At 34.9% G+C, this 144179-nt stretch overlaps 6 protein-coding genes and 1 long non-coding RNA gene across 7 annotated transcripts; 4 read left to right on the forward strand and 3 right to left on the reverse strand.

Annotated features, from left to right (window-relative positions):
• Positions 1-44758: 44758 nt before the first annotated feature.
• On the reverse strand, positions 44759-46055 carry LOC122581889 (24-methylenesterol C-methyltransferase 3-like). Its single transcript, XM_043754208.1, has one exon. It carries the CDS (start codon positions 45989-45991, stop codon positions 44915-44917), a length of 1077 nt encoding a protein of 358 aa, XP_043610143.1. The 5' UTR covers positions 45992-46055; the 3' UTR covers positions 44759-44914.
• A 4071-nt stretch (positions 46056-50126) lies between these two features.
• On the forward strand, positions 50127-50447 carry LOC122585418. Its single transcript, XR_006321703.1, has 3 exons — positions 50127-50168; positions 50214-50240; positions 50405-50447. It is a non-coding gene; the product is annotated as an uncharacterized LOC122585418 (long non-coding RNA).
• A 15301-nt stretch (positions 50448-65748) lies between these two features.
• LOC122582252 (ATP synthase subunit gamma, mitochondrial) lies at positions 65749-71465 on the forward strand. The gene is made up of 9 exons (XM_043754622.1): positions 65749-65975; positions 67056-67099; positions 67203-67355; positions 67771-67884; positions 67969-68096; positions 68974-69096; positions 69169-69288; positions 70238-70359; positions 71088-71465. The coding sequence occupies exons 1-9, from the start codon at positions 65866-65868 to the stop codon at positions 71155-71157; spliced, it is 984 nt and encodes a 327-aa protein (XP_043610557.1). The 5' UTR covers positions 65749-65865; the 3' UTR covers positions 71158-71465.
• Positions 71466-74990: 3525 nt separating this feature from the next.
• LOC122598096 (RNA-binding protein 39-like) lies at positions 74991-86957 on the forward strand. The gene is made up of 14 exons (XM_043770706.1): positions 74991-75105; positions 75941-76694; positions 79466-79547; positions 79626-79682; positions 79939-79994; positions 81956-82184; positions 82848-82931; positions 83085-83159; positions 83745-83828; positions 83991-84055; positions 84625-84814; positions 84887-84975; positions 85967-86081; positions 86581-86957. Exons 2-14 carry the CDS (start codon positions 75979-75981, stop codon positions 86620-86622), a joined length of 1884 nt encoding a protein of 627 aa, XP_043626641.1. The 5' UTR covers positions 74991-75105; positions 75941-75978; the 3' UTR covers positions 86623-86957.
• A 2442-nt stretch (positions 86958-89399) lies between these two features.
• Positions 89400-94417, forward strand: LOC122584739 (probable 26S proteasome non-ATPase regulatory subunit 3). Its single transcript, XM_043756792.1, has 9 exons — positions 89400-89470; positions 89605-89700; positions 89791-89981; positions 90909-91043; positions 91151-91287; positions 91410-91464; positions 92258-92368; positions 92885-93124; positions 93695-94417. Exons 2-9 carry the CDS (start codon positions 89610-89612, stop codon positions 94205-94207), a joined length of 1473 nt encoding a protein of 490 aa, XP_043612727.1. The 5' UTR covers positions 89400-89470; positions 89605-89609; the 3' UTR covers positions 94208-94417.
• A 1845-nt stretch (positions 94418-96262) lies between these two features.
• On the reverse strand, positions 96263-100676 carry LOC122582101 (trafficking protein particle complex subunit 2-like protein). The gene is made up of 5 exons (XM_043754461.1): positions 100565-100676; positions 100348-100444; positions 98024-98102; positions 97786-97867; positions 96263-96544 (listed from the first exon to the last, which is right to left on the reverse strand). Exons 1-5 carry the CDS (start codon positions 100595-100597, stop codon positions 96404-96406), a joined length of 432 nt encoding a protein of 143 aa, XP_043610396.1. The 5' UTR covers positions 100598-100676; the 3' UTR covers positions 96263-96403.
• A 10117-nt stretch (positions 100677-110793) lies between these two features.
• On the reverse strand, positions 110794-115493 carry LOC122599199 (aquaporin PIP2-7). Its single transcript, XM_043771664.1, has 4 exons — positions 115124-115493; positions 114092-114387; positions 113390-113530; positions 110794-111148 (listed from the first exon to the last, which is right to left on the reverse strand). The coding sequence occupies exons 1-4, from the start codon at positions 115407-115409 to the stop codon at positions 111029-111031; spliced, it is 843 nt and encodes a 280-aa protein (XP_043627599.1). The 5' UTR covers positions 115410-115493; the 3' UTR covers positions 110794-111028.
• Positions 115494-144179: the final 28686 nt, after the last annotated feature.

Below are 144179 nucleotides of genomic sequence, written 5' to 3' on the forward strand. Positions count from 1 at the left end.
CATTGAACAAATCTTATAGTAATGCTAGATCTTTCACAAAATTTAAGGACTAGATCAATTCATTACTGAAAAGCAAGCAATCTCAGCCATATATCTGAATATGTTTCCCACAAGAACATTGTATAATTTAAGTTCAGATTGAAGGAAACCTTGGTACTTTGTGTCTACCGATATATCCCAAATTGTAATCACTGAACTAATCAGTTATATTACGATTAAGCAGGCTTAAAAGCTAAAGTATCGTCACTTCTTCATTTAGCGCAGTAATCTTACTTTATTCATATTTTTTTGGATTTTCGATTTTTCAATGTTTTTGTATTTTTCTGACACTAGATATATACAAACTTATACTAAGACAACTCTTTTGTATTTTTATGACTCTATCTATGTACGACTTACACTACAAAGACACGAAAAATAACTTTAAGTTCTTTGAGAGAAACTACTCGGCATTCTTCATACCATTGAGTTGAAATAACAACTCAAGACGAGGTCCATCAAAAGCTTTAGTGTATAGATCAGCAAGATTATCATCAGTAATAACCTTTTCTAAATGAATAAGCTTTTTCTCAAAACAGTCACGTATGAAATGATACTTTATATCTATGTGCTTGGTGACTTTAAAGTTTTTTGGATTCTTGGTAATATCTATGGCAGATTTATTATCAATACAAATAGGAGTATTGGAGATATTCATACCATAATCGCGCAGTTGTTGCTGTATCCTAAGCACCCGAGAACAGCAATATCCAGCAGCAATGTACTCTGCTTCACAGGATGACTGTGTAACAGATGTCTGCTTTTTGCACTGCCACGATATAATTCTCCCCCCTAAAAGCTGACATCCACCTGACGTTGATTTCCTATCCGAGTTGTCACCACCATAATCCGAATCAGTATAAGCAACGAAGTCAAAAGAACCATACATGGGATACCAAAGACCCAGACGAGGCTTGGCTTTCACATAACGAAGAATTCTTTTTGCAGCTTTCAAGTGAGACTCTTTCGGATTAGCCTGATATCTAGCACACATAGAAACAGCAAAGGTAATATCTGGACGTGAGGCTGTCAGATACATCAAGGATCCAATGATAGCTCGATATTGAGTGGCATCGACGGATGGATCATTAGGCTTATCAGGACACAACCCATGATTAGTCTTAATGGGAGTAACATCATCCTTAGCATCAGACATTCGAAACCTAGTAAGAAGATCTTTGACATACTTGGTCTGATGTATAAAGAAGCCATCCTTCAGTTGATCCACCTGTAGTCCAAGGAAGAAGGTTAATTCCCCATAGCACTCATCTCAAACTTAGCCTTCATGCTCTGTTCAAATTCCTTGCACATTTTGTCATCAGATGAACCAAAAATGATGTCATCGACGTAAACCTGTACAAGCAGGTAGTCCTTCCCTTTCCATTTAATAAACAACGTGCTGTCTATAGAACCTCTGGTAAAACCACTTTCCTTCAAATGAGTTGACAATTTTGCATACCAGGATCGAGGAGCCTGATGTAAACCATATAAAGCCTTATCGAGACGATATACTCTATTAGGAAAGTCTGGATCCTCAAACCCGGCAGGTTGTTCTACATACACTTCTTCTTTAATGTCTCCATACAAGAAGACACTCTTTACATCAAGCTGATACACCTTAATACCTTTATAACTAGCATATGCCAGAAATAATCGAATAGCTTCAAGTCTAGCTACAGGTGCAAATGTCTCATCGTAATCAAAGCCTTCTTGTTGCTCAAATCCTCTAACCACCAATCGAGCCTTATTTCGAGTGACTACACCTCTGTCATCTCGTTTACAACGAAAAACCCAACGCGTTGTTAAAGGAGATTCACCCGGAGGTAAGTCAACTAACTTCCATACCTCAAGCTTTCGAAACTGAGCCAATTCTTCTTGCATTGCCTCAACCCATGACGGTTCCTTAAGAGCCATACCAACATTTTTAGGCTCAACCTGAGAGATAAAACAATAATACAAATACCAAGTAATTGCCCCAGTATCCTTAACTTCAGCAAACATACACGACGGTTTCTTAGATTGATTCCTCGTGCGAACAGAGGCTGAAGCATCACCAATGATTTGCTCGACTGGATGATCCTTGTTGACCCTAGTTTGAGGAACCTTATCGATTGAAAGATCATCTCCCAAATTCGTCTGTACATGTTGCTCTGGAGTTTTATAATCTGGAGTTTGAGGCTCCTCCTGATTTTCACCTTCCGTGTCATCAGTATCATAGAAAGGAGAATCAAGTAGAGGTACATGAAAAGGATCAGTAGGAACTATAGGAGCAGACTCTAAGGTAGAATCTGCTACTTTTGTCCCACTAGATTCTCCAGATTCAGAAGTAGGCTCAACTATTGGTGAGGAAACAGAAGAAGAACCAGAAACCGGTCCACCATCCAGAGGATCGTGGAGAGTAACGACATCCTCTGCAGTTGGAACACCTGCAAAAGAAATAGGACCACGAAAAGAAGTGAAGACACCATCATAATCAAAATTATTAGCAGAACCAATGTGTACAGCAGGTTTATGACTGACAATTACGACATTTGTACCAAGATCTACTTTGCCAGTCTTCTGATTGTACACACGCCTAATCGGTGTACTTGGAATATAACCCAGAAAGAAACCCTCCTTAGATTTAGGTTCAAATTTTCCTTGAGGAAGAGTTTTAAGAAAAGTGAAAGGAACACCAAAAGACTCAACATTCTGCAAATTGGGCTTTTTGTTGTGCAACAGTTCATAACTAGTTTTCTTAAACCGTTTAACTGTCAAAACCCGATTCAGAATGTGACAAGCTGTATTCACTGCCTCTCCCCAGAAGGTAATAGGAAGCCCTGAATCAGCAAGCATCGTCCTGGCTGTCTCAATCAATGTCCTGTTCTTCCGTTCAGCCACGCCATTCTGTTGTGGCTCATATGGTGCACTGTACTGATGTTGAATTCCTTTGGTCAAGCAAAATACAGTAATAGTATTATTCTTGAACTCAGTACCATTGTCACTCCTGATCCTCTTAACTTTGACTCCATGGACATTTTCAACTTGCTTGATAAAATCCATAAATCGTTCGGCGGTCTCATCCTTTGTCTTCAGAAAGAATACCCATGAGTACCTCGAGTAATCATTAGTGATCACCAAACAGTAAGACATCCCTCCAATGCTTCTTTTGTTCACAGGACCAAAGAGATCCATATGAAGTAATTCGAATGGTTTGGAAATAGAGTTGAGTACTTTGGATTTATGCGAATGCTTATGTTGGTTTCATTTCAAACACGGTACACACTTATCTTCCATCCCAAACTTCTTAACAGGCACACCGTCAACTAACCCAAGACTAATAAGTTCATTCATCTTCCAAAAGTTGATATGTCCCATTCTACGATGCCATAGGAGAGATTCAGACTCATTTGCCTTGCTCAACAAACAAAGGGGCTCCTTTGGATTATCAACACCTAAAAGTAAGCTATAGATGTCTCTCTTCCTAGGAGCTTTGAGCATAATCCATTCTTCTGGAATAACGAAACCCGGCTTCAAGATGTATGCCTCCTTTTCTGTGAAATGAACATTGTTGCCCTTATCACAGATCTGTGAGACACTCATTAGATTGTGAGTAAGTTGTTCCACATAGTTAACTCTTTCTAGAGTTAGTTGTCCATTGACTACATCTCCTTGACCGGTGATGTTGTCGCCCTTGGATCCTGCAAAACTAACATACGACCCATTTATACCAGTATAATTGGACAAGAGCTTCTTGTCCCTTGTCATGTGCCTGGAGCATCCACTGTCAAGGTACCACAAATGAATTGATTTCCTAGGAACTCCCTGCACATAAAATGAGAAATATTAGTTTTCATTGGGGACCCAAACCTTCATAGGTTTGGGTCGTCCCTTCTCCTCCTTGAGAATCAGTTCAGTCCAATATCCATTGCTAGAAGCCGTGGGTGTGACTTGATTCTCAACTTGTCTTCTCACTGGAGAAGACTTCTGACCTTTCGTCGGAGAAGGTCTTGGGGAATGAGGGCCAAAAGAAGGTCTAACACTTGAGTGAATTCGGTCATAAAATGAATTACGACTTGGACGTGTTTGAGACTGACTCGAACTCCCACTGGGGTTAGTGAATCTTTGTTCCTTAGGGGAAGAACCTATTGGTGGAGCTTCACGTCGATGAGGTATAGTAAACGGTTTTGTAGAAGATTGAACTTTAGTCTCATAAACTTGTTTATTATTACCCAACCCCCTTTTTCCTTCCGAGGTGGAAACCTTTGAAGGAGAACCCGATTTCAGGGGTCGATTAGGACATACACTGTAAACATGACCTTTTTCATGACAAGCAAAGCAAGAGAGGACCTTAGTCTTTTTCTTTGTATCTACCTTATGACTTACTTGGGGATATCCTAGACGTACTTGGGGACTTCTTTCACTAGAGTCCACTGACTTACTTGATTTTCTAGAGTCCTCATGGTCTCGTTGGATCGGTGATATCCTAGACGTACTTGGGGACTTCTTTCGTGCAGGCATTAAGATATGCTTCAAAACCTTAGTTGCTTCGACATTAATAACTAATTCATCTTCAAATTGGCTATCCCTAGACTGCTTAGGTAAAGGAGTTTGACGCAACTGACTTAATCGCTTCATATCCTTAATATCAACATCCCAGACTTTATCAATCCTCTTAGGGTCAATAGATGATAACGGAAATTCTAACTCAGTGTAGACCCTACTACTCTTACGAAGTGTAAAGTGAGTAATACTTTCTTTCTGACCATAAGAAGTGGACGAATCTAGGACGACACCTTTCAATTTCTCTTCCTTGGTAGGTTGAGAAGAAACTCCTTTAGACTCTGCTGTCTCCTCAGTCAAATTAGGCTTAGGAGTCGAGTCTTTCGATTTACCAACATCAGCACTAGGTTGAAGTATGACTTCAGGAATATTGGGTTCTACAGGAGTATAGTTATTGTTGAAAGGAGGAGGCATGCTATTGTAAGAAACCTTAGCAGTGTCAGAACTCTTAGATGGAGAATCCTCAAATTTTTTCATATGCATTAAAAGCTCATCATGTCTAGCAGAATCAACCTTAGCTTGTAATTCCACTATTTCTATTCTAGCATCAGCCAGTTCTTTCTCAATTGTAGCACACTTTTTAGCTAACAATGCATAAGCTTCACCACCTACTCTTTCTACAGCCACAGCATGTTTAACTTTGTCTTTCATAGCACTAATGTCAGACTCTAAAGATTTAATCCTATCCTTTAAAAATTTTTCTCTATCAGTGACAGTTAAATCTTTTTTAATCAACTTATCTCTTTCTTCATGAGCAGCATTAACAACAGATTCTAAATGCTTAATTAGTTCATTCTTTTGTTCAATTTCATCAAACATTCGATTAACAATTTTGCAAACATGAACAATAGTATGTAGAGAGTAAGATACCTATTGATCTGCTTCTCTGCAGTCGGCCATGTAAGCGACAAAGTCATCCACACTCATGCCTGCTGGAATTTCATATTCTTTCATCTGCTCTTCAATTGTCTTTTCAACCTTTTCAGAAGCAGAATCGTCTTTGTTCTCAGCAGCGTGCATCTCTCCAGAATCTTTCGTGTCATCAACCTCAACCTCTTCATCAGACTCAGAATCAGTGTCATATACCTGAGCAGAAGATTCTAAGTTTGAGCTTTGAACATTGTCATAAAAATGCTCATCATTGTGGTAAACTGTGGTGTCCAAGAAATCCTCAACAGAATCTACTATCTGAGCCATATCATCAACTATTTCGGCCAAATAAGCATTATTGGTCTCATCCTGTGGAAGATTCCAGACATTAGAACCATCAGGTTGAGCAGCTATGATAGCCGCGTCATTGCCATTTCCAGTAGTATCATCAGTCAACAAGAGAGCTCTACTTGCATTCGGATTAAAAGGACGATTACCACCTCTATCTTGACGGGTAGGGGTAACATTGACATCTCTCTTTGGTCGTTGACATTCTTTGGCAAAATGTCCAAAGCCATCGCAATTATAGCACTTAACCTTTGACTTGTCAAAGCCCTGAGTACCCCCAATAAGCTGTCTACCTGTTTGTTGCATAAACCGTTGCACTCTCCTAGTGATCATCGCCAAATTCCATTTCAGATCCATTTCTTCAACATCATCGGGATCTATTTGGTCATAATCTTCATCAATGAGTGTTGGATCTGTGATCCTTCCTGCAACAAAAGCTTCATGTGCAGCACACATTGCGGCAAATACATTCATCCTTCCCTCAGCAGATTTCATATCCATGGGCATAGACTTGTAACTAGCAAAAGTAGATGAAATGTTATCAAACGTCATATTTCCTGGCTTTGCATTCTCATTAGTCTTTCGAGCCTTGTAACCAGCATCAAAAGCCATGAAACCAGCAGAATCATCTCCATCCATAACACAATTAGAACTGTCTTTCGTGCCAGAAGTACCAACCCCAGAAAAGAATGCATTAACATCAACTGTAGGATTTTTCATAGTGGCATGATAGAGAGATGGATCTTGTGTGAAGTTGTCTTGGAGATCCTTCGCCTTATCCTTCATTTCTCTGTTTCTTAATGTGGATATAACACCATCAATACGAAGAGATGCATAATCAGCTCTTTCTTGCAATCCATGACGAAACTCTTTATAAGCTTTCGGCAAACCATCCAAGAATTTATCCACTATCTCAGTAGGAGTATACTTAAGATCAAAATAGGCTAACTCAGCAAAAAGATGTTGAAATCTCAAGATAAGATCCTCAACTAGTTCGTTCTTGGTAGCATTAAAGCAAATATGTTTGAAGAGATTGAAACGAAGATGAGATAAAGTTCGTTTGCTAAATTCGTTCGAGAAAAGGAATTTAGCGACAGTTAGGGTATCGGGAGGTTGTTTTGAGAGAAAATAATCAAACAAACGATCTCGAACCTTCGATAAGATATCGATTGGCTTTGATACCACTTGTGAATCCCTCGATAGCTACAGATCGCTCTCGAGATCGTCTATTATTATGTCGTGAGTGCGGAATCCTCACGAGATAACTAGTTTGATTGGTTAACGTGTATATCGCTTAATTATCAAGTAGATAATCAGCCGTATGATACTATATTCGTTTCTATAAGCTATAGATCGAACTTAGTGGTCTGGAGTACGTGTATGTCGAATATGATACCTCAATTTAGGATATTCATTCGTATATATATGTTTCAGATCGAACTGGGCTTGCTGGGCTTTGTTCTTACGAACTTAGCTGCCCAGCCCATGTAACGAAGTTAATCTTCATTTGTACCAAACGAAGTTTATCTTCGTTTGCCTCTAACGAAGATATACCTTATCTTCGTTCATCAACAAGGAATCCTAACACATATTATGTTTGTACTTGCATAACACACAACAAACATCATACATAACATATATATAACACCAAAACATGTAATCAATCATTACCAAAACATAAAGTCCATAATCTATCAATTACATATATAGATACGACATAAAATAACATAATGTCTTAATCTAAACGACATATCAAATCTAAGTTGTTGTTGTCACATCAACGTGCATCAACAAACTCCCCCTTGACAGCAGCACCTTCGATTTCTTTAGTCTTCAAAATCTGATCATTCATCAAACAACAATCTTTTGCTATTTGCAAGAATATCTTCATGTAAGCAGAGTTGAAGTATCTTACGATATCGACTTTCTTCATGTTTCCAAAATGGCAAGAACGAACACTCCGTATCGTATAACTTTCTCAGATCATTTCTTGAGAAGTTCACCAGCTGCATCGGATCATAAACTCTTCTCAACAAAATCTTCTTCTTTGAGTCTGCATACATCTTGGCTTCACCAGAATTTCGATCAATTTCCCAATTATCCATCTTGTCCAAGACATCTTGTGCCCATTTCTTGGCAGGGACTTTGATCATACATTTAATATCATGTTGAACATACTCAACTGTTTTATCTGGTTTGACCACTCTTTTCTTCGATCTTGGCTCAATCTTAAACTGTGGTTTATCTGAATCTTTCATATTCTTTCTCAACCAGAAATCATTTCTGAGATTCTTACCAACAACATCAGCTAAGCCATCATCGCTTGGATTGATAATCCAGTTATTTCCAAGCTCATGTAAATCTTCTTCACACAAACTCCTGAAATGTCTCTCACACCACGCTAAGTACTGACAACCTTCTGGTCTTTTAAGAACAAATAACTTCAGTTCATCATCATAAAACCAACTCCAGATGATTGTCTTGTACTTTGCAGCATCTTTGTCTGAGATATGAGTCCAATACAGATTTGGTTTCCATGTTTCCCTATGTACTATCCATTCATTAACTCTTTTCTCGGGAACATGTCGATCAACCATATGTAATGAATCATCATCTCTGAGAGGAACTGAAAAATCATTTGGATTGAATGGTCTTGTCACATTAATCTCATAATCAGATGGAATCAATACGTCACCATTCTTAGCATACACAACAAAATGTAGAACTTGAGTTTGGCTGCTGAATGGAACTTGAAGCATTCTTTCCCGAACATCTGATCTCTTCTGATCCAACACTCTACTCTCTTCAGTCGATGGATCTTCAGGAATTGAGTTCCATACGTCATCAAACCCATAAGGTTTCTTGAATATGTCTAGATTTGGTTCAGGAACAAATTCGCCTTCCTTGAGCTCATCACCATCAAAGAATAAATCTGTATAATCTGGATCATCTATTTAAATTTACACAAAATGAACACCAGAATAGAAAGAATAATCATGACAATTATAATAAAGATGAAATGTACTTGTATTGAAATAAGATATATTACATTTTCATTACACAAAATGTCATAACTTATTACACACAATCAATTATACATTCTATCTAAAAATCTTTATCATAATCAAAATTAGAAACCTGAATCACAAGGAGCACCAGAAGGACCAACACCAGTACCAGAAGCACCAACAGCAGAAGTATCACCTCCTGTCTCCTCCTCGATCTCTGCACCCTTTCCTTTATCTTCAACTGGGCGAGAAACATTCCTATCACCAGCATTATCAGCATCATCATCGTCATTCTGACGTCTTGGTTGAACCGCTGACAATCTGCAGACCTCTTCAGGAACTTCTCCCCCTTGATTCTTGACCCAGTTGATCAAAAAAGTTAAGGCGGCGCGAGTATCAGTGAGATCAGACTCCAAAGTGCGAACTCTAGTCTCCAAAAGATCAACACGACGACCAAGCGACGAATCGGAAGGAAGTCGGTAAGATAAAGAAGGATCCACTAGAGGACGTAAGGCTGGTGCTTGTGAAACAACAGGAACAACAGCAGCAGTTGATCGTGGAGGATCAGGTGAGAATGAACGAAGATAACTTTAAATTCGTTTGAAGGAACTGAACGAAAATAAAGCTAAATATGTTTGAAGAGATTGAAACGAAGATGAGATAAAGTTCGTTTGCTAAATTCGTTCGAGAAAAGGAATTTAGCGACAGTTAGGGTATCGGGAGGTTGTTTTGAGAGAAAATAATCAAATAAACGATCTCGAACCTTCGATAAGATATCGATTGGCTCTGATACCACTTGTGAATCCCTCGATAGCTACAGATCGCTCTCGAGATCGTCTATTATTATGTCGTGAGTGCGGAATCCTCACGAGATAACTAGTTTGATTGGTTAACGTGTATATCGCTTAATTATCAAGTAGATAATCAGCCGTATGATACTATATTCGTTTCTATAAGCTATAGAACGAACTTAGTGGTCTGGAGTACGTGTATGTCGAATATGATACCTCAATTTAGGGTATTCATTCATATATATATGTTTCAGATCGAACTGGGCTTGCTGGGCTTTGTTCTTACGAACTTAGCTGCCCAGCCCATGTAACGAAGTTAATCTTCGTTTGTACCAAACGAAGTTTATCTTCGTTTGCCTCTAATGAAGATATACCTTATCTTCGTTAGATATAAGACTTAGTTATATTCCTTAGTGTTTCATCAACAAGGAATCCTAACACATATTATGTTTGTACTTGCATAACACACAACAAACATCATACATAACATATATATAACACCAAAACATGTAATCAATCATTACCAAAACATAAAGTCCATAATCTATCAATTGCATATATAGATACGACATAAAATAACATAATGTCTTAATCTAAACGACATATCAAATCTAAGTTGTTGTTGTCACATCAACGTGCATCAACAAACTCCCCCTTGACAGTAGCACCATCGATTTCTTTAGTCTTCAAAATCTGATCATTCATCAAACAACAATCTTTTGCGATTTGCATGAATATCTTCATGTAAGCAGAGTTGAAGTATCTTACGATATCGACTTTCTTCATGCTTCCAAAATGGCAAGAACGAACACTCCGTATTGTATAACTTTCTCAGATCATTTCTTGAGAAGTTCGAGAAAACGAATTTAGCGACAGTTAGGGTATCGGGAGGTTGTTTTGAGAGAAAATAATCAAACAAACGATCTCGAACCTTCGATAAGATATCGATTGGCTCTGATACCACTTGTGAATCCCTCGATAGCTACAGATCGCTCTCGAGATCGTCTATTATTATGTCGTGAGTGCGGAATCCTCATGAGATAACTAGTTTGATTGGTTAACGTGTATATCGCTGAATTATCAAGTAGATAATCAGCCGTATGATAGTATATTCGTTTCTATAAGCTATAGAACGAACTTAGTGGTCTGGAGTACGTGTATGTCGAATATGATACCTCAATTTAGGGTATTCATTCGTATATATATGTTTCAGATCGAACTGGGCTTGCTGGGCTTTGTTGTTACGAACTTAGCTGCCCAGCCCATGTAACGAAGTTAATCTTCATTTGTACCAAACGAAGTTTATCTTCGTTTGCCTCTAACGAAGATATACCTTATCTTCGTTAGATATAAGACTTAGTTATATTCCTTAGTGTTTCATCAACAAGGAATCCTAACACATATTATGTTTGTACTTGCATAACACACAACAAACATCATACATAACATATATATAACACCAAAATATGTAATCGATCATTACCAAAACATAAAGTCCATAATCTATCAATTACATATATAGATACAACATAAAATAACATAATGTCTTAATCTAAACGACATATCAAATCTAAGTTGTTGTTGTCACATCAACGTGCATCAACAAACTCCCCCTTGACAGTAGCACCATCGATTTCTTTAGTCTTCAAAATCTGATCATTCATCAAACAACAATCTTTTGCGATTTGCATGAATATCTTCATGTAAGCAGAGTTGAAGTATCTTACGATATCGACTTTCTTCATGCTTCCAAAATGGCAAGAACGAACACTCCGTATCGTATAACTTTCTCAGATCATTTCTTGAGGAGTTCGAGAAAAAGAATTTAGCGACAGTTAGGGTATCGGGAGGTTGTTTTGAGAGAAAATAATCAAACAAACGATCTCGAACCTTCGATAAGATATCGATTAGCTCTGATACCACTTGTGAATCCCTCGATAGCTACAGATCGCTCTCGAGATCGTCTATTATTATGTCGTGAGTGCGGAATCCTCACGAGATAACTAGTTTGATTGGTTAACGTGTATATCGCTTAATTATCAAGTAGATAATCAACCGTATGATACTATATTCGTTTCTATAAGCTATAGAATGAACTTAGTGGTCTGGAGTACGTGTATGTCGAATATGATACCTCAATTTAGGGTATTCATTCGTATATATATGTTTCAGATCGAACTGGGCTTGTTGGGCTTTGTTCTTACGAACTTAGCTGCCCAGCCCATGTAACGAAGTTAATCTTCGTTTGTACCAAACGAAGTTTATCTTCGTTAGGTATAAGACTTAGTTACATTCCTTAGTGTTTCATCAATAAGGAATCTTAACACATATTATGTTTGTACTGGCATAACACACAACAAACATCATACATAACATATATATAACACCAAAATATGTAATCGATCATTACCAAAACATAAAGTCCATAATCTATCAATTACATATATAGATACAACATAAAATAACATAATGTCTTAATCTAAACGACATATCAAATCTAAGTTGTTGTTGTTACATCAACGTGCATCAACAAATATGAAGGTGTTATGTGCTACTCGTGTGTTAATGAAAAATGCTCGCAACTGCTGGAGATCAGCTACTGTTTCATTGACTCCCGAGGTACTTGCTGCTATGCCTTAGGGGACATTTAGGGAAAAGTTTTTGGAAGAATATGTGGGTACTCGTGAGTTGCGGTTGATTGAGAAAGAATTTAGAGCTCTGACCGCTAAGCCTGGTGCCATAGGTGAGTATGAACGCTCATTTACTAGAAAAGCTTTAGTTTGTAGGTCGTATGGTACCTAGAGAGATAGATCAGATTGAAGCCTATTGTGATGGTCTTCCTGCTAGTTATCGTGGTCTCTCTAGGCAACATACTACATTCTCTGTTGCGGTTAAGGAGTCCAAGAGGTTAAATGATGACTTCAAAACTGAAAAAGGGTTTACTAAAGATGTTGATAAGAAATCTGGTCTCAAGAGAAGGTTCAATGGGTCTTCGAATTCTAATAAGAGGTTCAAAGGTGGTTCAACTTCGAATGTGGATAAGGATAAGAAGAAGAGTAACACATGGTGTTCGGCATGCAAGTCATATCATGATGGTCCATGTTCCGACAAGACCAAGAGATGTGATAAGTGTGGTAACACAGGTCACGCCACAACTGTTTGTAAGGACAAGACTCGGTGCTATAAGTGTAAAGAAACAGGTCATTTGATTGCTGATTGTCCTCAGATGAAGAATGATGGTAAGAATGCAATTGCTCCAAAACCAAAAGTTTGTGCTCTTCAGATGACAGTTGAAGCTGCTAAGGACAACGATGAGGTAGTAAGCGGTACTTTTCTTGTTAATTCAAAACCTGCTTCTGTTCTTTTTTTATTCGGGTGGAAATAGGTCCTTTGAGTCTACATTGTTTGCTCTTAAGCTTGAAAGAGTTACTACTCCCCTTGATTGTTCTATAGAAGTAGAGATTGCTAACGGTACTATTAGTGATATTTATGAGGGTTATGATGATTGTTCTGTTGAGATTGAAGGTTGTTCCTTTCTGGTTCATTTATTGCCTACTACTCTTGCTGGCTTTGATATAGTGATAGGCATGGACTGGTTGTCTCAAAATGATGCTACCACTATATGTTCTCAAAAGATCGTGTGTTTCCCTACTCCGGATGGTAAAGTCATTTATGTTTATGGAGATAAGAAGAAAGGGAGTTTAAAGATCATTAATTTGATGAAGGCTCTCAATTGCATTAGGCATAATAAGAATCACTTTCTTGCTTATGTTATTGATACACGAAAGGAGAAGTTTTCTATCTCTAATGTTGATGTGGTTTCTGAATTTTCTCATGTCTTTTCGGATGATATTCCCGGTATTCCTCCCGACTGTGAGGTCACTTTCATATTGATCTTGTACGCGGTGCTACTCCTGTTGCAAAAGCACCATATCGTTTAGCCCCTACAGAAATGAAAGAGTTAATGTCTCAGCTTCAAGAGCTACTTGACAAAGGTTTCATACAACCAAGTTTCTCGCCTTGGGGAGCTCCAGTTCTCTTTCTCAAAAAGAAAGATGGTTCTATGCGCATGTGCATAGACTACCGTGAGCTGAATAAGAGAACGGTGAAGAATAAGTATCCTCTCCCGCGCATTGATGATCTCTTTGATCAGCTCCATGGTGCTTCTTATTTCTCTAAGATTGATTTACAGTTCGGTTATCATCAATTAAAGGTCAAATAGGAAGATGTAGCCAAAACAGCTTTTCGTACACGTTATGGGCACTATGAGTTTCTTGTCATGCCATTTGGGTTGAAAAATGCTCCAGCTGCTTTTATGGATTTAATGAATCGGGTATGTCGCCTATTCTTAGATCATTTTGTGATTGTCTTCATTGATGATATCCTGATTTATTTTAAGTCTAAAGAAGAGCACCGTGAGCACTTAAGAGCCATTCTTGAGGCTTTAAGGGAAAAGAAGCTTTATGCAAAGTACTCCAAGTGTGAATTCTGACTTCGAGAATTTCAATTTCTCGGGCATGTCATCTCTTCTGAAGGTATTAAAGTTGATCCCACGACGATTGAAGTTGTCTCTAAATGGGAACAGCCAAAGACACCTACAGAGATCAAGAGTTTTCTTGGTTTAGCAGGCTATTATAAGAGGTTCATTCAAGATTTCTCCCATATAGCCAAGTCTATGACCGAATTGACAAAGAAAGGGGTGAAGTTTGTGTGGACTGATGCTCAAGAAAAGGCTTTTCAAACGCTAAAGACCAAGTTATGTGAAGCCCCAATCCTTGCCTTACCCGAAGGTACCGATGATCTTGTTGTTTGTAGTGATGTTCTATTTCAGGTTTGGGTTGTGTTCTTATGCAAAGGGACAAGGTTATTGCCTATGCTTCATGTCAGTTGAAGCCTTATGAAAAGAACTACCCGACCCATGATCTAGAGTTGGCTACTGTGGTGTTTGCTTTAAAATTGTGGAGGCATTATTTATATGGGTGGAAGGGATTTTTTTTGGTGTGGGGGGGGGGGGGGGATGGGATAGGGTTGGGTCATGGGTTGTGGGTTTGACCCATGGGTTGACCCGACCCCCTAACTAGTTAAATCAAAAGTTTCCTCGTATCATCTAGTATAATATCAAAATAGGTGTGGTCAACCGACCCGTTAAGCGTATCGTATGTCATTAAGTCTCAAAATGAACTCAACTAAGTCATTAATAAATTTCGTTAGTCAAATTACGCGTAAAGTCAAACGGTCAAAAGTCACGGATGTTACATAACGTAGGTGGGTTTGACCCATGGGTTGACCCGACCCCCTAACTAGTTAAATCAAAAGTTTCCTCGTATCATCTAGTATAATATCAAAATAGGTGTGGTCAACCGACCCGTTAAGCGTATCGTATGTCATTAAGTCTCAAAATGAACTCAACTAAGTCATTAATAAATTTCGTTAGTCAAATTACGCGTAAAGTCTAACGGTCAAAAGTCACGGATGTTACATAACGCGTTCGAATCATAGTATTCTAAGAATGTTTTCAACTTTTTGATAGAAATTTGAAATATCTTTTTCTTATTTTCCATTTTCAAGTTCCATTTCCTTCCTCTCCCTCCCCTCATATCTCTAACATGTTTTCTAGTTTCATGGAACATGTTTTTTGAAAAGAAAACAAACAAAACAAAACAAATATAAACATGATTTATGTTTTTTATAATTTCCTTAAGATATTTTCTATACTCCCAATTTTTCTACGACCAAACAGTCTCATACAAGGTTTGATTGTGCGATAAGCCTTTTGAGGCGTTTAAAAATGTCGGATAATATAATTATTTCGACATAAATTCTCTTTCAAGGATCAGATAAAAACACCTCATATAATATAATTTATTAGATTAGATTAAAAGATTCGAAAATCATCACCACATACAAATAATGATAATACAAGGTATTTCTCGAGACATTCCTTTTGTCTCTTGCTTACAATCTTTATTTTGCCGGCTCAAAACTCTTATTCAATATAATCAAAAATACTCTTTTTGTTCTTGGTTATGCCAACTCAAAACAAAATAATTTATATATTAATACAAAAATAAAAAATAAAGAAATTTCTCGGTACCGTTTTTTGCGGGTTTTAAGCCTCAATTTATCGACAGTGTATGGGGGAGGTTAAGATATAGGCAGACCTTACCTCTAGCTAAATGGTAGAAAAGACTCTCCAACTTTTGCATTGGATGAGGATCGAACCCATGACTTCTGTCTTCAGAGGTCAGGATGTTTACCACTAATCCAACCATGCTGCTTTTATATGTTAGTACAAAGAATATTAAATATAATAGTAATATTAAATATAAGAGTAATGAGAATAATATATGACTGTTAGATATTTAAGTTTGGGTATAGATACTCTTATATATTAATATTTTAATCCATAAAAAGCATGGTACCTAATCATTTAATAAATATTAAAAAGTCATTATGTTAGAAATTATTTTATATATATATATTTTGTGAGAAGTTATATATCTAAGCTTAAATTTCAAACAACCATATATTTACTTTTCTCTAACATAAATATCCATATATTTATGATGTGTCAAAAGATAAAGTGGTTTTGTCATTTGTTTAAGTGTTTATAAATTATGTAAGCATAAAACTCATACTTATATAAGTGTCTAATCGTAATAATCTTGAAAGTGAGAAACAAATTAAACCCATCTATAATCCCTTTTAGATCTATATCTCGCGTAAAAACGCGGATTGTATTAAAAAAATTTTTTTTTTAGTATTTTCAGAAAAATAAAATAATAAACCACTGATTAAAAGACATGTTTTATTTATTTTAAAATATTTATAATGTCTTTCAAAGAAGTTATATCCATTTATTTTATGGGAAATGATTAATTCTTTTTAAAGAATGGCCTAAAAATCTACCCAACTACTAGATGAAGACATGTGGCAAAATCAGAAAGCAAGATTAGGAAAGAGAATTAGTGGATACCCCATGTTATTTTGTTATGATTTTAGGAGAATTTTTAGGCTAATTTTTAAGAGGATTTGTCATTTTCTTTATCTTATATATATTAAAACATATAGTTAGTGGAGGATTAGTTAGTGAATGATGATTTAAGGGTGACATAAGAAAAGCCTTGTTGGCTATGCTAGATAGTTGACAAGTTAGTTTTTCTTATGTCATGTTTCTATCTCCTTTACTATATTAAGATATAGATCTATATCTCGTGTAAAAACGCGGATTGTATTAAAAAAAAAATTTTTTAGTATTTTCAGAAAAGTAAAATGATAAACCACCGATTAAAATACATGTTTTATATATTTTAAAATAGTTATAATATCTTTCAAAGAAGTTATATCCATTTATTTTATGAGAGCTGATTAATTTTTTTAAAAGAATAGCCTAAAAATCTACCTAACTACTAGATGAATACATGTGGCAAAATCAGAAGGCAAGATTAGGAAAGAGAATTAGTGGATACCACATGTTATTTTTTTATGATTTTAGGAGAATTTTTAGGCTAGGTTTTAGGAGGATTTGTCATTTTCTTTATCTTATATATATATATTAAAACATATAGTTGGTGGAGGATTAGTTAGTGGATGATGATATAAGGGTGACATAAGAAAAGCCTTGTTGGCTATGCTAGATAGTTGACAAGTTAGTTTTTCTTATGTCATGTTTCTATCTCCTTTACTATATTAGGAAATAAAGTAACGTGGATTAAGAAATTAAACATTTTTCATTATCTCCAAAATACCCCTAATTACTATGTGCAACATTGATGTGTCGTTTGTGTATAATGAAAATTGGTCAAGTTTTAAATTTATAAAATCAAGGAAATACCAAACTAAAACAGACACTCACGGACAGGAGATCCGTTCGTTTGTAATATAGCTATTAGGTAAGACCAGGTTCGTTTGGAAGGACTATGTTTAAGAAATAAGCAAGACTAAGTAATTCTAAGATTGGTTGGGGGTTTTGTGATCGAGTTGTCACGTTGCTTTTCAAATTAGTTAGTAAAAGATCTAGTTAGTAATTCCGAAGAATTAATCGAAAGAAAGTTGTTTTAAACAGAAAGATTAAAAGTTATCTACCTCGATTCAGATCCATAACATGTTTCAGGTTGCACTATTCAACACAATAGTTGGGATCTAATTAATTCACTAGACTTGGTCACGTGGGTACCACCCTTTCCGCTAACAAATCTATATGTCCTACCCAAACCTCCTAACTGATCAGCTACAAGTGTAAGTACCACCCTATCCACCTATAGTTGTCTAACCAATTAGTTTGTTTAACTATTTAAATAACAATATTGTCTAGTTGACTTACCAAGCCATTTAACAGATTAATTCTTGTTATTATTATGTTGTCCACTATCATACCATGACCTAGCGATAATTGTTTATACCATAAACAACCAAAATCATATACGCACAAAATAGGTACCACCATAAAGCATACATATACCATCAACAACAAGAATAACAAACTACAAGAATTCATTCATTAAGATCACGACAAGACGTTAAGTGTATCTAGCATGAAACCATCACATAATCATGTCACATCATCTTAGTAGATGATTAATTATTTAGCTACTCATAATAAAAGAACAATCACAATCAATAATATGTGAATTCATAATGTACCAACAGAGGAATAGAGAATTGATTGATGTCGAATTACTGCTCGTCACCCGTTCGACTGTGACTCTCGCTTACGACGTACACCTCTTCCTTCTCGATTGATGATTATGATGATTATGTTGTTAAAGATTGATGTTTGATCTCCGGATGATATGGGGGTGTTAGGAGGGTTTAGATCTGGTAACAATACCCTAGAAACGGCCCCAAAGTCGACTAGAATGAGTCATGGTGCGACCCTAGGGTTTTAGAGGGGTATTTATAGGCTTTCGGAAGTTTCAGATCTGATCGACCTTGGGAGCGACGCTTGCAGAAGTCCTAGCGGCGCTGGCTGGCTCCCACCTCCGCTGGTTGGGCTTCCAGCTCCGCTGGTGATGTCCCAACCCCCGTTGGTTGGCTTCAGGAAGACTTCTAGCGGCGCTTGAGCTTTATGTGAGTGGCTCTGGTCCTGGACATCAATATGAAAGTTGTAGATCGTTCTCTCACTTTTCCATGGATAGCTTATTCATCAGGATCGGAGTCCGTATGAAGAAGTTATGTCCAAAATACTAACACGTGGTCATAGGCTTCATGTCAACACAAGTTTCTTCGTCTCAAGTCATGAATCTCGATCCGAATCTTCATCGAACCATCATTTATCTTCTTTTAAGTCCTTCATCACCATTTCTTGATGTTTTCCTTCATGCCACGAGCAATGAACCCGAAATCACATATACATGCCATTAAGTATCATAAGTTCATTCAAATGACTATAAAATGGCCAAAACTAGTATGGTAAAAGTCTATATATCAAATACCCCCACACTTAAGCTTTTGCTTGTCCTCAAGCAAAGTGTCCAAAAGAAAAATAAAAACATTAAATGATGAGCGGATGATGTGACTAATTTATACCCATTACCCACATCATTATTGGCCATTTATTTATATGTTTTAAGTCTATTTTGTGTGCATTTGGCGCGTTTATGGTGTTTGTTAGTGGTTTCAGGCGCTTAGCAGGTTACGTGGTCATTTGGCTCAGATTTGGAAGACTATTGGCTAATATAATAATTCATGAAGTCGAGAGTTGATTTATGCAAAAGAAATGATGAAAGTGGCGAGTTGAAAGTTGAAAACGAAATTATCGAAGTCTTAGTGTTGACTGCGACGCAGTGGGCTATGTCATTGAGCCACTGTGCCGCAGTGGTTACTTATGCACGAACAAGTTTGAGGCAGAGATATTTAGCTGCGCAGCAGTGGTCGTGAACGGGGATCGTTGCGGCGTAGTGGTACGTTGGTCAACGGAGACGAGTCAAGGACTATGACTGCGCCGCAGTGGATGGCATGCACGAGCCCACTGCGCCGCAGTCGCCCATGTTGCATACGAAGGAAATTCCAGTGATATTTGGCTGCGACGCAGTGGAGGCCTTCACATGACCACTGCGCCGCAGTGGGAGGCTAGTCAATAAAAGTCAACGGCCGACTTAAAGCCTTATTTTTCAAGGGGTATAAATATAAACCCTAGGACGAATTTTAGAGGCATTCAAACTCTTTCTAGGAGCTGCTCTATCAGGATTCTTCCTTCTCCAATCAAGTGTTTCACTTAGGCGGACTCATCGAAGATATTACGGGCACCCATCTAGATCGTATCTACATTATTGTCTTGCAATTTATAACCTTCAAACAATTGGTACTTCATGTTTCTTTTCCATTTCATTGATTATTGTGAATTGATCATGAGTGGCTAACTGTTTAATCATCCACCTTGATGAAACGAGACGGATAATGTGATTGCTATATTTTTAATTCAAAAGGGTTTGTTTAATTATCGTTGTTCCATGATCTTGATGATTTTAATTCTTTTCATTTAATTAATTTCGATATTGGATGCATATGATTCTTCGTTGGTGGTACCAGTTGAATGTGTATGTGATTTTAAAACGGTTACTTGTCTATGAGTAATTATCACTAGTTCATGGTATGATAGTGAATATCATTTTAAGAAAAGATTAAATTTGTCAACGTGATTGATATCGGTTGGTGGTACCACGTTATTGTCACATAGGCTCAATTGATAATTTGGTAGTCAATAAAACTGATTGTTAGAAGAATCGCCTTAGTTTTGGTGGTACCGGCTTGGGTAATTCAACTAGTAGTCAGGTGATTCGATAAATTGTTCACGGTTGGTGGTACCACGTGAGTAGTATAATCTTGTCACGACTATCTTTTAAACTCTAGAGGATTGGTACTTTATCAAATGCAATCACATTCGAAGTCAAGGGAAGTCAAGGTGGATGACTTTTAATTATATTGTCTGAATTTGTCTTTTAAATTTATGCAATCATTTTGCAAATCAATTTATTTAATTGTTAAAGGGGAATTTCAAAGCAACACCTGTTTTCCAAACCATTTAACAAGCAACTAATCATTTCACAGTCCCTGAGAACGAACTCAGACTTACCTCTTGACTATATTACAAACGATCGGGTCCACTGCCCGTGAGTGCGTAGTAGTGAGTTCTTTGGTAGTTTTAGTTTATAAATTTAAAGCTCGATTTTGCACATCAACAACTTAACTGGCAAAACTTTTCTACTTTTCAAAACATTTAAAGACTAGTTATGCAATTTGTTTTCGAGAAAGTTTCAAGACAAAATCAGTAAACTATAACTAGAGGTAAAGATAATTAATCAGTCAAAACTAAAAGTTAACCTTATATTCGTGTTAATACCTCTAAAACCGTTCTATAATTCCACCTGTCCTATAGCTCAATCTTACTTCCTTTCTGCTGACTAGTTAAGCACTTAATTAAAGTTTGTATAGCAATCAGAACTACTAGCTACGAGCAAGGCATTTACATTTCATTTGTTTGTGTACTTGTGAGTCACTACTTAGATATACTCCTACACTATGCTCACTAGCTACATACTAAAGCAGTCATACAATATTATCTTTAATAGTTGAGACAGCGGTGACAGGTCGGTGGTTCCCCATTCACAGAGCGACATAACTCAACTAAAAGTTTACATCAAGACAGTGGTGACAGGTCGGTGGTTCCCCACGCGCAGAGCGACATAACTTGATGCGTTTAGATTTTACTCGTTATTAATTCTTTGAACTTTATTAATTAATCCACTGATTGGCTTTCTTATGATTTACTACATTATTCATGCAATAGACATAATCAGAGACCCAGATGACTCATACTCCTACTCCGCGTGCAGCTAGTTCATATTAAATAGTGTAATAATTAAGGCAAACCATACATCTAAACTAGTTCCTACACAAGCACGTATAATTAAGTCCAATTAATACACTTTTACTAATGACTAGATAGCTCTAATTACTAGGTATACAGTTTCGGTCTAAGCTCTAGTCCAGTTGGAAGCATGAACAGCCACAAATCTATAGTTGAACCAAAAAATCCTAACTAACCGTTCATCTACCAAAGCTAATATTGCTTAGCTATCGTCATCTTTTGTCTACTTGCAAAGCTCATATTCTCAAAATGATTTTCCAACACAAGAAAAATTTTAAATTTTGTATAAATTGAGTAGAAAACTTATTTGAACACATTAAACACCGGGTTTTTCCTATTCCATCCCCCCACACTAAAATTTTACAACGCCCTCATTGTACTACACATTAAAAACTTAGGGAAATAGGAAAAACAAACATAAAAAGATAAGAGTTACGAAACTTCCTGGGTTTATGTAGTTGGAGCTGGCAAATGTGGAGTCGCTGTGAATGATGATCTTCAAATCTCGAGCCGACTCCATTGATGGCGATCCATTAAAGTTCCTCCATCTCCTTTTCTTTTTTGGTATTTTTGAAATTTTTTTTTTTTTGGATTTTTGAGTTTTTCTAATTTTCTTTGTTTTTTCTGTGATCTTGATGTGCTAACGGAGGTTTGAGCGGCTCTTGATAAGTGTTGGGTAATTGAGAGGGGTTAGGAGTGTGTTTACAAGGCTTAAATTGAAGTTTGAACTGCTGTTGGAGCTCCCAGCGGCGCTGGTAATGAACATGTGCATCCAGCGGCGCTGGTGAGACCTGGAGCTCAAAATCAAAGTTGTAGTTCTCTGTCTCCTGGTTCCGTGGCTTGGTCACCCGTCTAAAACGGACATCGGATGAAAAGGTTATGGCCAAAATACCAAGATATCACCAAACTCTTCGTGTCAACCATATTTCCTCCATCTGAGTATTGAATCATGAACAGATTCTTCTACAAACCATCACCACACCTCTTTGAGCTCGTGTAACCTTGTTCCTTGATGTTCTCCTCCTTACCACTTGCAATGATCTATAAAGCTCATGATTAACCTGTCGTCTACATATCTAAATCAAAATATCAAAACGGAAAAGACAACATAAATGAAAAACACGATTACTTGCTTGTTCAACCAAAATAGAACAAGAAGTAATATTATTATTAAACAATATAACCTAATGCATGAAAAATAGAACACAAACATGGGTTGCCTCCTAAGAAGCGCTAAATTTTTACCAAGTCTTCAGCTTGACTCTTACCTACATGGTCTACTTGTTACCTTCAAAGAACGGGAGTTCATCTATGATAACTCCTCCCACACTTTCCTCAACATGATGCAACTTCACCCTATGACCATTTACAATAAACGAACCTCCGTTAAAGTTAAAAAGTTCTATATGACCTGATGGGAAAACATGTTTAATCACATACGGTCTTGTCCACCTAGAAGTTAACTTGGGTTGCTTCAATTTGAACTTAGATAGAAACAGAAGAACCTTATCTCCAGCCTTAAAATCTTTCATGCGAATCCTACGGTCATGCCAAGCCTTAGTCCTTTATTTATAAAGCCTAGAGTTGTCATATGCCTGTTATCTAAGCTCTTCTACTTCATGCAGTTGTAACAATCTATGTTCCCTAGTTGCATCTAAGTCCATGTTACAAATCTTAACTGCCCAAATCGACTTATCAACTATCTCTAATGGTAAATGACAAGCTTTTCCAAAAAGTAAAAGATACGGAGTGGTCCCTATAGGTGTCTTAAAGGCGGTCCTAAATGCCCATAGAGCATCAAAGGCTAAATACAAGAAATTGAAAGCCCATATTGCACTCATGGCACAAGAAGAATCCAACAAAAATAGCTGCATGGTTGCAGACTCAGAAAAATGGGAGGATTATGATGTGTCTTCTGATGATGAAGAAGAAGTAAGGGACATGTGTTTTATGGCTCGTGAAGATCAAGGTCATGTTGTCAAGTCTGATGTTGAATCTGCTCGTTGGGTGGATATCATCATGTAGAAGGTTAGTAGTTTTGGTTTTGAGAAAGACGAAGAACAAAAATTGGACCTTTTAGTTCTTATTGAGGCCGATATTTCTTATGTTGAAACTGTGCGTTAAGAAAGTTTAAAAATGTTTGAAATTAACTCTTCTGAACTGAACGCCAGCCAGGCTAGGTTGAAAGAACTAAAAGATATTCAATTGGCTTTAAAAAGTTATCAATCTTTGGTGTCCAAACTTGAATTGGAAAAGGAAGAATTAAGGATTATTTTTGAAAAAGAACAAAAAATAATCAAATCCTGGATGAAATCACCATTTCCTGAAGCTGCCATTAAGAAAACTTTTGAAAATCAAAGAATTGCATATGGCACTGGTGATCTTCATCTTGCATCTGTAATAACTGATTTAGATGCTCTTCCAAAAGAAATAAGACCAGAAATTGTTTTCTAAAATTTTGGTAAACCAAATAATGTAACTGAAGAAGCCCAGGAACAACCTGAGGGCAAATCTGAAGCACGTCAGACCAATGCTTCAGACAAGGAAGCTAAATCCAAGAAGCCTTCCCCTCAGTCTTCATCTAAGGTTCCTAAAAACCAAAAGAAGAAGAAAAATGTCTCCCCTGATGAGCCCTCTACCTTAGATTCTGGTAAAGCTCAGGTGTCTAATGAAGAATCTATTTTGTTAAGGATTGAAAGTCAATTCCAAATGTTAGCTAGACAAGTGCAAAGTTGTAATGCACGTTTGAAAAATGTTGAAAGCACTCCTCTGAATCCTAAACAAAATCCAAAACCTTTTTCCAAGAAAATCAAGCAAAACAATCAAAAATCTGAGAAGAAAAAGGTTGTAGAACCCATCAAACCAACTGTTTTATTTCATCAGAAATTATGAATGATATCCCTTTTGATCCTTCTGTTCCTTACGTACCAAAGAAATCTGAGGCTGCTAAGGGAGAGCCCAGTGGACCCATCAAAAGATGGGTTCCCAAGAAGAACTAATCTTTGTGTGTGTGCAGGAAGACCGAAAGAAGTATATATGGTATCTGGACAGTGTCGCTAGCAGAACCATGACTGGTAATAAAACCCTGCTGGAGGAATATAGGGTGCAAGAGGGGCCCTCAAGAATATTTGAGAATGATGGTAATGGACAAAGTGAGGGATATGGTGTTTTGAACAATGGACAAGTAAAGTTTACAAAAGTTGCATATGTGAATGGTTTGAAATATAACCTGATCAGTGTCAGCCAACTTTGTGATGATGGCTTTAAGGTTTTATTCGATGTATGTCAAGGTACCATATTCAACAGAGATTGGAAGGTAGTATTGGTTGCACCAAGGAAAGGCAACATTTATGTCATTGATATGGAAAGTTCACCTAGTGAACAATGTTTCTATACAAAGGCAGATGAGGACACAAACTGGTTGTGGCACAAAAGATTATCCCATCTGAACTTCAAAAATATAAATAAGTTGTCAAGAAAACAACTTGCTGATGGGATACCTCCGATGTCATTCAATAAAGACAAGCCATGTCCGGGTTGTGAAATGGGAAAGAAGAAAAGAGCATCTTTCAAGACCAAGCAAAATTTTAGTATCACTAAACCACTTCATATGCTTCATATGGATCTCTTTGGTCCTGTGAACGTGCAAACAAGAGCTGGGAAGAAATACACCCTTGTGGTTGTTGATGAATTTTCAAGATATTGTTGGGTGATCTTCCTCAGAACAAAAAGTGAAGCTACTACTGAAATTATTGCCCTCATCAAACAAATTGAACTCAAGCATAAGCCAAAAGTACGTCAGCTCAGAAGTGACAATGGCACTGAATTCAGAAATTCCACTCTGGAAACCTTCTGCACTGACACCGGCATATCTCAGAACTTCTCCTCAGCTCATACACCAGAACAAAATGGTGTTGTAGAAAGAAAGAATCGTACGCTGATAGAAGCAGCCAGAAGTATGTTGAATGAATCAGGTATTCCAAAATGTTTTTGGGCTGAAGTTATTGCAACTGCTTGCTACACTCAAAACAGATCAATTTATGTCAAGAGACACAAGAAGACTGCCTATGAAGTGCTCAGAAAAAGAAAACCTAATATTGGATATTTCCATGTATTTGATGTCCAGTATACATTCTGAATGAATCCAGCAAGTTTGGCAAATTTGATGCCAAGGCTGATGAAGATTACTTCTTAGGATATTCAACAATTCGCAAAGCCTTTAGAGTCTATGACAAAAGACTTGAAAAGGTTGATGAGTCAATACATGTTACCTTTGATGAATCAAATTCTGCAATCTTTAATAAACCAATTTCTGTACCACCCTCAGAATGTCCTATCAGTTTTGGTGAATCTGATCACAATGTCTAATCTGATCAGCAAGTAAACATGTTTCTGATCATCTCAGTTCAGAACCAAAAAATATTAAGCAAAGCAACACTCCATTTTATCCTTCAGTCACTTTCAAACTACCTTTAGAAATGACTATTGGATCAGATGTGCGTGCTGCTACTCCTCAGCTATCAGTCTCCACTGAAGTACCTCAGGATGAAGAATTTCATGATGCAAATCGTGATTTACAAGATGATGAGACTGAAGTAGTCTTTTCTGAAGCATCTCCTGAAGTAAGTCAGGATTTCTTGCGCTGATATCATTGTTCATCGTGGTCATTACTTTAAATGGACTCGATCACATCCAATTGATCAAGTGATTGGAGATCCAAATAGAAGGGTTCAAACCAGAAGAGCCACTAGCGATCAATGCTTAAATGTCAGCTTCTTATCACTGATAGAATCGAAGAAGATTGACGAGGCTATGAAAGATCCAAGTTGGGTTGAAGCCATGCAAGAAGAGCTTAACCAATTTGAAAGGAACAACGTATGGGAACTTGTTCCATGTCCCAGCAATCTGAAGAAAGAACCAATTGGGACAAGATGGGTCTTTAGAAACAAGGTGGATGAAGATGGTCACGTAATTAGAAACAAGGCAAGGCTAGTTGCCAAGGGTTATGCTCAAGAAGAAGGAGCTGATTTTGATGAGACTTTTGCACCAGTTGCTAAACTAGAAGCTATCAGAATATTCTTAGCTTTTGCAGCTCATCATGGGTTTAAAGTCTATCAGATGGATGTTAAAAGTGCATTTCTGAATGGAGAATTGGAACAAGTTGTTTATTTTTATCAACCACCAGGATTTGAAAGTAAAGAAAAACCTCACTGGGTGTATAGGCTGAACAAAGCTTTATATGGTCTGAGATAAGCACCTAAAGCCTGGTATGATACTCTAACTAGACATCTTTTAGATAATGGTTTTAAACAAGGTGCAATAGATAACACTTTATTCATCTTGCATGATAAAGGTGATATCTTACTTGTACAAGTTTATGTTGATGATATTGTGTTTGGGTCTACAAACGAAAAATTGTGACAAGTTTTCTAAAATTATGTCTTCTGAGTATGAAATGAGTATGATGGGTGAACTGACATATTTCTTGGGTCTTCAACTTAAACAAACCAAAGATTGTATTTTTATAAATCAAGAAAAATATGTCAGAGATTTAATAAAAAAATATCAATTTGACTAAGTTTCATCCAAAGATACTCCAGTCTCTGCACCATTAACTTTGGACTCAGATCCCAATGGAAAACCTGTTGATCCCACAAAATATCGTGGTATGGTGGGATCTCTCATGTACTTAACTGCAAGTAGACCAGACATAATGTTTGCAACATGCCTTTGTGCAAGATTTCAATCTGATCCCAGGGAAGCACATCAGAATGCTGTAAAATGAATTTTCAGATACCTTAAAGGTGTCCCCAGACTAGGTCTTTGGTATCCCAAAGGCTCAAGTCTAGATCTCATGGGCTATTCAGATTCTGATCATGCAGGTTGTAAGATAGATAGGAAAAGTACCACAGGTGGTTGTCATTTTCTTGGTGGCAAATTAGTTAGTTGGACAAGCAAGAAGCAGACTGCAGTTTCTTTATCCACAGCTGAGACTGAATACATTTCTGCAGCAAGTTGTTGTGCTCAGATTTTATGGATGAAGAACCAACTAACTGATTATGGTGTTAAGTATACAAGAACTCCAATCTTTTGTGATAACACAAGTGCCATCGCAATATCTCACAATCCTGTCATGCACTCCAAAACCAAGCACATCGACCTCAGGTATCATTTTATTCAAGATCATATTATAAAAGGTGACATTGAAATTCATTTCATTCCCACTGATAAACAACTCGCTGATGTTTTTACAAAACCTTTGGATGTCAAAACTTTTAAACATCTCATCAGTGAGTTAGGAATGCTAAATCCTGTGTAGCATTTCAGGGGGAATTGACAAAAATATTTTTGCTAGAAAAAGAAATTTTTCTCTGAGGGGGAATTTTTGCCTCAGAAAATATTTTGTCTGAAATGGTTCAGAATTTGAGAGACTTCAGAATTTATGAAAATGAGATGGTTCAGATTGCACTTCCTGACCATCCTCAGAATTTATTAAGTCAACATCTGAAGTCCATCAGAACCTTTTATTATTTAAAAATACTTAATTGGTGAGTGGACACGTGATTTTACGTTACCTTTTTTTGCTGACGTGTCACACAAGTTGCGCCGCAAAAAATGATCATTGCTTTTGCATTAAAAAAGGTTGAATACTTTTGGAAAATGTGGGGTCATGGCCGTTGTTGCATTAAATGCGGACGTGTAACCAAAAATTATTTCGGATTTCAAACCTGATCAAAATTACCTTTTAATAATATATCATTTTATTTTATTGGGTTTGAATTTCAAAATTCTTTTTATTTATTTTCATTGGAAATCCCTTCATATTCCCTTCGAAAATATAAGTATCTTTTCCAAAAATCATTCCTTCATGTACTTCATTCTTCATTTACTCCCAATCATTCATTCTCTCTCATTCTTCCTTCTTCAAAATCAAAAACCCTAAATCACATTCTTTTTCATTATCATCTTACCAAATCAATTCAAAATGGCAAGACAACCATCGCAAGCAAAATCTCTCATTACATTTGAATACAATCCACCAAACCCCGCAGTCAAGGCAAGTTCTAACTGGCCAGAGAAAATTGAAGCCAAGGCCATTCGATTCAATATGAATAATTTTAAAGCCGCCCTAAATGCCAAAAACAAAATGCTCATGGGTCGAATAAACAAATTTCTTGAGGAATGTCCTCTTTCTTTTGCCTTGACGGTAGATCCAAAAATTCTATATCATAGATATCTTTTAGAATTCTGGTATACTGCCAAAGTAAGCAAGGATGATAAATCCATTGCTTTCACTCTCAAGGATGGCACGAAAAAGTGTGTCATCACTTTGGATGGATTCAGAGAGGCCCTCCATCTAAATTATTTACAAGAACCATTAGCCTTTGCAAAAAGGTTAAAAGGTGTGAACTTCAGAGAAGTTTTAGTGGAGATGGGGCATTACAATATGGTTGATAGTAATGGAAATTTGAAAACCTCAGGGCATATTTTCATTTCGGGGTTTAGAAGTTATTGGAGGTTTTTTTGGACTCACATAGTTGAGTGCCTAGGTGGTAATTATGGTGGCTTGGACCAGATCTCATTGGTCCAAGTGGAGATGGGTTATTATCTGTGGAATGGGATCACTGTAGACTATGCTGAGATGCTTTTCTCTCAGCTGGTGGCTAAATTGAAAGGAAAAAGGAGTCCACATATCTCTTTTCCCAGATTTCTGAGCGTCTGCTTTATGCACATTCTGGGCGACGCATATTCTGAAGGGGGACCTGAGCAGTCAGCCACAGAGTTCTGCAAGGATCTATCCAGACTTTCAACTAGAAAGGAGGTGAATGAGCTGATTAAAAAGCTTGGTGTTGATGATGTAATAGAAAAGGTGCATTTGGAGTTGTCTCAGAATCTGGTGGCACAATTGACAACTGCCATTGCATCAAAGTTTGAAGATAGAGTTAAGGAGATGGTTGATGACTTGACAACCAAAGCAAATGCAAGGGTGGACAAAGCTGTTGAAGACATAAAGAATTCTGTGTCCATCCTTGACAAATTTGTCAAGGACCAGTCTCAGAAGTTGGATGAAATTTTGGGTTTGCTGAAGAAAGAACCTGCAGTTGTTCCTCCTCCCTCTCCATCTTTTTGCTAAAAATGACAGGAAAATACTTCAAGAAATGCTCGAACATGAGAAGCTGAACCTGAACTCTTCCTTGAGATTAAGGGCTCAGTGTTCAACTATGTCTAAAGGGATGTCTGACAGTATCCTGAATCAAAGTTGGGAACCTCTAAAGGGCATGCAATCTGCCATAGAATTATATTCGAAGATGCCTGCAGAGGTCCCCAAAGGGGGAAGTGGAGTGCCCATTGGCTTGATTGCAAGTTTACAAGAATTGATTAAAGCCACAAGAAAGCAATCTGAAGCTGAGGGGAACTTCAGAAAAAGAAGACTTCTGAGATTGCCAAAGTTGATAAGGGCAAGGCTCATTTGGTGGAAGAACCCAAGTCCAAAGGGAAAAAGAATTCTGGACTTGTGGTTGGTGAAAATGTTGATGAGCAAGGCTTTCCGTTAACTGATCCAAAAGCTGATGAAAATAAATTGAAAGCCTTGCAGAAACAAGTATCAAATCAGTTCATTGCCTTCAAAGAAAACAAGTTAAGAGAAAGAGAACAACATCAGAAGATGGGGACTCTTGATCATATTGATGCTGCAGCTCTTGGTCTTTCGTTGGAAAAAATATCAGAAAATTAAAGAAGATGCAAGAGTGCAGAAGGCTTTGGCTGATATGACTGAATATGAATATGGGGTGAATTATTCACCTTTGGAATAGAAGTTGGACCATCTCACATTTCAGTTGTCTAAAGAAGACTTGGTGAAAAATAGAGAAAAGGAGATGGCAATCAAAAAGAAAGAAATTCTGGCCGAAGTTCTGAAGGTGGAGAAACAATTATCCAGACCCCCATCCAAGTCCAAAGTGACTGGACCCAGAAGCTCAAGAAAGCATGCTCGTGATCCTGATCTTTCCACCTTTGTACCAATTTCTGAAGATGTTGCAGAAATACAAAAGAAGGTTGAAATGGCTCAGTATGAGCATTATCTAAAGCATCGATCTCATCCTGCCAAGATTACTGATGTAGAAATTACAAAGGAGGATGGATTGAGATTGTTTGATATGGTGGTTACAAGGGAAGGAAGGGTTCCATCAGAGTACAACCAGGTTTCAGTGCATGAATTTGGCATTTTTGAGCACAGAGAGATGATTCCCATTCTGAAGGCGAAGCCCAAGTCTCATCTGATTGGCACATGGATGTTAAGGATCCAACAAAAAATGTAAGCCAAGAATGATATGGAGGCAAGGTTACTTGGGAAGAAAGACTCTCCATTGAAGAGGAAAGCTACTGATGCACCTTCTGGCTCAAGGGCTGCAAAGAAGTAGTTTACTCTGAAACTTTCATGTACTTGTAAATATTTTTCAATTTTATGTACTTGTAACATTTTCTCAAAATTCTGTATTGTATATATGTTGCAAGTCATTCACAACAAGTAGATGATAGGTTTAAGTTAGAAACTTCACAAGGTAAAATTCTAAGGCATCAATGGTCTATAAGATGTCCTTAGAAAACTTTTTATAACTTAAACAAAACTTCTATTTTAGACTTACAAACTTGTATAGATAGAAGTCTAAAATGCATGTAATATTTCAGAACAAATAAGGGGGATTTGTTAGGTCGAAAATCGACCAAGTATAATTTGTTCAGAAATATCTGAAGTTCAGAGAAGATACTTGTACAGAAATTCTGAAGAGTCTCTCAGAATTAGTTCTCTAAAGCTTCACCTCAGATCAAGATCAGCACACCTGAAAACATTCATTCTGAAGCCGAAGACTAAAGACTGAAGAAGAGAAATTTTTGAGAAGCAGAGCTCTGAGAAGATTCTACCTGATTGAAGATCTGAAGCCGCTTAGTGAAAAAGTATTTACAACACTTTTTCACTGATTACGAGGAAGTCTTTTTGCAGTACTTTAACTTCCTTTACCCGGTTAATAACATTATACCTGGTATTGTGCTAGTTTAAGTAAAAGGTTGGGAATAAAGTATGTAATGTCACATCAAAAGAAACTTACAAACTTTACTTAAAACAAACATATTATGGATTTGTCCTACAAATCCATAAATGCACCCAACCATAAATTTGTACGGCCTTTGCCATGTCACCAAGACATATTGGCCTATAAATATAAGACTTCTCACACTTGCAAAAATGCTTGGAACTTTGTCATTGCAACTTGTGAGATATACTCTAAGTAAACTTACGAGTATTTCCTTGTTGTTTAGATCATTTGTATTTCAAGTTTGTTTAGATATTTTCACAAGTGTGATTATCTTTGTTCCGCAACAACCTTTGTATTTTGTTTATATAAATAAATAAAATACATTAAAAAATACATCTCGACTCATTGCCATAGTACTTGATTATACATACTACTTATATAGTTTCAAGCACGTGTTATTCGTTCTTACTTATTTGTTCATATCCATATCTGGATCATAATTCTGAACTAGTCTTTATCTAGATCAGAGATACTTGCCAGTCGGGTTACTTGATATACTTGGTATTCTTGATATATATTCTGTGATATCTTGTTACTTCTCTAACATCTTGTGTAGGGAACTCATAATAACATCATTCCATAATCACCTATCATAATCATATCATCATTACATATTCACTTTACATAAGCATATCATCATTTCGTAACATGGGAACTTACCTTATGCCTTGGCAACCTGCATATACAATTCATATATCATAAAAGGTAAGCATCATACCCCATAGTAACCTCCCATAATCACCCATAAACATAAATCGTACATACATATTCAATTGGAAGGTTTAACTTATGAAAACGTGTTTTGTTGTACCAAAAGGTGACAAAAGATGTTATCTTACCTTGGTTCAACTTAATAATGAGTTATAACTAGCTTGCAATGCTTGCTAAGTCCTCCCGGCAACCTAGAACAAGTATATAACCAACATATAAGCTTAAACTAGGTGTATAAGACTCTTGGACAAAGTTGTGCCGCAACTAGTGAAAGTTGCGCTACAACATTGAAGTCAGAAAATTTGCCCAGGCCAAAGTTGTGTCGCAACTTTTAAAGTTGCGCCGCAACTTTTGCCCGACCTGCACATGACTTTTGTTACACACATCAATTCGATTCTTATACGACCTTAGCACCCATCAGCGACCTGGAGACTTAAAATTAACATCTTTTATGGTATAACTGATGACTTTAATCCATCAATTGATCCCTTAATCAATCACAAACATTACCCACTCCATTGATCACCCAAATGACTCGAAATCGGTAACGAATTGTAGTTATCCTTACCCAAAACCCTAAGACCAGGAATAAGATCAATATAATTGATTCATCTGATCACAAAACAAAGGGAAATCATCTATATTACCTATAGATGATCACAAGGATCCGGAAACTTATCAAAACTTGCTCAAAACACCTTAAAACGTATGATTTCGAAAGAGATTGTTTTGAAGGAGGGAAAGGGGTGGCTTGGGGGTTTCTCGCACACGTATGAATCAGATTTATGACAATTAGGGGTGGCTAATTTCCCCTTAACCCCTGGTCATCATCTCCTAAAGTTCCATTTTAGATCCCTCAACTTTTATACGTTGCTTTCTTAGCTTAGCCTTCCTACCGGGAGTCTTAACGATCTAACAAGCACTTAACTTTCATACTTTACTTTAAAGTAGATTCATTTAACATCTCTTAATCATTTAATATTAAACACATAAGCATTAATCACATAATCCCATATAGGGCACATAACTTGACGAACCTAACGTTAACTAACGGAAAGTCAAATAGTCAAACTTAAAAAGTTTGGGATGTTACACTCGCTCATGACATACGCCTCCTCCTTCTCGATTGATGATTATGTTGTTAAAGATTGATGTTTGATCTTCGGATGAAATGGGGGTGTTAGGAGGGTTTAGATCTGGTGAAAATACCCTAGAAACGGCCCCAAAGTCGACTGGAATGAGTATGGTGCGGCCTTAGGGTTTTAGAGGGGTATTTATAGGTTTTTGGGAAGTTTCAGATCTGACTGACCTTGGGAGCGGCGCTGGTAGAAGTCCCAGCGGCGCTGGCTGGCTCCCAGCTCTACTGGTTGTGTCCAAGCTCCGCTGGTTGGGCTTCTAGCTCCGCTAGTGATGTCCCGGCCTTGCTGGTTGGCTTCAGGAAGACTTCTAGCGGCACTATAGCTTTATGTGAGTGGCTTTGGTCCTGGACATCAACACGAAAGTTGTAGATCGTTCTCTCACCTTTCCGTGGATAGCTTATTCGTCAGAAACAGAGTCCCTATGAAGAAGTTATGCCCAAAATACTAACACGTGGTCATAGGCTTCATGTCAACACAAGTTTCTTCATCTCAAGTCTTGAATCTCGATCCGAATCTCTATCGAACCATCATTTATCTTCTTTTAAGTCCTTCATCACCATTTCTTGATGTTTTCCTTCATGCCACGAGCAATGAACCTGAAATCACATATACATGCCATTAAGTATCATAAGTTCATTCAAATGACTATAAAATGGCCAAAACTAGTGCGGTAAAAGTCTATATATTTATCACTCATCAAACATTTTTCATATTTTTCTCTTTTTCAAATCCTAACTATGTGTGTATCCATCACAAAAACATATTTTAAATCTTAACCTTAAAACATACCTCCTCCTTGAGCCTCCGTCCTCTCGCTAGCTCTGCCACTACCACCACCAAACCGTCGTCATTAACAGAATCGCTGCCACATCGCGCGGGCATACATCTAGTATAAACGAATGGCCTCAACCCAAAATTACTAGCCTCACCGTCGTTATGCGTTTATGAAACATAAATAATTGTAAAAAAATATTTAATTGACAAAATATTTACTTGTGTTTAATTAGGTGGAGAGAAAATAGAGTATTGAAAATGCCATAGGCATGCTTTTTCATAACAATATTAAACAACCCATATTATAAACTCGAATGGTACTCGCACAATACAGCGGTATAATGGTGGTTGTGTAGGTGATGGGTGATGGTGGCGTGTGGTGGTAGCGACGGTAGTGGAGGTAGCGGTGGTGGTGGCGATGTAATGGCGGTGGTGGTAGTGACGGATGGTGGTGGCATGCGGCAGTGGTGGTACCAGTAGAGGCAGCGATTGGTGTGGGCGGTGGCGTCGGCGGTGGCGGCGATGACGGCGATTAGTGTGGGTTATTGATTTAATATGGTTTAAATGTATTATACATTGTGCATGTTGAAAGGTGGAAATTGTATTTGTTTTATAATATTTGTATAGATATAGATATAGATGAGGGTAACCACTTAGGTTGTATCCGCGTTTCGATTTATCATAAGTTTCAAATTCTCTTCTTAAAAGTCTTGATTATTCGTGGTTTAAGTATTTCTTTTGTTTAGTTTCTATCCGTATCAAAACCTTGTAATACTTGGAACTACAAAATGTCATCTTTCTACACATTATATATGGATAATAATAAATCAACCTAATTTGTATGCCTAATAATCAACCTAATTATAGGATGATGACATGTGAAAAAATCAGGGGGCAAGATTAGGAAAGAGAATTAGTATATGTCATTTGATATACTTTCGACGAATTTTTAAATCCGATGGCGGAACTCGTACGGCTAAAGCATTTGGCTATCACACTCTATGACTTATCACCTCCTATGACCTATCACCCCCATCATCTTACCGTCGCAACGCACGACCACTTTCCCTCGTATACTTTTAATGAGAAAGAACATTATCGTCACTTTAATACTTAAAAAATTGGAGATTTTATACATCTAAATTATATTTTTAAAATCTAACATTTTCAACTTTTTAGATACCTACTATATCATTTTGCAAATTTTAATTTACAATAGGTTGCAACCGGTAAAAGTAAAAACAAATTGAGCTAGTATATATTTGTTGCGAACTAATTAATCAAGAGATGAAATGGTACTTGTTATCAATGAAGTTTATATATGAAGTTGAGAGATGGCTCGATCCATATGAATGTCTAAATTATGTGGGTATTAAATAATGATATTTTGCTCAAATCATGTGGGTATTAATATGAGAATATTTCACAATCAACAAAGTTTTACAGGAAAGTTATGATATAAATTAAATGTGATTTGAAGGACATGATGCCCTTCCTTTACTTTTCTACTTTTATACATACGAGGGCTTAAATGCCCGCTATGTTAGGTTGTATGTATGATATTGCCGGTTTTTTAAATTGTTAATGAAACTCGAAGAATGAAACATTGATATAAGAGAATTTAACAAATATCTATATCTATAAACCCTTATAAAGGGTATTGGGTTTAAGAAATTAAGCAACATTTTCCATTCCCATAATACCCCCTTCTTTCTTTTGTATTTTACCTCTCCTTAACTATCTACCGAAAATACCCTTATCACACATAATCACAAACCGGATCTTCTCCCCCAAAACACAAAACACAAACCCACACAAAAAAAAAGAGTCGGCCAGAAGATCCATCTCGACCATCACCGGATTCATCATCATCATCACCCATAACTCGAACTTCCGGATTGATCATCATCATCACCCATGCCGGATTCTTTCCGCCGCAACAAACGGTTTATTCGGTACGTCGTTTTACAACATCTTCTTTCAAGATCAATTTCTGGTAAGTATTTAATTAGTTTGGATTTAATTAAAACACCTTCTTTCTTAGTAATTAGTTTGGGGCCTCATCAAGTCAAAAGTTTCCGGCGATCGACACATTCAAACATATCATTTAATGGTTAATCAACACGTTCATATTGACACATTCGATCTTTTTTGGATCATTTTATGTGAACAGCAAGAGAAAAAAGTGGGAAAATATGCATTTGAAAAAAATAGGTGAATTCTTTATGATTTTGTTTTTTTCCTTTGATCGATTATATATCATGTAATGGTTAATCTGTTCTTTTTTAATATCTATTTTTGATTGTTTTAGGTTGGTAGTAATTGCAGGTCAATCTTCGAATCGTTGGGGATCAAGGATTTTTACGGACATGGAGTTATTATACTATCGCCACCATTTCTCTGTAATCTCCACACACATCAATTTACACACCAATAATTCTTCCTTATAAGTCTACCTTTTATTTTTGTTGTTGCTCCAACCATGGCAGAAACAGAAACAGGTCATTAAACCCATGCCACTATCGATTCAATTCCAGTTGCTCAATCCCCCATACCCAGTGCAACCCCTACATTTGATCATTTTGATGTATTTGAATGGCCCATCAAATGATTTAGCAACACGAACCAAAAGATGATACCACCACGACCACACCCCAATTTTTTTGGTATTATTCTTAATATTTTTAAAAATATATATTCTAAGATACATGAATCTATGCCAAACTGGTGGTGAAGATGAGAACTTGCTCTTTCCTGTGCATTTTTTTAATTTAATTTTTTAATTTTTTTTCCCTGTGCGTTTATAGTGTGTTTAATTTATAATGTGTTCGTGTTAAGTGACTTTTTTTACTTTTTTCGATAATGTCTTGGTCAACACTTCTGACATCTTTACCATTTTCAGTCATGTTTTATAGTTTTGGGTATTCGGTTCCCTGATATCTACATTCTCAGAAATACTAACGCCGTTTATTGCAATGTGGTAACATTTTCTGACTTTTTAAGTATCTTTAGTAGAATTGAGTAATTCATGATCAAAAATAAAGGAAAATAAAATGGGTCGACATTTTGTTATGGATGAGGATTTGTAATTTCTTTAGCAAATGAACCAATTTTTTATTATTGAAAGTGTTGATTCACAATATGTCATCAATTATTTGTTTTGTCCATACTTAGATTCTATTTATATAATGTGGCTATGTGTTTGCAGAGTGTTATTTGGTCACAGGGTTTCAACTTTTCGGGGTGGTGTTGCACTGTTGCTTAAGGTTGTTTCATTGAATTTTTAGGGGTCAAGCAAGCAAGTTCAAGCTTAATGGTACGTATGTTGTGGTTAGTCATTTGTGTGATTCGAGAGTTGTGTTTTGTGTTTAAGGGTTTAGGTTTGAAGGAATGATGTTAAATAGTTTTTGGATGTATAAGGACATACTTAGGATGTAGTTTACTTGGTTGCATATATTGTGTGATTCTTTTCACATAAGCTCCTCAAGACGAGTCTTAATATTGAAATGGTGATACACTTAAGTGGATTCTATAACATCATGTCAGGCTCCTTTTTATAGCATTGGTCATTGCAGCAACAATGCATTCGGGTGAAATATGGAAATAAGAAGCAACACCGGATCGTTCTTAGGTTGTATACATGTCCCCGAAACACAAGTTACTTTTGACTGTTGTTACCTGCGTTTTTATCAGGTTGTATACATATGGCCCTAGCACATGTTGCTTTCATTGTAACTGAATTTTTATCAAGAGTATTATCTACCCATTTCAAAAAGTGCTTTTATTGTACATGTATCTTTAATTGTTTTTTTGATAGTTGTAGACCCTGTGTGGCACCATGAATAGATTCAAGCTTATATTTGGGGTTCTTGTATCTTTTATTCACGTTTATAGTTGTCTTCAGCTTTGTCTTTCTTACTCTTATTTTTTTCTTCGTTTTCTAGGAACTCAAATTGTCTTTGCCCCTTTGTATGATTAATTATGCAGTACGAGGGACAGTTGGGTCTTCACTGCCATCAGGGGGTCGGTGTTTGTATTGCAACTGCTCACAACCACGCTTATCACTACATCTATGAACAAAGGTAAATGTGTCGAAACTCCGAACTATTTGTCATTAACCAAGAAGTGCGTTCACCATGATAGTCTTAGTGGACAACATATACCAGAAGTTAACTAAGAAGTTAACTAATAACCATACTGCTATCTACGGTTTACCAAGGAACGAGACTCTTGGAAGTTCACTTAGTTGTTTAATCATCTTATTATAATTGATCTTTATGTAGCATACAATTTTACAAAGTACATGAGCAGATCCTGTTCCCGCTGATTTTGTTCATGTCCTTGGTGATGCTAATGTATATTAGGACTCATGTGAGACCTCTTTATTACCTCAAGATGATGCCTAGGTCGTTTTCAGTTAGCAAAATTATGTTTTACTTCTTGGCGATCGTATGTTCATTGTTAAAATATTTACATTAGTGCAGATGTTGAAGATCAATCAAGAAAAGGAGATAGATGGGTTTGTTGCCAATGATTTTGACTCATAGAGTATGATCCTCAACAACAAATTGAATGGAAACAAAGAATATATAACATGTGAATCTTGATTTAGTGTGCAGCAAGAGTATAGAAACGTTTGTATTGTATTTCATTAATCTCTAATTTGAAAATACCTATACACTATTACATCAATTGTATATTTTTGAATATTTTTGTCTTTTAATTATTTGTTATATCTTATGTTTTCTAGATTATATTTGGTAAGGATTTATGAATCAATGCAACTTTGCCAAGTCGGTTCATTTTCACGTATGAATCAATACATACTTATTCTTTCTTTGTCAAAAATGCCTTTTTGGGATTATGTGTTTCTTCACACTTTAAGTTTGCTATTTGTTAGATACCAGTCAATAAATTAGCAATATGGGTTATCTATTGTTAAGAAAAACATAACATTAACCAAGTACCAGTGTGACTACTTTGACGGTTTAAAACATGCAACGCAGATTCTGGTTCATTGAAAACGAGTATCATTTCGTATATCATTTCGTATATTATATTGTATATGTTTCGCTCATGTGTTCATAGCTTGGTGTGTAGCTATACATTATCTCGATGGTTTTCTCAATGAAGTAGCTACACATACAAAAACTTATAAGACACACCAAGACACACTGACCACCTGTACCATGGTATCCGCTGAAACGCGCGGGTACCATGCTAGTAGTTAATAATACATGTTGTATAATTCATATTAGAGTGTCCGCTTAGTTATATATATAAGATTTCAGATTCCTGAACGTTGGCCGACTTGTCTGGATTACATAATTCTTAAGCTTATAAAATTAATACGGAGTATTTAACTGCTAAGGCAGTCCAATTTGTATATTGCAAACCAATGAAGAGAATAAATACCAGACTTTCAAATGTTGTAGGTCGTGTTAGACGTTATATGTTTCGTAAGTATTTAGTCGGATTTGTATGTTGATGAATTAGCTTTCGTGAAACCCAAGTAAAGAATCTCATATATGGATATGTGTCGTATTCAACTTATTAGGATTCGTTGTCTATATATATGACAACAGGATATTAGTTTACAACGATAAAAGATACATGGAAAATATATGAGTTAAAAGTAAGTAAGTAACAACTCAGTGTCGCTTATACGGATTTTGAGCCCCATTACCTCGACGGTGTATGGGGGAGGTTAAGATGTAGGCAGGCCTTACCTCTATCTAAGTAGAGAGGTTGCTTCTAGTTTTTACCTGAATGGTAAAAAAGGCCCTCCAACCTTTGCATGGGATGAGGATCAAACCCTTTGCATGGAAAATATATGAGTTATATTAACTATTAAGCATGGGGAAAAAAGGTTACATTCCCATGGCCCCGTGTGTTAAGATGGTAAAAAGCATGGGCCAAACACTTGCGCATGAGGCTTGTTAAAATTTAATTTCGTATAACTTGGCCGAGATAAAAGATAAACGCATACAAAGTCTGCCAAATTTTCTAAATAAAATCATTTCTATCCATTGACTTAGAAAAGTGAAACTTGTAGTAAATCAACATAATAGGAGATATCCTCTTTTTTTTAAAAACCCAAATCCCATAAATCAATTATAGTCACCATCTTTACATCTAACCTGTCCCAAAACAAATGATGTCATCCTTCTAACTGCAATCATTTTCTTTACCCATATTGACCCGAAACCTACCACATTGCATTATATCAAATTGCAAAAAATCTAAAATGCTTTTAATGAATTTCCACCCATTCCCCATAATAAAACTAAGTCTCTCATCTCTTTTAAACCATATTACCATCTGCCATTGGCCTGATACAGTCAACCCTGTATCATGCACTCTATTTTCATACAATATACAATTCTAAACTCTTATGTAACATGCAGTCAACATTGTAACTCTAAAATCCATCCAGCCCATCCCAAACCAGTTATCCATCTCATTACTCACCCAGAATAACTACACCTATACTAAGTCTTTCTGAATGCATCCCAAATCTAGACATCATATCAAGAGTGCAAAGATACTGGCGTTTGTTTTTTCTGCTAAGCCGTTTATTTACATGCTTATAACAATACAGATACACAAAAACTTAAAAAATCATATTGGCTATACACATTTGCTGCAAAAAAGTAATCACATATTGAATAGTAACACTTTAAGAAATAAGCATCGTCAAATACAATTCTATTGAAGCTAAATGATTATAAGCACTAAGAAGAATACAATGATTTAAGAGTTTTTAAGCATTAAAATTTGAATTTGGTTGTCAATAACACATATATGACCCATTTGACACAATCCCTTCAAAGCTAACATTTTTATCTTTACCCATCACCCCCACCCCCTAAAGTGGTAAAGAAGGCTCTTTGGGGTCTCGAGATAAAACATAAATTGATTCGCCCCAATAATAAGCAAATGGATTGACATTTCCATCTCTGTTATTACAAAATATACTTTATAGAACGTCAACATGTGAGTTAATAATGGTCCCACCAAGGTTGGCCAGGTGATTGTCCGAGTAACAATTCTTCCAGCCATTGATTTACTTGCTATAAGTAGCTTTTAAACCATTTTTATGCAATATTATACTCCGGAGAAATTCCGCAAGAAAGAGGGCAAATAGGTACAATGGTGGGAGACGGAATAAACGACTCACCTATGTTGCAGCCAATGTGGGAATGTCAATTGTTGCAGCAACTGATGTAGAAGTTGAAGCGGCTGACATAATGCTAATCAAATGCAACTTCGATTAAAAAAAAATACTTACTTGCTTTCAGGGAATAAACAACTACGTGGGTCTTATAACAAAGCAGCTAGCATTTATATGCTTCTTGCTTAAAATGGATCCATCACTATTGTTTGACATGACTATATGCAAACTATTACGAAAATGTCAGTACCATGTGGGCTCTAACTCTCTAAGTAGAGCACTATATTTAGACTTGAGTTCCAATCTGCTAGCTGAAATATTCTATTTATATTCTTTAAAGAATTTTGAGCCTTCTTTTCTTGATACAACATAATTGCCTTCAACTTAGCAGCTCCTCTTCGTTGGTCCGAACCTCCACCTGACCATAAAAAGATTGTTATGACCAAAAAGAAAAGTAGACAGCATTGTAGTCTCGATGGGTCAAATGTTAATCTACTCTTTCTTCATCTATACACTGCCCAACGGAGAGCTATAAGCCTATAACTATATAGATGTTATCTCTAACTGCCTAAGACTACTCATAGTCTGTGAGGTCCCTCCAACACAAAGAGTGTCTTTATAAACCGCCGATCTTTAATGTTGTTCATGAACACCAGCGTAAAGATAGTCAATGTAATACCATTATATAACTTCCAGAGCAAAGCATGTGCATACCGATCAAAGCATCTTTTTGCATGGTACCAGCTTTGCTTCAACGCATCATCCAAATTCTTTGCTACTCCCAAATCCATGAGTCAGACATAAATAATGTAGTCGACCCATTTGCTTCCATAACCAAACCCGTAGTTCCATTTACACTTTTCATCAAACACGTAGTGTGCTTAAATATTATATGATTGATGATGTTTACCAAGCGAACATGTAAGATCAAAGTAGCAAGGAGTTAATCGAGAAGAAGAAAAACTTGGAGTATTATAAACAAACATGTTAACTCATATTGCTGAATCTCCCTGCTCTGAGCTCCTTTCTATAAAAAAAAAACATATATCTGATTATAAACAAACATTAAAATCAGATTACATACCTTATCCATGTTTTGATGATTTATCAATCACAACTCACATGGGGTTTGCTAGAATATCCCAATAGAGTTTGGTTTTAACAAATGAATAATAATTTGAAGGAAATAAATTTGGTATCCTAAAGTATGGAATGAATCTATTGATAGTAAATATAACCCTAAAGTACGTGTTCATATAATCCATGAAGGTTAACCGGTATTGCATATATAACGATAATAGAGAAGTTAAAGAGTTTTCATCAGCAATTAAAAGCCGCAATTGAACAATCCTAATGACACCATAAGACTTTAATGGCTCAAGATTATCCCCGAAAGTTACAACGCACTAACCACACTGTAAAATCATAAACACCATAATTAATATGAAGTTTAAGAATTGATTACGCGCCTTACAACTTTAGATATATATAAGATACTTGTTGCAAATTTCAATTTGATATTTGTTACCATGGGTAGAAATGAATAAAATTGAACTAGTATACATTTGTTGCAAATTTTGAACGACAAGTATAGATTTTAATTTATATACGTTCTTTCAAAATATTCGTCCAGACGGGTCGAAAAACTTAGTAAATATAAGAATTAGTAACAAATACTAAATATAATCCTTCTCCTTTAGCCTAATACTCTCTCTTTATCAATCATTTATTTTTTTAATATTTATTTAATAAAAAATGGCTGAACTTTAATAAAAAAATCTTTATTATTATTATCAATATATATATATCATCTAAAAAAAACCCTCACATATTCTCAACCCTAAGAATAAACCTACGACAAACAAAAAAAACTACGATCAACTACCAAAAAGGTTTTGTTTATTTATATATTTTATTAATATTTAATCATTATTAATATTATTATTTAACATTAAATTCTTATGTTATTGTTATTATTATCTCTTTTAATTTAGTTTGTTTTCCATTATAAGTTCATTATGTCTTCTTTTTCAACAACAAAAGATAAGACCACATTAGTTCATCTTAAAGATCTTAAGCCATCACATGTTAATCATCATCTACGACTCCGTGGTGTACATGTATGGACTGTTTCGGAGTAGACCAACCTAAAGAAAATCAAAACGTTCAAGATGGTATTGGTTGATGACTTGGTATGTATTTTTAAATTATATACTCTACACTTTTTCTTTCTCTTTTTATTTAGCTAAAACTGGAAGAAAAAAAATGTGAACTAGAATCAATATTTATATGAAGTTAATGTTCATATTTTTCCTTTTAAGCTTTCGTATTGATTAAATCGTGATATTGGTCATAAATTTTTTATTTCTCTTTTTATTTAACTAAAGTAGAAAAAAAAAATGGGTAAACTGAAATCAATATTTATATGGAGTTAATTTTCATATATTTCTTCTTTAGTTTTCGTATTCATTAAGTTGTGATATTGATCATACACTTTTTGTTTCACAATTATTATAAGATTTTGAGATTACTTATCCAATGGACGGGCCTTAGCACTGGTAGTCGAATATATGACAGAATACGACCCCTGCTATTATGACACTACAAATAATATCGTATTTGTCCACACTTTTAATTAGCGTGAACAAATTAAAAAATTTGTCACGCTTTTATGTGTGTAAAAATATGAATAATTAAAAGTGTGTAAAAATTAATCCACACTTAAAATTGTGGTATTCTAAAAGTTCACACTTTTTAGTGTGACATTTCATATTTAATTTGTAACATCACATTTTCCACACTAACTAAATATGTGGCGTGAATAAATGTGGTGTGACAAATTAAATATGAAAGTCCATACTTTTTAGTATGGACTTTCATATTTAATTTGTCACACCACATTTATTCACGCCACATATTTAGTTAGTGTGGAAAATGTGATGTTACAAATTAAATATGAAATGTCACACTAAAAAGTGTGAACTTTTAGAATACCACAATTTTAAGTGTGGATTAATCTTTACACATTTTTAATTCTCCATATTTTTACACACATAAAAACATGACAAATTTTTTAATCTATTCATGCTAATTAAAAGTGTGAATAAATATAACATTATTTCTACTGTGAGCACCATATACCTTTAAATGACTAATCCCAACCTACAACTATAAAATTGATTATTTAAAGGAAAAATGATCTGAACTGAAGCAGTACAATGCTGCTGCCTTTCATCCCTTAGAATTTTCTTCATGTGATGAAATAAATAATCAACCCCCTAAAATATAAGGGTTGTTGTTCGGGTCTTCCGAACTGCAGCGTATGATTTTCCCTTATTTAAAACGATAAAAGAGACTTGTATCTACTTATCAAAACACAACATGTAGACTAAACTCCGATAAAGAAACATAGACTCAATTAACACATAACTTAAATTACAACATTTATAACACAAAGTCATAAAATATCACAATATCACACTAACGTTTCACTTCCACAAAGTTAAATGTGAACTATAATAACATTAACAATAATAAACCTCAAATGACCTCAAATCAATCCTCTTGATCTGGTTTTCTGCACAAAATCATATACATAGGTGTAAAAATCCCACTTTCCCCTCCTCTAACAAGATAATCCGCAGTCTTAACCAACATATTATGAACATCAATTGTCCCTTTAGGTGCAACACCTAATGTCTGAAGCACCACAACCACCACATGGTTCCTCCAATATACAATCTTCCCCATTTTCATCCTAGTCCACCATGGCTTAGCAGGCGGCTTAGCCAAATCCTTTTCTCGAATCACCTCGAACCCGACTTTTGCCGCGGTTTTGGCAATATCCTTGTATGTCCTTAAGCCTGGCAATGCATCACCTCTTTCAATCCCTTGTATTATATCCACATGTTCAGAATCATCATTATTATATAATTCAGTTGTCACCCATTCATACGATACATACATCGATCCCGGTTTTAAAACTCTATATATTTCTTTATACACGGCTTCGAGTTGCGGCGCGTGACACGTGGCTTCTATCGAATACGCACCATCAAATGTATTGTCTTCAAATGGCATTTCTAAAAAGTTTCCACATACTACTTCACATAGATGGTCCAACCCGGCTTTCTTATTATGGGCCTTGGTCCGTTTGACTTGATAATCATTTATAGTGATTCCAACAACTTTACATTTAGAATGGGCCGCAATCGCCCGCATCGGCCCACCAACGCCACACCCAACATCGATGATCTTTTGACCAGGTTTGACTTCAATCAAATCAACAGCCATTTGTTCATGTATCTTTGTTGACTCTAAGTTTGACTTTCCTGGAATTGCGGGCGAGAAATGGAAAGACTGGCCCCACCCCCATTCGTATATATCCGTGACGAGGTTATAAAAAGTGTCGACAAAGGCGGGGACATTTTCTGTTTTTTCGATGTTTTTAGGATGGCGGAAGAAAGACCAATATTGGTTGTAGCTTTCATGGACTTGTTCGCGGTGTATGGAGCCGCCGGAGAGATCGATGGCGCGTTTGCCTTTTTGTTCGGCGGATCCCAGCATGCAAATGAACCAGTAGAGTCCGCCGGCGAGAAAGGCGGTTGTGCAGATGATGGTGATTGTCTCCATTATTGATTGATTGGTGGAGAGAAAAAGAACTTGGATTGAAGATAAATAATGTAGTGGAAGATAGTGAATGTGATTTTTTCGTATAGTAGAGTGGAAGATGAGTTGGGATGACAATGACTACTTTGTATGAATTTTGCATTGTTTTCAAAATCAGATCATACGTTAAATTACTTAAGTTTACTTTGTTTACCGGGTTGGGTAAAAACCTAACGACCATTATCTTATAGTTTTTATAAATATGTCTAATGCAAAACATCTATATAATTAAACGGTGATAATCCATACAATATTACTTTTTAACCGTACATCATCAAATATATTTTGTTGTAAAGTTGTATAATAAAACAAAGTAAAACATTTTTAGTGGCATATGATTAATAATTGGTGGTTAAAAATTACTGTCCATAATAAAAGGGGAGAATATATATATGATTATGGTCGTATATAACTTAGAGAAGTGTTATATAATTAAAATATTTTTTTACTTTGTTGTTTATTAATGACACATGTGTTTGTAAAGTATGCTGAAAAAAATTTGTTTGTCAATATAGCATTGTTATTTAACTTTAAATGTTGTCAAAACAAATTTATATTTTTGATCATGTAGTTATCTTAAATACACATATAATCGCTCATTTACTTTACTTTTGTAAGCATCTAACTCGCGTATTAAAAACATATATATAATTTCTTATACCTATTTTATTTTAAAGAGTAAACTAAAAGTATACATGTTATTTCTTATACTCAAGTTCACTTTACCAAAAGATAATTTATGTAATCTTTTTCAACCAAAGCTTGTCCCCCATTAAAATGGGTTTAGTGCATTTAGTAGACTTTGATCTCTCGAAGAAAATACCAAGATTTACTTTTTAATAGTGGTGTTTATTCATGTAATTAAGTATGATAAGTGTACTATAGGTTCGATGTTAAAAAAAGAATCTCAATCGGTCCAACCAATCGAATTCAAAGTTTGTTCAACGTATGACTTAGCGTGTTGGTATCTCATCACTCACGTGTATTCTTATACCTTATTCACAACTAATTCATTTATGTCACCTCAATTTTACCATTTTCACACCCCAATCTATTATCTTGTTGGCAACTTCTTTCCCTCATATCTCACACCACATTATACTTTGTAATAAACTAACCACGGAAAACAAAGGGAAAAGAGACAAAAAGAAAATATTGATATTTCATGTAGTAAATTTTACCTCATTTTTTTGTTACGCCACACCAAAAGTGTTGACAACGGTACTACCGCGTGGTGTTACACTTTTGTCGCACCCATCATCCATAAGCAACTTTTCCTCGCGATTAGCAATCCAACTTTTACACACAATCATCGATCCAATGGGCCATTTTGGTCCAATCACAAAAACATCATGACTTTGATGTGTATAATGTTTTATTGCTTGTCTTTAACCGAGTTGTATTAGATTTGAGATTTATTTTTTATCGATTTTGATTGTATTATTTTGTTTGTTTTGAAAATACAGACATTATTGTTGTTTGATTATAGCTAATCAAATGCGAAAGGATAATTAATTCAAGAAAAAGTGTTATTTCAAAAACGATAATATTATTTGGTAAATATTGATAGAGTGCTTGTTCAAATTTTTATTAAACGAAACCTTTCAGTACTCTGGATTAGATAAATACCAAATTACATGGAATGTAGATATGTAATTAACCAACTAATTGTTTTTATATTATTTTTGAAACTTACTTAATTTAAAAGCTACACGTTTATACATTTTTCTGGAAAACATTTCTTCTATCCACATATAAAATAATAAAAATTGACACACCTCACAATTGAACTGTACATATACCTCAACCCGTATTTTGAGTTTTAAGCCCCGCGAACTCTATTAGTAAAAAGGGAAAAAAATTTGTGTGTGTATGTAAGTTTGTCTCAAAACTAGACGAATGGTGTAAGAAATCAGTCGGATACTAACGTGGCACCATCAAACATCTGATACGTGGCCCAAGGAGAGACCGCCACATCAGCATTTAGCAGATTATTTACACGATTCGTTCAGTTTTAGTAGGTTAATTACATATAATGAACCAAAACAAAATTTATTTCCTACAATAGTAGCCGAAGACAAGTTACATACATACACAGATTCTTAACCCTAGTAAAAACAGCCATTATCTCTATAAAATGACCCCATACCACTTGCCAAGTAAGCTTAAGTTATTGAGATTAACAAAGTATCTAGATTAAAAGATCATATACTACCCCATGACATTAATTCAGGTTACACATAATTGAAGACCCAAATTAAATATATTAAAATATAACCAAGAACTAACCAATGACTCACCCCGTACCCGTCAAGTTCGTTAAATCCAATCCCCTTAATTAACTAGTTTCATTACTAAGATTAGTACCCCACGACTCCTTTCATAACCATATCGGCATATCTTCCATAATCTTATAAGCCTCATTGTAGGTAACGTAATTAATATTACCTCTACATACCCAATCTAGTGTGACAACTCGTAATTTATTAACATTGGGTTAGTCTTAATCTCGTTTGAGCCTAGACATTTTCATAATCTCGTCTAATTTAGACGGTCTTTGACGTTGAAATTATTAGAAATTTGGACTTTTGACTTAGTTCAATTAGACGTATCCTAATGACGTAGACCATTAGCTATCTAGACGAATGCCCAGTCTTAAAATAAATTTAAATTAATATTTAAAGGTTATGTCTGGTACAAAATAAATAGACTGTCTAGACTTAATATTTTAAAAGTTTACTTTGACGGAATATTATTGACCCGTCTTAATTTAAATAACACGAGGGAAAATACCTTTATTTTAAATTATAACCTTTTAGTCATACGGTATTTAATCGTAAGCATTTTACCAAATTAAGGATAAAAATATCACAATATTGGCCACTTGGGCCGGTTTCTTTCCTTGTGGCTAGGAACAAAACAACCAAACACCCCACTTCTCTTTTCCTTTTTGGCTGGTCGAACAAACACACACTTAACATTTTTCACTCCATCAAATCTGATTGTTATTGAAATCTTATGGGAAATTAAAAAGGGAATAATCATTTGGCAAGGGTATTATTATCATCATCATCACCATCTTTATCTTCATTTTTTCAAGATCATCAAATTTGGGTAAATAAACTTTTTCTATAAATCTTTGATTATCTAAATTCAATCCTTTGATTTAGTTTCATTTTGATGAAAGTAATTAGGCTAAAAGATCAGTAGAGTTATTATATAGTTTTTTCTGTTTTTTTTTTTATGAAATTATGCTTAGAAGTAAGTATTTAAGATCAAAAGTGTTGGAATTGTTTGTAGTAAGTGAAATGGATAGTTTTTAGTTCTTTGAACATGTTTATACCTGTGGTAATAAAAAGGTTGCATAATAAAACGAATTGGATTGCGGAAAATGGTTGAAAACTAGATATTTAGTCATTCTGATCATCTTTTCGTGTCACATTGCGCCGCGAGATCAGGGGCTGTTTGATATTTTCAAAAGACGTTAACTTGTACACTTAAACTTTGTTTATATGTATTAATACTTTAGGCTACCTTATAATGACAATGTCAACAACATTAAAAACTAAAGTCAAGTAAAATGGACGTTTAAATCACACTCTTGTCGTGGCATTCTAGGGTCGATAGCTAAGTAGTTGTACGTAGGATATTTGAAGTCGTGAGATTTGGTCCTCGTCATTTGTACTATTATCTTAGATTTGGATAGACGTGGAGACTAGATTGATCATTGTCAAGTTTGCTCATCCATTTTAGCTCTTTGATTGCTAAGGTGAGTTTATGGCGCCCTTTTTCCTTTTTACTTTGGGCCTGAAAAGCATGTACTGTTGTATACACGACTACTTTATAAATGATTTGTCTTTGTCTATGTCATGTGATTTGGCTACTTAAATCTTTTGCCTTATGTTTGCCATGTTGACGGCTGTCTGAAAATGTGTATACATGTCTTATGAAATTTTGTTCTATGTGACTTAGACTTGCCATGTTGTCGGCTGCCTAAATGTTTATGTGTTTGACAAATTAAAATGTTCCCCTTATGTAGTTATTACCATTATAAGATCCTAATGGTTGTCTTGTCAGCTTTTGTATCTCACTGTCATAGTTCTGGTCCGCACCCCACTTTAGACGGGAAATCCTGTGCGAGGTATATTGATCCGCACCACACCTTAGACGGGAAATCCTGTGTGAGGCATATTAGTCATATTGTCGGACTTAGGTCTGGACTGTCATTATCTATTGTCGGATTTTGCTCCCGGCTGTCTTGTCTTAAATAACTACATGTCATTGTGTATTCTCAATGACGACTAAACTTTGGTCAAACACACTGTAAACTCACCAACTATTTCGATAGTTGATCCTCTCAAATTTCATGCTTTTCAGGTAACCAACAGTAAGTCTTGGATCATCTTGGCATTATAGGGCCATTCTTTTGACTTTGAACGTATAATTAGCGTCAAACATTGGAGGACTATTATGTTCTTAGTTCTAATTGTACTACACGGTCCAAATAATTATCTTGTATTAAGTGGGCCCAATTCCATAAATGGATGACTTGTATCCGTATTCTGGGGTTCACATTTGAACGATTGTACTTGTATTAGACTTGTATTTGGTATTAAATGGATGTAATTTCTATTAGCCTATGGTTAGTACGCAATTAGTTTGTTAACCCTGTATTTTCGCTACAACGGGGTGTGACAAAAATTGGTATCAGAGCCAAGGTTATAGTTAATACAGAGTTTTTCCGGAGGAGGAAAAACTCAATCTATAGCCATTAGCGTTTCAAAAGGAAATCTAAGTCTATTAAGGTTTAGGATACTTATTTCAAGAGTTATACCATTTGTCTATAATTAGACCTAACCTGATCAACTACGTCCCGATTATGTAAAATAATATAAGGCTCGAAATAAATATTTTAGATTTTGTATATACGTGATAATTTGGACTATATTAATAACATACTGTAGATGTGGTGGGAAGGCTGCGGGTGACCCTATATATAAACATTGAAGGTTTGTTAGCAATAGAAACCCAAATAGTATGTGTATACATATAGACGAAGATCTCTTTAAAAACTCATGTATTGCGTACTGTTTCAGTCATTTGACTCGTATTGTCTCATCCATTAGACTTATACGGATATGTTGTCTACCTTTCAGACTTATCATGTCGGACGAAGCTAGCTCTTATGTTGTTGTTCCTGGTACTCCTCGAGTTCCTGTGGTAGCTAACTCTATTCCCCGTGTTCCTCACTGTTCTGAAGAGGAACCATTTGAGGCTTCAGGCACTGAGTCTCGCCCCGTCAATCTGGTATCATCATCCAGTGAATCTGGAAATGAGCATGTATCTATTAATGTTCAATCATCTCTGTCACCGACTCCATATCAAAGGAGGACTACCGAGGGAGCTCGTCTGCCCTATGCTCCTCGAGATCCCAATGTTCCTGGTCCTTCTGCACCGGTTCAAGACAACCATGTGTTTGGTCCCTCATTTCTTCTGGGCGATCCGTATGCTGCAGATCCCTTCAGAGTGCCTGTTTACAACCCCAATCTTGTTATGCCTGTTGCAACTGAAGCTGATAGGTCAGAATATGCTCTTCGACAAATGTCAAGTATGAACAACTCTCTCATCCGTACTAGAGAGGCTATTGAGAATCAAGCTCAAGGATTGACTGGAGCTTATCAGCATGCTTCTGATGCTATGACTGTTGATAGGGAGGGCAAGGAGAGTGCTTCTGATGCTATGACTGTTGCTAGGGAGGGGAAGGAGACTATCTGGACTGCGATATGGATACTATCAGTCTTGGTGGTTTTGGTCGTAGCTTTGCTGATTGTCATTCTTATCAAGATGTAGTCTATAGTAGTTGTGTACTGTAAGCCTAGAACATATAGCAACTCATATTTTGTACCTAAGTTGCAGGCTATCATTGTAGATGTAGTTCCCACATGTCTTTTGAATCGTACTGGTCTAATTATGTAAATTATCATTGTGGAAGTAGTTCCCACGTGTCTTTTGAATCGTACGGGTCCGACTATGTAAATTATCATTGTGGATGTAGTTCCCACATGTTTTTTTTTTAACCGTATTGATCTGACTATGTAACTTTTGGACATCAATGAAATACAATCGTCTTTTGTCTTATATACTTGTTCAAACTACATCACTTGTTCATTTTAACTCTAGAATTATGATGTTTCATATTTCTTGTCTTTTTTAGTACATGAGTTCATACAAGTCAACAGATTTTGACTTGTATTTGTACTATCATCTATATTGCAAAGCAACTTTCTATATAACTTCTCATGGAAATCTCTAAATGACATTTTTGTTCATGTCATAGACTTATGGCTCCTAAGAAGAGAAGCGAGACCCAGAAAAAGACTCCAGCTAAGAAGACTGCTCCAAAGAGAGTTACTCGATCAACTCCTAGACCTAATGATACTCAACAGGAAGAACCTATGATCCAACAAGGACCAGAAACTGATGCTGCAAATGTGAACACTGGTCTTGGATCTACCCCACCTGCTGGCGGGGAAAATAATATGGCGGCGTTTGTGACACTACAACTATTGGCCGCCATGCCTACTCTAGTCGCTCAGATCACAGCGAGTATGAACGCCAATAATAATCATCCTGCTGATAATAGTAACAATGTGGAACCTACTGTTGAACAACTTATTCCTCGAGTTCATCTGCACGGGAGTGACTTTAAGACCTTCACTTATTGCAAGCCAAAGGAGTTCCATGGCACCGAAGGTCCTGTCGGCCTAATCAATTGGCTAGAGAGCATAGAGGCGGTGCTTCATATTAGCCGTTGTGCCGAAGAGCACAAAGTGGAATATGCTGCCTCTCAATTTCAAAAGCACGCTTTGTCATGGTGGAACGAGCAGATAAGGACTCGTGAGTCGGGAGCCGGCTAATAGCATACCTTGGTTGAACTTTAAAAGGATGATGATGGAAAAGTACTGTCCTCGGGAGGAAGTACAAAAAATGGAAGGTGAATTCTGGAATCATAGTATGATTGGACTAGACAACGAGAAATACACAACTCGTTTTCATGAAGTGGCAAGGTTGGTTCCTCGTATGGTAGATACGGAGGATAAATTGATCTAAAGATACTGTTATGGCTTGTCACCCGATGTCCGAAGGTTGGTAGCCGCTTTTAATCCTTTGACTCTTCAAGCGGCTGTTAGTGCCACCAACCGGATGGTGATAGACTTGAAAAGAACCACTGGTTCTTCTGTTGGAACTGATGTGAACAATAAAAGGAATGATTATGCCTCTGGTAGTGGTTTTGGCAATGGTGGAAATGGTAAGAGGTTTAGGACTGCTAGAAACTTTGTTGTGGTTGCTCAGGATGTCAAGAGGTACACCAGCTTAGACCTAAAGTGTAATAGGTGTGGCCTCCATCACAAGGGAAATTGTCCTACTTGTCACCGTTGTAAAAAGACGGGACATCTGGCAAAGTTCTGTAGGGACAAGACACCCGGTCAATGCTACGAATGTAGGAGCGAAACCCATATGCGACCCGCGTGTCCACGTCTCAATCAAGCCCTGAACAACAATGCTATAGTTCCAATCAGGAACAATAAAGGGAACAATCAAGCTGGGAATCAGGGAAGGAATCAAGGAGGACAAGGAAGAGGCCGAGTGTTTGCTTTGGATGCTGCTGATGCACCACGTGATCCCAACGTTGTGATAGGTACATTCATACTCAATAATCATTATGTCTTTGTGTTATTCGACTCTGGTGCTGATAAAAGTTTTATATCCTTAGAATTTAAGTCTCGAATTAATGTAGTAGCTATCCCCATGAAAGAAACTTATATTGTCGAATATGCAAACGGTCAAAAGTATGTTGCTAGAGATCATTTGGTAGATTGTAGTTTAACATTGTCTGGTAAAACCTTTAAGATAGATCTGATTTCCATAGAACTAGGAAGTTTTGATGTGATAGTTGGTATGGACTGGTTGTCTAGAGTTCGCGCTGATATTGGGTGTTATGAGAAAGTTGTGAGAATACCTCTGCCAAATGATGAAACATTGATAGTGCAAGGAGACAAGTCAGGGAAGGAATTGATTTTGGTGTTGGCGATAAAAGTGAATAGGTATTTACAAAAAGAATACCCTGCCTTCTTGGCACTAGTGGTCGAAAGGAAGCCAGAGGGTAAAGACATTCAAGATATTCCAATAGTTAAAGATTTTCCGGAGGTGTTTCTCGAAGATTTGACTGGACTTCCACCTCACAGACCAGTCGAGTTTGGAATAAACTTAGTCCCTGGAGCTGCACCCGTGGCCAAGGCACCCTATCACCTTGCGCTGTCAGAAATGCAAGAATTGTCCGAACAACTTCAAGAGTTGTTAGCAAAAGGACTAATCCGTCCAAGTTCATCACCCTGGGGAGCTCCGATCCTATTTGTGAAAAAGAAAGACGACTCTATGCGCATGTGTATTGACTATAGAGAATTGAACAAGTTGACTGTCAAGAACAGGTACCCATTACCTCGTATTAATGACTTGTTCGACCAACTGGAAGGTGCATCACACTTTTCTAAGATCGATCTCAGATCTGGGTATCATCAACTCAGAGTCAGAGAGACGAACATTCCAAAAACAGCCTTCAGAACTCGTTATGGACATTATGAGTTTTTGGTTATGCCATTTGGTTTAACCAATGCACCTGCTGTGTTCATGGACTTAATGAATAGAGTATGTTGACCATATCTAGACAAGTTTGTCATCGTGTTCATTGATGACATACTGATCTACTCGAGAACTAAAGACGAGCATGAAGGTCATCTGAGGACCATTCTGCAACTGCTCAAGGATCAAGAACTGTACGCAAAGTTCTCAAAATGTGAATTCTGGATTAGGGAAGTACACTTCTTGGGTCATGTAGTGAATGCAGATGGAATCCACGTGGATCCATCTAAGGTCGAGGCAATAAAGAAGTGGGAAGCCCCTAAGACTCCGACAGAAATTCGTCAATTTCTTGGACTGGCGGGCTATTACAGAAGATTTATTGAGAATTTCTCAAAGGTTGCTCAACCTTTGACCCTGTTAACTCAGAAGACTAATAAATTTATTTGGCAGGATGCCCAAGAAAAGGCATTTCAGACATTAAAGGACAGACTATATAATGCTCCTATTCTAGCATTACCAAATGGCATTGAAAATTCAGTGGTATATTGTGACGCCTCACATCAGGGCATGGGATGTGTACTTATGCAGGAAGGTAAGGTCATTGCTTACGCTTCTAGACAGCTCAAAATCCACGAAAAGAACTATACGACCCATGATCTCGAACTCGGAGCGGTTGTTTTTGCCTTAAAGATTTGGAGGCATTACCTGTATGGTACCAAGTGTACTGTATTCACGGATCACAAAAGTCTTCAGCATATCTTCGATCAGAAAATGTTGAATATGAGACAACACTCGGAGCGGTTGTTTTTGCCTTAAAGATTTGGAGGCATTACCTGTATGGTACCAAGTGTACTGTATTCACGGATCACAAAAGTCTTCAGCATATCTTCGATCAGAAAATGCTGAATATGAGACAACGGCGATGGGTAGAATTACTCAGTGACTACGATGTGAACTCAAATATCATCTCGGCAAAGCAAATGTTGTTGCTGATGCGCTAAGTCGAAAGGATAGAGTTTCACTATCTGTCATAAAAAGAGCAAGTTCTTATCTTGGCTCGTCTTTAAGGGATAGAGTTTTGGACGATCAGAGTGAGGCCCTACAGCCAGGGCGTATCGAGAAAGAAGCATTGTGGAATGCTGAACAATTGTTTGAAATGGATGGCGATGGAATCCGACATGTTAAGGGCAGAGTGTAGATTCCTAAGTATAATGGACTTAGAGAACTTTTAATGAACGAAAGTCATCGATCGAAGTATTCAATCCATCCTAGAGCTGACAAAATGTACCATGGACTAAAGGACTTTTATTGGTGGCCTGGTTTAAGAGAGATGTCGCCACTTATGTCTCAAAGTGTCTAAATTGTTCAATGGTCAAGGCAGAACACCAAAAGCCTTCTAGGCTGCTCCAACAACCCCAAATTCCTAACTGGAAATGGGAAGAGATTACGATGGACTTTATTACTAAGCTGCCCCGAACTCTGAAAGGATATGATACCATCTGGGTCATTGTCGATCGATTGACGAAGTCTGCTCATTTCATTCCAATTCGGGAGAGTTGGAAGATAAGGAAATTGTCTCAAATATACATTGAAAAGATTGTGTCTCTACATGGCATTCCTTTGTCTATTATCTCTGACCGAGATGGTTGTTTCACTTCACAATCATGGAGATATTTTCAAGACGCCCTAGGCACTCTATTGCATTTGAGTACGGCTTACCATCCACAAACTGACGGACAAAGTGAACGTACCATCCAGACGTTAGAAGACATGCTTCGGGCATGTGTCATCGACTTTAAAGGTAGTTGGGATACCTTTCTACTGTTAGCTGAATTTTCGTATAATAACAGCTATCACATTAGCATCAAATGTGCTCCTTATGAGGCTTTATATGGACGAAAATGTAGATCGCCTGTTTGTTGGCTGGATACTGGCGAAAGTCGTTTGTATAAGTATGGACTAGTTCAAAAGACTATTGATCAAATTGTTGAAATTAGAGCACGGATGAAAGCGGCTCAAGATCGCCAAAGAGCTATGCAGACCGTAGGAGGAAACCACTTGAGTTTCAAGTGGGAGACAAAGTCATGTTGAAAGTGTCGCCTTGGAAAGGCACTGCACGTTTTGGAGTGCGAGACAAACTTAGTCCTCGTTATATCGGACCATTCGAAATTGTTCAAAGAATTGGTTCTGTGGCATATAAGCTCGATTTACCCCAAGAGCTAGAACACGTTCACCACATGTTTCATATATCCAATTTTAAGAAGTGTCTAACTGATGAAACATTAGTTGTCCTAGTTGAAGAGCTGCAAGTGAACGAGGTTCTTCGATTCGTCGAAGAACCTGTTGAAATTTTAGACCAACAGCTCAAACAACTTAGACGTAGTCGTATCAAGTTGGTCAAAGTTCGTTGGAACTCAAAACACGGACCCGACTCAACTTGGAAACGTGAAGACTATATGATGGAGCATTATCCTCATCTTTTTACTGAGCAACAATTAATTTTGGGACGAAATCCTCAGAAGTCGGGGATGCTGTGACAACTCGTAATTTATTAATATCAGGTTAGTCTTAATCTCGTTTGAGCCTAGTCATTTTCATAATCTCGTCTAATTTAGACGGTCTTTGACGTTGAAATTATTAAAAATTTGGACTTTTGACTTAGTTCAATTAGACGTATCCTAATGACGTAGACCATTAGCTATCTAGACGAATGCCCAGTCTTAAAATAAATTTAACTTAATATTTAAAGGTTATGTCTGGTACAAAATAAATAGACTGTCTAGACTTAATATTTTAAAAGTTTACTTTGACGGAATATTATTGACCCGTCTTAATTTAAATAACACGAGGGAAAATACCTTTATTTTAAATTATAACCTTTTAGTCATACGGTATTTAATCGTAAGCATTTTACCAAATTAAGGATAAAAATATCACAATATTGGCCACTTGGGTCGGTTTCTTTCCTTGTGGCTAGGAACAAAACAACCAAACACCCCACTTCTCTTTTCCTTTTTGGCTGGTCGAACAAACACACATACATAACACACACTTAACATTTTTCACTTCATCAAATTGATTGTTATTGAAATCTTATGGGAAATTAAAAAGGGAATAATCATTTGGCAAGGGTTTTATTATCATCATCATCACCATCTTTATCTTCATTTTTTCAAGACCATCAAATTTGGGTAAGTAAACTTTTTCTATAAATCTTTGATTATCTAAATTCAATCCTTTGATTTAGTTTCATTTTGATGAAAGTAATTAGGCTAAAAGATCAGTAGAGTTATTATATAGTTTTTTTTTTGTTTTTTTTGATGAAATTATGCTTAGAAGTAAGTATTTGAGATCAAAAGTGTTGGAATTGTTTGTAGTAAGTGAAATGGATAGTTTTTAGTTCTTTGAACATGTTTATACCTGTGGTAATAAAAAGGTTTCATAATAAAACGAATTGGATTGCGGAAAATGGTTGAAAACTCGATATTTAGTCATTCTGATCATCTTTTCGTGTCACATCGCGCCGCGAGATCAGGGGTTGTTTGATATTTTCAAAAGACGTTAACTTGTACACTTGAACTTTGTTTATATGTATTAGTACTTTAGGCTACCTTATAATGACAATGTCAACAACATTAAAAACTAAAGTCAAGTAAAATGGACGTTTAAATCACACTCTTGTCGTGGCATTCTAGGGTCGATAGCTAAGTAGTTGTACGTAGGATATTTGAAGTCGTGAGATTTGATCCTCGTCATTTGTACTATTATCTTAGATTTGGATAGACGTGGAGACTAGATTGATCATTGTCAAGTTTGCTCATCCATTTTAGCTCTTCGATTGCTAAGGTGAGTTTATGGCGCCCTTTTTCCTTTTTACTTTGGGCCTGAAAAGCATGTACTGTTGTATACACGACTACTTTATAAATGATTTGTCTTTGTCTATGTCATGTGATTTGGCTACTTAAATCTTTTGTCTTATGTTTGCCATGTTGACGGCTGTCTGAAAATGTGTATACATGTCTTATGAAATTTTGTTCTATGTGACTTAGACTTGCCATGTTGTCGGCTGCCTAAATGTTTATGTGTTTGACAAACTAAAATGTTCCCCTTATGTAGTTATTACCATTATGAGATCCTAATGGTTGTCTTGTCAGCTTTTGTATCTCACTGTCATAGTTCTGGTCCGCACCCCACTTTAGACAGGAAATCCTGTGCGAGGTATATTGGTCTGCAACCCACCTTAGACGGGAAATCCTGTGCGAGGCATATTAGTCATATTGTCGGACTTAGGTCTGGACTGTCATTATATATTGTCGGATTTTGCTCCCGGCTGTCTTGTCTTAAATAACTACATGTCATTGTGTATTCTCAATGACGACTAAACTTTGGTCAAACACACTGTAAACTCACCAACTATTTCGATAGTTGATCTTCTCAAATTTCATGCTTTTCAAGTAACCAACAGTAAGTCTTGGATCATCTTGGCATTATAGGGCCATTCTTTTGACTTTGGACGTATAATTAGCGTCAAACATTGGAGGACTATTATGTTCTTAGTTTTAATTGTACTAAACGGTCCAAATATTTATCTTGTATTAAGTGGGCCCAATTCTATAAATGGATGACTTGTATCCATATTCTGGGGTCCACATTTGAACTATTGTACTTGTATTAGACTTGTATTTGGTATTATATGGATGTAATTTCTATTAGCATATTGTTAGTACGCAATAGGTTTATTAACCATGTATTTCCGCTACAACGGGGTGTGACATCTAGTTCCCTCTGAATACCGCGATCTAAACCTTTAAAGAAAATGAGAATGTGCTCATTCAATTGAATATCATGCCACAGACACTACCTCAACAACTCCTTCAACCTCTTTCATATTACCTCCACAGGCCCAATCTAGTTTCCTCTGAATACTGCGATCTAAACCTCTAAAGAAAATTAGAATGTGCTCATTCAATTGAATATCATGCCACAGACACATCCTCAACAACTCTTTCAACCTCTTCCAATCATCAACCATATCCTCATCCTTCTTTTGCTTAAATATCCGAATCTCAAGCTTCAAACTTTAGATGTTAGTTTTATAGTAAAAACATAATAAATCAAACCAGTTGGTGATGCATCTTATGCCAATAATGATACAATTGAATGACCATATTGGAAGTTGGAAGTCACATGTACCCAAGCAACATAAGTCGACGTCACGGGTAAAGGTTCAAGCAAATTTTCGTTGGATAATCTTGCAATTAGTTTAAATGAGAAGCTTGGTATGTTAAACTATGAGAAAACATGTGGTTGGAGATGCTAGAATCTTGAAAAGTTTAAAATAATATAGGCGATCTTGATATTTTAAAAATGACACATGAAAAACTCAATTTAACATTTCATAATATTATGGCATTTAAAAGGCTAAATCGATAAGGGATAATTTATGTAAATCGTTATTATATTCATAGTATTTGGTAGCTAGGTGACATTTCAAATGGATAAAAGTAGAATTTTAAAAGCATATCTTAATCATGTGATGAATGTTTAGTATATATATAAACTTGAAGTAATAATACTTGGTAATAAGAAAATTTTAGGGGATGTTATTATATTTGAAAACTTTATACCAGAAGAATAAAAAAAACCCTAAAATTTAAATAATGAAAATTGAACTCTTAAGTAGTAAGTTTAGCCAAACAACATAATATTTTTCCCGAATGCCATCAATATACTAAAAAAATCATACATGATATATGATAACAAGAGATGTAAAGTTACCATTACTTCAGAAATATATCAGATTGTACAAGTTTTTCAGTTGATTATATAAACCAATAATATTTGAACGAGAATGGGATTTCACAATTTTTATCAATTTACAAATTATATCTTTCTATCAAAATATAATTCTTCCGGCACAAATAGATTTAAGATACCATCGAAGAAAATAAAATTGATAAAATCATGGTACATGTAGTATATATGGAACGTATACTTCTAGTCAAACCGAAAAGCTTGAATAGTTTTGAAATCGAAAGACGTATCACGTACATCGTCAGTAAACAAAGTCGTTGTAATATGTTGTAGTAAATATGAAAAGTAAACTTTTAGTCACACTGATAGCTTATATATTTTCAAAAGTACACTAACTTTGGTGGACAAGCAATTAAATTTTTGATCTAACAAATCACAGTCAACTTTTTTATCTATCAAACTATTAATGCATTCGTCTACCATTTTTTAGTGAATGCTCATTTAATTAATTTTTAACTAATTCATTCACCTACCAAACATTAAGTTTTTAATACATTAAATTTTGGTTAAATTTTGGTTGTATGGCTTTTCAAACAAACTTTAATTTTAAAATAAACATTAGTTTTGAAACAACCATTATTTGAGATTATTTTTGTGACTAACTAAATTTAGTGATAGCATATTTTGAAACATGGTTTTGGATATATTGAAAATAGTTGACGACATTGAAACCAACTATGAACAATATTGAACAAGGTATGACAGAAGAGAGAATGATTCATGTACTAAGCATTGATTTTTTGATACATTAGTTTACGACTATATATTATTTTTCAAATAAAATAATATTTTTGAAACAAACATAGTTTTGAAACAACCATTATTTGAGATTATTTTTCTGACGAATTGAAATTTAGTGATGTACTTTTAAGAACACAGTTTCGAATATTCTTGAAAATAGTTGGTCATATGGATACCAACTATGAATAATTCTAGACAAAATATGGCGAAAGAGAGAGGATTTGCTTATGGGGTTTAAAAAATCCACGTTAGCAATCCGTCAATTAGCATAAGGAAGTGTTCCTGACGCCTTGGATGACTACTTACCTACATCACGTGTAAAGACATGAAAGTCATATCTAACATCATGATAAGACTTATAGCTAACTCATCTAGAATAAAAATGCTTTAAAACATTTTCTCTCAGACACACAAACATTGTTTTAATCATTTAAAATCTCAAATTGTAATGAACTGGAATTCAAGAATCTAAACAATACACGCCATAACATCATATAAAAATTAGCAATAGTCACGACAAAAACAATCTTTACATGTGTCATCAAAACTAGCAAAACAACTCCACAAAAAAAAAAAATCCTTCACATGACTAAGAATCATGATCAAAGATAGCATCATATTAAACCGGGGGGGGGGGGGGGTTCCTACAGCGAACATCCTCCGTCATGTTTAAGGAAACTTACAAACAAACCCAATTTCACCTGCAACAACACGAAAATCACGAATGGAAAAACCCATCAATCGTATTAGAAATCAACACTAAAACCAAAGAATCGGTAATTGAAGCTCAAATCCAAGCCTTGAAAACATCTTAACCTATTCAAGAGATGCGGATGGAGATCATCATCCTATTTAAAAAAAAGTCATTAGTAAAATTGAACAATATAATCAAATCAAATAAGCCTTTGCATAGACAAATCAAAATTTGGTAAAATGTCAACTTCTCCTTTGGTAACGAAAAAGTTAATTTATTTGGTTTTGAAATATTGATATTATATAATCTTTTATTTGTACATATGGTCTAAATTAAAAATAATATAGCAAAAAAAAGTCATTAACAACAACAAAAAAGAAAAGAAATATATATAAAGTATTAAAAACGAAAACTTACTTTATTAACCTAAACAAAGAAATCGTTGTCGGTAGTTTGTTAGATTGATTAAGTTTAACAAGTCAAATGTCATCACAAAGTTGTTGCTTGAGCTTAAACTAACTTTGAGAATGTTCAAATTGTTTTTACTTTGGTCGAAGAGTTAATTATAGTGTATTAAGAGAAAGATGTTTGAGGGAGGGTGGATATAAAAAGAAGTTGTGTTACATGCTTATTATGGTTTAACGAGTAGAAATGTGATTAACACCAATTAAAGAAGAAGAAAAGTGATTAGAGATGAGATTAAGGAAAAAAGATTTCATTAGATATAATAAAGGAGTATAATTGGAATTAAGATTCATGGATAGATAATAGAATTTATCATTATCAGGGTATCATTATTATTATAGTGTATGATTTTGTGTTTATTTTTGGCTGATGATTTTGGAGAAAGAAAAATGAGAATATGATATATGATAAGAATGACAAAATCTAGCATATTATTCAAAAACCGAACATGATATATTTTCCTTAATTATTAGAAAATCTAAAATCTCATTTGCTTTTTTTAAAAAATGTTTTGTTAACCTTTTGAATTTAAGTTACATTTAAAACGTAACCTTTAAAATTTCAGTTAAGTTATATTGGATAGTTGTGCATATATTATTTATGAGAATTTCTATGTTAACTAATAAATTATAAACACTTTTTTTACTAACTTACATGGCATCTTATGTGTCATTTCCATGTCATAGCATTAACTTACTAGTTAATTGTAACTTAACTAAGGTTAATTTTTTTCTTTAATATATTTAATGACTCTCACTCTTCATCCTCAACTGATTAATCGTCTTCCTTTGTAAATAAAAAAATCCAAAAATGGTTTTTCTCTTTCCACAAACAAACCCAATATTTTTTGTCACAATTATCGGAAATCACAACAAGCACATTTGTTTTGGGTGAATTGATTTTGACGGTTAACAACAAAATCGAACTGGGAAGATACATTTCTTTTTCTTCGCTTTTGATGGCATCAAGGAATAATAGAAGACATACATATATCTTTCTTGTTGCAGACAATTTGTCTCTCTTTTATTTCATGTGGCACACACAAACCATAAAGACAAAACAAAGTCTTTTACTTATTCTTTTCGGCTACAAACAAAAGACCACGAACCCTTTTCTTTATTTTTCTTTATTTTTTATTTTTTTTTTCTGTTTTAATTGTTTGGAGATTGTTTATACTGCTAGACACTAGAATCATGAGATTACTTATTAGGAGACTACGGGATTACGTTTTTTGTGTGTGTGTGACGGCTGCTGCCTTTTCAACAAAGACCACCCATTATCATAATGTTGTAATAACACTTGATATTAATCTGGTAATAACCATTGATCAGAATTCGATAATAAACCTTTGAATAACCTGTCATCATCTAATGAGGAAGAAAAAAAATAACGATTGATCCAACAATGTCCTTTCATCCTATAATGGAAAAGAAAAAGATAAAGATTAATTCATGTTAAATGGTTTGTGTTGTAAAGGATAAGATTGTGTACCAAATTATCAGGATGAAGTTAGGATGGAAGGAAAAAACATATTTACTTGATATAATAAAATGGGGAAAAAAGGAAGAAAGAAATAACGAGTGATCCAACAAGGTCCTTTCATCCTATAATGAAAATAAAGGATAAGATTGTGTACCAGATTATAATTATCATCATGAAGTTAGGATGGAAGGAAAAAACATATTTACTTGATATTATAAAATGGGGAGAAAATTAATCAAAGGTTATGTTATTTAATCTAAGTTAATTAACCTTAAGTGATAAGTTAATTAACCTTAAGTAATAAGTTAGTAAAAAAATGTTTGTAATTTGTTAGTTATCATAGCATTGTTCTTTATATAATTACGTTAAAAAAGGAAATCTATATATATATTGTTTTCATTTTTCACAACATTTCTATATTCCAATTCTAAGCATTATATTGATTTTCATAAATCTATTTTTTTCTTTTAAAAATTGATTATTCGTTAAATTATTAATTACCTCTTAATTATGAGATGGAGAGAGTATATCTTCAATCATATCATTTTTATTATCGGTAAAAGCATTTAGATTTTAGTAGTACTCATAAGCGTTAAGTATTAGATGAATAACAATAAAAAGCTAGAAAATTTTAGACCTCGCGTTGTGAGGCCTCATTTGTCTTGTTGAAATGGCTACGTTATTTTAATATTTTAATGTTGAACATTCAACCGTTTAACTAAATTAATTATGTCATGATTAAGTTTGTTTAAAAGTGTACAAGAAACCAAAAAGTAACTTATAGTAAAAACCAGAATGGGATGAGATATGACAAAATATCAATATATTAGTTCGGAATTCAAAGGGATGCGATGTAGCAAAATGCAAGTAGTGATACGGGGTGTGTCACAAAAAAGTTGGACTCAAACGGGAAATAAGTGTGAAAACAACCAAAAAGTAACCCGTAGAAAACTCCAAAAAGGATGCAATAATAGTGGTATAGTATGTGACATGAACGAATAGCAACTCGTACGCATGCGAGTTGCTATTCACAAAAAAAATATGAGCAAAATATTGAGAAACCAAAAGAGAAAAACCCAAACGGAATTCAATATGGTGAAATCCGAATAGTGGCGTGAGGTATAAATCATCCAAGAGAACAATGCGACGTGGCGGTGACATTGTTCGTAACCTGGGACTTAATGGAAAAATAAAAATAATAAAAAAAAGGGAGCGTGATGTGACAAAATACTAACTTTTTTTTTATTTAAACTAAGAACCAAAAGGGAAAAAGTTGGTAACAAAACACAAATAGAAAAAAAATGAAGAACCCAACATCCTAACAATCTTTTATATAAGATGAATACCAAAAACCTAAAAACAGCTCGTGTAAAAAATAAAAAATATAAAAGAAAGGAAAAAAAGAAACGTAACGTAACGTGGCAAAATACGAACAATGATAAGCGTTGCAACGTAGCACCAATCGAACAACGCCATGTAGTTGACGAAGTGTGTGCTTTTAATAGTGCCACTTGTCACAATTTATGTGGCAAAAGCACCACCACCGTCACTGCCGTACATCGTCGTCACCACTGTCACTGTCGCCACTCTTCGTCGCTAGCACAATCGTCGTCGCATCACCCGGACATCCGTTTAGTAATAATATCAACAGTGGTTCCAACATCACCTCTTCACAATAATACAGTATTATTTTTTTTTACATGTGTGTGATTTTTTAATGGGCTAAGTATAACATGTTTTCATAACAGAATCTTGGGCTAAGTCGAGCCCAACTAAAATTGATAGTTGGTGGGCCTTGTGAATCGGATCCAATCAATTCATTTCACCTCTTCGCAATAATGCAGTATTTTAACACATCTCACTACATCTAACATTCTCTCTCGCCCAGATATAGATATAATCAAAAATCAAATATATATATATATATAAAAGCAACTATTTCCAAACCCTAAAAACGAATCAATTTCATTTCATTTTCAGGAGGTGAGAAAAGAATCTGAAAATGGCGATGGCTGCTCTGAGGAAAGAATCAAGACGTTTGGCTCCTCTGATTTCATCATCTCCAAATCCTGCCACCAATGCATTCCGATCCACTGCTCTTTCTCCCTCTCAGTACGATCTCATCTTCATTTCTCCCTGATCTATATACATATAATATATATATATATATCTGTGTGTGTGTGTTTTTTCTTCTGCAAAAGTCTGTGTGTTTGATGTATATTTGGTTCACCAAGTCAAACATAATATAAATATGTTCATAATGATTTATCTGTAGCATTTTTTTTGTTGATGTTGTAAATATGTCATCTACCTTTCCCAAAATTTGTAAGAAATTTTTTAGCTCTGTATATATGACATATGAAAAAAAATAAGTATACACATTGAGGCAGGTAGAAATGTGGAAATGGTGTTGAGCAAATACTTGTCATTTTGTAAGTATATTTAAAGTTAGTACTATTAAGTGTGTTTAACTGTTTACATCTGCTCAATATCAGAAACTAATAGCACTTTTTTTCCATCAAAACACTTGAAACTGCATATTGTGTTAGAATGCAATAAGCTAATATGAACTTGCAATTTGCATTTAGAAGAAAATTCTTAGACGGGATATGGTTTGGACACCGCAAGAAGTTAATTGAACCTAGAAAGTTATTGTTATTCGACAATTTTACTCTTATTTCTAAGAATAGTTTTTGCAGGAAGTGAGACTATATTTGTCAGATGGTAATTGTTTTTTGGGTTAAGATTCGTGAATCGTTTTTTAATTAACACAATCTTTTTTTCTTTTCAGTTTCTTATGTTACAAAAAAGATTTTAAGTTAACATCATTCACAAAGTTCATGTGCTTAGACAAAAACCAATTTGGCAATTTTCTTGCTTGTTTTTCTGCAATTGTAGCATGTATCGGTTATAAATGATGTTTTGTGTGTATGTGTTATGCTGTTGACAATGTGACAGACTGAAAGTTACTTATGGTGTGTATCATATTGTTGCCCCAAAGTGGTCTTTATGTTTTGTGCAGTAAATAACATTTTTTGTTCCTATCGTAGAAATGGTCGTGTTGTGTGTTGTGTTTCCATATATTATATATTCTATATATATTGTTATAAACTTTCTATCTCATTTGGCCCCAATTATTATCACAATATCAGTGTTTGATCAGTGTTAGTACATGTTTTGTGGTGCTTGCAGGGAGCAGGTGGGTCTTGGGGTTCGCTCCATATCAACCCAAATTGGTAGGATGTCATATCATCTTATATGTTATTGTAGTTGTCATTTTGAAGTACTATGTATTCTACTGCTTTCCTTGTGTGTTCATGTAATATGTTGTGTCCGCAGTTAGAAACCGTATGAAGAGTGTTAAGAATATTCAGAAGATTACAAAGGCCATGAAGATGGTTGCAGCTTCAAAGCTGAGAGCAATTCAAGTTAGAGCTGAGAATTCCCGTGGATTATGGCAGCCATTTACTGCTCTTCTTGGCGACACTCCAAGTATGTTTTTGAAATTACTTTACTAATTTCGTATATGTTCACTTCAACTTAATTATTTGCGTTATCTTTTCTGTATTTTATATGTGTGTTTAGTCTGCAATCCTCAATATGTCTGAAATCGGTCAGTTCTTGAATAGGAACGATCAAGTAGAGAGTTTGGAAACTTATCATTTTAACTGAGATGTTCTTTGAAAAGGACAAAACAAGAGTTGTGCTGACCTATTATGTGCCCTTAATTTCTTGCAAAATATGTATTACTGGACAAATAAGTAATATTTGAACGGACTTTGTTTTGTGTGTATGTGGGGACTAATTTTAACATCATGGCACTGAAATAGAGTTATCTATGATGTGAGAATCTCATATATTTTGTCATCTTACAGATAATGATTCTTATGTCCCATTGTTCTTTTAGGTGTGAATGTCAAGAAGAATGTGATTGTCACTATTTCTTCAGACAAGGGTCTTTGTGGTGGTATCAACTCTACATCCGTGAAGATAAGCAGAGCCCTTTACAAGATCAACTCTGGTACACGTACATAAAGAAAAACTTTTCAGCTGACTACCGAGTCATCAAATGTCAGACTTTTTACATTTAATTGCATATTTGTAGGTCCTGAAGCAGAAAGTAAATATGTGATTTTGGGAGAAAAGGGAAAGGCTCAACTTATCCGTGACTCTAAGAAAGACATTGAGTTGACTATGACTGAGTTGCAAAAGAATTTTCTTAATTACACCCAGGTATCACTGTTTAAATATTAACAAATATAGTGCAACAGATAATCTTGGTATCCTACTAGTGCGCAATAGATTCATTGGCGAATTATTATAATTCTGCATATTCTTCTGATAGTGGATTGAATATTATTTGTCCAACACAATATCTGAATTACTTTTGTGTGATATACATTGATCTCTTTTTTTTTTTTAATGTTAGATGGTAGTTACATTATAAAGTAATTGTATTCGCTCAATTTTATACATTTGGCAATTAAACAAATAATGTAGATATTGTTGCTACACATTTGTGTTTTATCATCACCGACATTAATGCATTGTTCATCTAGTTTCCACTGAAAATCAGGAAGCATCATAGTGTTGTCCGATCTGGTGTTTGGTTTTTGTTCATTATTAATGTGTTTATTGATATCTTCTTCCATACACATGTGGGTTAACCGAATCATCAGTAGGCAGCAAATTATATGTTCAAACTGTTTTCTTACAGTTGGAGGAACAAGATAATCATTTTTGTTCAATAGCAAAGCAGCTGATAGAGCCCATTACATACTAGAAAATTAGAAATAATCACATGAAGATCCATCTTTTTAAAATAAATGAAAGATTTGTTATAATTTAATTGAACTCTAGCCAGTATCTTACATACTATATAGTAAATACAGCATATTATAATTTAAGTGACATCCCTTGTTTCATACTATGTTTGTTCCAGTATGAAGTGATTTTCAATTTCAATCTTGAAACAAGGGAGTGAACGTAAGTAGAAGAATTGATGTAATATCGTAGTTATATTTGTGTCAGCAGAAATTCTATTTCAAGTTAGCTGAGGCAAGGGCAAAAATGACAGATTTTTGTTTATTAATACTTGCTTCCTTTGCAGATATCCGTAATTGCAGATGACATTTTGAAGAATGTTGAGTTTGATGCGTTGAGGATTGTATTTAACAAGTTTCAATCGGTTGTTTCGTTTCTGCCTACAACTGCAACTGTGTTGTCTCCTGAGGTAACTAATTTGTTCTGAATCTCTGCAGTTTACTGTTACATGCTTATATTGATTATACGTGTCTTGTTGTAGATTGTGGAAAGAGAATCTGAAGCGGGGGGGAAGATTGGTGATTTGGATTCATATGAAATTGAAGGTGGTGAAACCAAATCAGAAGTTCTTCAGAATCTATCTGAATTCCAGTTTTCATGTGTAAGCTCCCATGTGTTTTAATCTTCGTATAATAAAGTGTTTCTTTGTTATTGATACTGCTAGGTGGAATTTACAACAACTCATTGATAGTTTGAGACTTTAAGGGTAGATTTTTGACTGTTCGTTTAGTATCCAAAATTTTTTTAAATACATGATAGAATGCAGAACTTCTGTAAACCATATGAAAGTGATCATTTTTATTTTTAAAATGATTGCAATAGGACAAACAACCACTTGCATTCCTGCAAATGAAAAATCGCAGTTTCAAATGATATGAAAATGGAATATTGGCAATTTATTGTTGGATGTGTGGAGCAAGCACACATCCAACAATAATGACTAATTTGAAAGTTGTGAAATAAAGACTAACAGGCCAAGTTTTTTCAAGAACGGAGTTGTTCTCAAGTTTTTTTTTTCCCTAGAGGAAGATAAGAAGGGAAAAATATAATTGTTTTCTTGATTTATTTATTTGTTTGGAAAGGAAGTTAGATGGACAGGAGGGGAATATTGGGTGTTTTTGAAACCAAAACCTTCTTCCTAAAGATGAGCTGATGAGGAAGAAGGGAGTTATACAACTTTTTTGTGGATCAAAACCAAAAATAAGACCTCTCTTTTCTTCCCTTCACCCCCTCACAATTTTAAAAATTGAATGAAGGGTAATAACTAAATGGCAGGTTTTTTTCTCTTCTTCAATTTTGGGAACAGCGGCCCCCTCCTCTCGCCTCTACTCCCATTTCACTCCATCACAATTCAAGAACATGATTCAAAAATTTAATTTTCTCTTACCCTCCTCTCCTTTCTTTTAGTTTCTTGCAAATAAAACTCAAGAACACAGACTTAACGTGCATGCTGTTTGTTATCTGCTAGCAAAATCTCTCTAAAGTGATTTTGCATTAAATTTGCGCAATTTTCCATTCAACTTGTAATTATTACTTCGTCCCTTTTTCAGGTAATGTTTAACGCAGTTTTGGAGAATGCGTGTAGTGAGCAAGGAGCTCGGATGTCTGCCATGGACAGCTCTAGCAGAAATGCTGGTGACATGCTTGATAGGCTTACACTCACATACAACAGGTTCTCTCTCTCTCTCTCTCACACACACACACACAGACAAACAGAGACACATGCACATCATACCCTTTAGGGGAGTGATAAATCCACAACAGTTTTTAGCCATCCACAAGATTGCATGCTTTATACAATTGTACATTGTGTAGTATAACAATAATATGTACATTTGTTGTGGATGGCTAAAAAGTGTTGTAGATGTATCCCTACCCTACCCGTTACAAGATTCCAACATATATATGTGAATCGATTGTGAAAGAGTGGTCACGTATGCAAAACTCGTGCCCCTACCATTTTGGTTGAAAAGAAAAGAGCTTTACTCTAAAGAGTGTTCGAGATTGCAAAATGAGCGCAGGGGTACTGGGTCAATATGGGTTGGTCGGATTGGCCTTTCATTCTCTGTTCCTTGAATTTCTAAATAACTAATGTATGGTATAGAACCCAACTCATATCAAGCTCTCTTTTGTCTTTCGATCAATCTCTCAACCCTCCTTCACCTGTTAAGTTTTGGCTACCTTTGCTTGTGATGATTATGAAAATGTATATGAGTAATAATAGAAATGAATATCATGAAGGTCCAAAGGTCAAGCATTGTTTCAAAAATATTTTTGGAGTATTACATAGGGACAGTGGGGGTATTACATTCTCTGATAGTCATTATGTGGATCTTCTTATACTTTATCTGAATCATACTTCAGTATGCTTATCTCTCCAATGTTGTCTCATGTTACCAGGACTCGTCAAGCATCGATCACTACTGAACTCACTGAAATTATTTCTGGAGCATCTGCATTGGAGGGTTAAGTGTTGTGATTTTCTGACACCTTCATTGCAAATGCCGGAGGGTAACAAAATAAAACTATACTTTGTTGAAATTCTCAAATAATCTGGGCTTGGCTAACTTCTTTTATCAGGGGCAAATCTGTCTTTTTGCAGTTAAGTTTATTGAGGTTTTCTCGTTGTTGTGAACGGCTTTGAGCCGGTTTGATATGCAATGTTGTTCATGTATGTTGATTATTGATGTGATTTCTTATATGCTGCACAATTCCATCATTGTACTAGATTGTGCTGAAAAAGATTTCAATTTATAAATGAAGCTGAGCCTGGGATCATGGTTTGGAGTTGGTTTTAGGCTTTTAGCCAATTTCCAAGTTTATGGTAAACAAGATAGGTCACCCGGGAGACATTACATTTGTTAACGATTTAATAGAAAAGAATTATTCAAGAGATAATGTGTTACAAATAGGTCTACTTTCATGGACCGAGGTTAAAAAACCACAAACTTTTTGAAGAAAACATGTATTATTCAAATGATTAAAAATACAACAAAAATTGACATCTAAGTTTATTGAGGTTTTCTCGTCAGTTAAAAAATGAACAGTAAAAGTTTTGTGCGAAAATGAAAGTAGTTCGCATAAAAGTTTAGTACTAAAAGTGTAAGAGGCTTAAATGTTATGGTGAAAATAAAAGAAAATTAAAAGTATAAAATTTAGTGCTAAAAGTGTAGGGAGTTAAAATGTTGTGGTGAAAACAAATAGAATAAAAATGGTACTATTCTTTACATGTGATAGTTAAATGACAAATAGTAAAATTTTTGTTTGAAAAAAAGTAGTTCGTATAATAGTTTAGTGCTAAAAGTATAAGTGGCTAAAATGTTGTGGTGAAAATAAAAGAAAATCAAAAAGTATAAAAACTTAGTGCTAAAAATGTAAAAAGTTCAAATATTGTGGTGAAAATAAAATGAATAAAAAGTTTATTATTCTTTACACGTTTTCTTGTATATTTCTTTTTAATATATATGTTAAAAAGTTTGTTCATAATATATAAGAAGCTAAAATGTTGTGACTAAAATAAAAGATTATCAAAAAGTATGAATGTTTAGTGCTAAAAGTGTAAAGAGTTAAAATATTGTGATCAAAATAAAAAGATAAAAAGTTTACTAAAAATTATGAAAATTTAGTGCTAAAAGTGTAAAGAGTGAAACAATTGTGGTGAAAATAAAAATTAAAAATAAAAAATATACTATTCTTAACACGTTTTCCCGTATTTTAAGATAAAAGAAAAATAAAAAAGTATGAAAGTTTAGGGCTAAAGTGTAAATAGTTCAAATATTGTGATGAAATAAAAAGAATAAAAGTTTACTAAAAAGTATCATAGTTTAGTGCTAAAAGTGTAAACATTGAAAGTTTTGTAGTGAAAATAAAAAGAATAAAAATTATACTATTCTTTACTAAAAAGTATTATAGTTTAGTGCGCAAAGAGTAAATATTGAAACTTATGTGGTTAAAATAAAAAGAATATAAAGTACACTGTTCTTTACACGTTTTTCCGTACTTTTGTTTTGTGGTGAAAATAGAAAAAATAAAAAGTTTACTAAAAAGTATTATAGTTTAATATTAAAAGTGTAAAGATTGAAACTTTTGTAGTAAAAATAAAAAGAATAAAAAGTATACTATTCTTTACTAAAAACTAATATAGTTTAGTGCGCAAAATATAAATATTGAAACTTATGTGGTTAAAATAAAAAGAATAAAAAATGCACTATTATTTACACATTTTTTCGTACTTTTGTTTTTAATATATATATTAATATATATATTAATGGGTGCTTTTGTTAACTTATAAAACCTTATGATATATTGCTGTTAACCCTGGAAGCTAGATGTGGTGACATTGACCAATTAACAAGGTAATGGGTTGACAGAGGTAACGCGAATGGAAATTCTTTATGGTTGACTAAGACTTCAAGAAAGTTGACTCTTTGATCTTGAACTAGGGGGTTGCAACTTGCAAGGATAATTGTGTCCGCTTATGAATTAAACCCGAGGGGCCAAATTAAAAATCGTTCGAAGTCTAAAGCAGCAAATTGAAATTTTTAACTAAAGAAGTGCATCATAATATTAGTGTACCTTATCTTTACAGGAAGAAAAAGATGATAGAAAAACTTAGCAAATAAACCCGAGAGAAGTGACAAGTTGTGGGTTCACTCTTAGGAGTAACAAGTATGTGAGGTTTTTTTTTGAATCACATGTAATGGCTTATGATCTACATCTCGTAGTTTAGAATATGTGCAAGGCTTTACCATTATACTGTGAGGTGTTCCCTGATATCGAATACTGACTAATTAATAAAAAAAAAACTATTATACTGTGAGGTGTTCCCTGATGTCAAATACCGACTAACTAATAAAAAAAAACTATAAAAAGTTCGTGGGGGTAAAACAAAAGTTTTAATTAAAAAAAGTATACTACAATCAAATGTTGCAATGTACTGTACCGGTGTACGAGAATATATGTGGTAGAAAAAGTTAGCAAACCAAGTCCAAGAGACCAAGAAATAAACATTATCTAAAGAGTTTTTGGTTAAAAATTTTGGAAAATGATAATAATAGTTCTAAAGATTATCATTAGTATTTTATCACATGCATAATTCTAAAATTTTATACAATAAAATTATCTCATGAATTTTCGTAAAACAAGACACAAATTTTAATGCACTCAGATAGTTTATATTAACAACCCTAAAGGTTGTCATTAACAAAACTTAAAAGTTTATAATTTAAAAGGAAGGCGATAATGTAATGTATTGATGTGTAACAATTAGTCTTAAAATTTATAAACAACAAAATATTTAGTCATTGACTACTACACACTCTCGGACATCGCATCCGTTCGTATGCTATATTTTTTACTTGGTAAATCTAGGTTCGTACACAGGAACTGTGTTTAATGAAATTTGCGAATTAATGTCAAGGTAAAGGGAGTTTTGTAACTGTGTTGTTGCTTTGCTTTGAAAGTTGATATTGAGATTAATAATAAAAACTAAAAATGATTCCATAGAATCAATTGAAAAGCTTTTGATGAATACAATTATTCAAAAGATTATCTACCTCAAATCCATTCAACAAGTTCATGTGCACTCTTTACTAAGCTCAAATTCAATAAAAATGAAAATGATAATCGTGATCAACCAAAACACAAAGTCATAACACCAATGTTTGTAAATCCATATAAATCACACTAATTAATCTAAAATCAACAAACAAGAAATATTCGAAAGCAACCAAAACATATTGTGTTGAAATCTAAAACCAACATGTAAATGAAAACTTAAATCTACAATAAAAAAAAAAGGAAACGAGAACTTACGGTAGTCAGTTGAGGTGGTTGGTAGCAATTTGGTGGTGGTTGTGTGTAAATAAAAAGAGATGGAGTGATCGGTGAAAGAGAAGTTGGGTCGAGAACTCATAAGTGAGTGTTTTGTCTTTAACGTGTGAAAATCTATATAAGTGTTTGATTCAAACACGAAAAAAATAAAAAAAAAACTACTTTTTAAGGTCTTCACAATTTTACTAAACATTGACAGTTTTTATAATATATGCATGCTATTCGTATTCATTACTTGGCGAAAAAAATAATGATTCGTACATTATCATTATTAGTGATACACCACTAAACTAAACATGTTTCAAAAAAATTTACAATACAACATTTAAATGATCGTTCTTTGGAAAAACAAACACCACCTGGTCCAATATTGCATTATTTTAGCCCAGCCCAGCCCATATTACATCCAACATCGACATCCACTTAAAAAAAGACAATACATGTTAAAATCAGAAAGATTTTTCAAGGCACTGTCCGCCTCTCTCAAGTCTCACCTCACTCGTTTATTTCCCGAAATAAATTAACGAAGAAAGAAGATTTCAGACTCTCTTCTTTCTTTCACTCGCTGTTCATTATTTACTTTCAGGTATATAAATCCCCCCCCCCCCCCCCCCCCCCCCCCCCCAACTTACTTTTACATATACTTGTTATACACATATTCATATACATATATTTACACATATATATGCATATATCTTTCATGTGAAATACTAGGGCTCAGATTTATTAATCTGCATATAAACTTCTAAACATTATAATGTTATTTTATCAATATATAATAAGTTAAATAGTTTTGTGTGATTTTTATTAAGTAAGTTTTGGAGAAATTAGGTTAAAGTTAAAATACATGGAATGGACTTTATTCTACTTTATGAGCTTAAGATTTTTGTATTAGTATTAGAATTAACAAAAGAATTGTGTGTGTGTGTGTGCGCGTGCATGTGCGGACGTTATTAGGTTTAACGTAAAAGAGTAATTTGGAGGATGGAAATTGGAGGCTGTAAATGTAACTGTTTTTAGTAATCTTATGGTGTTTGTTTTATTGAATTAATGACCTGAAAGAAGGCTATTCAGGTCGGTTTTTTTTTGTGTGGCTCTTTTTAGCAGTTGCACGCTATATGTTTTAATCGTTTTCAACAAAGGACAGGATAAGGACATAATGTTTTCTTATTTTTTTATGTCATAATTATACTTGTGTTATACGATTTCTTCTGGGGCCAGATATTAATATCTACCTTGTGGTTTAATAGTAACTGCAGTATCCAGAAGATAAGAATTGTAACGGCAAAAGTTCATACACAGTCGTAATTTTCTGATATCGTGTTTTAACTAACTATCTTAAAGTTGAATCTGTTATTTTGGTGATTTGCGAAACTCTTATATGAAGTTGAAGATCTTAAATGGGCTTTTTTTTGTTTTAGTTTCCAAACAGTGTCGGAGAGTATTAGCTGACGGTACAATGGATTTTGATGAATATGATTACTTGGAAAAAATGGTGGAAAATCCAGAGGCAACAAATGCAGAGAAAACACCAAATGGTGGTGAAGTAACTGGTAAAAATGAAGATAAAGAACGAAGGCAGAGCTCTAGACATAGAAGTGAGAAGGACAGTGATGATCGTAGGTCAAAACGTGCAAAACCGGGTGAGGAGTTGCGTGACCGTGAGAAAGAAAGGGGCCCATCGCACCATCGTTCGTCTCCAAAAGATGGGGATAGAAGTGATAGAGAAAGACAAAGGAGTAGCCGTGAAACCAGAGAGAGGGAAAAGGACAAGGGAAGGGACAGGGAAAAAGACAAGGACAGGGGCAGGGAGGAGAAGAATGGCAAGGGTAGAGATAAAGATAGAGAAAGAGATAGAGACAAAGAAAGAGACAGAGGCACGGACAGGGAGAGGGATCGTGTGAGAGGACGGAGGGAACATGGACGTGAACATGAGAAAGAGAGGGAGGATAAAGAACAAGAAAAAGAACCTGAGAGGCCACATCGTAGTGGTAGCAGGTCAGAAAGGCATAGAAATGAACAAGACAGGGAAAAGAGTCGGGATAGGGAAAAGAGTCGGGATAGTGAAAAGAGCCGGGACAGAGAAAAGAGTCGGGAAAGGGAGAAGAGTCGTGATAGGGAGCTTAAAGATAGAGAAAAAGAAAGGGAAACTAGAGAACCTGATCGAGAAAGCAGGTACTTTTCATGTTCTCATTTCATGTGGTTTCATTCATATCTTGTTGTTTGCCATTTGAGATTATCCATCATTGGTTGTTCGACTGTGACATCGACTTGATCATTTTTTGTTTGCTTATGAATTTTTGCTGTATCACCATGTAGCTTTGTGATCCTAGTGTACTGTACAGTCTGAATGAATAGATAGTAAAATACATTGGTAACTAGAATTCCAGGCAGAGTACTACTAATTTGAATGATGTTCTTGGACTATCTTCCACAATTTGTGATTCTAGGGTGGGTGGCGGTGTAGATCTTATTACTAGGTTTTGTTTATTCTGAAGTCTGATTTCTGAACTTAATTTGTGTAGGCTTTTAGACATATAAAAGCTTTCTGGTAGAGCAGTTGTATCTATTAGAGTGAGTTTAGCAACTAATAGTAATTAGATATGTGGGAGACTGGGAGTCTGTCTTGTAATACTTATCTAAGCTAGATTTACAGGGAATAAGAGGAACCATTCATTAACCATCAGTTGGCCGGTCTTGCAAGTGATTTTTTTGAGATAAAGTTTTAAGTATAAAGAAACATAGTTGATTGCAAGTTTTTGATGAACTTTTTCGGTGATGTTGTGGCCACTAAATTGTCAACCAAACAGGCAAAAATGCCTTCTCATTTACCGGTGTCTTCCTTCAATAGATTTTCACTTTTTGTTATACAATTTGCACAATAATGTTCATAAGATTGCATGTCAAGCTCTGGTAATTATTGGCTGTAACATGAGAATCTACGAGGTAACAGAGCCAAGATAGCCAGGTTGTCTCCAGAATGACTCACATGCAAATATCCACCAACTCTCAACCTTCGTTGCCACAGTTGTGGTCTCAGTTTGTGCTTTTTCCCTTCATTGAGCAAGTTATTAAGTTGACTTCTAGACCATATCCATTGTCTGAAGCTTGGGATAGCTGAACAGTTTTTGTTTATTTAGATTAAACTGCATGTTTGAATTTTCAATTTACCCCAATGGGATGAATCTCGGTTTATCATGGGGATTGCACATGTCATCCTATCCTGGCATAACATGAAAGCTAACCACTTTAAAGACGTCATTGTCTGAGTTCAATTTTGTCGATCTTCTGTAGATCTTGTTCATGTTTTGGAAGGGAATCTGTGTATCAAATTGTGTATTTACCCTACTTCTATCAGGTCATTCCCATTCACAACCCAACCCAACAATACTATTCATTAAAAAACTTATTTTTCTCTCTTACATTTACCCAACCCAACTAATACCAATTTCTACACTCCCATTAACAACCCAACAAAACTATTCTTTTTAATATATAATTATGTTTTTAATTAATATTTCTTTTATTTAAAATTAATTTAAAATGTTAGAAATACTATTTTAACTCAATATATTAAGTTATCAATCATCATCATTCTATATCACATATTTAAACATTTTTTTTTATGGATTTTAGATTTATCTTAATTATATATAAATTAGTTTTAAAATTAATAAAACATATGAAAGTATAATATTGATAAAAGAAACTTACAAAAGAAAAGAAAGGAAACAAATAAAGAAAAAACACAAAACTTTGAATTATTGATCCACAAACATCATCGGCTAACCGACTAAGTCGGTCATTGTTTGCATGGTTTAATATTTGTTTTCCACTTTAAGTCCGACCGACCAAACACTATAACACCCGATGGTCTCATTGCTCAGGTTCTTAATGGTATTTCTGCTACTCACAGTATTGATTCTTTCGCTGGTAACATAGTTACCTTGTGATATCTTAGTTTTTAGAATTTTGAATGTTAGAAATATTGTTTTGAGAAAAGAATATTGAACTCTAGATCTGGGAACTCGCAGGTCATGGGTTTAAACACCTCCCTTCTAGGCTATATAAAGGCTTGAAATTGCAAGATTGGGGTTTCAAGTTGGTGGCCCTTTTGGCAGGGTGATGATGTCATGCTATGATTTTCATTATCCCCCACCTTTGGACTAGCATCATCTTATTTATATCTGTTCTGTTGCAGAAATGCTGTTATGGGAGTAGTGGGCTTTGCTTTACTGAGGCTCTGCTTGTGGATATCAAGAGCCATTTATCTTTTGCAGGATATTATATTGCCATATGTTATATATATCATATGCGATAATTACTTTTAAATTTCAGGTCTAATACCACCAATAGTTATTCAACCAATTTGATCACCATAGATTTCAGAACCAAAGTTTTTTGTGTTTCACATCGACTGAAAAGTCCATCTGTGCTAAAAAAAAGTTTTATCTGTCAACATGTGATATGTTTTTTCTTTTAAATCACTATATGTAAGCTGTAGCAGGTCCAAAACCTCCAATTTAATAGTATTGTCATGTCTCTGCATTTGATGTTCAAGTAAGCTTAGGTTCAATAGAAAAAGGTACAAAACCTATCCCTCATTGTCGTCTGAATTTGGGTTACATAGTTTTGTATGGCTTTTTTTCTTATCACACTGTTAATTGTTACTTTGTTCTCCAGGTGTTTTTTTTAATATATCAAATAAACAGCCTGCAATTTCACATTCTTTAACCTTAAAATGTTGCGTTATGAAGAACTTGATATGTGATTCTGGCCTTCAGTTACACAGATCGAAGAGTAGTTGCATATATGAAGTGTTCTGCTTGTCTTTACATTATAAGTGCACAAGTAACTTTATGGAAAGCTTGCAAAAAGTGGTTTCATTAGCATAACAGTAAAGATTAGTTATAGCTGGTTGATTTGCAATGTTTGATTTTCTGCAGGCGTTATAAAGACAAAAAGGAAGGAGGGGCAGAACCAGAGGTAGATCCAGAACGAGATCAGCGCACTGTCTTTGCATATCAGGTAATGGAACATGCTGGTAACTGTTTGTATATATGCTGTGATGGATACTTATTCAATCACATTCAAAAAATGTCACAGATATCTCTGAAGGCTGATGAAAGAGATGTTTACGAGTTCTTCTCGAGGGCTGGCAAGGTCAAGTCTAGAACCTTTTCTTTGTATTGCGTTTGTTTTTTGAATTGTTTTCTATTTGTATTTTTTGCCAAGTGTCAAATGTATGGTTTGTGTTTCATAATTTAGGTGGTAGACTGGTAGTACATGAATATTGGATGAACACTATATAGTCAATGTTGGTTCTTCATTTGGCAACTAGTTGATTTGTCAAAAACATTATAAAAAGTGATTTCTTCTTTTTGTATGACGTTGCTGATAGAATCAATCTTAATTTCAGGTTCGAGATGTACGTCTTATTATGGATCGTAACTCGAGACGCTCAAAGGGGGTTGGGTATGCTTTTCTGCTGTACATCAGTTATCTATTGTGAAAGTTGTCGGACATAATTAATGTTGTCAAAGAGTTCTCACATAAAAATTTTTAATGAATGGGTCACTTGTTGCTGTACACCATGTAACAAGGTCTAAAACCAGTCTATCGATTTCCTAATATAAAACACTTGATATGATAAAAAGATCATCCAGATGCTTCATACGAAGGTCTCACTATACATGCCAAGATGGGTGGGCATGACTCAGGAGGACGTGTTGGACAGGCCGAGTAACCATCAACCGGGTTCTGATTGAGACGAGGCGGGTCGGATAATGGATTATGTTGTCCCACAAACACTTCTTTGCCTGTTTTTTTATTTTTATTTTTATTTATAGATATGCATACATTAGTTTTACAATGGTAACGAAACGTAGTTAATAAGGTTTCACGCTTCATACAACATAAATGGGCTTTGGGTTATCTTCATCCCTTTAGGGGTATATCCTTCACGATATCCATAGGATTATCTTACCATGTCTTAACTTTTAATCACAAAAAATTATTTTTCAATATTTTTAGGTTATCTTTATCCATGGGTTATCTTCATGTTTAGGAGCTAGGTTAGGAGTTTTCCAGTGTGACTTTTTTAGGATGTTAGCCCATTAGGCTTAGTCTTTTGTGATACTGACCTAGATAAAACAAAACCCTAATTAACGTATACATAAGTGAGTGGGTAGAATTTTTCACCAATTGACCTCATCATTGTGAACTTGAGAGCAAGGGAAATACTGAACCTATGATGACTTGAAATAGAAGGTTTGTTTGCATATGTTTTACAAGCTTCCATTATCGAAGTTAAATGTCTACGAATTAAATTGGGTTTAGGTTGAAACAAGCCAGGTTGGTTTGCATTGACCAGAGGACCACTTATTGTTGAGTGATGTTTTGCTGATAGATAATTAAGTTGTTAGTAGTCGTTATTAAAACAATATTCTAATATTTATTTTTTTAGCAAAGGAAATAATGTATAATTTTATATTTAAACAATTTATGATGTTCTAGGCATTAAAATGAGACTTTGAGGTTACTTCCATCTTATTTTGTCCCCTTAACATTTGGATAAGTTTTTCTAATTGCCCCATTTGGGATGAAGCCTAAATGTGATGACAAAAATTTGACATTTCTACCTCTGGGTCTCATCATCTATATTTATATCCGTCCCATTTTTAAATGTCCTAGTTTGACTTTTTGAGTCTTTGTGTTCCAACCTTGACTTTAAGCATATATTTTCTGTATTATATAATACTTGATGAAAATTATACCTATGAAAATACATTTTAAACACATTTCATTCATATATTTTGCATAAAGTACTATATAATACAAACAAAAATATGCAAGGTCTGAGTTAGAAAATAAAGATTTAAAAAATTGCGAAAAAGGCAGTATATTATAAAATATTTGGGTTCTGTCTGAAAATTTGAATTTTTAAGTATACGGATTTTATTATTTTACCCCTATTTTTAATACACTAAAAAGGTTAAATGCAAAATCTATTAGTAAAAGCAAGTTCAAGTTAACTAAATCATAAATTGAACGTATATATTATAGTAAAAAGTCAACATAACAATTAATGGGAAAACATTCAAATAAAAAATTAATCTGTGGCATCACTATAACCCTATCTCTTACACAACTATCACAGCTACCGGACACCTCACTCCTGACTTGTTACGCATGTGTCCTTGCAAACATCTTGAAACACATTCAGCTTCCGTGCATTGCGCAGACACACTTCTAGTTAAGGGGTGAGCAAGTGAAATTCTGGACCTGTGATGACTGAAATGGAAGCTTTGTATATGTTTTACAACTTGCTCTCCGAATGGAAATTAAATATCTATAAATGAAGAAGACCATCATATATTTTAATGTTATTTCTGTATTTAAATTTTGTTGTGTATTATAATATAAGTCATTTTCAGGTACATCGAATTTTATGATTCAATGTCTGTCCCAATGGCAATTGCACTGTCCGGTCAGCTTCTCCTTGGTAACCCGGTGATGGTTAAACCATCTGAAGCCGAAAAGAATCTTGTGCAATCCACTGCAACTGCTGGTGCTGCAGGTGGTACAGGTGCATATGCAGGAGGGGCAAGAAAATTGTATGTTGGCAATCTGCATTACAATATGAAGGAGGATCAGCTTCGTCAGGTTTGACACCCTTTGTTGTTTGTTGTGAAATACCAATCAAAAGATCTTTGCTGAACAAATGAAAATAGTTGCTAAGTTTTAGTAGTTTTTAAACATTGTTAATTTGGTATGTAGAGTTGTAGACTGCCAGAGTGCCAGTTTCTCGATCCTCTGTAATCTGTATGTAATTGGGGGTATTTTCTGTCTAACACACCATAGGCCTTTCAAAATCACTTTAACTTTCTTCTATTCTCAGGGAATGTGGTGCATAATGATTGCATCCAGTTTTTAAAAAAACTTTGGAGTGTAACATAATTAAATCTGGATGACCTAAGATGTGGCAAGATCTCATAAGAAGGATATAGACTGGAGCTCCATATGTTTGTCTAAGCATACATAATAATACATACGTAGTTTTGAGGTGTATATGGATGCATATATGCATACTGTTTTGTAATGTCTAGTTTTTATAACTTAGGCATGGTATGCATGTAGCTACTTATTATTGGAAGGCTAGTTTTCATAAGTTTATATATATGATACTGAAGCCAAACAAAGGCTAATCTTTATATATTTAACACAGAAGCATTACCTTCTTTCTAGTGATTTTCTGAAATTGAGCCTATGGTGTGCACCGTCTTTCCTAAGCAATGCGTTTATGATGTAACCTTATATACTGTTCAGGTTTTCGAATCATTTGGTACAGTAGAGCTGGTGCAGTTACCTACTGATGAGACTGGGAATTGTAAAGGTTTTGGTTTTATTCAGGTCAGCTTCGCTTATTGTATCTTGTTTTAATTTTGGCTTATACAGATCAGTATGCTGCATAAGATGGTGCATCATATATATTGCAGCTAGTGGTACATGTGTTTTTGAGTTGAATCTTGGATGCAAACTTAGGCATTTTCTGTTTCTATTCAGTTTGCTCGGCTTGAAGATGCGAGGGCTGCACAGAGTTTGAATGGGCAGTTGGAGATTGCAGGGCGAATGATGAAGGTACGTAGCTTTGTGTAATATGAGTGACGTGTCAAAAGTAGGAATTGGATTTTTTCCATCGTCTTTCTTTCATTATAGGTAAAGGTGGAATTTTTGACCCTTTTTACCTTTGAATGGGTTGATTCAGGTTAATTGTTAAATATGAAAGTTAAGCTTAAAAGGGTACATATTGAAAGTGGTCCAGAGTGTATTTACTTGCACAACCTACTTAATCTGTCTGTTAATAAGTTACTACTGTAATGATATCTTTCATTATAATATTTAACACAAATGGCTATTAAACCTTTTCAAATTTTGTTGTGAGTCAACCTAACCGGTTTTAACATGCACCAAAGTTGCCTGCCACTGATAACCCACACATTTTGCTACCCCTGGCTTACACGTGTCTGTCTAATTGTTCTTAATGCACCCCACATAGTATCTTATGGATTTCGAAATTATGTTCTTTTAGTTAATGTATTTACTTTTTAGATATTGGAACATTTTATGAAATGACATCAGACTTTAGGGGTTGTTTAATGCTAGACAGGTAGTTCTCTTCTGATGTGCTGATTGTATTTTGGAATACTAAAACTTCTAATGCAGGTGTCCGCAATTACTGATCAATCTGGAATGCAAGAAATGGGTGTTAATCCTGGTGATTTTGATGATGATGATGGGGGTGGCTTGGTTAGTAGCTGTTTTTCTTATAAAATCTTATTGGGCATATTTTTATTAATTGTTCATTCCATCAGCTTTCACGAACAGTTCTAATTAATTTCTTAGTCCCTGATGTAGTTTTGCAAGTATCATTAATATCTTGACTTTTGAGTTTTGTCCATTGATTTCCAGTCTTTGAATGCACGTTCTCGAGCACTTCTCATGCAGAAATTGGACCGAAGTGGAACCACAACAAGGTCCTGAACAAAATTAATCTCTGGTTTTGTGTTATTATTTCTGCTCTTAGCATTTATTAATTAATGGACCGATTGGTTTATACTTTTCCTTTAACTTGTCAGATATTAAATAGTTACCCTGTCCCAAAATAATTGTCTTCCAGACAAAAACAACACACAATTTGAGAAATATCCATGTAATGTAAATTTCAGCTAGCTAAATGACCATGTAATCCTTACTAAATTGTACAATCAATGCCGTTCTTCTCTCTTTTGATGTACATGGGGGTAAAATAGGAAACTTGGTCTATATTTTTGGAAATTGGCAATAAGTTTGAGTCAAACTAAAAGAGTTAGGTGGACAATGTTTTGGATCAGAGGCAGTATTTAAGTATCTGTTAAATATGGAAATGGGTCAATATTAGTCAAGAGTATGCATTCAAAATGCTTAAATCTTTGTAACATGTTTTTATTAAAAAGTTAGATTAGATTGCCATCTGTTTTGACCTGCTACTCAACCAGCTGCTCTCATTTCCTCCCTATGTGCCTGTGAATCTGTGATGAAATTGTATATGATTTTCGTTTTGCAGTGTTGTTGGATCTATGGGCATGCCAACCACCAATGGTATGGGTTTACCACTACCACCGCCACCACCTGGAGCTGTTCTTTTTCCTGGTGCTAATCTTCCTGTTCCACCTGTTACTGTTCCATCCATAGAGAGTATTGGTGCCCCTAGCGAATGTTTATTGTTGAAAAACATGTTTGATTCTGAGTTGGAGGTTAGTGGTGTTAATTCACAAGTCTCTTTTATGCCATGAATTTTAAAGCTGTTAATGCTTCTTTTTATTCAGGATGAGCCAGATTTTGATGTAGATATCAAGGAAGATGTTCAATCAGAATGCTCAAACTTTGGAAAGCTAAGGCATATTCACGTTGAGAAGTAAGTTTCTTTTTGCATAAGGTGTATTGTAATTGATGTTGGTTGGTAACCAACCATTTTATTTAATTTTGAACACTTCGTTTCAGAGTCTTCTAGCAGGCGGGTTGGGTACGGTTAATAGCTAAGGGGATGGGTTGACCCGGAACACTGTTTGACGAGTGTCAAATTATGATTATAGAAGTTATATAATTAATTAAGAATCTACTTTATAAGTAAAAATGGTTTAGGAGGTCTTTATGCATTAAAAGTATACTATGGGTAAGTTCCAATTCATTTGACCCATTTTGCACGTTTATGTGATCGTTTTGTGATTTTAACTGTTTATTTTTTGAGATATAACAAAACCCACCCCATTTATAACAATGGGGAATTGGCACCTCTTGTTTATTTTTTAAATTCTCTCATGTTTCATTTTACCTCATATTAGGAGAGCAATAAAACCAAAAACTGAATCTTGAAACACTAATTAAAAAGTTTACAAAGTAAACCATGAAGGGATAAGTTTGCATATCACATTTTAAAGAATAAGTTCTAAGATCGTCTGACAAGTATGATTACCACACTTTAAGGTTTAACTTGATAGACATTTTTATCATTCACGTATCAAAACCACTCAATGAATATGTGCAACTTGCAAAGTTGCAACCAAATTTTTATTTTCTATAGTGTGAATATATCATATAAAAGCAAACAACACACTGTAAATGTGAAAGAGTCAGGACCTGATACAATTGTAATTCGCAATCCAATATACTTTTGCCATTCTCAAAATAAACCAATATTTGTTTTGGGGGAGAGTATTTCGGGTCAACTTGTACCAAATATTACGAATATTTTGTGAAGGGTCTGACTATTTAACGCTCAAATGTTTGGCAGTTCTGCTGTTACTCTCGACCTATTTCTATTTTCTAAGATTTTACCAGCATTCCATATGTTTGACTTCTTTGTTTTTTCATGTAACCTAAAGATGAATACTTTCTTTGAATAACAGAAACAGTGCCGGATTTGTGTATTTGCGTTTTGAGAACACTCAGTTTGCAGTAGCTGCCCAACGTGCACTTCATGGGAGATGGTTTGCTGGAAAGATGATCACTGCCACATTTATGGTACATCTTCCCTGCTTCATACATGGGTTGAAAGTTGCAGCGTATTTTATGGTTTAAATTATCATTTATTTCAAAAAAGTTGAACTACTCTAGTTTTTGAAGTCCATTATCAATCCATATGCTGACTTGTTTTGGCGTTCTGGTTTGGTGTGTGGAAATTTTGACCCATTTCGTTTGCAATTCTCTATATATTTATATAAATATATAGTAATATATTTATATAAATATATAGTTAGCATAAAAGGAAATGTGAAATGGGTTGAAAGTCACAAAGTATATTTCAAATGTTTAAAATTGCCTAAAGTACTTATCAAAAATGTAGATTATTATAGCGTATAATTTGTAATCGTATTTGACACATTAAATTTTTATTAGAATTTATCCTTGGGACTAGTTTTCGACCTGCACTGCCCACCGTTTCCTGCCTCTAGTTTGGTGGTTAATTTTAGTTATTAAGTTTGAGTTTAGTTAACCAAGTATTTATTAAATGTCGATGCAGCTGCCAAATGATTACGCAGCCAAATTTCCAGACAGCTCATAGATGGGTGGATGTTTGTAAGCTTCAGACACAACTGCCTCAAAACGACAAGTCCATGTGTCCAAACAGCATGCAAAGAAAAATGTGGTTGTTGAATGAAAGTTTTAGCAGATTTTGGTTGTACTTTCAGATGACTTTCTGAAGTGTGTAAAAGAACAAAGTTTGATACTTATCAACTGCAGGCGTTTGTGTTTGTCATCATTTTAAGGAAACCCTTGGATATACCATGACTTTAATACATGTAGTATGATTTCTTGATACAGTTCGAATTGATTGAGGTTAGAAATTTATCAATACTACATTATAAAAGCATTATAAAGCATTTGATCTATTATTCATTCTTTTAGCTTTCTACATTTGATATTAACACTCCATGTAACAAATAATTTTACCTTTCTGTAGACAATTGAAGGTAATCTATAAATAGATCCTCTATGTAAAGTCACTTAAAACTATCAAAAGACTTCAAATAAATAAGTAAATCAAGTATTTTCATAGCGCTTCAAAGCTGTTGCATTAATGTTACTGAGTTTGTAACAATCACCATTCACACATCACAACTCAACACCTGTTTTGTTTCTTTGTTTCAATGTTTTCACACCTCAACAATCGGTCGCTCCATCTATAACTCAAATGGCAAATCGACTTCTTGGTTTAAATATCAGCCCTCCCCTCGTTTTGCAGCTTAAGAGATCAAATCGCGCACCTAAAGAAGTTTATGGCAAATATAAACTAAACAATTATCAAGGATTTCAATTTCAATAGTATTCAAGTCAATATATTGTTAGGCCTCGTGTTGAACCTCTAAATAATAATCTATCAAAATGACTTCTAGCATCACAGAAAGGATCGAAATCACCTTCCAAGAATTTTTTTCGACCACCTTATCTTTATAAGTATCAACAAATGGTGTTCGACCATGTTATCAATACCAAGTATTTCATTACTACATGATCACGCACTTTAGTGTTCAAATAGTGAATGACAACGAACTGCATGATTATAATATAGATCACTGTAAGCCAATAATGTGACGTATCAGAATGCTCTTACGTATCAAAAGGGTAGTGATCCGTACACCACCAAACATGTTTTACATAGTACATATTTGGGAGTTGTACGATGAAATATTCTTCACTAACAGTCGTGCAATTAAGGATGCATTAAAAAGCTGGGTTTGTACTTGTTAGTGATGGATGTTTGGTTAAAATGAAAAATGTTTTGCTTTTGAGATTTCGATTACCGTTAGTCTTTCTAGAGATGGATGGTTGACCCATAAATTCATTACACTACGTTATCTTTACATACATAAACATAAGGGATAAAGACACCAGAGTGTAACCAACCATAAATAAAAGGTTATGTAATGTAACCAACTACTCGAGCTACTTCCATTATATAACTAAATTAACCAAAAGCAATACTGATTATGCATAGTATTTATTGTTGATTGTCACAACACTTAAGAAGTTTGACTAGATTTGTGTCCATTTTAAATACACAAGTTGTTTATGACATTTTCTAGATAAAATGAATTGTTAAATATGTAAAAACTGGATGTCGTAACTATACCGACTTTTGATTTAAAAGAAAATGAATAATAATTTACATGAACATTCTACATTTGTACCTTTTATTTCTTATTCGAATTAATGTATTAAATTGTTGGAAAGAAAAAAGAACTTTAAACTCATTTTTAGAAACTAAATATATTGATTAAAAAAATAGTATTTGAGATTCATTATTGAATTAAAGGATAGAACCTGAGATATAAATAAACGGAGATCGATATGTATTAGTGATTTGTTATTTAGTAAATTTAAAAGAAAAGAATTAAAAATTTTAAAAACTATAAATTTATGTAAAAATCATCAACTTTTACTAATCATATTAAATATTGGGTGTACATTAAAGAATTATTGGTAAAATCAAAGATTTTGATTGGTTAAGTAATAGATGAGATTTTTTATACAAATGTTAATATCTATAAATCTATAAACCCTTATAAAACATATTGAAATTTCTATTTTATGAAATTCAGCACTTTTTTATACTTAAAATATCCCTATTTCTTAATCATAATTTCCATATACACCTAATCTATACTTTTATAATAATAATAAGAAAATAACACTCTTTTTAAATGTTACATGGAAAAACTATCTAAAATAACATTAATGATTAAATTACATTATCAGTAATTTATCTTTTATTATATCTTCATTAACCTTTAAATCAATTACTAAGTTACTTTTACATCAATTATCTATACCACTTGACGCCGCCTCCACCACCAACAGTCGCTCCCACCACCACATCGTCGCCGCCACGACCACCGCCGCATTGCGTGAGTACCATGCTAGTAAATACTAGTATACTAATGTATTTTTAACCACTTGGTCTTAATTTAAGTGACCAGCTGGGGCCTTTGATGTTAATTTGGAGACCTGAGATCGAATCTTGATTTTTCATGGTTTTAAGCATTTATCTCTTGAGCGTGTGGTCATACGTGTAGATAATAACCCTTTGAACTTCTAGAAGTGGTAGAGATTATAATGATGATTGCTTGCGTTCGTTTTATCGTTTAGATAGATCCACTGATGATTGATCGATGTTGACAAAATACAACATGGGAAAATAGGTAACATGCTAATAACAAACTTTTCATAATAAAAGGACTAAACCCGTGTATTTATATAACTTTAAGGGGTCAATATACAACTGTGTCGAAACTATACTTAACTTGGAGCAAAAGAAGCCCTATACATACCCCCCTTCCTCCTCTTTGCTCAATCCATCCATCCAAAGTTTTCATAAAATCAAAGCATTGCAATCAGTTTTTAACATCTGGGTATGTTTTAATTTCAAAACCCCATCACGAAAAATGTCATCTTTTTACTCATTATTATAGATATATTATATATATTGTATGTATATGTATAGGTATATGTAAATGTATTATATGATTGGATTTTGATTATACAGGAAAAATGACACAAGATATTGAGATGAAAGAGCAACAAGAAGTTCAAGCAGCTCCTTCTAATTCGGTTTCATCCAAGATTCCTTCTGTTTTACAGGGTAAATTTCAATTACCTTTTAATGGATTTTTTAATTTTTTTGTTTTTGTTTTGAGATTTTAGATGTTTATGTGAAATTTTATGGTTATAGAATTGAAGGAGATTGTGGCATTGATTGAGATGGGAGCTTATGCCCGTGAAGTTCGGAGGATATTGAGGGCTATTAGGCTGACTATTGCCCTAAGAAGTAAGTTGGATGCTTCGGTGGTTTCTTCGTTTGTTAACTTTGCTCTTGCGCCTGGTTCGGAAACTCATTCTCGCTTAACTTCGTATCTTCCAAAGGTAAATTTTCGTCGGTTTTGTGAATTTTATTGTTTGCTGGACTTTCATGTGTTTTGCGATAGTGTTAATTAAGTAGGGATATATATGTAATATATTTCTAATGTAGAAGTTTTTTCAAAAGATGTTAACAAGCGTAAAAGTAGTGAAAGTTTTGTGGAAAATGGCAGTGAAAAGCGGAATAATGTTGTTACACACTTACACTGGATAATATATTTACTGTAAAGATTTTTATTTGTTCTTTACAAATATACTTGATGCCATAGTGATAAAAGGCCTCATATTCCGTTTAACGGTCACATTGCATTTATTATGTGATCGTAAGTGGCAACAGATGATTACAACGTTAGTTTATCTCTATGTTTCGTGAACTTTAGACTGCATAGATGCATATATAACTAACAAATCAAATTAAGTCTTGAAAGAAGCTATATAAATGCTTTGCATGGGAGGTGATCAAAATTGCACAAGCTCGTGTAGGAGTTAATGCTCTCAATAGTCAAGCTTTTCTCCAATTACAAATGTAATATATATTGAAAATGCAATTGGTGGTGTGTAGTGGGAGATGTGAATTGTATCGATATAGAGCGTTAGAGCTTTCAAGAATGGAATCTTGAGGCAACATTAAGGTTATAATTGTGGGCATTAACAATATGGGAGTGTATTTAAAAATTAATTAAGTCATGAACTCTTCATGTTTGATTATCAGTTTGTAACTCATGTCTGGTACTTGTTAAGCAATATAAGGTTAATGAAGCGAAACAAGAAGGATAGGAAGATGGAATGTTTTTCTAGACATAACAAGTAAAATAGATTGTGTTCTAAGGGATGGCTTGGACACTACTTAAAATAGAATTTAGTAATGTTTTTTGGTACTTGGTTTATGTAGTGTTTAACCAAGATCCTAACAAGCTTTGATACTTTGTAAAGGATGGCAAGCATGACATGGAAGTTGACACTGCATCATCTGCAACTCAAGCTACAGCAAAACACTCTCCAGAGCTTGAGATCTACTGTTACTTGCTTGTGCTAATATTCCTGATTGATCAGAAAAAATACAACGAGGTGAGAATCAGTGACTTGGTATTTGTATTATTTATCATTGAATGCTCTTTAGTGAAGTTTATGCACTTGATATTAAGTAACTCCATTTTTTCTCTCTCATGATGCAGGCCAAGGCTTGTTCCTCAGCGAGCATTGCCCGTTTGAAAAACATTAATAGGAGGACTGTGGATGTTTTGGCATCCAAACTCTACTCCTACTACTCTCTTAGCAATGAACTTACCGACAATCTCTCTGAAATTCGTGGGTGGGTGACATTATTTGTGCCTACATACATATATGTGATCAGTTTACTGCTTGTAGAAAACATATATGTGATTAGTTATGTCTATTCTCTGACCTGATTAAGTGCATCACTTTTACATGCAGTAATCTCCTTGCGCTGCACCGGGTTGCTACATTGCGTCATGATGAGTTGGGGCAGGTTTGTTTTTAAAATTTGTGGCTTAGTTAAGGTGGCAACATGGGCAGGTCAGGTGGGTTCGTAATGGGTCAAAACATGTAATTTTTGTCCAGATTGGTGGTTTGTCAATTATGGATTTAAATGCATAAAAAGGTAACCTATTTTCCTAAAAATTCCTAAAAAGGGTAACGTATTTATGTTTTGATTATTAAAGGGACTCTGTTTTCAACTTGTATGCAATAAAGGCAACATCGTTAGTTTTTAACGTTAAACATTCGTTAAGTGTCAACGTGACATGACATATCAATTAAAAAAAGGTCACGTCATCAAAGAAAATGGTCGATCTAAACAGTTTACACAACAATATTGTCATTTCCGACAATCGGGTATCATTTATCGGTTAAATAAATATAAATCGGTGATGGGTATAAAAATTGTGGAAAAAAATTCGGTGATCAGTGATGGGTATGAAATGGGGTTTGCATCGCTATGTGTATAGAAATGGGATGTGCATTACAAAGATAAATGTCACGTAGACCTTTTGAATGATGTGGTATGCCAAGTTGGCACTTAACGAGTACCTAACGTTAAAAACTAACAATGCATTCGGGCATAAGGATTTATGCATTTATAATACATTTGGGCAACATTTCAACCCATTTATATACTCTTTGCCTTTAAAGTTATTTCTTTTATTTCACTTATTTGTCCAACCAAAGATAATACCTAATCCAGTTTGAGCTTTCTATAAGTATACCGATTGTAAGCATCAGCCCTAATGAGTAGCTGTTGGGCATATTTGTGATGGGTGCAGGAAACACTCCTCAATCTGTTACTTCGCAACTATCTCCATTACAATTTGTTTGATCAAGCAGAGAAGCTGAGATCTAAGGCACCACGTTTTGAAGCTCATTCGAATCAGCAGGTGATTCTTCATCTAGCTATATATTTTACTGTAAACCCTTAATTAGGAGAGTTTGGCAGGATTACTTCATTTCCGGGGCTGTAATGCTATGTCTACCTCTTCAAATATCTGACTGGTCTCATTTTCTAGAAATTTTGTGATTGTGTATATTGGTAAGTTGATTAGAAATGACTTGAAATGTGTTACCTTTCCTAAAACCAGTTGTGAAGTATAAGTCATAGTTAAAATCTTGTAAAATTGATGGTGAGCCATCAGGTATGGAATTTCAAATCATATGATTGCATATATCTTGGCCATTTTAAGGCTCTTGTATTGCTTTTCTGTAGATAGTTTTCTAAATCGTGTCCAGTCATAATGTTGATTCGTGGAGCATATGATCCAAATCTCACTTGCAAATGTATCATACGAATCTGTAGTCTTACCGTAGGTTTCTTGTCATATATGACACATTTTTGTGGAATTTTATGTAGATTTTTTAGTTTAAGACTCGGAATTTTCCTGTTTTCTACATTTCAGTTTTGCAGGTACCTATTTTACCTTGGGAAGATTAGGACGATTCAGCTAGAGTACACCGATGCAAAGGAGTCCCTTCTCCAAGCTGCTCGAAAAGCCCCTGTAGCTGCTCTTGGTTTCCGTGTTCAATGCAACAAGTGGGCTGTGATTGTTCGTCTGCTTCTTGGAGAGATCCCTGAGCGAACTGTCTTTATGCAGAAAGGCATGGAGAAGGCCTTGAGGCCCTACTTTGAGCTGACAAATGTGAGTTAAATCATTTTCATTTATCGGAAATTGATATGAAATGCTGATGGTTCATTTACTCAGTATAACTTAGCTTTCCAAGGTTCTTTCTGTTGGTCCTTTTACCATTTTCGTTATGTTTTACCATATGGTGTGAGAAGAAAATCAAGATGTCGGTTTGTAGAGGTGGCAAAATGGGTCGTTTACGGTTCCTTTATTAGAGTGCAGGGTGAAATGGACCAGGCCGGATTGTCTGACCAATAAACTTATTTGTCCCCCTTTACATTAAAAAAGTTGTTTTTATTCCATTCAGTTTTATGAACAGTTCATGCATTTAACATGTTTACAACATATATAATATACAATAAAATATTACGATAATAATTTGAATCCTTGATTTAAGCGATTTAGTAGATTATAATAGAAGTTTGGATAATATTTAGACTGTTCCTGCTTTAGTGAATAAAAAAATCGCTTGTTTGATATACAATGTAACCCAAATCAAGCCTTTTTTAAAGAAATAGGTCAATGCATTTTTTTTTCAGTATTTGGTCTCTAGATGGCTACAAATGATATATCTGATTTGCACAGGCTGTTAGGATTGGAGATCTTGAGCTATTCAAAGCCGTTGCAGAAAAGTTCTCCTCGACTTTCAGCACAGATCGAACCAACAACTTGATCGTAAGACTGCGTCACAATGTCATAAGAACCGGACTGCGCAACATAAGCATCTCTTATTCACGTATCTCACTCGCTGATGTGGCAAGAAAGCTCAGGTTGGATTCCCCAAACCCTATTGCTGATGCCGAGAGCATCGTGTCTAAGGCCATTCGTGATGGTGCCATTGATGCCACACTTGATCATGCAAATGGATGGATGGTATCTAAGGAGACGGGTGACATATATTCAACAAACGAACCTCAAATGGCCTTCAATTCTAGAATTGCTTTCTGCTTGAACATGCATAATGAGGCAGTACGTGCCCTTCGGTTCCCCCCTAATTCCCATAAAGAGAAAGAAAGTGCTGAGAAGAGGAGAGAGAGACAACAGCAGGAGCAAGAGCTTGCCAAACATATAGCTGAAGAAGATGATGACGACTTTTGATTTGGATCTTTGTAACAACGTTCTTCATTGAGTAATCTATTGCTTTTGGATCGTGTAATGTGATTTTTAGCCCGTCACAACTTGTGTAATTTGGAATGGTAATCTTATGAACTCTTGTGTTGTAGATGTAGCTGGTTATTACTATCGATTCAGCAAACTGGCTACAAAATTGTTATTTCTTTTAAGAGTGGGTAACTTTTTTAGCCATCATATTAGAATGTTTGTGTATTTGCAAATAATTCAACTAAACTCAACGAAAATTAGCAACAGTATTTTTTCCTGAACTCTTGAGTTGTAGAGACTGGTATTAGTCAAATGAGCTGTTCGCATTTTTTTTGGCTAGGCATTGAGAATGTCTCACCCCTCACAATTCGAATTATACCTCATTTGCTATTGGCTATATTATTGTGAAACTCATCGTCGACATAAAAATTGGCTACCACAGTCCCAGAACATGTTTATACCTTGAGAGTAAAGTGAACAATAATGGACTTGGTGCATATTACTTTGAACAAAAGCCGAAAGTAAAAAGCATATATCTTTGTGCCATTTTACGTAAGCTTTCAACACTATCATGAACCATCCTTTCGGGGACATTCAGAAACGTTAAAAGAAAATACGAGCATGATCCCTGCACATTGCACAACCTACGTTTGACATGTTCTTTTTCTTATATAAGCTTATCGTATACAACCCAAATCTTCAAATGACCTGAAAACCCCTTCTAACAACGGTTACACCACCATAGCTCAATTCTCGTTAATGCCCTCCAAGTCGTAACAAACACATTCATGTAAACTAGAGGTGCAAGAAAAAACCGATTAACCGAACCGAATCGATTTGTAACCGGTAACCGAAATCGGTTAATAACCGGAATAGTAAAAACCGATTATAGGTTACCATAAACCGTAGGTTACTAACCGATTACTCTTTTCAAAACCAAAACCGATTATTAATCGGTTAACCTATAACCGGTTAATTATTCCAAATAATAACCGGTTAACCGGTTAATCACATATTATATACATATTATTAATTAAATCTATATATATATATCAATATCAATCATACTATATACATACACTTATATATAATCAGAAAGATCGCACTATCAGATTATTTTATTTGCTTTCAATATATCTATACTATATATAGATTAATGCTTATTTCATCCGATCCAACATCAATTTTGGTTGTTTTTGAGATTTGGGATGATGAAATTTGTTGTGCTTAGAAAATGATGTTTATTTGGAATATAAGTTTTTTCGGAATATGGGTTTGTCGCTTAGGCTTGTCGGAAATGATTGTTTTTTCACATTGTTCACCACTTTCTCAATTATAATGGGCGGTTAAAAAAAACCGAATAGGTTAACCGGTATCGGTTAAACGGTTATTATTAATCGAAATCGGTTAGATAGGTTCCAGTTTTAAAACCTAGAAACCGGTTATTAACCGGTACAAGTTAACCGTAATCGATTATTACTGTTTCAAAAAATAACCGAAACCGATTATTAAAATTAATAACCGAAATCGGTTAACCGCTTCTTACACCTCTAATGTAAACAGTACTTTCTGTTTTGAAATTTGGAGCAGTTTCCCACCCTAAAACTTGTATTAGAATTAAGTTATACTGTACAATATAATAAGTTGATCATTATATCCTAAAAGAATAACTGAGAACTAATCTACTTGTTCTGTGTGGCATGAATATGAACAACAAACAAAGTTTTGTCAACTGAAACGGATTTCATCCAGTTGCTCGTAATGATTGATGATCACGTCTCGGATATTTACAACCACCTTCAGCAGAAACAAGATGGAATTACATTGGGGATTAAATTCATACCATCAGTGCAAACCAAGTAATTCAATTTAACAACTTCCCATAAACATTGAAACTTTTGTAGATCGCCCATGAAAACAATTTGTTTCAGCCTTTCAAGTTTCATGGAAGAGTCGGTAATAATTAGTAGGCAAGTATAATGACACACAAACGTTGTGCTTATAAATAGGAAGTGGAATTAAGATTCATTGAAGAATGGAAAAATATATCACTGCACATAAAATAACTGATATGGATATTCAAATTTTAAGAATTCAAAGGTTTAAGATACATTATCCATCAAAAGATTGAACAAGGATGCAGACATACAACTTAGAAATGAAGAAATAAAAACAGATTGCGGTGTTGCCAATTTATCCAGTTGTATGGAAGCTAACTGACTTGACAATACTGCTCACCCTCTCAGCAAACGTCTTGGATGTGATCTTTTTACCAGGAACATGAAATGGGTTTGAGACGGCGTCTAAATATGCAGAATGGAACCTCCTGAAAAACTGTTGCAATCCACATTCCACCACACATAAAAATTAGCCAATACATACTAGATATTGTTAGAGATTTCATTTGAAGGACATCAGTTGAATTGTTTCCATAGTTCATAACGGAAAAATGAAAATATATCTGAGACTTTATAACCATAGCACTTTTTTTCCCCCTCTGTCGGTGTAATTGCTATGTTTTCCTCTTGGTTTTGATGTTTTGTATATAGTTAATACTTGTCATATTCTGTTCGGGAAATGATGCTTAACTACCAATCTATGCTTTACATCATCATATGTACAAACACCACAAAGCTACTGATGTATGGATAGAAGTGGTGGTGTAGTATGTTTCACCCTCTTATTTGTACAAGTAGTAAAGGTGACAAAATGGACTGCTTGGGCATTGGTAAACAGATCAAAAGGGGGAATATTAGTGTGGAACACTAATGGCTAGGCCAGGATAGACCAACACACACCTCTTTTTTTATCAGTTTTTGAAATTTACTATAAAATAACATGTAAAATGCCACTATACAGAATAATCAACATTGTTTTGATTTAGTGATTCAGGAGCCTCTACGCATCTGAAAACACTTTGGTGGCTTCCAACATGTTCAACCCATTTAACAAGCTCCCTACGAAGTTTAGTCTATTGACTTAACCTGTTACTCTTCTACGAGATGAAATCTAACCTACATCGAACCATTTAGTGGCAAATGAGTCAAAATAGTGTCAGCATATCATTTTAAGACTTGGGAGACAACACCTGGGTGATACTTTACCCAACAATACTTGTAGTATTGTGCAGACCTTATACACACAACTTCCTGCCAGTTGTATATTGTATTTTTTTTTTTCCTATTTTTATTACTGAACATAAGTTTTCTTGTGGATGCTTATCAACATTATGTACAACCAAGACACGATAATAAAGTAAGTTCACAATTCATCGTTTAACACACACAATTCGAAGAAACACCTTTTTCGGCCAAGATAGTCAGTTCATTTTAAGGGGTCATCAATTGTCCTGATTGAGAAGAATAGAAAGACAAGTGGCTCGATGATTCTTAAGATACAAACTCAAGTCCCTTAGGAGACACAGGTTTATGAGTTTATCTGCCATTGATAAAAAGGGATACAAATACGGTGTTGTCTAACTAAGATATGACAATAAGCACAGATGTACTTGAGCACATAGCTACTTGATGTATGCTCACAAAATAAGATAAATTCTTAGTTAGATATGCACTTACATTTCTTACATCAGCATCGCGGACATCAAGGTCTGTTGTGACTAGTATAAATTTTACCTTTGTGTTAGTTAGGTAACCATACCTGCCCAACATGTAATCCCAGTTAAGTAAAGGCACATGTAGTTCAAAAGATCATTTGTACAAGAGTAACTTGACAGTTGACAATAAAGAAGTACTGAACTTGAAAGTTCTTAGATTAATTGAAAATAAGAACAATCTAAATCTGAAATATGCTCACACTTTGTAATTCTCGGTTGGATATAGAAGACCAAGAAATGTCTCATTTAACATTGGACCAGATTTTTTGGGGTTGTTCACTGCAAAGCAATCAAAAGAATCTCACTAACTTTAGCCATAAAAATCTAAAATTACCTAAAGAATTGCCATATATAATAAACGTGTATATACATTTTGAAAGAGAAAGGAGGGGAATGCAAGTATTACAACGTGTTGCTGCAACTAATGTCACAAATGTCTCAAGAAAAATATGAAAGTGTCGACCAAATTTTCACAAAGGGATAATATACATGTCTATCTGAGAACATTAGTCGCATGTTAACTTTGTGAGTTTAACTTTTAAAATTAAAGCCGTCAATTACCAATTTTTATTTTACATAATAATATACACTCAACACTTGATAACAAAAAAAAGGGGGGGGGGACAGACTGAATAGAAAACTGCATGTTGAAAGACGGGCTCAATCACTTTAAAACATCTAAAGCAACTGCTAAACCAACCCAACAGAACCCACCAATGAATTTGGTAGTACATATAACTAGTTGAAGAGAAAATATGGTTAAATGACTGCTAATATGGGAGCAGTATCGACACTGGAGGAAACATCTTAAAGGGAATGAAAACAGCATTACTAATCAACATGAACTTCTAAAACGATGTCACGACGAAGTAACCCAGTCTGAAACAAGGGTGAACTTGATGGCGTCCGACCACAAGTCACAACTATGACTTACTCATTCCTTCTAATTTGCCACTACCTCGATATGCTGGTTTGGAACTGGAGCTTGAAATAAGAGATGGCCTACTCCTGGATTTTAACTCAAAATTTATATGGGAGGTAGGTAATGCATTACAATTAGATTACGAAATTTGACTATAAATACACTAAAGGCAGCAGGGGGTTTTACACGCACATAAACGAAAACAAAGATCTGTTACAAGAAGGGGTATAACTCTTTGCGACTGTCAAACAATGGTTGTGGCATTGTGCACATCACAACCCATTTCTTTTCTCTCTCTTTTCATTTTAATAAGTACATATTCCGGGTCCATTGGATATTACTAAAAGCCAATATAATGTTGGAAAATGCACCAATGTTATAGCATTTAGCGTTATAGGTTGAGACATTATGAAAGTCAAATAGATACAGCATCAGAGATGAGATGAATAGAAAAAACAGATAGCGCAAGGGTTATCAAATAGGAATTGAAAGGGGAATCAGTGGTCCATAAGAGCTGTGATAATGTACACATGGGTGAATATCAAGTTACAGATGAACTTCTCATACGTACTGTTGAGAATTGCAATAAGGGGTCAAAACTGGTTGCTTTTGCATCAGATAGTTATATGCAAAACAGCGCAACACTTGCTGAATGAAGATATATTATAAATGAATATACTTTTGGATGTTTGATATATTATTATATGACATGGATTTGAAGAAGAACGGAAAATGATGTACACCAAGAATATTAAGCATCAACCACTTCGAACATGGACGAAAAGCCAAAAGCCAAAAAGTGAAGCACATCGACCCTAGAGCAATAACGGATGAATTAGTTTAAGCTGTTAACGCCTTGGATTTTTGATTTTATGTTGCAGAAATCTGTATAGGGACCTGAAACCAGTTCTGGGTCCCTACTAGACTTTTCGTGAGGCAGATCCTCAAGGACTTGGTAGATGGTGGTGTGCGAACATATATAACTTTTCTGAAATATACATTTTCAGGAGATACCGTCCTCCTATACCTAGTTGGAAGGGTGAAATCTTAACAGAAAACTCCGTAGACAATCCTCAATCATCAGATTTCCAACCACAGCGTCAGTTCATTTCCTACTTGATCCTACCAATATTTTTGTTTAGACATGAAATGAAAACCCAACCTCAAAAACGATAGGTGATCAACTTAAACTATTGTCCTCTGATCCTGCTTAACAAATACCAAGCTTCCTCCGCCGCATACAATTACTTTTCATTTATTTTTCGTATTTCTTTTTATAGACCAAAAACGTTACTTTTTTTTTATGTCGATAAACCAACAAACTAGCGAAGAACACTTTAACGACCCCCATCAACAAACGGTTTAAAAACACTTGTTAGTATCTATAAAATAATAATAAAAATATCTAAATTAGAAGGAGGTCACATATTGATTAGCATATTCTAATTCCAATACATAAAATCGAGTGGCGTAGTCGAGTTTTAAAATATGGATCAAGCAAACTCGAAACCCTTCAAAAAAAAAAAAAATACTAAAACTTGCACAAAAACATCAAACTGGCAGCAATTAATTATAATGAATAATGACGATGATGAAAAATACCTCTTTCATCAACAACATCAAGAGAGCAGTGAACAATATGATGAAGCTTCAACGCATCATCTGCTTCTGTGAAGCTTTGTATATACAACGGATTATTCTGTTTTATTATTTAATAATAAGTTTTCATTTAGCAAATTATATTATTATACACAAAGTATAATGAAATACAAGAAAGAAATTGGAAGCATGATAATAATATTAATATGGGAAAGAATACCTGATGTCCAACGACGGCAATACAAACAATCATCGTGTCAGATTTGGAATTTCTGTTGTTGAAACAGACTCTCACCGGAATCTATTGTATGTAGTAGTTTGGTTATTATGGATTTGTACAATAATAGCCCCTTCACTTACGAGCTTTTCTACTTTTTCAGGTGGATTTCGATTTGTATTTATCTTTTCTCTCCATGAAAAATACTAAGGGCGCGTTTGGTTCGCGGAATATTTTTGCAAGGAATGGAATATGATGAAATGGAATGAAATCTGATGAAATTATTTTAAATCTGTCATGTGTTTGGTTGGCAGGAATATGAATAGAATTTAATTCCTTTTGTCTTTTTGGTTTGTAAATCTGTCAACGGAATTGGAATGGAATTCTGATAAAAGACCAAATTACTCTTACTCAACAATTTTTTAATTGCTATATATTTATAGAAAAACATAATATTAAATGCCAAATGGCAAGTATAAAAAACATAAAATAATATTGTGGATAGTTTTTTTACAATCTGACTGTGGACTCGAGGGACAAAACCTTTTTTTGTAAAATTTGCATAGTGCATAAATATCATTCCAACATATATATAAATTCATACAAATTTTAATCAACTAGTAGTGGCACATTATTGTTAATAAACTAGTACACCATCAAAATAAAGCATTCGAGTACAACAAAATATGATGCTTTAAATCACATCTGGTGTCATGGTAATGCACTGATATAACAACAGCCACAAGTATCATTATACACAAAAGCTTCACAAAGGTATATGTTTAATAAAAATTCTTTGTTTTGAATGTACCTGATAATGAGTGATGTATGAGATGAATGTAGAAAGAAAATTATTTCAGATATGGGATGAGAGTGAGAAGAAAAAAGATGGAGTGTTGTTAATTTGTTTAGGTTACATGGTATTTTGGTCTTTTGGATATTCCTATGAAAGATGGAATGAAATTCCATCACTTAACCCCAAGGAGTGTACATTCCTTCAAATGACGTAATCTTTGAATTCCATAGTAACGAGATTCCTTCAAATTTTACCAATAAAACACACTATAGAAGAACTTAATTCCAATTCCATCAAATTCATTCACATTCTTTCAACCAAACGCACCATAACATAGTAACATGTGACGGGTTGTTAGGGAATTTGTGTGTACTTTTAAATGGGCAGCGGAAAAATAATCTAAAGTTTTAAACATGATGTTTTAGTCTAAATGTTTGCATGATTAAAGTTTTTATCAAGATCCAATTACAACTCAATAGTTGTCGTATTGTTAATATACAAAGTAAGTTAAAAGATTTACATTTGTGATTGGATGGACTATCTATTAAGGATATTACCTAGTTTAAGTATAGTTTCCTAGTTATATTATATTTAGTATATTGATATCTTTTATATATTTAGTAAATTATAGTTTCAAATAATTAGTTGTCTTTACTTGATGAACAAGTTGTACATTGGCTATATATAAAACCCTTCATTGTATCAATAATATTAAGAACAATTCACATTACAATATAATATCAGAGTCATATCCACTCCAACGAACAAATTGTTCTTCAAAAATCAATTTAAAAAAAGAAAAGAAAAAAAACTCCTTCCAACGATCGACCAAACAATCCAATCTTTTGTTTTCCACCTTCTTCCAATTCCAAGTCCCATTCATGACTTGCTCCACCGAGCAAAAGGTCCAATCACAACATATTTGTAGCTCCTCAATAATAAATTGTGTCACAATAATTTTTATGGCCGAATCTTCCAAATCAACCAATTTCAAGCAGATTTCTCCAATCTCCATCAAGAAACAAAAACAACTTTTTATCCGTGTTCTATTTTTTTTTTCCTTTTCCTCTTTAGTTCGACCAAGAATTCTAACAACATAACATTGCCAAAATGAATTTTTACTTTTTAACTTTTCGAAACAAAAGCAAGAGATTTCAAAAGAATTTTAAAGCCCATACTGTAGTGACCGTTTGAATCAATCATAGCTCCAACGAGCAATTCCGTTGATATGTCCATATCGTAGTGGCCGGGTTTCAATTTGTGTTGCTCCAACGAGCAAATTCATCCACAAGCTTATACTGTAGTGACCGGTTTCATTAATAAAAAGCTCCAACGAGCAATTTCATTCATAAGGCCACACCGTAGTGGCCGGTTTCTTTAGTTTATTGTCTTACAATAATGAGCAGTTCCTCTAATCAAAAGCTCCAACGAGCAATTTCATTCATAAGCCCATACCGTAATGGCCGATTTCGATTCGTACAATTTTTTTTCTCTTTTTGCTCCAATGAGCAACCTATTTGTTTTTCTTTTCTTTTTGCTCCAACGAGCAACCTATTTATTTTTTCATCAAATTTTTAGCCCTTCAGTCGGGTTCTTCGCTACCTCAAAAACAAGATCAGTAGCCAAAGATCAATGTTTCAAGTTCAAGACCAAGATGTGGTCAATCATCTTGCGGGGGCGTATTAAGGAAGTTTTCTACAAATTCAAGTCCAAGATTGGCTTCCCTTACGGGTCAGCCATCTTGTGGGGGCGTATTAAGATTATTACCTAGTTTAAGTATAATTTCCTAGTTATATTATATTTAGTAGATTGATATCTTTTATATATTTAGTAGATTATAGTCTCCAAATAATTCGTTGTCTTTACTTGATGAACAAGTTATACATTGGCTATATAAAGCCCTTCATTGTATTAATAATATTAAGAACAATTCACATTACAATACTATCTCTAAATATATTTATACTTTGAATTATTTGAGTTGAAACTGATTATGGTTTTTCGATATTGATTTGGTTTGTAATCAAATCAAATTTGCACATGATTTTGACATCTTCTATCAACGTCTTGTTCTTTCCTTGTAGTGCTTAGTTTTATTCTGGATTTTTAACAGAAAAAAAGTTATGAGAAATGTCTTTTATTAGTAAAAATTTTTTGTAAAGTTAGCATTTATTAACTCAGTCTCATTGTGCCTTTTAATGTGTCACTTGCTTGATGAAAGAGATGATTTAGAGGGCAACATCACATTTAATTATAGTCACTATGAAATGTTATCTAACAAAAAAAATTTAATTTTCAACTTGGAACTTCATCAGAGAGTATTCGAACATCAATTGGACCAAACAAATTCATATGAAGCATGTGGAGTGATTTAGTCACTTGGAAAATTGGCTTTAGATCTTCAAATAGATGCACAATGTTGCTTCCCAATTTCACAAGTTGAGCAAGGCTTGTCTCGTTGAATGTCAGTAGACGTATCCCATCAACTAGCTCTTTTCTATACAACTTGTTGATGTTCTTGAAATTCAAATAAGATGAGCTCTTATGCCATAATTAGTTCGTATCTTCGTCAAATTGTGAATGATAGAACTCATCAAATGGGTGCAATCAACCCAACTCTCCCATTAACATTGAATATGATGCTTTGCGCAACATCAAATTGTTTCTTTTTCATTTAATGAACTTAAAAGTTAAGAACTTAATCATTCAGTCAAATTTCATGTTTCTCTTTTGACTTAATAAAGAAAAATAACCGTCAATTATCTTTATTTTACTTAATACATACAGACATTCTTTATGCATTCAGCCACTTAATACACTCAGTACTTAATGACTAAAAAAAACAGGCCCTATTATCGTACAATTGAATGATATCCGTTAGGTTAACTTTTAAACCATTAATATATGCTACATGTCTGAACTTGATTTGACCATCTATAAGCACATCATATATTCATATCCCTCATTACCACCAAAAGCATCATCGTCAAGTTTATTGTTCGGACCAACCATCATCGCCGAGTTTCGTACTATAACTTTTTAAGTCCTGATTTCAGGACAAAAAGTATTTGTTGCTTTTGAGATTTTAAGATATTATTTTCACCGCAATTAGAAATGTTAGAAAGAAGATTTCAGGATCAGAGCATTGTCATCATTTCCGTCAATAGAAACCGACTTGGACAACACTCCAAGAAACAAATCAGCAGAAGATTGAAGTTGATTCATTTTCCTTATTTAGAGCATTGTTTCCCTTATAAATTGTAACCCGTTTATCATAGAAAATCAATATACAACAAGTATTTCAATTCATTATTCTATCATGGTATCAGAGCCGGCATACTGCCTGGACTCATCATCTACACAATAAAATTCGAAACCATCATCTAACCTAAGCCACCATGGCAGCAGAAGCTGGCAGCTCAGGCGTGGGTTCCGAATTAGCCATTCAATTAGCCGAACTCTTTCAAAATAACCAACCACAAAATCCTAAACTATCCGACAACCTGCAAATTAACCTCAAACTAAACAATCAAAATTACGCTTTATGGTCTCGAATGATCCGAGTCGCCATAGGCGGAAAATCCAAATCATTACTAAATCATTTAACCGTAGAACCACCAACAAAAGCAACAACCGAAAAATATGAAAAATGGGAACAAGAAGACCTGATCGTGTTTTCTTGGCTCATTCAGAACATTGAACCAACATTAGCCGGAAATCTTACCGAATTCTCCACATCAAAGGAGCTGTGGGATGCCCTGACAACCACATATAGCAGCGGCAAGGATAAATTGCAAACTTTCAATTTGCACGTCAAGGCAAACAAACTCAAGCAGAATGATAAATCGCTTGAAGATTTTTGGATCTCACTTCAAGGCGTATGGGGTGAGATCGATCGTTTAGACCCAAATCCAATGAAATGCCCTGATGACATCAAAATATATTCCAAATTAAGATCGGAACAAAAAGTGTTTCAATTTTTAAATGGACTAGATCGAAAATATGAATTCGTCAAACGGGAAATACTCCGGGTCGACCCGTTTCCCACCGTCGAATCTGCTTATGCCACGGTTCGTAAGGAAGCCGCTCACCAACGTATTATGGGAGCAACAGTGAACGACACACAAGGTATAGCATCCGGCTTAATCGCCGGAGATTTTTCCGGCAACAGCAGCGGTGGCGGTGGTTTTGTATCCAGGGGATTCCGCCGGAACGACGACAAGAAAAAGACGACCCAAGATGATAAATCCCATCTAAAGTGTGATGAGTGTGGCATGTTAAGACACATAAAAGATCAATGTTTTAAGATCTTAGGGTATCCCGATTGGTGGATCGGTTCGAAGAAAAGCAACAGATCGACAAAGGCCGAGAAGGACATCACCCCTACCACCGTTACAAAACCTAATAAAGATAGTAGTAATGACCGGCGATCAACCGGTTTTGGTGGTGTTGCAGCGGCGGCCGGAGAAGGGAACAAGGAGGAGGAGTTCTCAGTGGTTAGAGGTAAAAGGGAAAAAGGAAACCAAATTTGGAATCCTTATTTCCCAAATGAACCGATCTCTTTCACAAATAAACCTTTATTACCAAAAAAAATGTTTTTGTCTAAACCTAGTCAAATGGGCTTGGTAAAAAGGTGCATTTTAGTCTAAGCCCACCATCAAAAAGTGGGCAGGCCCTTAATACTCTCGGGGATCGTAATGATTCAAACGGGTCATGGATATTTGATTGTGGGGCGACAGATACTATGACGTATGAGTTGTCCGATTTTTCAGAAGTTTCCAAACCTAGGAAAACTCATATTGAAGCAGCTAATAAAGGAAAAATGGATGTAAAAACCGGTAGAATAATTAAAATTTCACCAGACATCAAGTTATCTGATTGTCTTTATGTTCCTTCTCTGTCTCATAAACTATTATCAATAAGTCATGTAACAAGAGAACTCAATTGCTCCGTTCTTATGCATCCAACTTTTTGCATTTTACAGGATATCAGGACGGGACGGATTATTGGACGTGGCACTGAAAGAGAGGGGTTGTACTATGTTGATGAAGTAAATTCAAGCGGGAGTGTTATGTTAGCTCATGGAACTAGTGAAAGAGAAGCTTGGCTATGGCATAGAAGATTGGGGCATCCATCAGTTAGTTATTTGCATACTTTGTTTCCTAAACTTTTTCCGTTGAATAAATCAATTTCTTGTGAAACTTGCATTTTAGCTAAAAGTCATAGACAAACCTATAAACCTAGAAATACCAGGGTTCAAGTTCCTTTCTCTTTAGTTCATTCAGATGTGTGGGGCCCTGCCCCCGTTTTTGGAGGTCAAAATTTCCGATATTATGTAATATTTGTTGATGATTGCACCCAGATGACTTGGATCTATTTTTTAAAAAACAAGGCTGAAGTTCATGATAGGTTTACTGCTTTCTATTCCATGATCCAAACCCAGTTCCAACAATCTATCAAAATTGTGAGATCAGACAATGGGGGAGAATATGTGAACTCACAAATGAGTCTATTTTTTCAGTCCAAAGGGATAGTTCATCAAACCACGTGCCCTCATACCCCAGAACAAAATGGTGTTTCCGAAAGAAAAAATAGACTTTTATTAGAAATGGCTAGAGCCCTAATAATTGAATCATGTGTTCCAAAATTTTTTTGGCCAGAAGCTATATCTACTGCCACTTACGTAATCAACCGATTACCAACAAAAATCCTCAAAATGAAAACTCCCCTTAAAACCCTTACTGAATTTCATGCCTTACCACCAGTGCTTACACTTCCACCTAAAGTATTTGGATGTACTATTTTTGTCCATATTCCAAAATCCTATCGTGATAAACTCGATCCATGTGCTGAGAAGTGTGTTTTCGTTGGATATGGAGTCACTCAAAAGGGATATAGGTGTTATAATCCAAAAACTCGTCATATGTTCACCACCATGAATTGTGATTTTCTTGAAACTAAGTACTTCTACTCCTCGCCACATAGTGGTCAGGGGGAGGAACAGAATGACACACTGAGTTGGCTGGAATATCCTATAGAGGATTCTCATACTTCAGTTGATTCAGAACGAAGAACAGAAGAAGAAGCTCCAGTACAGTCCCCTCAGCCTCAAAGTGTCACCGAAAATATAAGTCCGAACCTGATATCCGAGGTAAGTAATTCTTCAGATACTTCACTTACCATACCAGATTACCCGAATGAAATTATACAGGGAGAAGAAGAACAAGTAAGTAACGAAGTAGTTCAAGTAAGTAATGAAGCTCCAGAAGTTCCTGAACAAAGATATGTGCTTCCGGCAAGATCTACCAGAGGAATTCCTGCAAGGCGTTTTTCTCCAGAAAAGTTTTCAAGAGGCTATAAATATCCAATGGCTAATATTGTGAGAGGAAATCTGTCTGAAAAAGCAAAGGCATTTTCAGCAAAGTTATATTCAGAAGAAACTCCATCAAATGTAGAACAAGCCTTGAAGTTGACAAAATGGAAGAATTCCATGGAAGTTGAAATGGAGGCACTAGAAAAAAATGAAACATGGGACAAGTGCACTTTACCACAGGGAAAGAAACCGGTAGGATGCAGGTGGATCTATACAATCAAATTTAAGCCAGATGGTTCTGTTGAACGATATAAAGCTCGATTGGTTGCAAAGGGATACACCCAGACATATGGTATTGACTATTCTGAAACATTCTCCCCGGTTGCAAAGCTAGACACTATAAGAGTTTTGTTCTCTGTAGCAGCAAATCAAGGTTGGCCTCTTCATCAGTTTGATGTTAAAAATGCCTTCTTATATGGAGAATTAGAAGAAGAAGTGTATATGGATCCTCCACCTGGTTTCTCAAATGATTTTAAACCTGGAGAAGTTTGTAAGCTAACGAAGTCTTTGTATGGATTAAAGCAGTCACCGAGAGCATGGTTTGGGAGGTTCACACTAGCCATGAAAAAATATGGATACAAACAAAGTAATGATGATCACACTTTGTTCCTTAGTCAAAAAGGAGATAGAATAACGTGTCTGATAATTTATGTCGATGACATGATTATTACTGGGAATGATGAAAGTGAGATAAAAAAATTGAGACAAAACTTGTGTGCAGAATTTGAAATGAAAGAGTTAGGGAATCTAAAGTATTTCTTAGGAATTGAAGTGTTAAGGTCACAACAAGGGATCTTTATTTGTCAGAGGAAATATGTACTGGATTTCTTAGCAGAAATGGGAATGATTGATTGTAAACCAGCAGACACACCAATGGTTATGAATCAGAAGTTGTTCATGAAAATAGATGCCAAATCTGCTGATAAAAATAGATACCAGCGAATGGTAGGAAAGCTGATTTATCTGGTTCACACTCGTCCAGATATAGCATACGCAGTTGGAGTAGTAAGCCAGTTTATGCACCAGCCTCAAGAAGAACACATGGATGCAGTTTTAAGAATTATTAGATATCTCAAAGGAACTACTGGACATGGAGTTTTGTTTAAAGCAAATGGTCATCTTGATATTCAAATATATACAGATGCTGACTGGGCTGGAGATAAGGGGAACAGAAGATCAACCTCAGGATATTTCTCTCTGGTAGGAAGTAATCTGGTCACATGGAGAAGTAAAAAGCAAAAGGTTGTTTCTCTTTCAAGTGCAGAAGCTAAATTTCGAGGTATAGCCAAAGGTTTAGCAGAAGCATTATGGCTGAAAAAACTTGTGACTGAATTGGGGTTTAATCCAAAAAAGAGCATCCAAATTTTAAGTGATAACGAAGCAGCAATTCAGATCTCAGAAAATCCTGTGCAACATGATAGGACTAAACATGTGGAGGTTGACCGACATTTCATTAAAGAAAAACTTGAAAATGGAATTATTAAGTTACTATTTGTAAAGTCTGAAGATCAACTAGCAGATATCCTGACTAAGGCCGTAGGAACAAATACTTTCAACAAATGTCTGAGCAAGTTGAATTTTGGTGATCCCACTATTCAACTTGAGGGGGAGTGTTAGAAAGGAGATTTCAGGATCAGAGCATTGTCATCATTTCCGTCAATAGAAACCGACTTGGACAACACTTCAAGAAACAAATCAGCAGAAGATTGAAACAAATCAGCAGAAGATTGAAGTTGATTCATTTTCCTTATTTAGAGCATTTTTTCCCTTATAAATCGTAAGCCGTTTATCATAGAAAATCAATATACAACAAGTATTTCAATTCATTATTCTATCAAGAAATATATCTTTAACTCCCTTTTTAGTTTTGCACATTGTTCTGTAGAGATATACAACTGTTAACTTATCTATCAACACTTGATCGAGGTCGGCTATCTAGTCTCATGTAAACATTGAATAAATTTTTGAATAATTTTTGTGGTTTGCATATGTTACTTATAGATTTTTTTTAATCATTTAGTAGGCGGCAAATAAAAAGGAAGTGTTCGAAATGTTCCGGTTTCTCCAAATAACAACTCCTAAAAGTGATAGAAAAACAAGGCTGGAAAAGCACGATAAAAAAAAATGCATGCGGAGTATGATGATACGTTTCGTAAGACCTATGGGAGAAAACGAATTTAATAATTTAATTCTTAATATATTTTTTTGAATTAATGTGATATTTATTTTGTTTTTCTTTTCGAATGAAAATATGTTCATAATTATTTTGAGTGTTTTGTTAAACGAAGCCCTTATGCATTAAATAATTGTACACTATAAAATTCAAAAGTGAGATTTAAATATGAAAACGTACAATTTTTTTCATTTAACATTTTTCTTATTTTAATGTGACATTAAGATAACAAAATTACTTTATTGTTAGGAGAGTTTTCACAATGTTTATCCATAAAGATAAGTATATTTTAATGAAAACATATGCTACCGATCTTCTAACTTTTGAGTTCTCATTGCTGAACACATAAGATAAATCTCTTGTATTGCCACCGATATTCTGTGTTCTGACCATTAAATATTAGTAGATGATTACACATCGAAGAACTTGGAGTATGTGCAAGCGTTAAAGTGGCACCGCATTGTGCAGAAAAAACTCAAATAGCGGGTCTAATGCAAACTTCATCAAGCAAAATCATGAATGGACAACTGTTTACTAATTACTAGAATGTGAGAATAACTTTAGACCTTAAAAAAGGGCATTTTTACGCTAACAATCTCTAACAATAACTCACATACGAAAGACTACATACAAGTCGTCATCGAGATTAGCGTTATTTAGCAACCTCCCCTTCCCCACTGGGTCGTCGGGTTCAAGCCAAACTCTCTAAGTTTCTTACAGCCCGAGTCATACGTCACCAGGTTCGATCCAACTCTCTAAGTACGTTTCTTACAGCTCTGATCCATTTGGCGTATTAGCCATGTCGTCTAACGAGTCAAACATTGGCTCACGCCTCAGTTTGCCGTTTAAAGAAAAACATTGGCAAAGTTTACGCTAATTAAACATGGTTGTAGAAATAACTAAAGTATTTGAATCCAATTTAAGTTGCCAAACAAACCACACAGGCACACACCATTACACCTAAAGCCAAACACTACTAGTACAATTAAAAAAAAAACAAAGGAAAAAGAACCGTTTAAAGTTCCAACATCCATCACCATCATATCCATGAATCGAACAACACAAACTAAAGATGAATTAAAGTAAAAAACTGAATAAAAGAACACAATTAAATAAGAAGATACTTTAGTTGGTGGGGTTGCTTCTAAATGAACCCAACGCTTTGATGGCTGCAGCTCTCAAAATATACTGGTGATATGCGGCCGCTGCCATAGCTCCAACGAACGGTCCTACCCAGAAGATCCACTGCATCCAACACATCCAAATTATATACTCTGTTTTTATGCGTTAAAACTTGGTCTATTACAACTTTACAACTAATTAAGAAATGTGCGAGTATATAATCTATTAGTACCATCAAAATGTATATATCGCAAAATGGAAAAGCCTATTCGGAATGTATTTACTATATTAAATGTTTGTAACATACAAATAAGCAATGGAATGCCGATAACATTAAAAGGATTGGGTGTATTCGACCCGAACACATTTATCTACTGAAATGATACTTGAGTCAGTGTAGTATTCATACAACGCCAAGTTTCCTTTTAAGTAGTGTGTATTATATGACGTTTACAGTAAAAAGAGAGTTTAAAATTTAATTGAATTTTAGGGCTTTTATTTATGTAGTTTTGCTGATCAGTATGACTATAACAAAATGTCCCTCGAGGAAGAGAATCAGAGATGATGGCCTTCTAAAAGAATTTTAGGGCTTTTATTTATGTAGTTTAATTGAGTTTAATTTTATTTATGTAGTCTTCAAATATAGAGAACCTTTGTTGCTTGGTTTGTAGTTGGCCGCTTTTCGGCTGAAATGTGAGATTCACTCATAGTCGTTGTAGCTAAAAGTTCTTAGTTATGAAATATTTACCAGGGTAAAAAAAAGATATTTTTATGACCTATATGGTTGTAAAATATTCACCTGGACACTAGCCTGATTGAAAGATTAGTGGGTACCAAATAATACATGAAATTATGGGGTCCCATCAAATTACCCTTTTTTTATATGGTTGTAACTCATGCAGTTAAAATTGTAATTTAAACTGCTATTTTAAGGTACTCTTTTTTCTATCTTTCTAATTCTAATGGAAATCATTTTGCCATTCAAAAGGGAAGAACATTGCCAATTTAAGCTTAAAGGTAAAACACCCAACAAGAAAGTCATTGGTTTGTTTGAGCAAAAGAAGGATGTCCACTTTTTTTCATTTTACAAAATTACTGTAAGAAATGGCCAAGATCAAAGAAACGGTTAGTGTACAAGGTACAACATTTAATATGACAAAAATCAACAAACACTTTTGCAAATTCAAAATAAAAAATATAATATGTTGTACATAAAACAATGGAACTGTGGAAGGTTTACATCACAATATCACACTAATTTGTAATTTAGACATAAATTTATAAGGGTTTAGTATTTAGAAATGTAACAAACTTTTATACTTTTTCTATTGTATGAATGTAACTTACATTTGGTGCATTGTAGGAAAAAACTTTGTAAAACTGTTCATATAATGTAAAATTTTGACATGCACCAATCGAAAAATTACACGTGTTAGCTCATATAATTTGCCACGTATACACTTTTACATTAATTGAACAGTTTTATAAAGTTTCTTCCTATAGTGCACCAAATCTAAGTTATATTCATATAATAGGAAAAGTGTAAAAGTTTCTTACACTTACAGATACTAAACCCTATTTATAATGTTACAGGTCAATCTAAACGGGTGTTTGATTTTAAAATGGTAACGGGTTTGCAAACCTACTATATTACTTGGGTTTCAAATATACGTAAATTCAAAGGTTCGGATACCAATTTTTAAAACCAAATCCACTAATCAAACACCTTGTATTATATGCATTCCCATACCTTTCTTTCAAAAACCCACACTCCAAACACACCCTTAAGAATACAAAGGCTAGTCTAATTTCCATAGTCTTCAAAAAAAAAAAATGGTTTTTGTTTAACAAGATAGTCTTCAAATTCAAAACAATGTTTATAATTCCAAGGCACATGATATAAATGAATATTATACAAGTCATCAAAGCAATGTACTTTTTTGGCAATTACAGCAAACAAAAAACTGGCAGAGCATGGATTAGCTAAAAATCAAAATAACATCAGTATTATCATGACTTGTACCTAATGCATTCAGAGTTGTAACTTTCCTTGTTTTGTCATTCTAAGCTTTAAAAGGAAAAGGACCCACCTCAAAAGAAGTTTGTTGGTTTGAGAAAAAGAGAATCCTATGAAGAAAAACACTAAAAACAAAAAAATTATTAAATTCAAAGGAATGGACAATTATACATATTCCACATAGTACAAGTCATTATAGATAGAAAATAAATGCATGTGTAACAGAAACTGTGAAAGTGCAAGAATCCTTTGAATTCAAAGGAATGTACATCACAATAATCAATCATGCAAAATGAAAAGCATATAATGCACATAGTAGAAGTCAAAAAAAAAAAAAAAAAACTTACATGGTCATCCCAAACTTTTTCATTGTTGTAGATAACAGCAGCACCAAAGCTCCTAGCTGGGTTGATTCCAGTTCCAGTAATAGGAATTGTAGCCAAATGAACCATAAATACAGCAAACCCAATTGGCAATGGAGCCAAAACCTACATACATTTTGACCATGCTTAGCCAACAAACTAACACAGTAGATAAGTTAATCGGGGTGGGGTAAGAAATATATGTTTTGGCAAAAAAAATTCAAGCCTATATTTTCGCAAATCCTAACTATGTCTAGATGCATTTTTTTCAGGAGCACAAAATTTTAAAAGTTTTTAATATTATCAGTCGCCATTTATAAAAAATAATAATAACAGTTTACATGTATAAATTCAGTCATGAGTCATTTAGTCTTGACTCGTCCTGGACACTCAAATCCTCATGAGTGGCTCCAATTCCGACATGTTTACCTAACGAGGTTCGAAAAAGGGTCTCTTAAACTCAAGGAAATTTTAATTACCACTAGGTCTAGTTAACTTGGACATAGTTTAAGACTTGGAAGTGATAAAAGTTCCACCGTTTTTCATTCATCTACCACAATGTACAAATTTTATAACGATACTGGTGTTATAGATATCAAATTTTGTAATACATATATGATATATCAAATTTTGTGGTAGAATGAAACAATGGTAACAACTAACAAATACACGTAATGTAATACTTACAGGAACGTGAGAGTCACGTGCACTTCTCTTAGGATCAGTAGCTGAGAAAACAGTGTAAACAAGTACAAAGGTGCCAATAATCTCAGCACCTAGTGCGGTGCCTTTGTTGTAGCCTGGTGCAACCAAGTTGGCTCCACCACCAAGTGTGTTGTAAGGTGATCTCATGATGGCTTTGACTAAACCCACACCACATATTGCACCCCCACACTGAGCCACCATATATCCCAATGCCCTTACTAATGACACCTTTCGAGCCAAGAATAACCCAAATGTCACCGCTGGGTTTATGTGACCACCTTAATTTTATTCAAAATAAATAAAAGTTCATTAGTTATAAAATAGCATTCAAGTACTATTATACATTGTTTCATGTTAATAATGTTTGGGTTAATTATGATAATGAACTGATTGAAGTAGTGTATGCAACAATATTGTTATTTACTCTTTATCTTTATATTAAAACAAAATATGGCTTTTTTTTATTCTGTATATAGTAGTATAACTTTTGAAAAGTAAAGGTATGCTCTACTAAATTTGCAAGTTATTCACGAGACTTATCCACTTAGCTTAAATAATGCATGTAACATGTGAAAATTGAATTTATGAATTGTACAATATACATTAAAAGTGTGAAATAAATGTAAAACTACTCTAAATATAAACTTAAATTTTATACAACTACAATAATAACAGTTACACAATGACGAAAGGCAAAATGTGTTATAAACTTACATTAAAGATGTATATATCATGTAAACATAATACATGTGACAATTACCAAGATTTTAACCCATTTTTACAAAGAACTAGTGAATTTTTTGCAGGTAAATAAAATATGTTCAAACTTCAAACTATTATTATAAGCTAGCTAGAAACATATAAATATTGTACACATAAGGAATTACAAAAATTTCTCATAAACACGTAACCTATATCTTACAAACATCTGTTAATATACATGTATATATTTTGGCATATGTAAAAGGTAAATCATATAAAAACAAAGATGGGTTTTAATTACTTAAAACTTACCAGAGATACCAGCAGTGCAGTAAACAAGGATAAAGATCATGCCACCAAAGGCCCAAGCAACACCAAGAAGGCCAACCCCACCACATGGGTCAGCTTGGTTTTTGTAACCTATCACGGTGGCCACCGTGATGTAAAGAAAAAGTAAAGTGGCTACAAACTCAGCTATGAGAGCTCTGTAAAATGACCACATCTTAAGCTCACCCATGTCAAACATGGGTGCTGGTGGTGGATCAACATAGTCTTTTCTTGTTGCTGCTTCTCCGACCTCACTTGCTTCTTTTGACATTTTTGGTTTTTTGCTTTCTCTCTAGAATTGTGTTTTTTTGTTTTCTTTCTTTTTTGCTTTCTTGAAGGTTGTGATTTTGGAGTATGTTTTATGTGCAATGCAAAGTTGATTAATGAGTGAGGTGTCTATATAAGAACAGGGTACTATTATTCGTGTTTGTTTTCTAGTCGATGTGTCGAGTCTTAAGGTGTTTTGACCGTTTTATATCTCTTAACCCAAGTTTAAACTTTTAATTTAATAATCGTGTACAAAGTTCTAATTTTGTCAATATTTTCATAGATTGGCATGAGAGTCTTGTAATTAGAGGTGTTAACAAACTAGGTTGGAACCCGAACTCAAAAACGAACTCGGACTCGAGACCAGACAATAACCGGGTTTGATCAAACCGGTTCAAGTTTGACCCAACTCGACAGTTACTAACCGGGTTGGGTTTTCGTTTTTTTAACGGTTTGAAACCGAGTTGAGATTGGATCAGGTTTGATTTTTGGTCAAAAAAAACTGGTAATACCCGATCAAAGTTTGACCCACAACCGGTTTCAAACCGGGTCAAGTTGGGTCAAACCTGATTTTGGTCGCGTTGATCAAAAAATCGGATCACGTCAGGTTGTGTAAAAACCGAATTTTGTACACCACTACTTGTAATAAGGGCTTGGTTTGAAAAACTAAGCTTTAAGTCTTAGGAAACACCAAGTTTTGCCATTAATTCATTTTCATATTTAAAGGTGTATGACCGATTGATCATAGCTTAACTGATACTGTTACCATGTGATCACATGGACCCAAAAGATGATGACTGGGGTCAAAAGTTCAAATCTTGTCAAAGACAAGTGAAGAAATATATTGTGTTTTATGTGTGAGAATGATGCTGAACCGGACATGAGTTCTATGAAATATGCTTTCTGGATACTAAAATGGTAGAAATAGGCCCAAAACCGATAACAATTAAGGGCTTCAAAAGCCTTAATTCCACACTTTATGTTCTAAAATATTAAAAATGTGTAGTAATTTATCTGTAAACCATATGTTCAAACAAAAATATTTATTGTTCGGATATTTTAAAAGATTACGGCCACCACATTCACAATACACATAACTATTAACTAGCACCTTACCTGCGCGATGCGGCGTCAGTTGTGGTGGCGACGGTGTGGTGTTGGGAGCGAACGTTGGTGAGAGGTGACATCGAGTGGTGTAGATAATTGATGTAAAAGTAATTGATTTAAAGGGTTAATGCAGATATTTTAAAAGATAAGGTTGTTTTTATGAGGGGTATTTTAAACAATCTCTTGTGTAACTTTCAACTGGGTTGTATTCTTTTTATTAAATAGAATAGATATTTAATATATGTATGAAATATAAATAAACTTCTTTAAATAACTTGTGTTTTTTTATAAAGATAATAATTAATGTGTTTTTTATAAAGATCTATATATATATATATATAAAAGTTTTATGATGGTGGTGGAAAAATTAGCGCATTCTTGACGTTTTGTCAATGTGTACTTAATAGATTTAATTAGTTTTCTTTAGGATAACTAATATCTTATTTATTTATTAATGATTTTGTAGATACATTTATGTATGTATATGAATGAGGTAATTAGATAGCAATTATCATCATGCATCATGAATGAGATATCATTTTTATTGTATATATTCATATATATGAAAACTATAAGTAATGCATGTTTATGAGGTGGTACATGTATTGTTTTTATTGGATTATTATTATTTATACGAATATAAGATGATATATATGTATGATCGTGATGTATGTGATATTATCGTATTTTAGCGTGATAGATGTATGAATGTATCATTAACTCATTAAGGTGTTGTATTGATTGTTTAATATAATAACAGGTTACTTATGCCTGATTGTTTTCCTTGGTTTAATGGGCTCATTGATTAACAACTCATTGTAACTGTTGTAGGAGGTTATCGAATAGTCATTGGTAGGGATTCAAAGATGTGTATATATAGACAATGGTGGTATAACAAAAGTTAGTCTCATCTGCTTCATAACTTATCTTTTAATAGTTTTTTCTATCCATCGATAATGGCAAAGAAATTGCAGCTTCAACCAAAGGAAGGGAACAAAGTTCAGCCCCTGTTTCTGGACGAGCTTTAAGAACGATCGGTTGGTCCATTGATAGTAATGGTGTCACGAAAATGGGACGTCATTAATTCAAGTGGCAAGTACATGAGTACCGATTTTACCGACTCTGACGAGAAGGTGAAGTAATTCTTCAGTTGTGGTAGTCATATTTGTTATCAAGATTTTCAGTTTGTTGACAATTGCATATTTGCATGGTAACTTGATGCATTGTTTTGCCCAACACAACAAGTCTCATAAATTTATTGATAGGCTGCAAGAGGGTTGTTTATTCACCTTGCGTGCCAATAGAAAGGAATTTTGCATTATCAAGGACGCAATTTATATGCTTGAGTTTAATGGATCAACCTCCGTTTCTAAGGTTGCTGGTGAGGTTAGCCGTTTTTTGCACTACCCGTTTCAATTCATCTCTATGGAAGAACTGGTTCTTACAGAAAATAAATATGTAGTTGGTACGTTTCCTATGCTTTGGTCAATTGTGTTTTGTTGTTCTGCTGCAGATATATTTTTGTATTAGGGATGCCTATATATTGTTTTCGATATGCATTGTGTATGTTAGTTTGGAGTTGATGTTGAAGAGAATCATATTTGTACCATAATGCATTTTAGCCAGGTTCAATTTAGTGATGTTTTTTTCCCGTTTATACCATAATGGATATTAGCTTTTATTGCAAAAACGTACAGCTAGGGATATAGCCTTTCAAATTTACTGTCATAAGGAATTTAGAGATATGGCCTTTCAAATCTTGACTTGCAAAGATTGTGTGTACGTGTATAAAAATACTAATCATTATACATGTTATTAAATTAAAGAAGCCAGAGTAAAAATTAAATTATGGGTTTTTGTTATTGAATTAAAAAACACAAAACTCTAAGAGTTACCATGTTTTGATTATCATGTGTTTAAAAACACAGATATAAAGTAGGAATGAAAAATCTTTATGTAAAAGAGATAATGTTATTTTTATATATTAGTAAACCAATGCCATAGTTTTGGACTTTCAGAATAAGCTTTTATGAAATCATAAAATTTCCCATGATACGAGTAGGTGGCATGGGCTGGGATATTTGTATATATATCTGCCTGCATCGTCTTTTTAGTTGTAGTCAATGTCTGCGTGTTTCACATACGCATCCCCTTAAATGCATTTATGATATGTGTCATCGTGACAATTGATTGAGGTTGTCATGTTAAACTGGATGAAAATTAAGTTGATTTTGTCAAACGTATTACATTTCATTACTCTAAGTTTGACGGTTGGCGTATGTGTAAGTTTTGTAAGTTTGACGGTTGGTGTATGTGTCCTAGGAATTTTGTAAGTTTGATGGTTGGCGTTTTAGTAGTGCCATACGAAGCGTTCGACCCTTTGACAAGTAATTTTGTTTGACTCAAATGTGCACTATTTTATGGAACTTGATTTTATAGTCTACTTTGATTTGTTAATGTATAAGGTATTTGTGAACTATGCGTACGTGTACTTTGATTTTGAAATAAGTTTGTTAAGGTAATAAGTTTGTTCTTTTAATATACGTCTCCGCATTTGATATTATATTTCAGCTTTTGTCATATCCGTTCATTGGGTTTTTTGCTCAGCCGTATTCCTTTTTCTTTCTTATACGGCAGGTTATCTAAAGGGCTTTGAGTGAAAGAACTCAACTCGACTCGACCATTTTTTTTTTTTTACAAGTTGACTTTATTTTACCAATTAATACTTAGAAAAATTTTAGACAAAATAAGGTGAAAAACTCAAAATGTTCAAATTCAATATCTAACAAATTAGAACACTTTAATATGTTATAATAAACATATCCTATAAGTTTCAGACCTTGAAAACATCGGATGAAGCTCGGAAGAATTTTGCTCGAAGACAGAGAAACTGCGGCCGCAAGCACGGTCGACCGTGCTTTGCGTCCGTGCTCTCAGAAACTGAACACCAAGAGGAAATACTGCAGACGCTGAGCATGGTCAGCCGTGTCTGCGTCTGTACTCTTACTGCACACACAAAACATCAAATTTGACTATTAACTCAATTTGCAACCATTTCCAAACTCAAACACAAGCTCCATCACACATCAAATTTGATTTCAAACCTTCACATGACATAATTTACAACATAATTACTACATTCGAAACTTTAACCATTGAAATTTACACTAAAACAACCAAGTGGGTCACTCGCCCGCATTTACCCAAAGTGACGAAATGACCAAGTTGACTCCAAAATGATTTATACTTCAATCCACCATAATAGTCAAGACTTCAAGACTTAAAATACATCATACACAACATTCTCATTCGAAAGACACATGTATCAAGAGCCAAGAGTTTGAGAGGGAATTAAATAGGTTTCTAACCAAAATGTCATTCTTCTATGGATGACCAAATACCTTCAAGTCACTAACACTTCAAGTCAACAACTTCAAATCAACAATACCTAGTTCCTTCTTTCGGAACCACCTATAAAATGGTAAACAACTAAAACGTAAGCGAATGCTTAGTGAATAAACTTGCATACAATTATACATACGAAGGAGGGCAAAAACACAAAAGACTATCGCATGTAGCCAATGATACCGTCATATCATCACTTGCATACTCACTTTTGCGCTAACAAAACATACATGGATCCATATACTCTAAACAATAATCTCAAGAGGTTCTTAGGCCTCAAAGGTTCTTAGGCCTTTATCTCATCTCAGCTATGGGGTTCTTAGGCCCCGGCCTCAATTTAGGCCTTAACGCCGAATTGATTACCACACATGGAATCCACCATCGTATGGTAATCGACCCAACGCATATATAAGAGTATGCAAGAGTACTCACCTCCTTCGCGACGATCAACAATCAACAATGCAACAACAAGTGCAAAGCTTTCAACCTATCAAATCAATACAATATGCATAAGACTTTATTCACAACTTGGCTAGCTCACATAGCCACCATCAATTCACTAGCATTCCTATTCTTCCAAACTCAATTTCTTTGAGTTGGCTTAAATTCAAGTTTCAGTTAACAAAGTTCAATATTTCAAACTCATCAATCTCAAATATCTATCATTTTGCTACAAATCTCATTTTATGTGGCCATTTCATCTTATTGCTCAAAATTACCAAATTCTCATTTTGACCATAATGGTCACTAACAACTCAAATCAATAAGTTCATGCAACCCTATAATCACAATTTAAGTTACAAACAATAAAATGTAAGAATATTAGCAAAATCATGATCCAACCCAAAAACCCCCAAATTGGATGGTTGCATGAACCCTAATTCTTGAGCTAAAAATCAAAACTAGGCTAGAAGGATTATTACCTTAAAGAAGTAATCTATTAGAAGATAATTGAACAACTAGAATAAAAATCCTCTCTCCTTTCTTTCTTGGTGTGGTTAGACATACACACATACACACCCACAAATTCTCCCAAATTACAAATTAACTCATTGTGGTGATTATTATTATCATTATTATTTGGAAGGATTTTATTAATTAAAATTAACACACTTGAAGAGAATTGAAATCACACTTCTAGTCTCCCCCTTTTTCCTTCTTGAATTTGACCCACCATCACCGCCACACACCTTCAATTTCAATCTTTTCAATTTAGAAGAATAATGGAAGATTATTGTTATTTGTTATTGTTGGATGATTTCTAGAATTGAATTGAAGTGATGCATGATTTTGAAGGAAGTAAGATAAGAAATTAGAGGAAGGTAATGGAGGAAGAGGAGAAATAAGGTAAGTCATAAAATGTAAATGGCTGGCACTCCTCCTGTGTGCCACGTCTCTTATCACTTTTGTGGGTATTTTTACCCGCTATCACTTTTGTGTTTCAAGCTTTAGAAGGATTTATTTTGGTTTATCCGGTTGACTTTAGTTTGATTTTGAATAAGATTAACGCCCTTTTGCCTTTTAGTTCTTTGGATATCATTTTGTATTGTTTAGAAAATTCCAAACCATCATAAGAAAAACCCGCTAAATAAAGAAAACGTACAAAACAAGCCGTGAAGCCTGGAATGCACAGACATTCACTGTATTAATAATTAATTAGTGTGTAGATGAAAAACTATACATTTTCAAGTAACCCTCAAATATATGTGATTATAATTATAATTTATAATAAATGATTAAAACATTTCGTTAAAATATGGTAGTCCTTCTATGAATTCAGTGTGACGTTTTCTATATTGGTAACCGTGTAAGATGGAGTTACGTAGAGGGTTGGTTGACCATGGCACATCCTAACATTTGTTTTTTTAATTTTTATTTTTTATGATAGAGTTTATCATTATATATATACTAAAAACCTATGTAAATGTACAAGTATTTTATGCGTGGAATGTATAAGCTTTTAAAGCATCTACTAATTTTAACCAATTTTCGTTTTAACCCCTTAAATTTAATTCAAATTTCATTTTAACCCCCTTAAATTTTTATTTTTTAACTTTTACCCCACATCAAAGTTTTGGCTTTCATTTTCGTGATGCTAAACTTTTATATTTGCATGTTTTCATCAAACAACTTTCATACAGTTACGGTTTTACTTTTAAACATTTGGTCTTTGATATATTATATAAACTAGAAACCTATGTAAATGTACAAGTACTTTATGCGTGAAATGTACAAGCTTTTAAAGCACCTACTAATTTTAACCAAATTTCGTTTTAACCCCTTAAATTTAAACCAAATTTCGTTTTAACCCCCTAAAATTTCTATTTTTTTACTTTTACCCCAAATCAAAGTTTTCGCTTTCATTTTCGTGACACTAAACTTTTATATTCTCATGTTTTCATCAAACAACTTTCATACAGTTACGGTTTTACTTTTAAACATTTGGTCTTTGATTATTTTCATTTGTCTTTTTATACATATAGCGTTTTCATTATACAATAACTTTTATTATCGTTACGTCTTATGTTCATGTTAAATTTAAAACATTAGTATAGTTATTGTTCATCTTTTTATATATCTTAATATTCTTTACATTATTTTTATTGTATTGCTACATGTTTAGTTGTTTTTTTAATGAAAGTTTTCATCTCTTTTAACCTGTATCCCACATTAAAATTTTCGTTTTCATTTTTATTGACACTAAACTGTAACACCCCAATTATTTTAAGGTAAAAGAAATTAACCCCTTTTCATAGTTTTGACATTAAATTAATTTCCTAGTATTTTGTTTTTAGTTATGGGGTTAATTTAGTTGGAACTTTAGCAGATAGCGGGTAAAATACCCACTTTTGGAGTGATGGGTCGTGGCATCTTCAAGAAGTGCCAGCCATCCCTTTTGTTTGTGACTCATGTTTCCATTTCATTTCTTTCTTCTCCCATCATTTCTTTCATGCAATTCCTCTTGTTCTTTTCAAAATCAAGCTAAAATCCTTCACATTCAAGGATAAGAACATCCATAATAATCATCACCATCTTTAATCTCCATTCAAAAATCAAAAGTTAGGGTTTGTGGGTTTTGGTGGTGGTGGCCGAATTTCAAGAGGAAAAAGGGAAGAGGAAGAATTTTTCCATTCAAGTCTTGAATTTGCTTTTGTTGTGAGGTATTGATTTCCCCTAACCTAGCTTTCATTTTCTTTTTGGAATTAAGGTTCATAGAGTGAACCAATTTGGGGGTTTTTACTAGGAAATGAATTATGGTTAATATTCTCCAATTCCTTAGTTAACCTAGTTGTCATTGAGTTATATGATGTGTTTGCATATGAAATTGATAAGTTCATGTGATAAATTGAGTTTGTAAGAAAAGATGAATATTACTAGTTATTGATATGTGAATGAAAATGGTAGGTTGAACTACCTAATGTCATAGTTAAAGATGAAAGTAACTCAATGACAAATGGGTTGGGTTTTTGGGTTTATAAAAGGCTAGTGATTGAGAATGGCTAGGTTGAACTAGTCAAGTTGTGAATGTAAGCTTATGCATTTTACGATATGATTTTAGGTTGAAGCTTGCTTGTGCTTGTTGTTTAGCGTTATTCTCTTTGTTGCGGAGGAGGTGAGTATATTTCCATACCCTTATGTATACGTTGGGTCAATTACCATGAGATGTGAATGTTCCAAGCATGGTAATTAATTTGGCGTCAAGCCCATGTGGGGCATTGTTTATGAGGCCTAAGAACCTCGGGGGCCTAAGAATCCCGAAAGTTGATATGATATGAGGCCTAAGAACCTCCGGGGCCTAAGAATCCCAATAGATGTGATTGTTTAGCTTATATGGATCCATATATGTATTGTTTGTGTGCAAGGTGAATATGTAAATGTGACATGACGATACCATAGGTTACCTGTGAAAGTCCTAGTACTATGCCTTCCTTCGTATTCGTAAATGTTGCAAGTATATTTACTAAGCCTTTGCTTATATTTTAGTTGTTTACACTTTTATAGGTAGTTCTGGAAGAAGGAACTAAGTGTGTGTTGATAAGCTTGAAGTTGTAGATATCTTTTGAAGAACTTGAAGGTAATTAGGTCATTTTCGGACGAATGACGATCTTTTGGTATAGAAGCTTAGATGTCCCACACCTCTTGGCTCTTGGTACATTCTAGTCTGTTGGTTATGCTTTTATTGAAATGTGTGTAAATGTTCAAGTGTAAAGTCTCAGCACATTGTGTAGTTGCATTTTGGGCAAAAATAGCGTCAAAATGGGTAAATGACCCATTGATGGTGTTCATGGGTTGTGAAACTAGTTAATGATGTAAATTTGTTCAAATTGAGTCTATAATGTTCTTGGTCATCTTTGAAATGTGTTTTATGAAGTTCATGTTGATTTGTGAAGGTTGCAAGTTTGTTCATGTGTTGAAATGGTTTAGGGTTGCTGATCAGGTGGCTCACTGTGGCACAGTGGGGGTGGTTTTGCCCACTGCGGAGCAGTGAAATTCCACGTAAAGAATTTTTGCTTCTTCCCACTGCGGCGCAGTGGGGGTGTGTCAAACCCACTACGGCGCAGTGGGGCATCTTCTCTTCCAGGGCCGAGGCTTTCCACTGCGGCGTAGTGGGGAGTGCTCAACCCACTGCGGCGTAGTGGGGTGTAAAAGAAAAAAAAAGTTTATGCGTTTTCGGTTTATTGAGTCTAGTCTTTTCAGGTTGGTATCAAAACTGAGGTTTAAGGGATTTAGGTATTCCCTCGCGTAGAGAGTGCCTAGACTTAAACCATAGTTGAGACTCGACCTTAGGTGACCGAAATTTTATATGGGACCGAAAGATGCGTTTGATGATGCTAGTTTATCCACTTGTTAGTATTTAAAGCACAATAAGAAGCCGGCCTTATTGTGGTTGGAATACTAACTTATTTATAAACTAACGACATCAAACCTTGGAACGGTTTTGTATAAAGTTATAGGTTTTGGTTATAGCTCGTAAGGGGAAATAGGTTGTGTGTTTAAATCAGTTCGTTTATTCTTATTATAGTATGGAAGAGTAACCCCGTCATGAAGAAACCGAGCACAATGAAGAAGAAGAGCCCTTATTTGATGAGGCTAGCATGGATATATCAGATCAAATAGGGAGAGCATTAGAGAAGTATACTCCTATCTTGCTAAAGAGGTTGAATCAAACGTTGGAAGGAGCAGTGAATAATCACATTGCTCAAATGATCAAGGAAGAAGTTGTAGTCAACGTGTAACGGGAATTTGAAAAACGTGATGCCAAGGATAAAGGCAAAAAGAACGAGAAGGATAAGGAAGTGGAAGTTACGGGGGAAAGAACCTACAAGAAAAAGTTCACTTTTCGGGACTTTGAGGTATGCCACCCACTCGAGTATCATGGTGATCGGGATCCTATTGTTTGTACTCAATGGATCACAGAAATTGAAGGGGCATTCCCTACTAGTCAATGTCCCTCACACTTGAAGGTGATCTTTGCGGTAGGTATGTTAAGAAATAGTGGAAAGAGGTGGTGGGATGGGTTGTTGGCTATTAAGAAGGGGGCACTAGATGATGTTGAGTGGCCCGAATTTAAAAACATGTTTTTCAAGGAATTTTGGTCGGAGGCCGAGGTAACTAAATTGAGGAGTGAATTCCTCAATGATTGTCAAGGCAACATGAGCTTGAACGAATTTCGAGCCCAATTCTTGGACAAGGCTCAATTTTGTCTGGAGTTTCTTGAAAATGACCAATTGCTCAAGGAGCAATTTTATTTGAAGCCGAGGAAGAATCTTCGGGAAAAGATTAGCTTGCGTCAAATGGAGTCTTTCTCCATGTTGGCGGATGTGGCCCGGGATCATGAGATTGAGATATCAAGAGTCGATGAAGGTGTTTTGAAAAGAAGGTATGAAGATGTAAATTCTCCAAGCAAGCGGCCTAGACAAGAGGGTAGTTTTGGGAACCACCCCAATAAAAGAAATGTCCCATTTTGTCGTTAATGCAAGAAGATCATCTGGGGGTTTGTAGAGCGGCGGATAAGGGTTGTTACACTTGTGGGAAGCCGGGGCACACTAGTTGGGGATGTCGGTCTAAACCTCAAAGACCCATTATATGCTTTAAGTGCTTTGAAGAGGGCCACATGAGAAGCTCATGCCCAAAATTGACGGAGGAGGAGAGGTTAGAAGAAAGAAGAAGGGAGGCGGAGAGGAAGAATGCCCAAACGTATGGGAATCAAAGAGGAAGGTCCTTTCAACTCTCCGTGGAACAAGTAAGAAACACCGATGATGTTGTCACAGGTATATTCCTTGTATATAATGTGCCTATGCGTATTCTCTTTGATTCGGGAGCGAATAGATCATTTGTTGCTATTAGAATGATTCATGTTATTCCCGTGTCTAAGTCATGTTTAGAAAATGCTTTGCAAGTTGAGGTTGGTAATGGTAGGATGGAATTAGTAAAGGAGGTGTATAGAGGGTGTGAGATAAAAATTTCTTCGGAACTCTTCCAAGCCAATTTAATTCCTTTTCCGATGGGAGAGTTTGATATAATCTTGGGTATGGATTGGTTGAGCTCATGTAATGCTAAAATCGCTTGTGATGAAAAAGTCATATATTTAAAAACTTCCAAAGGTGAAGACTTGGTGGTTTATGGTGATAGGAAGGAGCGTTCTATACCCGTTTGTACCTTTGCTCGTGCCAAGCGTTATATGTCTCATGGTTGTCATGTTTATCTCACTCACATTGTTGTGGTTGAGAAGAAACCTCTATCTATCCAAGACATTCCTATTGTTAATGATTTCACCGATGTTTTTCCCGAAGACTTGCCGGGCATCCCTCCCGAACGACAAGTTGAGTTTTCTATTGATCTTATTTCGGGGGCTAACCCCATTGCTAAGGCTCCTTACCGTTTGTCTCCAACGGAAATGCAAGAAATGATGAAACAACTTCAAGAGTTGTTAGACAAGGGCTTCATACGACCGAGTAACTCTCCTTGGGGTGCACCGGTATTATTTGTAAAGAAGAAGGATGGAAGTATGCGGATGTGTATCGACTATCGTGAGCTTAACAAGGTAACCGTAAAGAACAAGTATCCTTTGCCTAGGATCGACGATTTATTCGATCAACTTCAAGGGGCTTCATATTTTTTAAAAATCGATCTTCGTTCGGGTTACCAGCAACTCAAGGTACGTGAAGAAGATATTCCCAAAACCGTTTTCCTTACTCGTTATGGTCATTTTGAGTTTGTTGTCATGCCTTTTGGTCTTACTAATGCTCCCGAGGCTTTCATGGACCTCATGAATCGTGTTTGTCGTCCCATGCTTGACAAGTCCGTGATTGTTTTTATCGATGACATTCTTATTTATTCCAAAAGTTCTTCCGATCATGAAGTTCATCTAAGAGAGGCGTTGGAAGCCCTTCGTAAAGAGAAGCTCTATGCCAAGTTCTCCAAGTGTGAATTTTGGTTACGGGAGGTGCAATTCCTTGGTCATGTGGTTAGTAGTGAAGGAATTATGGTAGACCCGGCTAAGATTAATGCGGTGATGAAGTGGGAACAACCCAAGAGTCTGTCGGAGATTAGGATTTTTCTTGGTTTAGCGGGCTATTATTGTCGTTTCATTCAAGATTTCTCTAAAATAGCTTCTCCCTTGACCAAATTAACTCGCAAGAATATCAAGTTCGAATGGAAAGATGAACAAGAGATGGCTTTTCAACAACTCCGTGAAAGGCTAAGTCAAGCACCGGTTCTTGTTTTGCCCGATGGTCTTGAAGATATGGTGGTGTATTGTGATGTATCATCTAATGGCCTCGGTTATGTTCTTATGCAACGAGGTAAAGTTATTGCTTATGCTTCTAGGCAATTGAAAGAGCATGAAAAACGATATCCCACTCATGATTTAGAGTTAGTGGCGGTGGTTTTTGCTTTGAAAATTTGGCGCCATTACCTTTATGGAGTCAAGTTTACCATTTATTCCGATCATAAAAGCCTCAGGTATTTCTTTGAGCAAAGAGATCTCAACAATCGCCAACGAAGATGGCTAGATCTCTTGAAAGATTATGATTACAAGATTTTGTATCATCCCGGGAAGGCTAATGTGGTAGCGGACGCTTTGAGTCGGAAGGGTTCTCATCATGCTCCAGTCGTTTCTCCTCTTTGGGTTTTGATTACTAACGATTTCTTGGATCAAATTAGAGAAGCTCAAGAGAAGGCTTTGCAACGGGATCCTAAAAGAGAAAGAATTCAAGGCCAATTGCAATATTTCACTAAGGATTCTCGTGGCCTTACTTTACGTTTTGGGAGGATTTGGATCCCATTCTCTTGTAAGTTGAAGCAAGTTCTCCTCGATGAGGCTCACAAATCCAAGTATTCCATTCACCCCGGTGCTACAAAGATGTATCATGATTTGAAAGTAGAATATTGGTGGCCCGGTATGAAACGTGATGTAGTGAAGTATGTCGAGAAATGTTTGACTTGCGTACAAGTGAAGGCGGAGCATCAAAAGCCTTATGGTATGATGCAACCGTTGGAAATTCCCAAATGGAAGTGGGAAGAGATCTCCATGGATTTCATCACCAAGTTGCCCAAGACGCCTAGAAATCAATTCGATACAATATGGGTGATAGTTAATAGGTTAACCAAGAGTGCCTTATTCCTTTCTATTCATGAGGCATCTTCCTCCGAAGTTTTGGCAAAAATCTATGTGAAGGAAGTGGTAGCTAGACATGGAGTTCCCATCTCCATTGTTTCGGATAGAGACACTCATTTCACTTCTCATTTTTGGCGGAAATTTCATGAAGATATGGGTACCAAGCTCAAGCTTAGCACCGCCTATCACCCTCAAACGGATGGCCAAAGTGAGAGAACCATTCAAACGCTTGAAGACATGCTTCGAGCATGTATAATTGACTTTGGAGGCACTTGGGATCTTCACTTGCCTTTGGTAGAATTCTCATACAACAATAGCTACCATTCTAGTATTCAAATGCCGCCGTATGAAATGTTGTATGGAAGAAGTGTCGATCTCCAATTTGTTGGGGAGAAGTAGGTCAAAGAGAAATAGGTGGCACTGAAGTGGTGCTGAAAAACATTGAGAAGATAGATGTAATCAAGGAAAGATTGAAAGCGGCTCAAAACCGACAGAAGTCGTATGCGGATAAACGAAGAAGGCCAATTGAATTCAATGTTGATGATCGTGTCTTGTTGAAAGTCTCCCCATGGAAAGGTGTGTTACGATTTCGAAAGCGTGAAAAGTTAAGCCCTCGATTTATTGGCCTATTCAAGATTGTGGCTAAGGTTGGCAAGGTTGCATACCGTTTGGAGTTACCGGAAGAGTTATCGGGAATTCACCCTACTTTTCATGTGTCGCATCTTAGAAAATGCCTTGCCGACGAGTCTTCCTATGTACCATTGAATGAGATTGAAGTTGATAATAAGTTGAATTATATTGAAGAGCCGATTGCCATAGTCGAGGAAGAGCTTAGAAGAGTACAAAGTAAGACGGTAACAACTTACAAGATTTTGTGGAAGCATGGTAGGATGTCCGATTGTACATGGGAATCTGAGCATGATGTACTAGTTTTTTATCCGTCTTTGCATATAACTTGGATCACGAGGCCGTGATCTGTTCCAAGTGGGGGAGAGTTGTAACACCCCAATTATTTTAAGGTAAAAGAAATTAACCCCTTTTCATAGTTTTGACATTAAATTAATTTCCTAGTATTTTGTTTTTAGTTATGGGGTTAATTTAGTTGGAACTTTAGTGGATAGGGGGTAAAATACCCACTTTTGGAGTGATGGGTCGTGGCATCTTCAGGAAGTGCCAGCCACCCCTTTTGTTTGTGACTCATGTTTCCATTTCATTTCTTTCTTCTCCCATCATTTCTTTCATGCAATTCCTCTTGTTCTTTTCAAAATCAAGCTAAAATCCTTCAAATTCAAGGATAAGAACATCCATAATAATCATCACCATCTTTAATCTCCATTCAAAAATCAAAAGTTAGGGTTTGTGGGTTTTGGTGGTGGTGGCCGAATTTCAAGAGGAAAAAGGGAAGAGGAAGAATTTTTCCATTCAAGTCTTGAATTTGCTTTTGTTGTGAGGTATTGATTTCCCCTAACCTAGCTTTCATTTTCTTTTTGGAATTAGGGTTCATAGAGTGAACCAATTTGGGGGTTTTTACTAGGAAATGAATTATGGTTAATTTTCTCCAATTCCTTAGTTAACCTAGTTGTCATTGAGTTATATGATGTGTTTGCATATGAAATTGATAAGTTCATGTGATAAATTGAGTTTGTAAGAAAAGATGAATATTACTAGTTATTGATATGTGAATGAAAATGGTAGGTTGAACTACCTAATGTCATAGTTAAAGATGAAAGTAACTCAATGACAAATGGGTTGGGTTTTTGGGTTTATAAAAGGCTAGTGATTGAGAATGGCTAGGTTAAACTAGTCAAGTTGTGAATGTAAGCTTATGCATTTTACGATATGATTTTAAGTTGAAGCTTGCTTGTGCTTGTTGTTTAGCGTTATTCTCTTTATTGCGGAGGAGGTGAGTATATTTGCATATCCTTATGTATACGTTGGGTCAATTACCATGAGATGTGAATGTTCCAAGCATGGTAATTGATTTGACGTCAATCCCATGTGGGGCATTGTTTATAAGGCCTAAGAATCCCGAAAGTTGATATGATATGAGGCCTAAGAACCTTTGGGGCCTAAGAATCCCGATAGATGTGATTGTTTAGCTTATATGGATCCATATATGTATTGTTTGTGTGCAAGGTGAATATGTAAATGTGACATGATGATGCCATAGGTTACATGTGAGAGTCCTTGTAGTATGCCCTTCTTCGTATTCGTAACTGTATGCAAGTATATTCAGTAAGCCTTTGTTTATATTTTGGTTGTTTACACTTTTATAGGTAGTTCCGGAAGAAGGAACTAAGTGTGTGTTGATAAGCTTGAAGTTGTAGATATCTTTTGAAGAACTTGAAGGTAATTAGGTCATTTTCGGACGAATGACGATCTTTTGGTATAGAAGCTTAAATGTCCCACACCTCTTGGCTCTTGGTACATTCTGGTCTGTTGGTTATGCTTTTGTTGAAATTTGTGTAAATGTTCAAGTTAAAGTCTCAGCATATTGTGTAGTTGCATTTTGGGCAATAATAGCGTCAAAATGGGTAAATGACCCATTGATGGTGTTCATGGGTTGTGAAACTAGTTAATGATGTAAATTTGTTCAAATTGAGTCTATAATGTTCTTGGTCATCTTTGAAATGTGTTTTATGAAGTTCATGTCGATTTGTGAAGGTTGCAAGTTTGTTCATGTGTTGAAATGGTTTAAGGTTACTGATCAGGTGGCTCACTGTGGCGCAGTGAAATTCCACGTAAAGAATTTTTGCTTCTTCCCACTGCGGCGCAGTGGGGGTGTGTCAAATCCACTGCGGCGCAGTGAGGCATCTTCTCTTCCAGGGCCGAGGCTTTCCACTAGGGCGCAGTGGGGAGTGCTCAACCCACTGCGGCGTAGTGGGGTGTAAAAAAAAAAAAAAATTTATGCGTTTTCGGTTTATCGAGTCTAGTCCTTTCATAAACTTTTGTGTTCTCAGATTTTCATCATACAATTTGTACACAGTTATGGTTTTACTTGTATAGATTTAGTTTTTGATTATTTTCTTCCGTTTTTATACATATATATAACGTTTTTAAGATATAATAATTTTCATCATGCTTACGTCTTATATTCATGAAACATTTAAAGTATTAATATAGTTATTATTTGTGTTTTTATACGACTTATTATTCCTTTACAATATTTTTAATATTATTGCTAGATGGTTAGTTGTAATTTTTAAAGTTTGGGTTCGAATATTTGACATAAATTTGCCAAAACTTTATTGTATACCATCTGCTTCCTCAAGGCCCTCACTTTCTCACTCAACTCACTTAGACGCTTGCCAAAAATGTACCCCGCGGCAACGCACGGGGTCACCAACTAGTTTGGACTATTTGGCTCACTTAGGAAAATTTTTAGCCATCTCTTAGAAAGAGATCACCGCTCATAAAAATTAAAAATAGAAAATCGTGATGAATTTTATTTGAAATTCATTACCTGTTGGTAAATTTGAACATTGTGGTCTTAATACCATAACAACAGACTCATAGTGAGTTAGATCTCGTTTGTTTAAAACTTAAGAAACTTAATTAAAAAAGATTTAACCTGATAAATCAATCAATATTATATGTTTTTTACTCAATATATAAAATAACAGTTCTATTGACATAATACGTTCAGACATTATTTAATCATAACATATGAGTTAGTTGTTGCAACTCAATTTGGACAAAAATGCAGCTCACACTCGATGATTTTGTCGAATTCGTGGGTTACATGTTGCCGTTTGTTTAATTTATTTTTTTATGTTTGATCATAACATATGAGTTGCAATATGAATTGGAATTTTTTAAGGTGTAGGGTGTGAAATTATGATAAAATTTAGTATGGTAGGAACCAATAATATTATAATATGATAAAATATGTCACATCATGTCAAAAGTGATCAAAATGTAAAAGGGCGATGTTATCCGTCAAATTCTGGCATCCAAACTCTTCAATTCGGGGCTTTCTATTGACACCATTTTTATCTATTGACACCCCTTAAAAGGAGCGAATTTTTGGAGTGAAAGGGGCGAATTTTTGGAGCGAAAATGGCGAATTTCACCCCATCTGACCTGACACTTTTTAACATTCTGTTGTCAACTTTCCATCACTTCAACCCGACATGTTAGCGAATTTTTGGGCAAAAAGGGCGAATTTTTAAGCAGAAGGGGCGAAATTTGCCTCAATTGACCCCACACTTTTTCTCATACCCCTATTACATTTATGTCACTTTTATCCGACAACGTCGGGGCGAAAAGCATTCAGATAAAAGTGATAATTTTGACTATGACATACTAATGTGGTTCATATGATTACGTAGATTATTTTGTTATTTATTAAAATACCTGGAATTTATGTTTTGTTTTATATCCATCGTTCAAGTCAATCGAAATACTGACGAATTGACCGCAAATAACAACAATGTCACTAGGTTATTTCCTAGACAATGGTCGATCATACACATAATCATGACACAGATAATGTGTATGGTCATGTGTTGCTAGACGTTTTTCTCCAGCTGAAAAAGAATGCGTACAGGAACAATATTACTTAAATCTAGATGCGTAAGGCATTTTAGATGGATTGAAAAAGGAATTTCCAAATAACATGTCTCTCATCAAAGATGTAAGCGGTCACATCTTTAATCACACTAAGTGATAAAGGGAGGAGAACCTTCAATAAACGTTCTTTGTTTCAGAGATAATAAATATCCATATTCCACTAGTGAAAAGTTTACGTTATGTTTAATCCACCATTTTGGTATATATATAATTAGATTATTTCCCGCATAACCCACAGATTAAACATATTAAGTTGTTGTTATTACTTATAATATAAATAATAGTTATAAATAAGACATGTTGAAATTTGATTATACTATTATTTTAAAAAATATTTTGTATAAAAAGTTATTAGTAAGATACGTATGTTAATTATATTTTTTGTGACGGTATGAAGTTAAATATAGATATTACCTACTAAAAGTTTTAAATATTAGAGATACTTAATGACATGTTAAATTTTTATATTATCGTAATTAAACAAACATAGATTAAAGATGTTGAAAAATGGTGTTGTTGTTGCCATATTTACAAAAAAGAAAAAAAAAATGATTAGTAGGGGCCATATACAAATTGGCAATATCTTTTATTTAAATATCATAAAATATTAATGATGCAAAACTAAATACTTATAACCAATATTGATTAAGTTATATGATAAAAATCCGATATAAGCTCATAGTTTTATAAAATGTACGACATAAAACAAAAGGTGTTAGAAATCAAAAAATAGTGATAAATTGTAATTTAAGTTAGTGGACGTTGTTGTTGTTAAGACATGGTGAAATGATTTCTAAGGATGAGGGACTAGGAGTGTCAATTAGCTTAATTGTAGATTTAGACTATAAATACCCTCAACTCCTTAGAAATCATAAGCCTTTAATCCATTTTTACATACAACTTATTCAGATCGTCTCTCTCTCTAGAAAATCACACACACCAAACACACCAAGAACACACACACTTGAACTGCCATTGTTGAGATCGAATCAATAGCAGAAATCGTGTTATTACATGTGGTATCAGAGCAAAACATCGCTTTGATATCGATCCATAACTGTTTTTGATCTCAAATTTCATTCAAAATCAACCAAAAACTGGTTCCACAAAAATCGTCCCTGTTTCATTATAATTCTTCATTCAAATCGCATAAAATCATTAGTTTTTGTTCACCAATCGATTCCTCATAGCTCAAAACATATACCTGTTGAATTTTACGTTCCAATTCGATCTAAATCTCTAGATTGAAATTTTTAGTTTTGGCGCTAAAAATTGGGTTTTGATTCTGTTGTGTTATAAGCTGAATTGTGTATTAGGATTTGTTGCGGACGTAATTACAAATGTTTTGCAAGTGATTTCACATTCTAACACTTAGTAAATCGAAAGTTATTGAAGCTTGAAAATTCATCAATGGAGTTTTTACTTTGTGTTCTGTTGGAGAAGAAGACCTCAAAACGATCTTCACTAGGACGATCTCCTTAAGATCGTCTCAGTGGTTGTTTTTCCATATTTGATACATTTTGTGTTGCGGCTTGTAGGACGATCCTCACAAGATCGTTCTAGCAAGTGTGGTTGTTGGAAAAGTGTTGTTTGTGGCTAAAGTGATCCATTTTGGATTGGTTTGGTCAAAATTGAAAGTGTTTAAACTTTGAAAAAGAGTTGGCAGAAACTAAGACGATCTTGCCAAGATCGTCTCAGTTACCTGACACTAAAACGATCTTGACCAAGATCGTCTCAGTGTTTGCTGTTTGTTGTGTTGGTGTGGTTGATCATTTGAAGTTGTTGTGATTGGGAATCACACACTTCCTGGGTAACTGATCATTATTGATTGGTTTTGCTCAAATTTAATTCCTTCCAATTCAAAACAAATCTCTGTCCAAAAATTCTCAAAAACACTTAGAAAAATTTCCAAGTCTTCTAAAACGATCTTATCAAGACCGTTTCATTTCCTTGATCAAAATTCCAAGACGATCTCTTTTTAGATCGTTTCATTTTCAAAGTTCTTTATACTTCAATTTCTTTTTCAATTTCCTTTAATTCCTTTTCAATTTCCATTTCCAAATCACAAAATCATTCCTCAATTTCAGTTTCATTTCATACTTAGCCAAATTTCATCAAAGTTCATTCAAGACGATCTTCTCTAAATCGTCTTACTCTTCTTAATCCTAAAACGATCTTCTCAAGATCGTTTCAGCTTCTGAAAATTTCAACTTTCATTCTAAGTCAAGTTCCAAATCAAATCTCTTTCAAATGGCTTCTCGTGAAGCTTTGGCATTAGGTTCTGACACAAAACCTCCAGTTCTCTACCGTGGTTCTTATGGACTATGGAAGAAAGGATTCATGGATTATGTGGAATGTCAACCAAATGGTCACCTTCTTAAAGATTCCATTCTTAATGGACTTGCAGTTCATCGCCATCCCACCACTGGTGCAATACTCACTCTTGATCTTTTGAATGCTGAACAAAAAGATCGAACAGCTGCAGATAACAGAGCTAGATCATGCTTATACAAAGCACTGCCAGATGAAATCTATGGTTCTGTTGATTCTTATGATACAGCCAAGGAGATACGGGATGAGGTGGCAAGACAAATGGAAGGATCTGACCTAACTTCAACAATTAGATTGACAAATGTGTTGACTGAGTTTGACAACTTCAGCAAATTGCCAAATGAATCTCTAGAGGCTGTCTACTGTAGATTTTGCAATGTCATAAATGAACTTAGGAAGAACAATGTCAAGAAATCAGAGATTGAGTTAAACATCAAATTCATCAAAGCTCTTGGTCCTGAGTGGGAAGATTATGGAACTCAGATTAAGCAACATCAAAATCTGGCCAAGTTCTCCATCCATAATCTTCATGAATCCTTCAAACTCAATGAACATCAAGTCCTAAACAAAGCTTCATCAAACAAAATACCAGAAGTTGTATCTTATGATCCTTTGGCATTAATTGTTGAAAAGAAGGTTTCTGAAGCTCTTAAAAGGCAAATGGTAGTTGTTTCTTCGTCTGATGAGGAAGGAGATGATATGTTGGCTCCAAGAGATGGTGTTTCTGACAAATTATATCAAGCTCTTGCCGCAGTTACCAAGCACTTCAAGAAAAAGTTATACAAAGCGAGGCCAACAAACAATAATCTCCGCACTTCTTCCACAAGTGCATTTCCCAAGAAGGAATACTATCATTCAAAGAATAATGGTCAAGGTGAATCAAGTGGATCCAAGCATGTGGAAAAGAAAGTTGAAGGTTATGACAAACAAGTTGTTGAGAAGGGGAAAGCTTCTGATAAAAAGTGCTACAACTGTGGTATTCCTGGTCATTTTGCAAATGATTGCAAGCAACCCCGCAAGAGAAACTATGAGTACTACAAGCAGAAGATACTTTTAGCAAAGCAAGTGGAAGTTGGTCATGCATTGCTGGCTGAAGATGACAAGTGACTTTTGCTATCAGATGATGAAGATGAAGATCTCTCTGCAAATGTGTGCTTCATGGCGAGGTTGGCCAAGAACAAAACATTTGAAGCTGAAAGCACTGATGAAGAGTACCCGGATGATGAGGTAAATCTACACTCTACTTTTTCTTTAGTTAAAGATAGAGAGTCATTTGATTTAGCTTTATCTAACTTGACAACTCATATTACGTCTTTAGCCAACAAAAATAAGAAGTTGAAAAATAGTATTTCATTTTCTAAAATTGAATTTTCAAAACTCTTTGAAGAACATTTGAAATTACTTTTTGATTATGATACTATTAAACAAGATTTTCAAACCTACAAAGATCAAATGTTGGTTAAAGAGTATGAGTTGAATGCATCTCCTGATTCTAAGTTATTGCATAAGTGTTATAAACTTGAAAAGACCATTCATGATCTTGAAAAAGCCTATCAAGATCTTGAAATTCAAATGACCAATGAGTGGCTTCGGGCCAATGCAAGACAAATGGATGTTGATATACTTAACAAGAAACTTTTAGAATCCAAACCTAACAATATTGAACTTGAACGAAAGATTTCTAATTTAAATCATACTTCTTTTTTGAAAGGCGTTGAGATTGACACTCTTCAAAACCAAATAGAGAAATTTAAAAAGAATATACTTTTCTATCAAGAGAAGTTATATAAAGTCGAACAAAACCCTCTTTTGGATTTTACCGCCTATTTCAACAAGTCAAAGCTTGACAGATCAGAACTTCTTCATAGGTTGGGATTTGAGAATATCTCTCCATTACAAAAAGCCAAAGAACAAATCGAACCCTTGTATGATGAAAGATTTCTTCGCCTTGGTATGGTACAACAATTTATTCGTCCACTGGATGACGATTTTGAGACTGATGAAGTGGAGAAATTACCACAAAATGATTTTTTGGTTAACTATGATGTTATTAATGCTTCAAATAACTCGAAAGAATCTTCAATTTTCAAATTGGAAGAAATAGCATCAAATTTTCAAAACCAAGAGTCAGTTGGTAATTCACCTAAACCTACTAAAATGTATGTTCCATCTACCATTTTTGAAAAACAAATAGAAGGTTTGCAACAAACGGTGAAATCTCAACAAAATGAAATTGAAAAACTTAAGTCTCAAAGTTTGAATTCGGAGGATAAATTAGTTGTTGTGGATACTAAGAAAGTTTGTATGGATGCTTTTACTCAAACTGACCTAAGTGCTTTAGTAGACCATTCCACTCAGACTACTTGTGTTTCATCTATTGTTTCCTCCACCCAAACCTTGACTGATTCTCTTGAGTATTCATGTCAAAATGCTGCTACTGTTATAGCTGATGATTATGTGCAATCTGATTTATCTAATGATGAACTTGCGCATAGTTTAGTTTTGATATGGTACTACTTTAGGTTTTTCACTTGTGAGTCTCTTGAAGAGTTCGTTGTTCACCCTAAGCTTAGTTCTAGTATAGGTGTTGATACTTCTACTCTAATTTCTTGTGAAACCAAAGATGTGTCAGTTCAAGTTGATCTAATTCCTGAGACTACCCATAGTGTAAAGTTGGATACCAAGATTCCTGATTTTTCAAAAATCTCTCCAGTTGAATCTTTCACAAAAGATGATTTTGATAAATTCATGGAGGGAGAATATGCTTTTGATTCTGAAACTGAGAAAAAGATTGAATCTACTAAAATCAAAATTGAATCAAAAGAGGAATCTCCAAAATTGTCTTCCAAATATCCAACTTCACATTATTCTAAGAAACAAGTTATTCCAAAACTTGTCAAGACTGAACCAAAGACTGTCACCAAACCAAGAATCAATAAGTTAAAAACAAAGTGTCCTACCCCGGAAAAGCATGTTAAAACCAAACAAGTTGAGATCATTCCCAAAATCAAATACAACAAAGTGAAACTTCTGGAAATCAATGCAAATGTTTCTTCGTCTAGCTCTCATTCTAGTTCAATTTCTAAAGTGTCTAGGTCTAGCTCAGTTTTGCTAACTAGGGATGCTACAAATGATGCAACTAGATATAGGGATAGATATGGCTGGTTTTCTCATGATAAACCTAAGAAACAAGAAGTTTCCGCACCTTCAAAAGAGTCTAAAAAGATAAAAGTGCTTCAAACTCTCGTTCTAATCTTCTTAGTGTCAATCCAACAGGTGGAAAGAGCTTGATTAGTGAGTCTAAATGGGTAGCTAAGTCTTTACTACCTAAGATCACTAAAGTTGATAAAAGGAGAAAAGCGGGTAGTAAGAAGCAACTTGTTTCTGATGTGTCAAACAATTTATCTTTTAAATCCTCTTTGAAAAACAATGTTAATGGTGCCAAGGCTAAGCCTTGTGATGTTGTAAACAATGTTAATTCTTGTGTGTATGGTTTGAATGCTGGTAGACATGTTACTTTTGATTCGTGTGTTAATGTTCGTTTGTTTAATCCAAATGTGCTTATTGATAATGTGCTTGTAACACCTATGTTGATTCTAAAGCATGTTTGTATGCGTATCCTAAGTTATATACCCTGCCTGTTTTAACTAACCACAAAGGACCCGTCTTCAAGTGGGTACCTAAAGTCGGTTAAATTTCTTTGATTGCAGGAAATAACCATCTGTGTTTGGATACTCGATTCCGGATGTTCAAAACACATGATTGGCAATAAAGCATTGCTCAAGAACTTTATCGAACGATTCATGGGAACTGTTCGATTTGGTAACAACAATTTCGCTCCTATCCTAGGCTATGGTGATATTGAACACAATGGAATTGTCATTAAGAAAGTTCACTATGTTGAAGGATTAAGTCATAACTTGTTCAGAGTTGGACAATTCTGTGACAACAATCTTCAAGTTCTTTTTCGACAATCTCTCTGCAAGGTTCAAACTCTAGATGGAGTTGACATTTTGTGTGGCGACCGCGATGATAACCTCTTTACCGTCAATCTTGATGATAACCAACCAACCGATAATATTTGTCTCATTTCAAAGGCTACTTCAAAGAATTCTTGGTTGTGGCATAGAAGACTTTCTCACCTAAATTTTTCTACCATCAATACTTTAGTCAATAAGCATCTTGTTGAAGGCTTGCCAGACTATAAATATAAAAATGAGCATGTCTGTCCTTCTTGTGCCGTTGGGAAGATAAAACGAGCTTCTCATAAACCGAAGAAATCTCCAAATTCTTTAGCACCTCTTCATTTGCTTCACATGGATCTTTGTGGACCAATGAAAGTTCAAAGCCAAAATGGGAAGAGATACATTTTGGTTATCGTTGATGATTATTCAAGATACACTTGGGTCAAGTTTCTTGCCTCAAAAGATGAAACAACTTAGATTCTGATCAATTTCATCACTTCAACTCAAGTGAATCTTCAACTTCCAGTCCGATACATTCGTTCGGATAATGGAACTGAATTTAAGAATGCCGTGTTTGATGAATTTTGTAAATCTAAAGGCATTACTCACCAATTCTCTGCGGTTCGTACCCCACAACAAAATGGTGTCGTTGAAAGGAGAAATCGAACGCTTGTGGAAGTTGCAAGAACCATGCTAGCTTATTCTAAGTTACCTTCCAATATGTGGGCTGAAGCTGTTGACACTGCATGTCACACTCAGAATCGGTCCATTGTGAATCAGCGTTTTGAAAAGACTTCTTATGAGGTTGTTAACAAACGCAAGCCCAAAATCAACTATTTTCATATCTTTGGGTGTGTTTGTTATACTCTGAATGATCGGGAAAATCTTGGAAAGTTCGAGAAGAAAGGTGATGAAGGTTACTTTGTTGGTTATTCTAAGACATCGATTGCCTACCGAATCTACAATCGCCGAACAAATACGATTCAAGAAACAATGAATGTTTGTTTGATGAGATGTCGGGCATGATCTTTGAGCAAGAAAGTTTGCTACCAACAAGTAATGATCCAAATGCTTCAAGTACTACATCAAGAACTTCTACTTTGGCATCTAAATTCAAGAAGTTTTCAGCTCCAACAAGTGATGAGTTAGATATTCTTTTTGAAGAATTCTACAGTTCTAAACCGATTCATGATGAAGAACCTCAAGTCATCATTGAACCAATTTCAAACAATGATCCAGTTCCTAACAAACATCAGGAATCATCATCAAGTTCATCTGAGCAAAATGCTACTTTTTCAAGTAGTAGTTCTTCATCCTCTTCTAATGATTCTTCTTCTCAATCCTCTCCTGATAATTCTTCTCCAGTGAATGTTCAAGAACAACCTACCCAATTTACCCAGACTACCAATCTGATAAACACTCCAAATGTATATGTGCCTCTTGATTTCGATCATCCATCTTACGAGGAAGCTGTTCTACAAAGCTATGATTCCTCTAATGATGATGATGTTGATGTCAATCAACAAGATCCTGTTCCTCATGATCGCAAATGGTCACGTATGCGAAAAGATCATCCTACAGATCAAATTATTGGAGATCCACAAGCCGGAGTAACTACTTGTACTTCAGTGAATGAGTGTCTGGTTGCACTTTCTCTTAGCAACATTGAACCCAAAACTGTTTCTGAAGCTCTTCGAGATCCAGAATGGGTTAAAGCTATGCAAGACGAACTCGCTCAGTTTGAAAGACTGAAAGTATGGAGATTAGTTCCGAATCCAAGGAAAAATGAACCTATTGGCACAAAATGGATTTTCAAGAACAAGAAGGACTAGAATGGAGTGGTAGTAAGGAACAAGGCTCGATTAGATGAAACTTTTGCTCCAGTTGCAAGAATGGAAGCCATTCAGATTTTCTTAGCTTATGCTGCATTCAGAAACTTCACTGTGTTTCAAATGGATGTGAAGACAACTTTCTTGAATGGTGATCTCAAAGAATAAGTTTACGTTGAACAACCAGAAGGTTTTGTTGATCCCAAAAGACCAAACCATGTCTACAGGTTAGACAAGGCTCTCTACGGTCTTAAGCAAGCACCCCGAGCATGGTATGATTCCTTATCTACTTTCTTGATTAGAGGTGGCTTTACCAAAGGCACAATTGACCCTACCCTATTCATTCGCAAACAAGGTAAGCATGTTCTTCTTGTCCAAATATATGTTGATGACATTATCTTTGGGTCAACCAGTCAACCATTTTGTCGAAACTTTTCATCTCTAATGGTTAATCATTTTGAAATGAGCATGATTGGGGAAATGAACTACATTTTGGGTCTTCAAATCAAACAACTACCAAATGGTATTTTCATATCACAAGGTAAGTATATTCATGACATGTTGAAAAAGTTTGATATGACTACTTGTTCTTCAATTTCAACTCCAATGGCTGCTCGTACAAGTATTAATGCTGATAAAAATGGGAAACCATTTGACCAAAAGAGATATAGAAGTATGATTAGTTCATTGTTGTATCTTACAGCATCTCGCCCAGATATAATGTTTGCAACATGTATGTGTGCTAGGTATCAAGCTGCTCCAACTGATTTACATTTTCAAGCTGTGAAACGAATATTTCGTTATCTGAAAGGTACACCAAATTTAGGTCTCTGGTATCCAAGGGATACTGGATTCAATTTAACTGCTTATTCAGATGCAGATCATGCAGGTTGTAAGCTTGATCGCAAGAGCACTTCTGGTACTTTACAATTTTTGGGTGATAAAATTGTGAGTTGGTCTTCCAAGAAACAAAATTGTGTGTCACTATCAACAGCTGAAGCTGAATATGTGGTTGCGGCTAGTTGTTGTGCTCAAGTGTTATGGATGAAGACTCAACTTACTGATTATGGTCTGAAATATGATCATATTCCCATCTATTGTGACTCTCAAAGTGCCATTGCTATTGTAGTTAACTCAGTAAACCACTCTCGATCAAAGCATATTGATGTGAAATATCATTTTCTCAAAGATCATATTGAGAAAGGTGACATCGAGCTCTACTTTGTGGGAACTGACTATCAGCTTGCAGATTTGTTCACTAAACCACTGGATGAGAAAAGGTTTAACTTTCTTATCTCTAAGCTTGGCATGTTAAATCTTGAACCTTAACTTATTTTGTTCTTGATACATTCTTGAAAAATAAAATACAAAATTTGAAAAGACAAAAATCAAATACAAAAATATAAAATTTTGAAAAATAACAAAAAGATTTTCTTAATTTTTTTTTTCTTCTTTATCTTAGTGGCTTGCATATATTCTGTATGCAACCCGTTCTTCATTGATCTATTTATTTCAAAATGTCTTATGCATACTCTGTGTATAATCCGTTCTTATTTGAAATTATTTATATTTCAAAGTTGGTATAAAATGTGTTGTTATACATATAGATTGATATAAGATAACGCGGAATTGAACGCCTTTGTGTACTCCCGAGTTGTCTCATCTTGAACAATTGATTGAGTTAAATTTGTGCTTAAATGTTTTATTTGCATCCAACTTGTTGATGTAAGATGCAAAGGATTGAACGCCTTTTGTGTACTCCCTAGTAGTCTTACTATGAACATTGTTGTTGACGCAAAAATTTGTGTTTCTTAAAATCTTGTTCACTTTTAGACTCTCAAATTTTACTCTAGTTGACTTCACAAAAACCAATTTTTGCTCTACCTTTCTATGAAAAACATTTTTGATCTACCTTTGCATAGATTAAGGGGGAGTTTTGTGATTTCAAACCTTTGTCAAACTTCAAATGTGTTTTTAAATCAGTTTTTTCACATTTGATGATTTTCAAAAGATTTTCTCCAAATGAAGTTCGGTGTTTAGTTTGCACATGAGCAACTAGGTTTTCTCAAAATTTACTCCATGGACTTCATCATCACCGATGAGTTCTAACCCCGGAGTATTCATTTCTTTCATTAGATAGTGAGGGTATTTTGAGTGATGATGATTTCGTGCAACTAGGATGGAGGGAGTAAAGTTGAAAAGTGAGAGGTTATGGTGATATGTTGTGAGAAAAGGGTTAAAAGAAATGATATCCTTCCCTAAAACTCTCAAATCGCCGGGTACAACACATTTCTATCGGATGTCATTTGTTGATATCTTGATAAAGACTTCATGAACCCAGTGAAGCGATGCACATCTTTACCTAACCACTCAAGTGTTTCTTAACAAATGCTTGTTTCATTTCTCACGGAGATTTTTCACATCTCTATTGACTCTTCATTTGGAAGATGTTGATATTGAAAAAGGGAGACATTCTGCTCCAATCCCCGACTTCATTTGATCACGTTGTGTCTAGAGCTATCTTGCTTGATCATTATTTTGATCCTTATTCATTTTTCTTAAGACACATTTGAGTCATATCTTTGTGACATTATTGCATATCTATGTGATATAGCCGGAACATTTGTAGTGATATCTTAATTGATATTCCACAATGATCAAATGGAAATCCTACCAATGCTAACATATTTTCCAACATTGAACGTAGGTATCATAATTACATTTATGTGATTATTGAGTGAACGAGAAGTCTATCAGTGACCTCGGATGTTTCCTAACAAGTCTTTAAGGATAATAGATTGTGGTTATCGAACGCTTTAGGTGACACTGACCATGATTACTATTCTTTGAAGCAATCTCGTAGTTGAAAAGCTACAAGACCGAACTATGTTAGAAAATTGCTTTGTGCATAATTCAATGATACATAGGAAATCCGAAAAATGTCA

This window comes from Erigeron canadensis, chromosome 1 (assembly GCF_010389155.1).
Source record: "Erigeron canadensis isolate Cc75 chromosome 1, C_canadensis_v1, whole genome shotgun sequence".
Taxonomy (NCBI): domain Eukaryota; kingdom Viridiplantae; phylum Streptophyta; class Magnoliopsida; order Asterales; family Asteraceae; genus Erigeron; species Erigeron canadensis.

What these genes read in the sequence shown, in the direction of transcription:
- LOC122581889 (XM_043754208.1), bottom strand. Translation starts at nt 45,991, where the DNA reads ATGGAGACAATCACCATCATCTGCACAACCGCCTTTCTCGCCGGCGGA.
- LOC122582252 (XM_043754622.1), top strand. Translation starts at nt 65,866, where the DNA reads ATGGCGATGGCTGCTCTGAGGAAAGAATCAAGACGTTTGGCTCCTCTG. An exon ending in CAACTGTGTTGTCTCCTGAG is followed by an intron (nt 69,097 to 69,168) that starts GTAACTAATTTG and finishes GTCTTGTTGTAG; the next exon opens with ATTGTGGAAAGAGAATCTGA. An exon ending in CTTACACTCACATACAACAG is followed by an intron (nt 70,360 to 71,087) that starts GTTCTCTCTCTC and finishes TCATGTTACCAG; the next exon opens with GACTCGTCAAGCATCGATCA.
- LOC122598096 (XM_043770706.1), top strand. Translation starts at nt 75,979, where the DNA reads ATGGATTTTGATGAATATGATTACTTGGAAAAAATGGTGGAAAATCCA. An exon ending in GAACCTGATCGAGAAAGCAG is followed by an intron (nt 76,695 to 79,465) that starts GTACTTTTCATG and finishes GATTTTCTGCAG; the next exon opens with GCGTTATAAAGACAAAAAGG. An exon ending in AGACGCTCAAAGGGGGTTGG is followed by an intron (nt 79,995 to 81,955) that starts GTATGCTTTTCT and finishes AGTCATTTTCAG; the next exon opens with GTACATCGAATTTTATGATT.
- LOC122584739 (XM_043756792.1), top strand. Translation starts at nt 89,610, where the DNA reads ATGACACAAGATATTGAGATGAAAGAGCAACAAGAAGTTCAAGCAGCT. An exon ending in TAACTTCGTATCTTCCAAAG is followed by an intron (nt 89,982 to 90,908) that starts GTAAATTTTCGT and finishes TACTTTGTAAAG; the next exon opens with GATGGCAAGCATGACATGGA. An exon ending in GTCATGATGAGTTGGGGCAG is followed by an intron (nt 91,465 to 92,257) that starts GTTTGTTTTTAA and finishes TGATGGGTGCAG; the next exon opens with GAAACACTCCTCAATCTGTT.
- LOC122582101 (XM_043754461.1), bottom strand. Translation starts at nt 100,597, where the DNA reads ATGATTGTTTGTATTGCCGTCGTTGGACATCAG. An exon ending in TTGCCGTCGTTGGACATCAG is followed by an intron (nt 100,445 to 100,564) that starts GTATTCTTTCCC and finishes ATAATAAAACAG; the next exon opens with AATAATCCGTTGTATATACA. An exon ending in TGATGTTGTTGATGAAAGAG is followed by an intron (nt 98,103 to 100,347) that starts GTATTTTTCATC and finishes ATTGCTTTGCAG; the next exon opens with TGAACAACCCCAAAAAATCT.
- LOC122599199 (XM_043771664.1), bottom strand. Translation starts at nt 115,409, where the DNA reads ATGTCAAAAGAAGCAAGTGAGGTCGGAGAAGCAGCAACAAGAAAAGAC. An exon ending in CTGCACTGCTGGTATCTCTG is followed by an intron (nt 114,388 to 115,123) that starts GTAAGTTTTAAG and finishes AATAAAATTAAG; the next exon opens with GTGGTCACATAAACCCAGCG. An exon ending in CACGTGACTCTCACGTTCCT is followed by an intron (nt 113,531 to 114,091) that starts GTAAGTATTACA and finishes AAATGTATGTAG; the next exon opens with GTTTTGGCTCCATTGCCAAT.